Source organism: Cornus florida, unplaced genomic scaffold, assembly GCF_030987335.1.
Source record: "Cornus florida cultivar Cherokee Brave unplaced genomic scaffold, ASM3098733v1 CherokeeBrave_3.0.0_Hap2_Chr05, whole genome shotgun sequence".
Taxonomy (NCBI): domain Eukaryota; kingdom Viridiplantae; phylum Streptophyta; class Magnoliopsida; order Cornales; family Cornaceae; genus Cornus; species Cornus florida.
Window position 1 is genome coordinate 42418345 of NW_026775575.1, and position 144179 is coordinate 42562523.

Genomic DNA, 144179 nt, shown 5'->3' on the forward strand with positions numbered 1-144179 from the left:
ACTTCGTTTTTCAGATTTTGTCTATCATATTGTTGGCAGAAGGAGGTTGGTGTGACAACGTTTGAGGTTTTGTCTATTACATAGTGCAGACCTCTCATTTGTTGGTTTTAAATGGAAATAAGGGTTGTACAATCAGACCTTGACTTTATTTAATGATACGTCGGAGAGAAATACTCTCTTTTGTAATGGTCTATACGCGGTTTGGAGGCGGCAACATGATTTTATAGATAGTCAGAATTCCTTTTGTTAGGGGGGAAGAATGTAATACTCCTAGTTTTCAAAAGGATATAAAAGAAATTTAATTATTTATTTTATTGTATTTTATGTGCTTACGTGGCTATATGCTTATGTGGCTAAATGATTATATGTTTATTTGTTTTAATTGCTTATGTGAGTTATTTGATTAATTGGGTGTTAAATGATATGTGGTTTAATTGTAATTATTTTTTATGATTAAATGATTTAATTGCTTTATATTTTATTTTATTTTATATTTTTAAAAGGATATTAGAAATGGACCACTCACTTGGGTCCCATGGATTACTTTGATAGGATGAGTAACGGGTATGGATATTTTACCCATGGATGTTGGTACATATATATATGGGTATATATGTATATTGATGGATATTATACTTATTAGTATATTAAATAATTATATTAATAACTATAGTTTGTTTATGTATATATATATATATATATATATATATATATATATATATATATAAATTTACGTAGACTTCATATATATGTATTATGTTTTATTTTTCTTTTTCTTTTAGTTTCCTTCTCTATTTATTAGTCTTAGGGTTAATATAGGATGAGGGTTAATATTAGCTTATAAATATATTGCATAAGTCTGTAAAAGGGTTTCAAGAACCTTATTCAGATCACAGTAACGGTAGAGAAAAAGAGAGGAAAATAGAAAGGGAGGAAATTAGGGTTTGGCCAAGCATCAAGGATTGAGCCAAGGAGGGAAGTTGAAAGTTTGTTCGTGGGTAAAACCAGGAGCAACAGAGAGGGTTTCATGGCAACCAAGGTTGCCGGAAAACCTAGGAAGAAGACGATCAAAGGTTTCAAACCAAAACCTTAAGAGGCAAGTTTTACTTCTATCTCCTTCCCTTAGATTCATGTTCTATACATGCCTAGGTAGATTCCAGGTTTTAACAGACATTAAATTGATAATGTATGCATGCTAAATCAGATTAAAACATGGAGTATATTAATGAAATTGAATTTTCTTGATGTTCATTGTTCTTGCATAAAATCTAGTTTTAATTTGTGATTTAGATGTGTATGGACTTTATATAATTATCTAGGATTGTTGGGACATAGAACAGAGGCTTAGGACCATTAATAGTGGCGATCGAAATGTCCGACAGTCGCCGGAGATGAAGAAGACGGAGGATAGCAGAAGTAGAGGCGGCTCTACTTGGAGTAGAGGCGGCTATACTCCTGGGGCTTTACTTGGGATGCGAAATATAGCTACTATTTGGGATTTTTGGGATTTCAGTGATGGTTAGTTGATGATGGTGGTTTAAAGTAATATTAATTGACATGTTTAAATCTCAGGAAGCATAATTTACATGCATGTGCTAAACATTGGAAGAATGTGAAACTTTATATAAATTTGCATATAGTTATTTGATGATTTAATTACTTAAATTTCTTCTACCAATTTAATGGATATTATGTGATTTTGATCATGTATTAGTAGTATAATATGCTCAGTTATTTACTTGATTTTTATTATGCTAAGGATTTAATCAGTATAAAATTCTAATTGAATTTGCATGATGATAATATGGAGGATTTAATTGCTTAAAATTAACTTAACAATTAATATGGATATTATGATTTTAATCATTTATTGGATGCATAATATGATCATGTACCTATCTGATTTTTATTATGCTTATTTCTGAATTTTTGATGTATTAAAATTATTGCATCAATTGTGGATTAATTTAATGTATTGCTTTGGATGTTGCATCATTTATGGATCATATGCATTATATGCACCAGTATGGGATGGTGGCATATTAGGGACGGATTAACTAAACACGTTAAATCCTACCTATTCATGTAACGGAATGGATTAACAAACAAATGTTTAATCCTACATATTTTCATATCAGGTCAGCTGAATCAGTTGGATGACATACCGGATGTTTGTTTTATGTTCTGGATTAGAATGGATTTTATATATATATGTGTGTGTGTGTGTGTGTGTGTGTGTGTGTGTGTGTGTGTATATATTTATGGTGCCATGATATGAGCTTGAGTCTCAGGATCATGGTTAAGGTACGAATATTGCTTAGGATGGATAACTGGATATAGTAGACATCTAGGTGCCCTGGTAAGTCTAGGTACTCATGCCTACTTTATGTGCAATTTGCATGTTGCCTTCTATTCAAGTTGAGACAGACCTATAGTCTAGTGAGCGTCCTATAGTGTGTATCTATATATATATACGGACTATTAGCTATTGTTGGATTGACTAGGATGTATACGTGTATCGGATCTCTACTTGGATTGTAGTAGAGTAGAGCTTGTTTGTGAGCCTGACCCATCATTATTTTTTAGGTATTCGTCAGGAGTAGAGGTTGTTCGTGCTGAGCATCAGTCTACTTCACTCTTTTGGATTATCTACATAGGAGTTTCATTTATGTTTCAGTGTTCTGATGCAGACAATTATTACTGTCACTTATTCAGTTTGGAATTTCTAGGGATCCATATAGTATGCATTCCCGAGTTGTATTATTTTGGAGGATTAATTATATCAGAAGAGTTTATCTATTAATAGAATTTTATTCTAAGGAATTATTGGATTTATCATTTTAGTTTCTTTTCAGCATTTTTTTTATTCTATTTATCATATTTGTATTCTGTGTTTGATTATTACCGATTTGTTTTTAATATCTTCGGGTATTCGGGCGTGGGTCTGGCCAACCCGCATCCGAAAATCCGGGGGTATCACATATCTCCTCTACTTGAACTACCGGTTGCAGTACCGGTTGCGAAAGAGTAGCAATTGTAGCCTTCAAGGCACTCTGTAGCAAACGGTTCAGTGCCAACTCAACTGAGCCTTCACTTGCTTCAATGGGTGCTTCAACATTGTCCCTTCATGTGGAGACATCTCTAGGGGGAATCAGGTCCCTAAGAAGTGTATCCTCTTCAACCTGCTCCGCGGGATTTGAGCTAGAACTCTCACCAACATCTCCTCTTGTCGGCCTAAGGCCAACTCCCTCTAGCTCCTTTCGCGGTGGTATCGTGCTATAAAATAAGAAAACAGTTCAATAACGATAACACTAAGGTCCAACCATGAACAATTCAACACAAAAGGATACTATACAAACATTTAGTATGTAAGACTATGCAATGAACACATCAATATAAGCATATAAGCACATAAGCACGTAAGCAAGTAAACAGTTAAGCATGCTTTTTCACATAGCAAAACACTTTAACAAATAATCACATAAATTATGCAAATGACTCATGCAACCCTATGTAGGTCTCTACCCGTCGTCCTAATGGTTTTCGAACCATTACTCTGATACCAACTTTGTAACGACCCAAAAATTCGACATGACCTCTACTAAAAAAGTCTTACTACAACCTGCTGCAAAAATATAAGAAATATACAATGGCCTCACTTGGACCTTAAAATTTATCTACCCTATCCCAAAGCACTTCAATATAACACATTCCAACATTTCATTCATCCATTCATTATATCCCAACATAGCTCATTTCTTGGTATAACAACCACATACCATCTAATCCAAATGCATCATAATTACAGTCCCAAAACATGATTTAGAGTCCTAACATATACTAAGACATTTTACAAGAGTTACTCCATGCTCATCATTATAATTACAAGGTTTCCAAACACAAAATTATACAGAACATAATTTTATCGTTACAACATAAAACTTTGGTTGCAAAAATTAACAAAACGGTTTTCTAATCCAAACTAAGCTTGTGGTGGAACATCGTCCGCCACTTCTTTTCCGTGTCCTGAAAAAAATGTTTAAGTAATGGGGTAAGCATATAGCTCAGTAGAAGTATCCTAAGACATTAGTTTTAGACTCCCTTGAGCCATACAACACATAAGAGAATAAAATAAAAAAAATAAAAAAGAAGCCGAGGTCATGCCATGGGGCTAAAATAACATTTCCATTTAACAAGTAATTTTCCTAGTCATAAGCATCGCGCTCCCTCTAGGTCAAGCTAGCCCCGGACTCGCGAAATTCGGTTCATTTTAAAAATAAAAAATAAAAATAAAAAAAGCTTTCCCTTTTAAATAAGACCTTCCTTTTGTAAAACTTCATTTCCCAAATCCTTTTCAAAATCCTCTTTTTATACTATGTCATGCAATGTAATGTTTTATATGAGCTCACCAATTTGGTAATAAAAACATTAACATAACATTTCTAATCCAACAAGTATGAACAAGATATTCTATATAAAAAATAAAATAAAATAAAAAAATCAATTAAAATCATGGCATGTTTAGAATATTCAATACAATAAGGACATCATTATCTTAAGTAAGGCATATACAAGAAACCTTCTTAAACATGCTCAACATAAAATTATATACACAATAACACGCCCTCAATTAAACATTGACACAATCTTCATACAACAAAATAAATCAATCCCTTTAACACAAAGTTTATATAATCATGCTATCACACTTAAAGACTTTCATAATAACAACAATTTTCATATCAAAATTCACAATTCTCAAGATGAAATAAAAAGAAATAGGAATTGCTCAAATAAAAGGCAAAACTTGATGTATTAGAGAGACCCCTACCTCACGGAGAGCAAAGACACAAGAAGCCCCAATTTAAGCCTAAAACCCTAGAATTTCGAAATCCCTAGAGTGCACTGAATGATGAATTGCTTGTACTCACACATAGATCTAACTGAGCTCTTTGATTTGCCGCAAACGACACCCAAAAATTCCATGTGGTTGAAGAGCTATCAAAGATAGAAGTTGTAAAAGAAAAAGAAAAAAAAAAAATTTCTTCCAGCAAGAGAGAGAGAGCTGGTCATGATTCTGCCGAAGGTAATGGCTTTACATTGTTATAATAGCACGTGGGTGCCACCATTTTATTTTATTTTCTTTTATAATAATCTTTAATAACATAAGCTTATATATATTTTTATATATATATATATATATATATAATAACTAATTCACCACCACACCAATTAACAAATAAACAAATAATTTATGCACAAATATAATAATGTAAGAAATGCAATGGACCCGTAACACAACCCTCTTACACAACAATCCCGGTAACGGGTCCCACTTAGAACCTCCCGGCCCGAAAAAACAGAAAATGCCGAAATGACTGCCATTATTGTATTTTCAGAAGCCCTGAACTCAAGGAAATGCCTCAATCAACTCTCTGACACACCCGATACACAACACGGTGTCCGGCGCGTAAAACGAGAAAAGACTAAATACCCTTGTAAAACAAAAAAAAAAAATCAAAAAAATAGAAAATGGCAAAAATCATAAACATTACATCCTGGATGTCACTTCTTCTACTATCAATGATCTTTGTGGCTAGGTGTAACAAGGGTCATTTTGTCCCACATCGGAATCGGATGGGAAAGAGATTGGGTATACAGCCTTACCTAACAGTTCGAGCTTTTGGGTAAATGGGTAAGCGTCCACCCGTTACAGTTAGTATCAGAGCCAAACTCAGTCCTTGATCCGGTGCCACGCCAAGCGCCCGGCCCGGAAGGCGTCCGGGTGAGTCCACCCGGGTAGGCAGGGTGGCCCAACCGCAACGAGGGCGTTACGAGTTTGGGTGGGGGAGAATGTAACAAGGGTCATTTTGTCCCACATCGGAATCGGATGGGAAAGAGATTGGGTATACAGCCTTACCTAACAGTTCGAGTTTTTGGATAAATGGGCAAGCGCCCACCCGTTACACTAGGCTCCTTAGTGTCTGCAGTTGCTTGCATTGAAAATGGGCTTTTTCATTAGCTTTTTATTTTCAACTTGTTCAGCTTTGTAAGCTTCGTATATATGAGGGCATGCTCTCTGTATTCCTGTACTTCATGTTATTTAATTTGTTCTAATACGACACTATTTATGAAAAATATATATATATATGTGTGTGTATTTGTGATATGACCACATCAACGGTCACTAAGAGCCACTGTATTAATTGTCCTTAGTTAAATTAATAGATACTTGAAAAAAATAAAAAAAACAAATGGCTCATGGAAATTGACACAGGCTTGCTAGCTAGCATTTCTTTAACAAGTACATATATCCACAAAGTGGCAAACAAGTGATAGAAAGGAAGAACTGATGAAAACAGTTCAATTGATGAACCGGCCAGTTCTTCCTTTACAAAGGCTAGCCACTATTACAATATAGAGGGAAATCTGTACATAAATTAATATTTGTTATTGCTGCATGAGTTCACATACCCTTACAACTTGTAATTTACGCCTCCCTCAAATGGATGGAAAGAAAGAAAAAAAATCAAAATCCACTAATAATCCTTTGGAATCGGGTTGGTTGTGAGTCCAAAACCAAAGGGGAAGAGTGGATCGTACTTTTGATCCCCGACATTCATTGGGAGCTGATTGACATTCTTGAACCAAGTCCTAGCAAGCTTTCCAGAGAATCCGAAATCGCCAAAAAGGACATCAGTCACACCGTGGCCTTCAGAGCCCGGCAGCCAAGCAGCAACAAGAGCATCCATGTCTTGTAGGTAAGGCTCTACCACAAGAGGCCGGCCTGCAACAACGAGCACTACACACTTGACATTGCCACACACATTCTTGATTATGCTTGGACCGGGTTCAGGAATTGTCAAGTTCAAATTGTCTCCTTTAGTTTCAGCGAAAGGAGGTTCTCCCACGGCAACAATGGCATAGTCGAATTTGTTGTTTTTGATAAGCTCATTGCTCGGGTTCTCACTGTAGATAATTTCAGTTCTTGGATTAACTGTACCTGAGATGGCGCCTAGGATTGTCGTTCCTGTGCATAAAAAAGAGCAAAAAAACATCAATAAAATGTAATGCTTGCTGCTATTAAGGATTGTTGTTGTTAATCGAAGGGAGTTAAAAAAACGTACCTTTGGTGACGTTATTGCCACTCATTCCCTGCCATTCAATTGTCCAGCCACCACATTGGTTACCCAAATCGTTGGCGTGTCTGCCGGCAACTAGGATCCTGGTTGTGTTCTTGGGGAGAGGGATCAAAGGACTGTTTGGTTGCTTCCCATTCTTCAATAGCACCAGTGATTTCCTCACAGCTTCCCTTGCCAATTCCCTATGTTCCTGTTTGATAAACATTGTATTTCATTTTCTATATAAAAATAAATAAAGCTAACATTTGATAGTGTTGATAGTATTGCATTTTCAACCAATTCCTTCATGAGAACAAGCTAGTGTCTGTGATTCAGGGAAATATATCTATATATATATATACACACACGAAGGTAAATTTCTTAAATCAACTATATATACATATATATAGTTGAAAATTTTGGCGAAAAAAATTGAAAATTTTGAAGTTAAATTCCTTAAATCAACTATATATATATATATATATATATATATATATATATATATATATATATATAATTGAAAATTTTGGTGAAAAAAGTTTATATGTAGATTAATCACCAACCTGGCTTCCAACTTTATCAGCTAGGCCATAATCATACATGGGCTTCTCAAAGAGACCCATAATGAACTTGACTCTCAAAATCCTCCTGACAGCATCATCAATACGACTAATTGGGACGACTTGCTTGTTGACTAAGAAGGTCAAATTTGAGGCGAATTCCTTATAGTTGTAGGGAACCATGATCTGGAAAAGAAGCCAGTAGAGAGATCTTCCAAGTTAGATATATATATATATATATTTTCAACATATTTTATCAAAAAAAAAAAAAAAAATTCGGTTCTGCATTGATGAGAAATTTAAGTATTTTTCACCGCAGAATTAGCCACTAACCATGTCAATGCCAGCATTGATAGAAACCTCAACCGAATATGTGTAGTTTGCACCGGCAGGTGTGGTAATTTTGTCAATACCCTCAAAATCAGAGATGACAAAACCCTGCAGGCAATTCAAAACACGAAACATTTGTGTGTGTATATATATATATTAACATAAATTCATCAAATAAAGTTCTACAAGTACTAGTAAAAGTGTTCACTCTGATCATAACAAAATAAAACGCAGTGATTTATATATATATATATATATATATGTACCTGGAACTTAAGGGTGCCCTTAAGGTAGTTTGTGATAAGGTCGCGATTAGCATGCATCTTCACTCCATTCCAACTTGAATAGGACACCATGATTGTGGACACACCCTTCCTGATGGAGTCCAAGTAGGCAGGCATGTGAATATTCAGCAATCCATTCCAGTCAATAATAGTGTTGTTCTCATTGATTCCATTCACTGTACCACCATCTCCCACATAATGTTTTGCGCAGGCCAGAACTTTGCCTCTATAGTTTAGGTGTCACGGAAAATAAAATCACATTAATTTAGAGGACAATTGAATGTGATCAACTAATTCAAGTAAGGAATATAATTAAGGGGTTGCTAGACTGACTTCTCCATATAAGGATAATCCTTTGGGTAGTTGGCTGGAGGCTGGCCTTGTAAACCATATATGATGTCTGTCATTTGTTGCACAATTGTGTGATCTTCACTGTAGCTTTCGTAACACCTACCCCATCTTGGATCTCTGCATACCTATTGTCCCGACAAGTTGAGTCGAGAAGAAATATATCAATTCTTGGTTAAATGTATGTATTTGTGGTTCTTAATTGAATCAAACCAAAAATCACAATATTTCCAAAAACTGGTTTGATTCAGAGTTTGAATTTATACCGCAATGCAAGGAGCAAAAGCATAAGGAATGCCGGTAGCTACAGTTTCAAGAGCGGTCGCTGCACCAATCCTCTTCACAAGATCTGGATCCCTGAATGATAACATGCCCATCATATATGGCTATATATTAGTATTGTCAAAATCATAATACAACTACATACATATACATATATTGTTTCATTTTAGCCACTAACAAGAAAAAGAAATTAGCAGTGCCAGTGTATATTACAATCTCTCTTTTGAGCATTAATGTTATTTTATTGGTTGGTGGTGAGCCCATAAAAAACTATGGTAAATTATATTCACGGGTTTTTTCTTAATTACGAACGATTTTTCTTTTGCAACGTTGTTACAATTTTTTGGTCAGATAGTTTTTTAACATGTAATTAACGACAGTCGACTCTTTAACTATTCGCATGTTCATGTGTGAACTCCATAATATAATGAGTAATCGAGAAAATAAATTATTGTCAAATATAGCAGTACGTAGCATATATTAACATTGGCTTTTGCTAATGTCACTAACAGTGACTTAAGGGCAAAATAGTAAATTGACAAGTTTAATGAAATCTAGTCTTATCGGTAGTCACTAGATTCACTACATGCACATGCAATTTAAGTCTAAACAAATGAACTAACTAAACTTGCCTGGTTGCTCCAAGGCCAACATTGTGTGGGAAAATGGTGGCCTGGTAGACATTGTTGTGGCCATGAACTGCATCAATGGAGTAAAGCATTGGGATCCCGAGTCTTGTCTGGAGAGAACCCTTCTGGAAATCATTCACCATGTCCACCCAGTCCTTCGGTGTCGCGTGGGCCTTGGGGACGCTTCCACCACCGCTGAGCAAGCTGCCAATCATGTAATCTTTCATGATCTGAGAAGTGATATTGACACGATCAACCTGAGTCATCTGACCGATCTTCTCAGCGAGAGTCATTCGCTTCAGCAGGTCCTCCACTCGAGCCTCGACAGCCTGTTTCGGGTCCTTGTATAAGACGTAGTCATTTGATTGTTTGCCATTATTGATCGGAATTGATCCTTTTCCCTTGCCCTTCCCACTGCCCCTGCCCCTGCCCCTGCCCCTGCCCCTGCCCTTGGGATTTGATGGCTTCACCTTGCCACGGAAATTCCTTTTGTCGCGTTTGGATGGTTTTGCTTCTGTTGTTGTTATTGCTGCTGCTGCTATGATGATGAATAATAGCAGCATCCCCATTAAGGGGAGTCTAATATTCCTCGAAACCATTTTTTTTTTTTAATTCTTATTTTCAGTAATTATCTGCCAAAAAAAAAAATGATAAGAGAGTCAGATTTCATATTCTTAGGAAGATAGACAGAAAGAGATTATAAACCATGTTTATTGAAATTTTAAAGTAAGAGAGATGTATACATGCAACAACATTCATGCAAAGAAATTAAATGTGTACTAGTCTTGTGTGTATGTGCAGAAAAAAGCCCTATCTATGGTCTCCATATATATGTATGTATTTATACATGCCAAAAAATATGGACTCAAGTGAGCATATTAAGCTTTTTCTAACCATTTGGGTAGGACTGAAATGACCATCATCTAGGGTGGTCTGGTCTCCATATGGTTTATGCTATGTAAAAATATATATATGTGTATTAAAAATGTATAGATATGTTTTAACTAAACAAAAAAAATGTATAAATATGTACTGCATAAATATATATATATATATATGCATACACATATTTCGTATTAAGGGTTGTAATCTAGTTGTATCTTTTCAATTTCTATTTCTTTACATATTGAATAAGAGAATTGTTTTGTTTTCCTGCCAAAACAAAAAATTAAAAAAAATAAAAGGAAAAAGAAAAAGTGTGCTCTAAGCTCCTAGATTATGTACACATAAATCATGCATTATTAATATATGCATAGGCAAATACAAGAGAGAAAGATACGACATAATTGCAAATGAAAATGCTTTTCAATCTGTGATATATATATATATATAAAGCAATACAATGGGAAAGCAGAAAAAACATACCTACAACAAAACACAAAGGAAATAGAGATTGGAAGGACCCTTGTGTTTTGCCGTTCCGCAGAATTATTATTATTATTTTATTTTATTTTTTTGAAAGGTGTTCTGCAGAATTATTGCAATGGAGGAGGAGATTTATAGTGCTCTGGGTTTAGTTACTCTACATTCGGTTCCACATGTTCTCTGAATGTTGCTTTCGATCTTGACCGTCCAGCTGGGTGGAACTACTCCATTAGCTCTTTTTTGGACCATTGGATCTGGATAAGTGGATATAAATAGGTGGGTTTGACTATCATCACAAGGTTAAAAAAAGAAACAAATTGATGGATATGGTTTGATATTAAGTTTAGGCAAACTAATACATGACCTAAATTTAGAGGCATGCTAATTTTGATAGTTCTATTTCTATTTTAGAGAGAACTATGAATCGGTCAGATAAGACTCATTTGGGTGGAAGAAAAAATAAAGGGCTGTTCGTTGTGCTAAATCTCAATAACTTTGCTTTTAAATATAGTTCAAATTACTTTGAATTATTGTTTTGTTTTTAATTAGAAATAAAATCATATATTATGTTTCACCAAAATAATTAACACAATAGAATTTGAGAAGTAACCGTGGTAAGCATTTCAGATTTCAGACTAATATATCTCCAACCTTAAAAATCTTAAACATTTTTTTAACAAAAATAAGACATCATCATAACATTAGTCTAATTACTAATGTCATCATAGCGTCAATTTCATTCACATCAGAGTCTAACTGGCGTATTTCATAATTTTTTCTTTTAAAATTTGTTTTATATATATATATATATATATATATATATATATATATATATATATGCATGTAACAAGTAACAATTGAAAAAAAAAAAAAAAAAGAAAAAAAAAGAAAAGAAAAGAAAAAAAAAAAAGAAAGAAAGAAAGGGAAATTTCACAAAACTCCTAATACTATTATTTTTTTTTTTTATCAAATACCCTTAACCTACTTTAAAAAAATCTGAAATTATGAAATTTAATCACATGGCACCATATCTGTGATTAAATGACGAAAATACCCTTCTGATATACTAAATTAATTAAAAAAACCAAAATATGTGTTTGTCAATTACAAAAATACCCTTAGTGCATGACATTTAAGTCACTAAAGCACACAACGCGATTTTGTGTATATATAATATGTATATATATTATTCACCTCCCTTCTTTTCCATCTCACCTTCACCCTTTTATTCCATCTCACCTTCAACCAGAAAACCATAGTTAATTACAAACCAAATTAGTAAGAACGCACGGAATCAGAGCTCCAGCTGACGAAGGTGTGACATGCCAGTCCGACATCATCACCGAGCTCCGCCTCCTTGGCATGGGGCTTTCCGGCCAAATCCCACCACACATAATCAAAAATCTGACCCACCTCCACACACTCAACCTCTGCTTCAACGCCCTCTCCGGCCCACTCCCAAACCACCTCGCTTCCATTTCCGGCCTAACAGCGAAACCTCCTTTCTCACCGAGGATGTTAAGGACCACTTCGAAGGAGCCAAACTAGCAATTAATTCTGACGCCGATCAACGATTAATTGAGAATTGCTTATTTAAAATTGAGAATTTTGTCCAAGTCATGAACTGTTATTGGTCTTTGCGCCTAAAAATCTATTCTACTTCGTGCTCCGGGCACGGAAACAACGATGACGGCTCTGAAATTTTGTGTTACAAGCGTTCAATTGAAGACCAAATGGGAAAGAGCTAGGTTTTAAGAAGCTTGGTTGGGTAGGTTTTAAGACCAAATGATGAAATTTTGTGATTCCATGTTTATAATCAGATCCAATTGATTGCAGGTATGGGGTCAGGAATGGCAACCCTAAAGCTTGTGCTGCCAAGAATAAATCATGAGTTTTTTAAACATTTTTTTATTTGGATTTACACAATTGAATTTTCAAGATTGCATTTTTAATGAAGACAAATGATCATCTGATTTGGTCCTGAATAAATCAATTCTTGCGCTGTATTTGGTTGTCTGTTGCGACGAATCCAAAAAAATTTTAGGAAAGTGAAATGAAAATTAAAGGCCATTTCAAGGGTAACCTAAGAAGTTGAGAAAAAAGGGGCCTGCTGATCTAAAATGATTCACACCATGCCAAAACTCTTGTGTGGTCCGTGACAGGAATTTGTATTTGCAATTACCTCAGAGTTTGAATCTGGACTAATCAAACACTTTTCCAACTAGGGTTTTTGTCTTCTGATGACCAAATTATGAACCTTAAGGTGGTGTGGGTTGGGAATAGTGGTGGCAATTACGAAGATGGTGATGGCGGTGCTGCAGCGGTCGCCGGTGATGGCGCTGTCATCGCCGGATGCAATGGAGATGAAAAAAAGAAAAATATATATAAAATGTGTTAGTTTGAATATATATATATATTTCACTAAGGTTATTTATGTAATTCGTAAAATACTGATTTTTGTCTTTTTAAATAAATTGTTATATCAAAAGGATAATTTCGTCTTTTTATCACAGAATTGGTGTAATGTGAACAAATTTCTTGAGGGTTTTATAAAAGTAGATTGAGAATAATTGATAAAAAAAAAGTAATAGTACAAAGGTTTCGTAAAATTTACCCTAGGAAAAATTACTTTAAAATTTTAGTGTTAAACGTTTGTAATGCAATTATCAAAGGGAATATTCATACTCCACCTTAAAAGTGCACAATTATCAAAGGGGAGGTAATAATATTTTTTAAAAATTACACAATTACCCTTCTGGTTATGGTTAGTCCCACCTCCTCTATTCAATTTTTAATATTTTCCAACCCTTTTTACAAGAACCAACAAACAAAATATCTCGAAGCTCGTAAAAGTCTGTTACAGTTTCAACCCTTGGAGAAGAACGTACTAGTTATAACTCATATGCATTTAATATGCTTTATTACTCGGTTTAATGTTTAATTGATGACGTGAATATTATTATAGTGGTATATTATATATATTTTAATGTGCTGGGACTCAAAAATAAAAAAATACTAAAAACAAAACCAAAAAAAAGTTATTTAGTTTAGAGTATAAAAGATAATTAAGGTATTACTCAATAGTCAATAAGGATAAAGTATTTAAGGGTCTTTTTGTCATTTTTGTTTAGAAGAAAAGAATAAGTGGAGTGTAGGCAAGAAATAGTGGACTGCAAATGGGCTCCCTTACCAAAATCCCTTCTATTTCATTATAACAATGTATTTTCGTTCATGCAAACAATGGATGACAAAATGTCTAATTTACCCCCTCCTAAACTATCCCTCCCTCCCTTTCCTCTGCCGTCAAGATTAAGAAAAGAGACAAATAGCATAAATTCATATAAATGTAATATCTTTTTCTATTTTCATATGTCTGTAAATTAACAAAATTATGACTTCCTATAAGACTAATTTCATGAAATTATATCATTTGTGTTATTTTAATCCATGACATTTTCAAAATTACAGTTGGAATATCATCCCCAGAGCAAAATAATAATAATAATAACAAAAATAAAAAATTTTAAATTAATGATTAGGAAGCTAAAGGTCCAAATTGCGGAAGAAACAAACCAACAACCCACACGCCAAGAGAAGTATCAAAATGACCATAACCATAAGACATCAATGACCCCATTATTGGAAGAGATCAATATAATCACAATTAGCCTTTCAATTTGAAATTGGAATTTGTGAAATTTGAAAAAAATAATTAAAAAAATTGAACCAAAATTTTTTAAAATTTCACAAATTATAATTTCAAGACTCCAATTCCATGTAACCGAACACACCGTAATCACTATCATTACAATTTTGTGATGTATTTTATGAAATAATTAACATAAACATTATGGTTTAAAAAAATATATAAAAGGGATCATTTCCTGCTCAACAGATTACTCAAATATAAACTGTGCAGAGTCTAAAATTTATATTTATATATATTCCTTAGGTAATCACTCTATTAATATAATTTTATGATTTATTTTATGAAAAAATGAACATAACCATTATGGTTGCACGAAAAACGGACATTTCCCTAATCAACAGATTACTCAAATACAAAAGCAGCTAATGGTTTCATCAGCTAGATAGCAAGCAAGCTCTGCAAGTACCTCTCTACACTGTCAAGTCCACATAACTCCTTCACAACCGGCATGGTAGCAGGGACCTCCAACTGGAATGGTGGTGAATCAGATGCGTCTAGCTTGCTCCACGAAAGAAGTTGTTTTCTGGCTTCTTTGATGGCTGCTCTTGCAGCACAGTGAACTGAAACTGCCAATAGTAATGGTGGCTCGCCAGAAGCTGCACAATACAGATTCAATTCAACTCATTAATCGATTAAAATACAATCTTCCCATTCAATGTGGTGAAGTATGTAACCGTGCCTGAGCACATGACAGGCTTGCACACGCATGCAAGAGAGAAAAGAGAGCTAGCTAACCAACGGGCTAGTGGCCTAGCGGTATCTGCCTCTTACCTCCCAAAGGGAGGTCAGGTGTTCAAGTCTCACAAGAGATGTGTGTGTGTGAGTACCGTGCCTGAGCACATGACAGGCTTCCACACGCATGCAAGAGAGAAAAGAGAGCTAGCTAACCAACGGGCTAATGGTCTAGCGGTATCGGCTTCTTATCTCCCAAAAAGAGGTCAGGGGTTCAAGTCTCACAAGAGACGTGTGTGTGAGTACCAATTAGGAAAAAAAAATAAAAATAAAAAATAAATAAATAAATAAATAAAGAGAGAGAGAGCTAGCTAGGGATCGATTTAAACGTTTCGTCATTATAACCGTAATTTTTATTTTTTTTCCACATTATAACCATAAATGACCAACCATAACTATTGAAGTTCAGAAATACAAATGCATGTGGTTGCCATTTGCCTCTGTAATTGGGATACCAATAATTCTCAAACTCAAATTGCATATTTCAAGATCCGGAACCTAGATCTCTCCCGTGAGACCCTTCAACTTGCAATGAATGATGAATCCCATCACTGCAGTGTGAAGGATTTCATGACACGGGTTGAATCCATTTTGCATTCTCTCTATCACGGTATCACCTAGTGGCTGCAACAGATTTCTTAAGAAGACCAAATTTTGTGAGATATAACTTGTAATTGGTATTTTCAGTGTCACAACTAGTCTAATCGATGTCGGAAGCGGAATGGCAATGTTGGACAAAGTGCAAGCATAATTCGGTTTGAAGAGAACGTCTTATAGGACGGGTATGTTGAGTGAGTACACTTTATAGAATAATACTTGGTTGGGTCCAACCCAGATTAGATGAACTTCATCCAACCTGCTAATGTGGCCCAATAAATATGCAACAAGTGTTAAAATTAAATTGGGCATTGCCTAACTTTTGCTTTTGGACATGTGTTTTAAATCCTAACTTTTGTTTTTGGAAACTTGTTTTAGATTTATTGGGCCACATTAGCAGGTTGGATGAAGTTTATCCAACCTGGGTTGGACCCAAGTATTGTTCCACTTTATATTTCAAGTTTGGTGGGTTAAAGACTTAGGAATATTGTTTTTTTAAATGAAAAATTCAAAATCTCATAAAGTCGGACCAGTCCAACTATTTCGCAACAGTCCAACTTTCAGTTAATGCATTCTGTAAAGTCGGACCAGTTGCACTATTTCACACCAATTCAACTTTCTCGGTTAATGTAGTTAATGCAGAGAGAAAACTTCTGTAAAGTCAGAACAGTCGCACTATTTCGGATTGGACGCACTTTACAAAATTTAAAAGGAAAGTTCAATTTTTGTAAAATGCAACATTTCCTTTTTTTATTAGATTTTAGGGAGATGTTTTTGCACGAATTAAACTTGTCTTCCAAGTATATCTAGGTCTCTCTAAAAATCTATATAAACTCTCTTTTACTCCTAACATTTTTAGAGTTTTAAGGAACAAATATTCATACAATACTATCAAATCAGATTTTTCTGTGTTTATTTTTCGGTGAGAGCACACACTATTACACTTGACTGATTTAGGGTGATATTCTCTATCTGATCGGAGTTGGAGCATATTGAAGGTTCAAAGGTTCTGTTCAGAAAAGCAAGGTTTTATTTACCTTCACACAATTAAGAATTTAAAGGAAAGGAGGAATTGATCGAGCTACGAAGCGGACAGAGCATTTGCGGAGTGTTCGTATTCTACCAGCAATCCTTCTACAAGAATTAAGGAGTAAGACTGAAGTCTAGTGCATTTGGACGGGAGAGTCGCAAAGCCAGAGGTGTTCAGTAATTAGTTATTGGTAGAGTGGAGTGGGGGTGAGCCTGAGTGAGAGTCCATTATACTTTGTTTCGGAAATAGTGGATCGTTTCGCTCAACGTTGTGTGAGAGTCTCCGAGTTTTTTCACTCAATTGAATGAATTTCTCCAATTAGGGTTTCCAAGCTAAAAATCATGTTGTCGTCTCTCCAAATTTACTTTACTTGTTTTACTTTTCTATTCATATTTTTGTTGTTTTGGACGTGAAATTGTTGATTGTTGTGGGTAATTTAATTAATCACGAAAACAAGCAAATTGACCTATTCACCCCCCCCCCCCCCCCCCCCCCCCCCCCCCAAGTCATTAAAGTATTGTTCCCAACTAAATAAACTAAACAGCTTCTGCACCGCGCTACTCATACTTGGTATCTGAACAGGTTGCTTGACATATTGAGTAGATTATATTTGTTGATTTAGTTGTGATTTTTGCATCATGTCTCTTTTTGAGTCTTTTGTTAATGTTTTGGCTAAATCTTATATTTTTTAATCTGTCATAGGGATGCATGTTGAGTGGTCTAAGTTGAAAAAGAATTTTGAAAATTTGTACGAAAAATTGAAACTTGCGGAACTTGACAGAGATACTTATAAGATAGAAGATCTAGTCACCAGTAAAGATTTAGAAGATCTTGGTCATTGAAAAATTGAATCTACTTGATAAAGTTAAATCTCTGGAAAAGGAATTTGAACATGTTAAAGGTTTTAATAAATCACCTGAGCATAAGATTGATAAACTGAATAGTGATCTTGTTAAAACTAATCAGTCTTTTCAGAAGTTTAATTTTGACACTTGTAAATTTGATAAGTTAAAAGGTGTGGTTAAAGAAATTAGTAATAACAAAGAGTTGGTCTCAACTTCAAAGGTTTTGTGTTTCAAAAATCAAAAGATGTTTTTGCAGAAGTTGAAACCAAACCTTATATTATTACTAGTCCCCCCCTAAACATTTTGGGAGAAAATGGTCACATTAAATTTAAGTGTTAGAAGAGGAAAATTGAACTTGGAAAACAAAGAAAGATTTTTGAAAGTTCAAAAATCTTGCTTAATAAGTTAAAGAACTCGAAATAAAGTAACAAGAATTGAAAGAAAAATTGCATAAGTCTTGCCTTTAATTTTGTGCTTAAATCTCATAAAGCTAAGAAAAAGAAGAACAAGAAGAATAACGAGAGAAAGCCTTTTGAGCCTTATGACACTTTGCTTTAAATAATTAGGAAATCATCAAATAATGAATCTAAAGTTGTTTGGATAAAGAAAGAAAGTTTTAAATGCTTGGCCTCGCACACTACACTTAGAGCACTTGGTACATGTGGTTAGTACTGTGAGATGTAAAATTGTAATTGGCATATTTCAGTAATCAAAACAAGTCCAGATCGAGTTGTAATTTTTCAATATTATTAAGTCTCGGTTTCGAAGCGAAAAATTCAAGTGAAGCTACTCACGACAACTTCAGTTCAATAATGGACAACAATTAATCAAGGTAAGTGTGTGAGGATCACTTAAAGTAGGTTTGAAAGTTGGATTTATATACTTAGGGTTTTCATAAATCCAACCAGTTGCACTAAACTTTTTAACCGGTTGCATTTCCTACGTGAACTCATGAAAAATCCCACTGGTTGCATTGTGAAGTTGAACCGGTTGCATTTCTCTGAACCAAAAAGGAAAGTTTTTGCTTTAACCAACTTTTGTTACTTTTTAATCTGAATTAGAGAGATGTTTTAGCACGAAATTGGAAATATTTTCTAACCCAAAATGGACTCTCTTAATTCTCTATATAAACTCATATTCACACACAATTAAACATGGCTTTTTGGTTACAAAATTCAAAACCCTACATAGCCTCTTTGTGTGAATTTCAGAGTTTATTATTATTATTTTTTTTTTTTTTTTTTTGAGAGCACACACCTATACACTTGAATGGTTTAGGATGTTGTTCATCATTCGATTGGAGATTGCGTGATTGAAGATTCCATTGCTACCGGTCATAAAGCGGAATTTGTCTTCAACTTCTAAAATTCTGAGTTTGAAGAAAAGGAGGAGAAGATGACACTTTGAAGGGATCAAGACATTTGTAGAGTGTTGGTTGATCTACCTGTGATCCTTCTACAGAAATCAAGAGTAAGCCTAAGGTCCAGAGCTATTGAACGAGAGAGTTGAAAAGCCAGGGATGGTCAGCGATTGGTTTTTGGTAGAGCGACAGGGTATGAGCCTGAGTCAGAGTCGACTGTACTTTGCTTCAAACATAGTGGATATTTTTGCTCAAGATGACACAAGTCCTCGAGGTTTTCCCAGCACGATTAGTCTATTATGCGAATTAGGGTTTCCTCGCTAAAAATCCGGTGTCACTTTTAAACTCACTTTTACATTACTTGCACTTTAAGTTATTATATGTGGGTGTTTAATTTATCTTTATTTCGGAAAATTTAAATTAATCAAAAATCGGATAAAATAGCAAGTTGAACATATTCACCCCTCTCTAGGTTGCTTATCCATATTATATTCCACAACCATTCAGCACAATGCAACTCACAAGTACTTTGATAGTGGTGCTCTAGGCATATGCAAGGGATAGAACATTATTTGCCACTTTTAAGGAATTTTTTGGTCATTTTTGGGTTGTTAATCTTAGGCCTGAAACTAAAAAGACTTCATATAAATTATGTATAATAGAAAGCTCATTGTTAGATACTTTAGAATCGTTGAAAGTAAATGGTATATCCTTAGAGAAATGGAGAATTTGGAAAAAAATTGACTAAAGAATTGATGAAGGATACTTTTTGGGGTATTCACAAAATATTCGGACTTATAGGGTTTTTAATCTTCGCACAAATGTTGTTATGGATTTAATTAATGTTGTGTTTGATGATGCAAGGCCTAAGGTAATCTATACTTAACTTGATGAGGAAGAGATCAATGGTGATAATGTAGGGAAAAATGTTGATGAACCTATAGACAAAGAGGTAGAGAGAATAGTTGAGAATGTAGGTGAAGATGTTGTTGATGAATTAGTAGAGAACACTGATGAACCTATAGATATTCTCACCCCACTTCCCAGGTTAATATCTGGGGAACAAAACTCATTTTTTGTTGAGGAGAAACTAATCCAATTCGGAGTTGTTGATGTTATACCAATAGGTGATAGAAGAAATTTTTTTGATTCATTCTGATTAAGCTTCCTTCCAAATAATCTGTAAGTTCTTCTAAAAAATTGGGATAGAAGATCTATATCAGGGTGTTGTACATTTGTGGGAGGAAATTTGGTAACATGGAAGAGTATGAAGCAAAAAGTTGCGGCAAAATCAAGTGCTGAGGCGGAATATATAGCAATTGCTCATTCAGCATGCTAGATGATGTGGGTAAAATCCCTATTACAAGAGATGAGTTTCTCCAATGATAAATCCATGAAAATGATTTGTGATAATCAAGCTGCTATATATATTACTAGTAAACCTGCATTTCATGAAACCACAAAACTTATTAAAGTAGATTGCCATTTTGTGAGAGACCTGGTGACAATTAAAAAGATAGTCACTATAGTTTCAGTCAAGATGTCAACTGGGAGATCGTTTTACTAAGGCATTGGGAAAGGGCACATTTGTTGAACTATGTAACAATATGCTCCAGCTTGAGGAGGAGTATTGCGAATTAGTACAATAATTGAGGGTCCTATTGTAATTATTATCACATTATATAATATACATAATGAAAGCAGGCCCTACACAGAAAGTCTCTCTCCTATTTTTTGTTCTGCTATTCTTTTTCTCCTCTCCTTTGTTTTTTTCTTTCACAATCACAACAATTTCCATTTAGTGATAATTAGATGATTGCACGTCATTTTATTAATTTTTATCCTAAACATATATTTTATTGTTCCATTCAAAAGTTTTAGCCCCACACATTTGATAAGAGAAATCTAGAAGTACCTCATTCATCAAGAAAGATAATTCAAATTATTTTAGATAAAGAACAGAAGCAACTAGAAGAACATACCTTTAGAGGAGAGAATACGTTTTTTGTGATGTCCGCTGTTCAATATCTCAACGTTGAATTGTTTGGGTATGTTGTCGATTGTTGGGATCTTGTACGTCCACGTGCCATCCACAACCACCAATCCATCTGAATTAATGAGGTATTCTTCAAGCATAAAAAATCCAATTCCTTGAACAAAGGCACCCTCAATCTATAAGAAACGATTTTTAGAAGTTATCGAACCTTGTACTGTCAATTGTTTAGGCCAACAAAATAAAGATAAAACAGAATTGAGAAATAATTATAGTTAAGATCATCCTAACCAAATTGCATGGCCATTGAGTATCCATTCTCAAAGATTTAAAAAATTTGCTTACAAAATGTAATCACATGAAATCCGACCACACACATTGAATACAAAAGCTCAGAAACAAACAACCAATGATAAGTAATACAAAAAAAGGAATTGAGGTTGAAATATTATAGTCAGCCTAACCTGTCCTAAATCCACAGCAGGATTCATGCTCTGTCCGCAGTCGTAGATGATATCTGCTTGCAAAATTCTGGTTTCCCCAGTTAGAAGATTTACCTCAACCTGCAATATCCACAGCTCTAGTCTTAGGATTCACATTGTTTAGGATTCATGCTAAACATTGCAATCAAATAGGGCCAGTCCAAGCACATTCAAAGAAATGCTGATTTTGTTCAACAGAAGTACAGAGGTAAGAAAGAAAAGTATAACAGACAAAACTTACCTCACTCACTGCAGCACCATAGTTTAGGTATTGCATGGATGCTAAGTCGGGAACATAGTAAGTACTTTCTGACATGTTCACCGCTTGCAGATGCGACTGCATTTAGAACAAAGAAAAGGGATGACATAGCATGCATCTAATATGTGTACTAACCAGGAGTATCTCTAGAAAAAATGCAACACAATCTCATTCACAGTAATATACAGAACTATTTTATTATCACAATTTCCTACTTAATGTACTTTCAACAAAGCCTTCTCCTAACACATTAAAAGAACAATAAAATTAAAATAAATAACTTCTCTAAACAATTTAGAATCAGCTATAGAAATCTTGTTTTACATTCCCTTTCTATGGACACTGTTACAGAATTTGGTTAGTTCTGCTTATCCTAGCAAAATCTTTGATATGACCATGTCATTTGATTTCATTGGTGTGGTTATTGACTAATTGTTCCTCATTACGACAAAATCCAATTGTTTTCCAATTGACTATCAATGCAATTGATTTTTCTCTCATCTTATTCTCAATTGGTAGACCTCAAACTTCTCATAACGTGATCTTCCTAATATTTTTCTTACTTGCCTTGCCACACATTTTTTCTTAGTATATTCATGTTTATTATTTGGCAAGATAATTAATAAGCTTATTTGTAATATAAATCAAGTGGATCCAAAAATAACAAGAATCATTTCTCAATTTGGAAAAACATATTTTTATTGACACAGTAAAACCTAGACAAATGTTTGCAAGATGCTGCATAAAATAATAATTATCCATTTGAAAGTTCAACAACAATTTAAGTTATAAAGCAATAACTTTACAAATTTGTGCAGAATTTCTTTGTAGTGGTATATAATAGATATATGTGTTAGCATATATGATAGCCACGATTTATGGAATGACTTACCATATTAGCCATTTGATTATGCTATAGAATATGCCATAGAATATGCTATAGAATATGCTGTGATTTGATTTAGATTTGATTTAGTTTCTTTTCTTATAATATGAGAATGTGCTCTTTATATCTATAAATACTAGAGCCGTTAATGAGTGATTTATCATTCAAACCTTTACACAATTATCTCATTTCTCTTCTTTTTATAGTTCTACTTGGTATCAGAGCCAGGGTAGTCCGACCGCAATGAGGGCATTTCGAATTCGGCACCACCCATTCAGGAATGGTCTAAGGTGACATCAGCCATCCAGGAGGTGTCGGGTAAGCAGGGTGGTCCGACCTCAATGAGGGCGTTGCGAATTTGGCACCACCTATTCAAAAATGGTCTGAGGAGACATAGTTGTTTCTTTTTATGGTCTGAGGAGACATTGTTGATTCTTTCATCTACATTGTTTAAACATATGTATTACGGGGAATGGTCTGAGGAGACATTGTTGATTCTTCCATCTACATGTTTTAAACATTTGTATGAAGGAAAATAGTCCGAGGAGACATTGTTGGTTATTTATGGATTAAGGAGACACTAAGGAGACATTGTTAATTGTTTATAGTCTGAGGAGACATGATTGCTTGTTTATAGTCTGAGGAGACATTATTAATTGTTTATGGTCTGAGGAGACATTTTTTATTTCTTGATCGACACTTCATCTGAAAGAAAATCATCACTAGTCAGATTTGCACTCCATTTGTCGCAAGCTCTCAGCAGCTTGCAGACGTTCTTACAAAGGGAGTTGGCAAGATTGTGTTTGAGAATGCATTGTCCAAGTTGGGCGTTTTATATCTCCACACACCAACTTGAGGGGGAGTGTTAGCATATATGATAGCCACGATTTATGGAATGACTTACCATATTAGTAGAGATTTGATTATGCTGTAGAATATGCTATGATTTGATTTAGATTTGATTTAGTTTCCTTTCTTGTAATATGAGAATGTACTCTTTATATCTATAAATACTAGAACTGTGAATGAGTGATTTATCTCATTCAAGCCTTTACACAATTCTCTCATTTCTCTTCTTTTTATATTTCTACTGTATGGAATGTCTAGTATATGTGAGAACTAAATAAAGAATTCTAAAAAAGGCTCCATTAATGGTTTTTTTTTTTATAAGCTAAGTGCTCCATTATGATCAGGTAGCAGACACAATAAAAGCACCAAAAGTGGCCTCGGATTTTAAGGCTTGAATGGTTCTACAGCCATTATGATAGTTTAATTGCCAAGTCCAATCTAATTAGCTGCATTTCAGTACTTGTTTGATTGAGCTGAACTGACCATCCACCTTGATCTCACAGCTCAACGCAAAGTGTTCAAGGAGGATTTATATCCACTACTCCCTCCGTCTCAAATTAAAAGTCCACTTTGGGAATTGTGACTAGACAAAGGGAGCATTTATTAATTTTCCATTTGATATTGCCATCATCATTGGGTACATTTGATATCTTGACATGTCCAACACAAACACCATCTCCATAATCAATAGTTATATCTCATTTCAATCTTCTGAAGATCACAGTCTCAAAAACCTCTTATGCAAATTGGATTTCTGATGCAAATTGGAATACAGAAATCACATCAGTTTCTGTCCCCATATTGTGTACCCTCTAATGAGTGCCTAGGACGCAATTATTTCATTTATATGGCCAAAACATTTTACTTGACTATTGAAGACAAGTATTCCATGTAATAAAAAAAAATGTAGCCATCCTTGGAGACCTTAGCTAAACTGTATGTATGACCAGTCTTACCAAATTGAAAATGAGAGACCGCTTTTGTGACAGTTTATGATGGTTTCAGAAACTTTAAGTTGGAAAAACATTACTGTCTGAAATTAACTAGTTAGTGTACATAAATATTTGCTGACTTGATATAGGACTCTGAAGGAAGTGTCTTAGATAAGGGAGCACTAAATATTTGAGAAAGACAACATGCATCAGCAGAAATAAAGCAAAAGTAGGATAAATTCTTTTTAAGTCTACTAAACCTCAAGAAGCTGAGGAATAAAGACGTGGAGAACAAAATTCCAAAAGTGAAGAGAGCTACCTGGGAAATTAGGGCATCCCATTTAACAGAACCCATCTGCTCCATCAACATTTTCTTAACAGGGATTAGTCTTTCCACCAAAATATTGCAGCAAAGTCTAACTGCTTCACAGCTTGATTCAGATGTTGTGCTCCCAGCAGTAAATCCCCCTTGTATTAAGCTCAAGGTATCTGATTGTATGACCCTTACTTTTTCCAAGAGGTTTTCGGTTCCATCACATTGAACTGAACTGAGAGCAAATGCAGTCATCTGTTTCACCTTCGTCCATATCCCCTGGCCCAGCTCAATCCCTCCAACTTCTACAACAACAGATCCATCTGAAAGAATGCTTACCTTTCCTGGGGTTGGTCTCAATGTCACTTCATGTGTGATAGGAACTCGAGAAATACCCCTTTTCTTCCATTTACTACACATATTAAACTGATTTGTCATTTCAACCCTCCAGTTGAAATTAGAAGATCTGGCTAACTTGTTCCAGATAGAAGGCAAAGTATATTCCAGAGGTTCACCTGCACTACCCTTGTAGAATACATTAAGGCTTTCAAATGTGTGGAGATTCATTTTCCTGACAGAATCCACCTCTATTGAAAGCACAGATGCAACATGTTCTACCACAGACTCAGCAATGAAAGATGCCTGAACCTCTCCAGGGGCCCGCATTGCTGATTTAGTCGAATGGTTGGTCTTGCATATCTTCATATCAAAGGATAAAGCGCCCCAGTCATACTTTTTAAGTGCACCCATCATGTTTAGTGGCAGGATAGGACTTATATCTTCAGACATCCCCGCATTTATTAATATATCAAGGTGTAAGGCTGTGATCTTCCCATTGGATTTGAACCCTACACTGTATGTTATTTTCATGGGATGCCTTCCTCCTGCCATTATCATGTCAGTCTTGCGATTAAGATACATCCGGACAGGGCGGCGCAATCTGTGTGCTGCAAGTGCACATGCTGTAGCAACCTAAAATATCACTAGGTAAGTCCTTGAATCAAAAATGTTTATGAATGAAGGACAGAAACGGGGAATTATTGAACAGTAACCAAAAGAAACAGGTAATGAAATCATCAAAGAGCGCTAGATTAATTCAGATAGTAACAGAGGATACAGTCTTTCTGAAAATAAAATTTGTCTTGGATATCATGTATGTAATTCAGGATCAAAACTGTAATGGTATCAAATAATGCCTTAGAATGAGAAAGTGTACATTTTCTTCATTTCTTTCCATGTTAACAGTCTGAGGCCAGTTTTATTATTTTTATAGAACCTCCAATATTAGACTAAAAAAACATTCCTCCGACAGATAATTTCTTTTTTCTTTGCAACAGTCTGCATTTTCCTAAAAGCATTAAATAAAATATTAAAAAAATGCACACGCATTTTTTTTTTTTTTTTTTTTTTGATAATAACATTTCAAAAATAGTGCTCAAAGGGGAGTGCAGCCCGAGAAAAAACAAAGGAAAGACCAAGGCGGTCTGCTATACGATCACTGAATCTACAAAAGATACTATATCACTGTACCCAAAATAATGAAGTATTGAGAACTTAAGCACCCAAGCTGGAACCTTGTATCCATCAAAGGGGCGCCACCCTCCAAGGAGATCAACATTTGCCAATTTTTCTAATGATACATCAAAAGGTAAGTTTACAATTTACTGCTTATGGTCAAAAAACACTGAATTGAGTTTTGATTTTTATCAGATTATAAAAATACTTTACGTAACTAAGTCGCAAAAAGCCTAGTTGTTATACTTTTACCATGGTAACAACCAATTAAATAATGTGCACAGGTACAATCACATACAAGTGAGCATAGACAGCATAGTAAAAATCACGTGAAATACAAAAAAATACCATGACAGAGTGCCATTTGATTGTAGAGAAGAGAAAACAGAAGTCTATTGAAAGTTTCATGACAGATATTTCTAACACAAATAAGTTGTAAGACCCAACTTATCTTTAAATTTGAATATCATACAACTAGATATACTTGAAAAAAAAAAAATTCTCTTCCCACTTCCAGTGACCAAAGGAGAGAAGGAAAAGTAAAACCAAAATGGAAAACAAAAATAAATCAATTTTTTCTCCAACTGCAGCTTAACTAAGTACATATTGAAGTAAATGAATTGTCTTCACCTTTTTCACTGAATAAGGAAAATCTCTCATTTAAAAATTTACGAAAAGCTTATCATTTTAGGAAGCTGCTGGAAAAAATGTTAATTTCTATGGTACTTTTTGGAAGAGGGAAAAGGAACAAAATAAACCAAAAATTACTCCAGAAGCATGGCACAGGAAAACCTCTCAGAAAGGATTAAGTACTTTCTCTGAAAGGTAAATTGCTAGTGGTTATTTCTAAAAATTAAAAAATAAAAATAAAAAATTTGGTAGTATACAAACGGGATACTCACAGGCATAGCTCTTATTGCCTTGCCACCAAAGCCGCCTCCAACTCTTCGTGTAATCACACGGACATTATGCTCAGGAATCCCAAGACATTTTGCAATTACAGAATGTGCATACTCAGGGCACTGAATAGAACTGTAGACCACCATGCAGTTGTCTTCATCCGGAACAGCAAGGGATGTTTGTGTCTCCATATAGAAATAGTATTGTGACCCAAGTTTGATCTTGATATCAAAAGTCAATAAGGAATGCAATAATAAGCATACGTCTTAAATTAAATTAACGAATGATTCTTTAAAATTTATTAATCAGCGTAGTTGTGTCAACTTTGTAAGGTATCATAGTGAAAAGTTAGTTGTCACAAAGAAGAAGAAAATTTTCAAAAGCAAAATGATCACAAGTACCTCAGCAGAGAGAATCTTGTGATCAGCTTCAGCCATTCCTTTTGAGATATCACCAACCTGTGCTGGATAAAGGAAAGGAGGGACCTCGAAGAAGCTAGATCTCTCAACAGCTTCTTCAACAGTTAAAATTGGTGGTCCTAGATTTTCAAAGTCATAATCAACAATGGCAACATTTGCTGCCATGTCTGCAAGTTTTTGTGTATCAGCAACCTAAAGAAGTTAGTCAGTATATTAGAGAAAAGGAAAAGGAAAATTCATTTACGTGTCCATCGAAAGTATATATTCAGTAAAGAGGACTTAAATCCAAATGCTCGTAGATGAGCAATGAAATAGGGAATTACCACAAAAGCAAGACGCTGGCCAGCACACATGGTTAGATCCTCAGCAAATAATGGTTCCATTCCAAATATAGTCTTAGATCCTACATTCACTCCACCGTTTGGGATATCTCTAAAAGAAATAACAGAATTAACTCCATTCGGCAGTGCCTTAGACTTAAATTTGACATCCTTTACCCGTGCCAGTGGCTTTGTGCTATAAATGAATGCTCCATACAGGCAGTTTGTTGGAGAGGGAATGTCGTCTACATACACAACTTCACCTAGACAATTGGTTCACGAATCACGATACAGAGTAAGATTAGAAGTTTCATTGTTGAGAGATTGCGGATATAAATCAGACAAGATAAAGTAACAAATGTTCTCAATAAAAACACCAAAAGAGACATGACGAACCAGAAGCCTGGTTGGCAGCACCAGATTTTGTAATCGGCTCACCCACTGGATAGTAATCTCTTCTTGATTCAACCTCCTGCTTTGCTGATAACAGCAATCCCGGTTTTTCAATATGGTCAAACTGTTTATATCCATTCACCCAGTCATTTGAACAAGCATCAACCAAAGGGTGAAGGAACTCAAAAAGAAAAGCAACAGCTAAGCTTGACCTATAAGCAGGGCTCGAACAGCCATCTTCAGGTACCACAATGGCCCTAACTATTTTAATTGCTTCATAAAGAACACCAACAGTTAGCATTTTCCCAGCTAAAAATTCCTCAACCTCCCTTCCCCTTATTGCATGTTTCGTCCCATAAGCACCAAAAGCCAACTGAATGCTTTTTAGAGTAATTTCATTGGAAGTTTTACAGTGAGAAACTTCAGCTAAGAAAGCAGCATTTAAGTATGGCAATGCATTTCCAAGGGGTCGTGGTGCAGCACGATAGGTTTCAAACAGCAACTTAGTGTCAGTGTCAGAACAAATGTCTCTAGCAGTTTCCCAACTTGGGATTTCAACACTTAAAAGTACACTTTTGAAATCCAGTGGAGGCCTTTTCAAGAACTCCTCCAGTGTAAGCTTTTCGTGTTTGGAGCCTGTAATTATATTTATCATCGAACCAGCAGCAAGAAGTACTGTCGCAATATCTGATGGAAAATAGTTTCTCTGTGCCATCACCAAATTTCCCCCTATGCTAGCAGAATTTCGGATGAAGCCTGAAGCAACCTTCTCCATGTGCTCAGCAATTTTACTGAACACTACTTCATCTTTTGCATGAGATACACCATCATATACTTCCTTCAAAGCTTGAATAGCTTTAGAGATCGTCACAGTTGCTCCAATTTCAATTCCCATGTCATCCATTCTAATCATTGAGAGTTCAGGGATGTACCTTAGATCAATGTATTTTTCGTAGAATTCCACTTCCTTGTAATAACCTGAACCCGTATTACCAAAAACTAATTTCGTTTGTGTATAATTTTCAGCCTCAAAAAACTCCATCAAGCTTTGAAGCTCTTTAACACTAAGAGGACTGTACCAAGAAAATCTTTCAGAATTCAAAATCATTGTAGACTTAATTTCAGTTTTCAAGAAATCAGGAAAAATAAAACTCTGATCATGTGGTTTATATAAAGGTAGTCTACTTACTTTCACTTCCTTGCTCTCTCCTTTTTTCCAAAAAGAATTGATCCCCAAATCCTCCATATCTACATCAGATGCAAAACTTTTGCAGGCATCGGCAATGGGACGATAGCCAGTACAGCGACAGAGATTTCCTGCAATAGACTTTTCAGCTTCGGAAACTGTCAGCTTGGAGAATCCTGGAGGGGGCTGACTCCGATGTGTTTTTTCGGCATTAAACAGAGCTGAGAACAACGAAACACACATTCCAGGAGTACAAAATCCACATTGAGAAGCATGGAAACCAGCCAACCTTTCGTGAATCGGGTGAAACCCATCTTTACTATTCCCAAGGCCTTCACTTGTTGTAATTGAACACCCAGTTATAGTGCAAAGAAGTGTAAGGCATGAACTCACTGTAAAGCTTTCAATTTGTTCAAGCACAGGGTCATACTTTGACAGTAGAACAACACAAGCACCACAACCACCTGTGAACCCAAAAAAAAAAAGCAAAAGAAATACTGTCAATTTAATGAAAATTCAAAGCATTTGAGTAAGGCATGAATAGACTATACCCTAAATATTGACAAAATCATCAGCAGAACCAAAAGATTTTTCACCAAGTTTCTATTTAATCAATGAGAAATTTGCAGAAAAGAAATGCATATTCAAAATCTGACGTTTTCAATTTGATCTATTTTTCCAAAAATAAAAGAGAGAGAGAGAGAAATTAATCACAAAGTCAGTCAAAATTTAGGCACAACGAAGTAGAGGTTTTTAAGTAGAGGGTTTGTGTTGTCTAAGATCAGCATTCAAAATTTTAATTTCACTTCGTTTCGTACATTTTCTCAGTAACCAAACATTAATGAAATTGAGCATACAGATGCAATAGTCGATAAAAATAAATAAATAAATAAACAAAACATTATTCTAAACAGGAAAATCTATCAGAGTCTAATCAACCCCCGACTACAATACCTTCTTCTAGTAATTTAAAAAATCACCCACAGAAAAAAAAACATTTGTGTCAAAAACCCATTATTCCAAAAAGTGAAAGCAGAAGAAAGAAATGACAATCAACAAATAAAAATTCAAACAATGCAGATAACACATTTTAAGATAGTCAAGTTTCAGAAGAAAAAAACCAGTCAAACCCATCAAGGGAAAATAAACATAGATTGAAATTTCCCACTAATACATCCATATACATATGCATATATGCACTCACATACACACTGATATAGAGAGAGATACCTTCACCGCAACTGAGTTTGACACTCTTGAAACGGGTATGAGAACGCAGGAATTCAAGCACAGTGGTTGAAGGGTTGACGTTGAATAGCTCAAACCTCTCTCCATTGACAGCAAAGAGCAGAGTGTTTCTTGATGGTGGTGGTGGTGGTGTTTCTCTCTCCTCCATATCCAGGACCCAGTCGGTTCAGTAACTGAACTCATTAGCACTGAGCAGAGTAAAAAGCCCAAACGTTGAAAAAACAATACATTTGGGTGGTCAATGTCAGGATGACCCTCTATGAAGTGGGAATAGTTGTCATTTCGACAAGCCAACGCTTATCAATACATTTGGGTGTCAATGCCAGGATGACCCTTTTTTCTCTCTTTTTTTTTTCTATTTTCCTTGGTATGAAAATTGGTGTTTTATGAAGTGGGAGTAGTTGTCATTTCGACAAGCCAACGCTTATCACTACAATTTAGTTTTTTCTTCTTTGGGAGAATCTTGTGACAGACAAATAGTAAGAAAAAGTAAGACTCCATAATAAATAAATAATATATATAAATATATAGTAGTACTTGAATACTCCCAGTCCCACATAAAATTTTTCCTTTTTTGAAATCTGACTTTTTAAAATGTAATTTTTAATATCTTTTTATTATAATTGTAGAAAAATAAATTTTTATATGTATTCTTTTACCGTAGGTTCACATACATTTATAATCCAAGTCACATAATTTTTTTTAGAAGAGCTACATAGCCTACACACTCCCACTATTACTCTCTGCGTACGCTTTTACTCCTGATTCCACTATGTATTATCTAAATTTTTTTGTTTTCATGCTCCCGCTCTCGCACTTGTTGTGTGTGACTTAGTTTATAATTTCTAGATAAGAGGGTAAATTAAGAATATAAAAAAATAGTACATTAAATTTTGAATTGAGATAATTATTTCGGAACAAGCAAAAAATAAAAAAGTGAACATTTATTGTGGAACGAAGAAGGATTAGTTTTAAACTTGAATTTCTAAACAACTCACCTATAAATTTCTTTTGTATATTCATTATAGTTATTAATGTATTTTCTTCTTCTTCTTCTTCTTCTTCTTCTCTCTCTCTCTCTCTCTCTTTGTCAATATTTTTTATAAGTATTTTTTTTTTTTTTTTTTCAATGATGATGATATCAAGCTTATTGAATTACCCCTGTCTGACGAACCCAGAAAATTTTGTGAGTGGGGGCAGCTTTTAATTTGTGGGGGCAAACTTATATAGTATGTCCATTTTTAAAATTTTAATGGGATTTTTTTCATAAATTTTTAAAATTTTAAAGTACAAAATGTAAAAAAATAAAATTCGATGGGGTGAATTGTAATTTAGTGGGGCATTTTCATAAATTCTCAAAAGTTTGAAGTATAAAGTGCAAAAAAATAATAATTCAGTGGGAGCAAAATATAATTTTAGTGGGGGCATTTTCATAAATTCTAAAAAAATTGAGGTATAAAATAAAACTATAAAAAATCCAACGGGGGCATCCGCACCCATTGGTTAGGGATGGCAATTTGACCCGCCCCCGCAGTTACCCACCCGACCCTGCATCGTTTTTGGCAGTTTTGGGGGAGCGTTTTGCTTATTTGGGCCGAGATGGTTTGATATAATAAAAACTTGCGCGGATTTGGTGCGGGGGCGGGGGAAGGTCGCCCCGCACCGTCCCACCCCATTTAGAAAGACAAATTACTTAAGTACCCTTATTTCATTAATATATATATTTCCTACTATGTATTAAGTACCATATATAACAATATTAAAGTAAAAAATAAATTTGATTAAAATGAAATTTGCAATGGTTAAGAATTGAAGATGAGGAGGGAAAAAAAATGAGCAAATCTATTTCTACAATAAATAAATTATGGTCTTAAACGGGGCGGGGCGGGGCGGGTCCCGCGGGGGTAAAAATGTTAAACGGTTATGGGGATGGGGTGGAAAGTACCCCTGTTTTGTGGTTTTGAGCGGAGATGGGGGCCGGATTTTTAAACGGTTGTGGGGGAAGGAAAACCCACCCAAATCTACCCCCGCTGCCATCCCTACCACTGGTCCTATGTTGGGTCCGTGCCGACTCACACATATTCACTCCATCTATCCAACTTTCTAGATGTAACCTGAGGGTCTTGTCATTATGTTATCCTTTATATTATTTCAATGTTCAAAATGCAATTCCAAGTTTTTGGCAATCTTGAGAGGAAGAGCCTGCAACTCACAACAATCTGTCACTGTTGTTATGAGGCTGCTGACACCATTGATCACCTGTTTGTGCTTTGTTCTTAAGCTGGTTCTATTTGGCTGTGAGTGTTTGATGTTTTGCAGTTTGGTCAGCCAAATGTGCAATCCTTGGATCATCTGATGGGCTGGTTCTTACTTCACTCAAGAGGCAGATCTCAGAGATCCAAGTTTTTTCAATGCCTATTTCCTACTGTTTCATGGTCATACATGGAGACCAAGAAATTCTGCACTATATAAGGTGTTGAGGTTGTATTGGACACTCGGATACGGTTAAAAGTGTTTAAAAATTTGAATATTGTATTTTTAAATCGGACTGGCTAGGACACTGTGAGGATGTGTTTTGCTTTCAGGATACCGCGAGATAGTTTTGTAATTATTAGTGTTCTAAAAGAATGGGATTCAATGTAATATGAAGTATGTGTTGGGTTAATTAGAAAGAAAATAAAATTTAAGAAAACAAATATCTAACCCTAAATCTCAAAATTAGAGATTTTATTCATGATTGTACGGATCAAATGAGCAAAAATTAAAAATTATATATATATATATATTAATTATTGTTTTGATTCATTTTGCATTTGTGTTTTATTATTATTTTTTTTTAATTTGTTATATTGCTTACTCTCGTCCATATCCTTGCTTCTTAGGTAATTACCTATTTGTATATTAATTATTATCATTTTAGATTAAATATATTAAATAGAGATTATAATTATTTGGGTGAAATACTCTCACCTTCATGAGATTTATTCAGATATGTCTCAGCTGAAATTATTGTCAAAATAGTCGTAACTTGCCCTGAGATTTTTCAAAATAACCCCTTACACCTCTCGAGGTTTGTCCAAATTTCTCTTACCACCCCTAACATTAATCAAGGAGTATCGGTGACTATTTTGATAATAATCTCAATTGGGAGATATTTGGACAAACCTCAGGGGAGGTAGGATATTTCACCATAATTTTTATACTCAATAATTTGCGAATATTTCATATAAACAATGAGTTGATTTGATTTTAAAAAATCTTGATAAGGCGATTGTGTATGTATTATTGTACAAGAATTTTAGCAAGGATTGAACAATTTATTATGCATGTACCCTTTTTATTATTTTTTCTTTTCTTTTTTTTTCTTTCTTTTTTTCCATTATTGTGTTCGTTGACAATTATGGTGTCAAATCTTAAAATATTTCGTTAATTCATCATTGAGCACGCGTAGTCTTCCTATTCCTTGTGCACCAAACAATTATTGAGTGAATTCCGTGTGACCCTAAAAGAATTTTAACACTCCACCTCCAAGATGCAAGGTAAGAGTCTTGTCTTAATACTCTATCTTAAAATTTTATGCAAAACTTAAATATTCGAAAAAATACCATATTGTAAAAAAATAAAAATAAATAAAATAAATAAATAAAAAACTTTTGATAATGTTAAGATGAATACCACATCGATGTAATGCGTCATGGACTTAAAAAAAACCATGGTGATAAGATAAATTTTGTACCCCTTTTTATTCATGAAATGTTAAAAAACTTGTGATAATGTTAATATTAGTATAACATGGATATACGCCTTTAATTCCAACATTAGGCTTGATATATTTGCTTTCTCTTCCATTCATGAGTGGAATTTTTAATGGATTAACCTGGGCTATAGCCGAGGTCCAATTTTTTTAAAAAAAATTAGTATTACTATTCTTATTATCAGTCCAATTTATATATAATCAATTTTTAGTACTACTCTTTCTCTTCCTATAAGCCCAATTTAGCCCAGTCTATAGTACTACTCTTCCTCTTCCCATTAGCACAATCCATATATGATATGTAATCAATTTTTAGTGTTCTCAGCCACTTCCTCTCAACACGTAGTAGTATTTTCCCTCATAAGATTTCGCCCGTTTGGGGGTCTAGTAAGGAAATTGTAGAGAGTTTGAGAAGAAAAATTTCTCTGAGATTGATTTTTAATTTTTAATCCTGAAAAACTTAATTTGATATACAAGACCATCATTGTTTTTTGGTCTATTTTTTAATATATATATATAACATATTTTTATCGTAAGAATTATTTCGTTCATCTTCAAATTTTCTTATTATATTTAGTCTCTCTTACTTTGCAATCCTGCCTTCGCCCTGCTTCCATTTCTTAAAATATATATTCATTTATTTTTTAGGCCTTGAAGAACGACAGAGGTGAACAAAGAGGGCAAAAAAATAACATGGATAAATTTAAAAATAATATTTAAAGGTTAAATATAGTAAGTGAAATAATATCTTAATAGAAAAGTTCGAAAATATAATTCATGTGACCCACATCATTCATATAAAATTAAGGTGATGACGAAGAATGATAGAGAAGAACGGGTTCAAAATGACAAGCACCCGAATAGCATCAAATGAAAGGACGAAAATAAATATGGGGACTGGAAAAAATGAAGGAGACCGAAAATGGGGACAAAGAAGAAAGCAGAATGAGAGTTCAAGAGGACGAATATGAATGACAAACGCCTAAGGTGGAAAGATAATTATTGTTAATATGAAATCACACCTATGAAAATGACAGAAACTATCAATCATGTCCTCACTAGTGTATAATACGGAGTATTAAAATGAATACCACATGAATATAATGGGTAGACTCAAAAGGAATTGGTGCAAAGATAATTATTGGTACTCCTTTTCCTTTTCGTGAACGTTTGAAATTCACACCCCCTATGAAAATGACAAAAATTATGTCCCCACTAAGTATATAATATTAAGATGAATAAGACATGGATATAATGCGTAAACTTAAAATGATCATGGTGCAAAGATAATTATTGTACTCCTTTATTTGCATGACCATCTTGTCCTCGCTATACTAATTTCAGCATTCGCTAAATTTATATGTTTTTATTCATTTATAATATCATTAAAATTATTTGAATAAAATGTAAATAAAAAATTATGCAGAACTATATTTATATTTTTAATTTTTTTTTTTTTTGCAAATAACCTCTAATTTAATTGCCTCCTGAACTTATTCAAAATTATGCAATACAATGTATAGTCATCTGCATTGCACATTATTTTGCATTTTATGACAATTATGCACCTTTTGTTGACCATCATACCCTTTCAGGCCTTGATCATTACAAAGTCTGCCCCAAATCCCCAACATAACCATTTTAGCCAAAAGTTGAAAAAACTACATTTGTCTTATCACTGTTATTGTTGTTGGTGTGTGCGTGTGTTTTGCTCCATTTACTTCCAAAATCACATCCTATAGCATGTTTAGGCACTTCACTTATTTATTGGTCCCGGACCAATCCAGTGACACACAGACAAATGTATCAACTATATTAAAAATTATTACCTGATCCCGGATAGACATGGATTTACCTTATGCCAATATTTTTTTTTTTTTTACCAATTATTTTCTTCTTTTTGCATTCAATACCTATAAAATTTTAAAATTACCTCCACTAAAATTATAAAAAAATTCTACTATTGCAACCGTAACATAGGCCACCCCTTAAATAATTTCCTGGTCCGCCCTTGGTCCCGAGACCAATGGTCCCAGAACCTTTGTTCCGACCAATCACATGCTGATACAAAGAAAACGTGAGATAAAGCTGACACATTTGCTTATGTGTCAGCACGTGATTAGCTCGATCAAGACCAATAATCCTGAGACTATGCAATAATTTCTTCAAAGTTATTCAGTTTTTTTACTTACGTGTGTTGGCTAAAAAGTGGTTGGGACCAATAGTCTCGGACCATGTAATAATTTTTCAAAAGTTAAGACAATTACTTTGGAAACATCTTGCAATGACTAATGAAACTCATCACTCCACACAAGAACTCTTGATCCAGCCGAGATCCACCAGATACTAAACTATGATTCACCAATAATCATGATTTGTGATAAGTACACAAAACCTATTACTTCATGTACCAAAATAAGCTTTTAATTAGACTTTTATATTATTTAAATATTCTTATATGCTTGTTTTGTGTTTTGTAGGTGTTAATGCATGAATGGGAAGAATGCAAGCAAAAATGGAGAACAAATAACAATTTGTTGTTGCAGCACAGAAGGTTATATATTTTACTAAGCAAAAGAAAACATAAGGAGCATTGTAGCTGAGATGGAATTGTGTTCAAATGTCTTTCATGAGTTCCCAAGTTTGAATCCTTCCAGAGACGAGAAGCATTTTTGTCATCCATCTAGTCAGCATGCCACATCATTATCAACAAAATATATATATATATATATATATATTGAAGGAAGAACTAGAAAAGGAGGAGAGAGAAAGAAGAAATGAGAATAAGAAAAAGTCACGAATTGGTTAAGGAAGGGAAGTCAACAATGAGAGTAGCAGAGAGGTGGCGTGAGAAAACGAAGAAGAAATTTGGGCAAAGTCATCATCACAGCCTACAAGTGGGTTACTTCCTGTGGCTATTAATTGCATACTTCGGAGGCAGAGAATGATATAGAATTAGATAGTTACAAATAGGAGTAATTTTTGAGAGTTTATTTCCTTGTGTAATTTTCTTTAAAGTTTTGTTTAATTTAATACAAGTTATTTTAACAAATTTCATTCTCATTTAATTTCAAGCAAGTTAGTTTCATTTACATGCTTTCATTTCTTATTGATTCTCATTTAAGTGTTTAATGTTTAATAGTTATAATTTCATTTCCATAGTTGGTGACAAATCTCAAAATCAATGTTTTTAAATCTCTTGTTTAGAAATAAAAACTCACCTTGAATACGTGATTCAACCTTATTATTAGACATATTTAGTTAAACGGTTGCAGGTATTTTATCTTGATATGGAGTGTATTTGACTATGACAAATCCATAAATACAGGCTTATCAATTTGAGCATAGCCATAAAGGCTTGACTAATATGAGAGAGAAGAAATGGTAGAAAAGGAAACATATACTCATATATTATTAGCCAATCTTACATTTACATCCATCAGACAACTTTCAAATTTAAACTACCTAGAGATTGAGTAATCATGCATGTCTTCAAGTTATTTTGGTTTAGGAGGATATCAAAAGATGAACAATTCTGATAAACAGAGACAATGACATAAACAAGAGCTACCATAGATTAGTTATCTTTTTTCATTTGGGAACTCCAGGCTCACAGCTACCCACTTGCCGTCATCAACGGGTACCAATACAGTGCCCTTGGGGAATGCCACATCTGGAATGCATGTGTACACTCTAACCTTGTTGGAGACCAAGTAACTCCTCACCCCGTTGGTTTTTGTTGTGTTCGAATCTGCAATTGAGTGGGCGGCGGTGTCACGAGGTGTCACTGCAGCTGTAGATGATTGACCTTTGGGTGAGGAAGGCAGTGACTTCAGTGAAGATGAATTAGTGTTTCCTGTCACTTTAACCACATTTCGTATTGCAGGAGATGGAATGGAGTTCTGAGAGCGGACTTTAGCATTGGCCACCATACGTTGAGCTTCAACTTCATCTGTAAGTGACATAAATGTCATCAATAATGAACGATTGTTGTAGTTTTACGCTAACGCCATATCAAAAGGTCTAGGATTAAGTAACGTGTGTTAAGAAAAATGAACGATACATGCAAAAGAACTAGGAAATCGGAGGAAGACACTACCTCTACTTTCTTTAGCCTGTTCTTCATGTTTGACAGTTGAAGATGAAACCAATGTACCTCCATCTTTGAGGTTCTGTTGTGAATCAACAAGAGTGAGGGAGCCCATGCTAGGATTGAGCTCAAGAACTTCATGTGCTGGGGAACCAGAGGACGTGAGATTGCCACTTCGACTTGATCTACCTGAGCAGAGAATGAAACTCGTCAAAAGATTTACTTTCTCTACAGGCAATGCTAAGGGCATCCCATGCACTGCCAACCAAATCAGCAGATGGATTTTTGGCAGTAGATTAATTGTACTTAATAAAAAGTAAATCGAATGAACACATCAGCAAGTTAAATAAAACTGTGTTGCAGAACTACAAAAGTGCACGTGCGCGCGCGTGCACATAGATACAGCAGTAACTAGCAGAAGAAAACAACAAAATCCAGTTTAACAGTTTGTTTTTTTGTTCCACCATCTCCTGATGAATTCGTGAAGCGGTGTCTATACATTCAACAGCTATTTTATTTTTAATAAGAGAGTCTACAGCAATTAACATTCCCCAAGAGATTGTTTATGTATTAAGCTAATAAATACATGACAGTGTTCCTTAGGTATAATTTATTGAAAGCATTGCTCTTTAAAATCCTTAATTCGTCCTTTACATTTGTTTTAATTTTTAACACAACTGTAACATTCTGCCAGATAGAAAGTCATATATACTAGAGGGTAGAGAGTCACTAGTTTTTTTAAACCGGGCAAGCAACGTATTATAAAATCAACAAACAATACATTCAGCATCTACAACCTCTCTCCACCTACCATAATGTATATTCCCAACAGTACATGATTTCTAGTGGAGAAGAGCCATCTTTCCCCACTCATGAGCTGCACTATTGGTGACTCTAGGGGAAAAAGACACTTGAAAGTTGCTATACAATGATATTAACCTCTGTATGTCTCTATAACAGTAGTTTCAACTGGAGATATACATCCAAACCCATTCAATGCAGGGGCTCTTTTTCATAAATTTAAACTATTCATTAGATAACCTTTTTTTTTTAATAAAAAAAATTAGTACTTAAAGGTAACGTATAACACCTTAACTCAATCTCATTAAAACTCATTTCTCACTCAGCTTTACTGAGCTCCTTTGGGAGAAAATAAAGTGATAACAACGTTGTTTCAGTTATTTTTCTAGTCAGAATAATTACACATCATTAACCTCACAAATCATGAGAGTTTGTATGCTTGCAGATCATGACATGAAGAAAGCATAAAATATACTTCAATGCATGCTCATAGAATGTGAAATTTAGCCAAAGGAAGCCCTCATGTGAATTCATACGCTTGCAGATCATGACATGAAGAAAGCACAAAATATACTTCAATGCATGCTCATAGAATGTGAAATTTAGCCAAAGGAAGCCCTCATGTGCTATGTTTTAAAGCATATGACATAGATACCAGCAAGAAGTGATAGACTTACGCTTCATTAAGACAGAGTAAGCAACCTCTGCAGCATTTATCTCTGCCTGTTTCTTGGAGGACCCTGCTTTCCCATTAAATTTCTCTCCTTCCACTTCCACAGTGGAAAAGAATGTTGGCTCATGGGCTGTACCAACTCTAACGGTTTTATATATTGGCAAGGTGAAACCTTCATTCTGAGCCAACTCTTGCAAGTAATTCTTAAAAAAGCGAATGTCATTCTGAAAAGAAACAAATGCAACCGTATCATATAAGAGAATCTTACAAAATACAGTCGTCCTGGAAAGGATCAAATCAATGAATAAATGTAGTCATTTAAAACTGAATCACATTTACAAGAAAGCAATGCAAATGAGTACTGATCTTCTTTAACACCCCTTGCTCCCACCACACCAAAAAGAAGGGGAAAATAAGGGTAAAAAGGGAAGAAAAAGATGGTAAATGAAATAAATGACTAGAACAAGTTAGAGCAAACTTGCCACTTGCAAAGCATCCAGTGACAGTGACATCAAAGCAACCTTTGCAGCAGCATGCTCTGACTCCTTCAAAGTCTTAAAATAGTCTGGACTCTCAAAAGAATGACCATCAACAGTAACTGTAGCCTTAAAGCATAGGGCATGAGGTGGGCCCGCCCTTATAATACTATATAAGGGTGGATCAAGATTTTGTCTTTGAGTATAGCTCTGCAGCTTCTTCTTGTACTGATATGTTAGACCTAAGTGCAAGGCAAATGTAAGACATTCATATACTTGTTGGCAGAAGCAAGAAAATAATTCAGAGAGAGAGAGAGAATAAAAAATGAAAAGGTGATCATAGCATGAGGTCAATCAAACATAATATGAGAAATATTTCAGTAACAGAATTGGGAAAGAGAGGGGGGGGGGGGGGAGGGGAGGGGGGTGTGTTTGGTTAGGATTAGTAAAAGTATCTCCACAAAAATTGCCAACAGTCGATTAAATTTAATCTAGAAGTCCACTTTATGATGACCAATATCGTATCAGCCTTAGAAGTATAAAATGGCAGTCACTGTTCAGTGGTTTGGTACTAAACTTAATGAGGATGGCAAACAAACAAAAGGTTAAGTCATATTCAAAAGCTCCAAAGATAACTGCAGTGGAACATTTTACTTCAACAAATAGGCTTCCAGTGTAATTAGCCATCCTGTACATAAAAAGGTGATAAACAAATTGAAAAATCATATTAGATGAATTGTCATTCCAATTATGGCCTGAATATTGATGTAAGAAAAAATTGTTATTTAACGAAGTTTTGCTTTTTCGCTTCATTAATTTTTCAAGTGCACACTTTTTTCTTAATTACAATTAAAAACTAACAAGGATTTTTGACTTAGTGATGTTAAGATTAATGCTAGACATCATAAGCAATTTTTTTTTGTGGGCCCACCTCACCTTATTACACTATATATTTTTTGTGGATTGAAAAGACATTCCATAGATCAGGTCCCACCAAGTTTCATCTAGTTTCATAAATTCCTTTGACTTCAATGTTATCATTGAAATGTACATAGATTAAGAGGTCAAAAACTTTAAAATCATATGAAAATTTTTGTCACCTTAATCCAATAAGCTCTCTCTCAGTCCACATGATTTGTGTGATAAAATGAGTTTAAATGGTCTACTCGAAAGAAGAAAAAAAAAACTCTAATAATAATAAATTATGATGTGTATAATGAAATTTTTTGCATGATGCATATCAAAAAAAAAAAAAAATTCTTAGTTAATGCATATCATTTTCCTGATGTATATATTAATTTTATTGTGTTTTAATATGAGAGGAGCATTATTTCCTGGGAAAAAAACTGTTACATACTTTTATGCAATACCAAATGAATACATAGAAAAAACTATAATATTTTGTCAATTTATGTTAAGAATAATTGATTTTGCGCAATGTATCATGTTGTGAACCAATGATTGGATTACACAAGTCATAAAAGAAAATTATAACTACACTACCAATAAGTGAATATAGTAAATATTTCAAAAAATAGAAATTATTAACAGTTCCAAATTTCTCACCATCCTTGAGGTTCAAAACATTTGCATTGATCTTAGCACTTTTACATCCATTTCCAGTCTCTGATATTCCAGCATTGGGCTCTGTTTTTGGAATTGAAGAACCTGTGCAATGATTAAGAAAGATTTGTAATAGCATGTAAACATTAGCTAACATGCACATGGTGAGCTTGAAATCCATTTTATACATATCACTTATTCCTTCTACTATCCCACTACAAGATCAATTTTTTCCCCATTGTGCTCTACTTACAGATGTAAATCACTTTAAGGACTCATCAAATAATTATATGATATAAAAACTGCAGATGGTTACATCAACTCAAAATAGAGAACTTTCTGGCCAATTATTTGGAGCATAGCAAATTGTGAAAGAGGAAACCCAAAAAGATGTTTGCAACCCTTTCCAGTTCTACAAATAAGCGCATAGGCTATAAAGCCAACTTGAAATTAAATATAAAAAATAAAAAACATATAATAGTAGTACTTAACAAGCTTCAACAGTGAATTTATTTTCACACCAAACTCCACATCAGTCAGGCTGTTCTTCAATTAAAGCCATGCATCTGAATATCTGATGCCTATAATATATATATATATATGGGTTTAATGATCTACATAGTTGTAAGAATTTTCTACACTAGGACACAGTTATTATGTTGCTTATTGTCAGTATCAGTTCTACAAAGGGATCAAAACATAATCTAGAAAGGGATCAGCACTTACACGGACTGCATGCTTTACATTATTAGAGTTATCATATAAGTTATAAGGCATGTGTAGCCAATCTATCTCCAGAACTAACATCCTATAAATATTTCTTGTACAGAATTAAGGAGTATAAGAAGTCTCATGGAAAACAAATCAATTTTAAGAAGGCCATTGTGTTCTTGACAGAATTTAGGTGTACATTTTTTCCCATAACATAAGCAAAGAAATTTCAGGATCTTACAGACTTTCTATTTTATTATTTTTGGAAGGTTACAGACTTTTGATTTTGTTTCGGTGGTTACTACTTTTTCTCCATAACTCCCCCCATCATTGTGTGTCTTGAAATGTCATGTAGAACACAATAAACCACAATAATTTTTCAAGGTATGTCCAAAAATTTCTTACTAATTTACTCAGTCCTATACTGATTCCTTACATCCTATTTTACCAAACACACCCATGATGAAGACTAGAATAAGTATCAACTTCAGATCAACTAGAACAATATTAACGTTTGCATGATGATGCATCATGAAGAAAAAAAGTCATAAATATGATTGAAAAAGCAACCGAAATAACGAGGACAAGAAAGTGAATTTAGCCAAGTAGCATCACTGATCAAATTCCTTACCCACTTTAACACCTGAAGCATTTGGATATATCTCAGGTTTCGCAAATGTGTACTCAATGTCTGGTCCTCCGGCAATCACTTCAGTGCCTACAATTGAATAATGTGAATAACATTGACACATGTGCCATAATAGAGTAAAAATTTCTTAATAGCGTATCATCTTAATTCCTACACATCATATTTATCTCCTGTCCATTCTTTTTTCTTTTTTCTCTTTTGTGCTGACAAATAACACAGAACACCCACTATTTCCCCTACGGAGACTGGAACAATCAACCTTCCCCATTGGGAGTTAAAGGAGATACCATTGGGCAGAATACTTGGTTGTTTATCTCCTATCTCTAGTACTCCAAAACTACATTATCAAGATTTACCAAACTTACATGGGATGCGTAGATCATAAAATAATAATGACAGAATTAATCCCCCAATGTTTAATTTGTTAACATAACAATCATTTTTGGGGAAACAAGGATGAAACACAATAACCATACACATATACATGCTTCTATGCAGATAAGATAAAATCTGCGGCAACAACTTCAGTGTTTCAAAACAATTTTTTAGAAAAAGTGTCAGCTACATTAATCCAACAGGCATAAATGTAAAATATAAGTTCTGTCACAAGTCACATCCTCCTAGTCACATGGAAACAACATCAGATTGTTAAACAACTTAAAAGCAATATTGATGTCCCAATAGATGAAATAATTCGATTCCGTAAATGAACCAATTCCATGTTATCACTAGAATCATTTTTTGGGAGATGAAACCTCCAGTCAGTCAGCACCGTCTGAAGAGAATTAGATACCCACGTAGTCCATGCCGGGAAACATTTACATTAATTGTTGACAAATTTTGGAGACCAGTCCAACCCTAACCCAATCAACCTATTATTCCTCCTAGTGACTCCATTATGGAGATTAATTAAGTTTGTGCTTCTAAATGGTGTATAAGTCAAATTTGAACAATTTCGATCCAATGAAACACACAAACACCCCCTAAAGCAAATCAAAATTGTTTTTGTCAATTGAACTTGACATCTCAAAATTCGTTTATTTGACAGCAAATAATTGCTGAAAATATTATTCAAAAGAAAATCATATTTCGAGGCTCCATTCCCCTGAAGAAACACTCGGAACACTGCACCATGTTTTCTTCATTAGGTCATAGGGAAATTAATTTTCTTTTGGTAGGTAAATTTCCATATGGGAAGTAATTTTATATACCTGATATTGATTTTCAAAACCTTCCAAAAAAAAAAAAAAAAAAACACATTCACCCTGATTTTTCCCAGAACAGACCAAAATCACATGAAAAGAACAGAGCACAATAGAGGAAATAAAGATGTGATTTATCCACAATCTAAAACCAACCATGAAAATTGCAAGCAGCCCATCAAAAATGAAGGCACAATTCATGAATAATTGTGCATAAAGAAACATTCACCCTGAATTTTCCAGGAAAACTTTTTCTGACAGCATAGACCCTCATAAAATTAACCCCTAAAAAAAATGATTTACCCACATAACCATGAAAAATGCCAGGAACACAAAAAATTTCAGGCACAATTCATCGAAATGAGGTTGTATATACTGTGTGTGTGTGAATATATATGTATATGTAAATAGATATACCAGAAGTGAAATGGAGGAAGGCCAGCTTAGCTGCTTCGTTGTGGGCCTCTTTGGAGGATTTACAGATGGTGGGTGTGTCAAATGCCCTTCCATTGAGGGACACTGAAGCCAAGAATTCTGGGTCATGGTCTGGTCCTTCTTTGATGCAAGAATACCTGGGTAATCCCCATTTGTTATGGTGACACAGCTCTTGCAGCTTTGACTTGTACATGTTTCTTCTTCGCACTCTCTCACCAATCTACAGAGTCTAGAGAAAGAAAGCTGCAGAGGAAGATGAAGAAAAATAGGAGTGGAATGCAAATGAGCAAATGCTTTCTTTCACCGCAAAGTCATTAATGGTGGTTCTAGAGAGAGAGGGTCTGGGAATCAAATGCTTTCCGCGTGCAGTACTTTCACTGCAAACCATTTGTTCCATTTCTCTGCTTTCCTCTGGAACATTTGAGAAATTAAGCTGTTAGCGGAAATATATAATGCTCAAAGAGGAAATATTTAATGCTCGTTATTTATTTATTTAAGTCTCAACAATCAATATAATAAAGAGGGAAAATAAAAAATAAAAAAATTCAATATAATAAAAGAACCATTAAATAATGTTAACTAACAAAATTATTATTTAAAGTTAAATTACAAAATTGACCTTATTATTTTATAATTACAAAAACAATTTAAAAAAATATTATCAGCATTTTAATCAAAAATTAAAAATTAAATAGTAAAATCAAATTTGTTATATTTCATAATCAAGTTAACAAGGATATGCAATAACTTGATAAAATTTGTAATATTAACCCATTTTTTAAAGACTAAAAAATCAGTCAGATAATGGCAATTAATGAGTTTGCTTAGATCACCAAACACTTCAACTAGAGCCTTGTCTGAGGTATAAGTTTGCTGGATTTTCGCACTCTTTCGTAACATAAGTATCGTTAAGAGCCTTCCGGTGTGAAAACAAAAAAGATATAGCTTTCTTTTATTACTCACGAGGAACGCTAAGAGCTTGCAGCCCAACTAGGGGATTTGACCTATTTTTGCTATTCTCCTCAATTATATGCGTTTTGAATGAGTGCTATGAGTTTAGAGGGGAGAGTAAAAAACATGCCTTCTTAAGCCTGTATTGATTAATTAAAAATATATCACCAATAATTATTATATTTTAAAACTTTCTAACAATTATTTCTTTTAGGGTAAATTTCACTAACCTTTATTTCTTGATGTTTGGATAAACTATATACACGAGAAAATCGTGAAATATTTATTATTTTGACCTCTTTAAACCTATTCAAATATCGTCAAAAAATGACTTTAAGTATGAAAGGTAAGTAATGTCATTATATTATATTGCATTTTATACAATAGAATGACAAAATTGCCATTTTATAAAATTTGGGAAAAGAAAAGGTTAGGGGTGTATTTAAGCACACGCATCAAATTTTGGGGGAGGTCAAAATAATAAACGCTTAACGGTTATCTGTGTATAATTTGTCAAAACCTCAAAGAATGAAAGTGTAATTTACCCTTTTTTTTCATGTTATCTTAAATTTTCTATTTTTTTTTCCTTTCTTATGATCTTTTATATTTTCTACTTACAAGTTTAACTATTTAGAATTGATTTGTTTTCTAAACTTGTGCACAATGAGACAACGCCAACAGTCTTAATCCCAAACCACATTTTATTAATCTTTTGGACTTGTAAACGTATAGATATTAAAAACATTATGAACAATTTTACAAGAAATTATTTATTTAAGGTATTAATATATGATAAATCATGATTTAAATAAAAATAAGATAAAAAAAAAAGGTTGATCACAATTATAAATATTTATAACAAATTTAAAATTATAAAAATATATATCTATATTTAGATTAGGTTAGACTCTATGTTGTACCCTAAGTCACACAATTCTTCTCAATGGGTGTCATTCTTACGCTCAAAGCGCGCTCTCACTTTCACACTTCGCACACACTCTTGCTCCCACTCTCATTGTTTTTGACTTAATTTTGCCATTTTCGCACTCCCGCTCTCGAATTCACTCTCGCTTTATGTGACTTAGGTTATACCACAATCCAAGTCCATCCCAGTCCAAATTAAATTCCGATTAGAATTTTTCCACCCAAACACAACCTTAATTGTAATAAAAGTTATTCACGCCCAAAAAAAATCAGGTTAGGCTTGTCCATTTTTAACCACCAACAAATTACAATGTAACACATGCTTTAAATTGGCTTTCATTTCTCAGGTCCCTCTCCCTCTCACATTCTCACAAGAGGCTAGGTACACTGATGAATACAAAAAACACAGAAAATAACCATACTTATACAAGAGAAGAAAAATGACGAGAGCTTATAAGAGAGGCCTTAATACCCCATAACAAACAAAATATGCTCACCACCACCTCAACAAAAAGACCATGGATTATTTGAGATACAAAAGGAAATTCCCATGTTCTTCCTCATCTTCCTCACATGCAAAGCATATTTTTTTATGGTTTTTCTTACAGAACTCACTTGGCCAACTGGGTGCGGAGTAGCTTAGCAGCGGCAACCATGTTGCTAAGCGCTGGCTTGACTTCAGGATACTTCCGTGTCTTCAGGCCACAGTCAGGGTTGACCCAAAGGATGTTTCTCTCAAGGACCGCAAGCATCTTGTTGATCCGGTCAGCAATTTCTTCTGCTGATGGGATCCTCGGTGAGTGGATGTCGTACACACCAGGGCCAATTCCAGCACCATACTTCACTCCCTCACGGAACACAGAAAGAAGCTTCTCATCTGACCTTGAGTTCTCGATGGTGATCACATCTGCATCCATGTCTATAATGGAGTGGATAATGTCGTTGAAGTGTGAGTAGCACATGTGGGTGTGGATCTGTCCAAAGAAATGGATACAAAGGTGTTGAGAATCATAACCAAAAGGATTTTATCATTTGACCAACATATTTCACAGCTTTTGTTTGCTTTTTACTGGGATCTGTTAATTCTAGATTGTTCTTAACCAATTATGACTTATTTGCAAACCTTTGAATATTTCCAGAATAACAATGTGTTACTGTTTCCTATCATGCTTCCACTTAAAATATACTCTGAATTTTTTTCTTGCAAATGTTAAGTTATAGTACTTAAATGGCCAGTGATTCGGGTCTTAGTACAGCCTCATCAGGTGCATGAGCATAAATAACAATTTCCATGTAAAGGAAGTGGACTGAGGAGTAAAGGTGAACCTGGGTAGTGTCTGTTACACCGCAATTCGTGATCCTGAAGGAGTGAACGGCCCACTCCAAGTAGAAAGCTTGTTCAGACTTCCTAAGAGGCAAACCTTCTCTCAAAGCGGCCTCATCAATCTGAATGACATTAATACCAGCTTTCTCGAGATCTTCAACCTCATCCTTGATGGCCAAAGCAATCTGATAGCAAGTCTTGAATCTAATAGAATAGACAGATGTTGCATTAATATCATTGAAATGTTCAGCAAAATATCAACTGAGTTGGATAGGCGAATTGGTTGATTTATGTACCTAGGCTGATCATTTCTAACAAAAGACCAGTTCAGAATGGTAACGGGACCAGTGAGCATTCCCTTCATTGGGCGCTGAGTCATACTCTGAGCGATTGACGACCAGAAGACAGTCATTGCTTTGGGGCGGCTTACATCACCATAGATTATTGGTGGCTTGACACAACGGGACCCATAAGATTGAACCCACCCATTGACAGTAAAGGCAAATCCAGATAACTGCTCCCCAAAATACTCAACCATGTCGTTTCTCTGCATTTTTTAAAGATGTTTCCAATAAGTATTACAATTCAGGGACCATTTTTTTTTAATAGCCAAAAATACGATCTACTTGAAGTAACACTGAATTCACAAAGGAAGCTTACCTCTGGCTCTCCATGTACCAGAACATCAATGTCAAGCTCTTCCTGGAGCTTGACAACTTTGTTGATTTCCTCCTTTATAGCCTTAACATACTCTTCCTCGGAGACCCTAATTAGATAACAGCAACACTCTTGCATATGTCAAAAAGTCGAAAATGAAGATAAATTTTAAAGAGAACAATAATTTTTGTTTTTTAGTTAACCCGGGGTATCCGAGGATTCGCCCCAACTAATCCCCGAGGGCCTAGGAAGGGCGCCTCCCCACCCCAAGCCTGGCCTGGTAAGTCACTGAGTATGCAGCGGAGGTGTAGCCCCAAGTAATCGTAAGCTCCTAGTGGGAATCGAACCGCATGCTAGGAAGGCACCAAAGCGCAAGTGATTTTACCACTAGGCAGAGAACAAGAATAATTATAGTGGAAGGAAACTCACTTTTTAGCCTTGTATTCACGCCGGACTTTCCTAAGCTCCATGGTTTGAGGGAATGATCCAATAGTGGTGGTTGGAAGAATCGGAAGGTTCAGCTTCTTCTGCTGAGCATCCAACCGAGCACTCACATTAGTAGCACGGCGGTGGTCAGAGCCCTTCAAAGCAGCAGCCTAGGCAGGAAAAGCATAAGGTAAGAACAAGAAAATCCACTGCAGGCCACTATAAAAATGGAGGACATAAACCACTAAAAAACTTACGGCCTTTTGAACAGCCTCGTTTGTCACCCTTGGTGATGATTTTCTCGAACTCTGAGCCACAGCATTAGCGGAGAAGAATTCCTGACAAGAAAAAACCAGCAGTGAGAAGCTAATATATCCTCAGTATTTATACTACTACTACAAAAGACCTCAGAGAAGGCATAATACAAATTGATAGATTTTTATAAATTTCCATATATAGAATGATACACCATATTAATTGGCAAAGGCAGATAGAAAGGATTCAACCCAAGTCCATTTTTAAGCTATAAACCATTTCCATCGGCAAATATTCCTAAAGGCAGCTAAAAGGGCTCATCCATGGTTCTCTGAACAGGCCGGTTTGCAGCAAATTAGAAGGCCACCGATACCAATCTGACCAATGCAGTTCAACCGATTCTCCACAGAAAAAATCTGGTTTGGGCCGTTTCTCTCCAAAACAGGCTGATTTGGGCTGGCCTGAACCAGCAACACTCAAAGCAATAATGATGAGGCCAAGGGGAATTGAACCATTGCCTCTTACCTTTTGCAAGGTACTCACCATCCACTAGACCACATTTTGCTTTTGTATATAATAGTCCAACAAATAAATATATATTCTCTATAGGAATAGTATAAATCTTTCTTTTAGAATGTAATCTACTTTGTTTATTAGTATACTTAACATATTTATTTATCCTTTCTTTAAGAATGATACTTTTGACTTTATTATATATTTTTTATTCTCTCATCACATGTTATATGTGGTTTGAATTTTAATATATTTTATGCTTAAATAGATTATTATTCATTAACTTAGTAAAAAATATTATTACCATGCCTTTTTAATAAGAGCAACAGCTTAGAATTTATAAATAGGTCATAACTCGTGTTAAATGGTCTTACAAAATTCAATAAAATTTACAAAAATTCAATAAAATTTACAAAAATTCACTAAAATATCATTTCTATTGAATTGTGTTGTATAGAGTAGCATATCAGTAATTTTTTGTCTTAATAGCGAGATTGAAAAAAATTCATGATCATGATAATTGAGTCCATTACATTATGCGGATACGGACCCGACTCTGTCACATCGCATCTGCAATTGCGAACCATGGGCTCACATCCATGCCCATTTTCAAGCTGTAACTGTTTCTATGAGCAAATATTCCTACGTTACTGCCAAACAGAGAATGTGAGCTGTCTCAAGATAAAAATTTGAAGTGTCAGTATCTTGAGAACTGATCATCTTGCAATTGTTTCTTTTTCTTTTTTATAAGTGATATTTCAATAAAATACGCTCAAACGAAGATCGCGCCCAAATACAAAAACACCAAAACCAAATTACAAATTCACAAGAGCAGAACGGCCTCCTATAACCTCATTGTATCCACAAAATCCATAAACTCTTCTAAGGATTTACAAGTCCACCCATTTACCCAAAAGACTACAGAACTTAGTATTGAATTTTTTTTTTGTTGATAAATACAGAACTTAGTATTGAAAAATTGAACATCAGGTCTGGAAACGAAGGGAATAACATGGAAATTCAAGCTAACTTAAGGAAATGTAAGAAAGAAATTTGTACAGGTAGACGACTTGGAACAGGTTAAAGGGAAAAAAATTAATAAAAGAAAAAAAATACAGAAACAAAAAAAATAATAATAATAAAAATATATGAGCTGTGAAGAATTTTCACATTTTGCAAGTATATGACTTAAACTTCAAGAGAACTAAGAATTTAAGTACTTGTGAGTTGTGTCCACATTTAGAAAATTGTATATTGCAAAAAGAGAAGCACGGAAGTGCAAAAAGGAATCAACAATTTGAATAAGTTCCGGGTGTTTGTGCCATGGACTCACACACAACATAAAATTTTCAAGGTAACTTAAAGCAAAGCTTCTCTTTTTCTTCCTGAAAGTTCATAGTTTTAACAAATAATTTGAAAAATGAAATTGATGCCTGATCACGTGCTAAATTTGATTCATTATCAAAACTATTAACGTGTCCAGATATCTAACTTGTGTAAAGTGTGGTTTCTTTTTCAGCTATAACGCAAGCAGGTGTATACTAGCAAAAACAATTATAGAAAGAAAGTAAAAGTGAAGTACCTCATCCTTGTGACCAGACAATGCCTTTGCCAAGGCATTGACTTCAACTACTTTTTGTGCAGCAAATGCAAGCCATGACTTAATCTCTTTGTCCAACTTAGTTTCATTCACTAAATCAACCGCAGTGTGAAGAAGTGAGCAGGAGGTAGAGACCACAATCTTATCTGCAGAATAACAATAACAGTTGGGGATTATGAATTTCAAACAAGCAATACTCTCCTTGAAGGAAAAAATAAAAATAAAATCTAAAACAAAATAAAGTTTTTTATTTTTTGCAAATCCCAGTAACACAGGTTGGAACATCCATACAACTTTTTCTTTGTTTTTTCAGTAGGCACTGTTCCTGCATAATGGTCTGCGCAATGCGGGTACACCATTTTCTGGAAAAAAGGCCACATATGTTTTACCCAATGCCACATGAAATCTATTTCCATCCAGAGTTTTGACAGCCCTGAATGTGAGAAAGAGAGTTTTTTTTTTTCTTTACTCTCTCTCTCTCTCTCTCTCTGTGTGCAAGTGTTGGGGTGGGGCTGAAAGAAGAGGTGGGAGGTAGAAGATTGAACAGGAAATGTTTCTTCTTCCAATTTTTAAAGAACAGAGAGAGATCGTGATTACCCTCCCTTAAAATGCTATGATTCAAGCTAGGTAATTATTAATAGTGTTGATACTTCCTGTTTCCTAAAATACAAAAGAGCATAAGAATGCATTCAAGAAAATATACCTTTCCCCACAATGCCCTCGAGAGCCTGCAAGGTACTGAGGGAAGAAACAAGGTCATTGGCCCAAATGTTTCTTCCATCCACCACTCCAGCAAAAAGATATTTTCCTGAAGGGAATCCACCTTTGATTAAGTCAAGGGTTTTTGATCCACGAACCAAATCAAACCCAAAACCAGTGACTCCCTTCAATGCTGTGAGTGTTTTGTATGCCTCGGCAGGAATATCAGCAAAGTACGTCTCAATGAGAATATTTAGACCAGATAGGGATGACTCCAACTTGGAGTAAGCATGAGTAAATGCTTGCAATTTGTCAGAACCGAGATCCATCACGAGAGTGGGCTCATCAAACTGAATCCAGGTAGCCCCAGCTGCCTTCAGTTCAGCCACAACTTCCCTGCATGGTAAGTATCCATAATAAAGTTCAATGGAACAAGCATAAAGAAATACAACATATGTACACTCAAAATTTTGCATGTCATGTCACGACAATGACTCTAGGCCTTACTGGTAGACTGGAAGAATCTTGTCTATCAGTGAGAGAAGAGAAAATGACTTTTCAACACCCTTTGCTGGTTTTGATAATAACAAGTAGGACACAGGGCCTACAAGGATTGGGACTGTATCAACTCCAAGCTGCAGTGAAGAAACAAAGGAACTATTAGACCAAACACTTACAATAGGCTTGACTAATTACCATAAATGAGTTTGAAATGTTGTCTTAGCACTTTTTAAAGAATTTCCCCTCTCCTCTACAAGAGATTTAAAACAAAATTTGCAAAAAATAAAACAAAAAATAAAAAGTAATAGCAAGATAATCAAGTAAAACTTCAACTTTAACAGGTTATTAAATGAACCAATAAGATCTATGTTTACATAATTTTAATGCTCCATTAACATTTTCAAACGAGGTCAGAGGAAGGAACCCCAAGATGAGTAAAAAGTTCATTCCATCATTTGGGAAGGGAGGGAATAATTTAATGCAAGGATGTGCCAAGTGAGAGATGGAGATTGTCGAGAATTCGCAGAACCATTAGATATAACTTCACAACTCTCAAAATCTTTGCAATAATAAGCCTAAGCCCTCTGAACAAGGAATCATGTAACTGGATTCACAATTGACTTCCTTGAGCTTTAAGTTCATACTATTTAAAGGAAATGAATGAGTGTGGGAAAATCAGATCGAAATAAAGTGGAAGATCATATGGAGTTACCCTAACGGGTCATTCCCTTAGATATGCACCATGCCTTGTGTATATTTAAACTTCACTATGACTTTATCAGATGCCAACAATGTCCACTTCTAATACATTTCTGTAACAGTAAGCTAAGGCCTTCAATAGAAATATATCATCCAATTGTGTCCTGCGTAGCACCTAAAGAAAAATTTGTGTTTCCACATAATAGAAAAAGAGCCAAGCTAATTGCATCTATGTGAGAAGTTTATTGTGAGACGTGTCTTTCAAGTTTTTACTAGCAATTCAGGAGGGCTTTTATATTTTAGAAGTTCTAGTTAGAGAATCAAATTGTGGCTTCGAAGGCACCATCATCGTCTTCAGAGCTTCTTCCATAGCTCATCTTTCCATGAAGCATGGCTGCTGCAATATGTTTGTTCTTGTCTACCCACCCCCCCAAAAAAAAAAAAAAAAAAAAAAATCTTATGAAGAATCCTAATGCTATTTAAATTTGAAAATAAAAATATAAATCAACAGAAGGAACAATGGGAATTGGCTAACTTACAGCTTTGGCCTCCTTGAATTCAGTCACCGCCTTATGAGAAGCATAAGAGAATTTAACATCTGGTCCTAGTTCAGGGACAATGTAGTGGCTACATAGATAATCATATATATATTTATATATATAAAAAATCATTCAGTGGTTCATTATCATAAAAACAAACAATAGCTAAAATCATCAAAATGCTTGAACTGTGAGAACAGAGAAGCCATCACTTACTAGTTGGTGTCAAACCACTTAGTCATTTCCATAGCAGGAACAGAAGCATTTCCCCTAGCCATGGAAAAGTAGACATCAAACCCAATCTCACCCCCATTCCAACCATATCTAGTGGGAACAGCCCCGAGCATTGCAGTGGTATCTAGTACTTGATCGTAGTATGAGAAGGTGTTGCTAGGAATATATTTGATCCCAGCATCAGCCATCTGCTTCCAGATGGATGACCTTAGATCAGCGGCCACTTTTTGCAACTCATCAGCAGTACTCTTCCCATCCCAAAAGGATTCCAATGCAAACTTGAGCTCTCTCTTTGGTCCCATACGAGGATATCCAACAATGTGGGATGCCATTGTTCTGTTTCAACATATATCGCACAGAAGTTAGATAAGTTTATATATATGCCTATATAAATAGATGTAGAATATATAAGTGTAACAACTTCTCTTGTATAATTTTAAAAATATTCAGCGCAAATCACATTAATATAGGGGAGGATGTATATGCATGACATGAACACACACATGAAAAAAAAGAAAAGAAAAGAACATTTACAAATAATTCAGATTCTCTTGTACGATTTAAACATTTAAATGTATTGAAACCACAATTTTCAGTTAGAAAATCAAGGAATTCTTCTAAACAATAGTAGAGACAGAGGTTATGTGAAAAGGGTTGTATGAAGGGGAAAAAAAGTGCACTTCAGTTCTTTGTTAGATGGCATTGAAACCCAATATTTATTGGCACTGACGAGCAAGCAATGGACAAGAATTCGAAAAAATGAATATCAAAGATGCTCTCTAGTACAAAATGTGTAATAATCTCTCTATATGGCATCAAATGTTTAACTCAATTGCATTCAGTATACGATTAACCCAACAAGAGTTAACTATAACGGGTCCAATCAGTAAACAAAGAGAATGGACGCGTTTTATTCCAAATCTATGTTTCATGTATTGGGTATCAGAAAATCATGACAACATAGCAAAATAGTACAAAATTCAATTCACCAGATCTTGCTTGCTCACTGGGATCCAAACTCAAGTTTCTACTAAAACTATCTTCAACTTAACACCAAAACACATATATGAGTTATCCATTATAGAACTACAGTTAAATTTTGAAATTCAAACTATTAGAAGCTGCTTCAGACAAAATCTGCAACAAGCTTCAATCCAAATTCAGATTCGGTAGCTTCTAGAAACAGACAGCACAAGGAGAAATTTCAAATCAAAACTACACCATACGCACATAAGAGACTAGAATATAAACCAGATTGGTGTTCATAAGAAATAGAACAATATATGACAAACCAATATTAACTACACAAACATATATACATATATATATATATATGATTCGAATACAGATAGAGATGCAGAGCAAGAACCTGAAGCGGAAGCGGAAGAGAGAGAGACGGTTGATGGTAGTGGTGGGTAGAGAGAGAGAGCGAAATGAGATGAAAGTAGAAGAAAACGGCGCAATGGAAGGCAGCACTGCGATTTGTCTCATTTATACTACCAGTCTTCACCCACTTTTCATCATACTTTCTCTCTCTAGATCTTATACTAGTTTGATAGATGATGGCTAAATTACCACTTTACCTACCTACTTCAGGAATTATTTTACCATTCTATCCTGATGTATTTATATATATATATATATATATTTATATAAAGAGGGGGTTAATTAAGGGAATTAACAAGTGCTTGGTGCAGTCGAAGTATAATATGTTTATGCGAACAATCTCACTATTTTATTTTCGAATGCAACAGAGGAGATTTTTGTAATTGTATATAATTTAAAGCAGAGGTTAGCATATAGTGTTCTATCTTTAATGATTTTTTATTTATTTTATTTAAAAGAAATTGTAATTTATATTGTATTTTATTATAAATGAAAGTAAGAATGATGTTGATGTGAATTTTATAGTATTATTTTGAGAAATAGCATGATTATGTTTTCTTGCAAACACATAGGACCAAGGGACACGCGACCCGGATATTTTTCCTTCCCCTCTGAAAAATCTTTTTGGTTCCATCCCTCATGTGTGTTTTTATGTGGTGCCAAATCTTCAATTTAATAAACTCATGTCACAATCTTATATGCAGAATAACGATATATTTATTTTTATTTTTTGTCATGGGTCATTTATATTTATTTTTATTTTATATATTTATTTATTTTTTTTATTTTAAAATATGTTATATCCCTTTTGAGCTATCACTCCATGATATTGAAGAAAATGCATATTCTTAAATTAAAGGCATTTATCTCTTGATTCAACCATACTTTTTTCACTTAAAGTAAAAGATGTTAAAACAGTTTTTAAAAAGTGTGCATAATTAAACCGCCTTGTGAACAAAGGCGTTTGAATGAATTGACTATACTATATATCAAGTTAAAAGAAATTAAACTTAATTTCAATGCTCATTTTAAGTAAATTTTTTATTTGATTTGAGGTTGGTAGGTTAGGTTAAGACTACATGGACCATCCCACAACCAAAGCAATACAAGTTGGTTTATATTAATGGTTATATAAACCATATCCAATCAATTGTGATTTACGTGTTTGATAATGTCATTTCAGAAAGGTTGGTGGGCAAGTGATGGTAGGCCACTCTCCCACCAAAAACAAAGTTATGTGTACTAGACCCCATCCTCGGTCAAAAATTATAGAGTGAGTAGGTGAGATGAGAGAGAACAGAACCTTCAGCTTTACAGTTTTTTTTTTTTTTTTTGGTAATCACATTAGTTTTGCATTGCATGTGGTATTAATTTTGCTAATTTTTTTAATAATTTGAATAATATTGCATTTTCTTTTTAAAAAGAAGTTTAAATCAGAAACATTATACGCTTGACAATCACAATTACTTTATGTTTTTGCTTTGATTTGAAATAGAAGCAATGTTTCCACTTTAGAGTGTGTTCAACACTATTTCATATTTTATTTGGTAACATAAGTTTGTTATAAGATTTTTGAAAGCAAAAACATGAGAGCATGTTTTGTAAAAAGTGTTGCAAGTTTGAAAATTTGAATGGCTAGTTAAAAATGTTAATTTAAAAAAAAAAAATTGAACAGTACTTTTGCTACAGTACGAAAGCAAACAAATGCATTTTGATGCTTTTGATTTTGACCTCAATTTTAAAAGCGTTTCGGTACTATTCAAATAACAACAAACGTTATCAAACATATTTCGTGCTTTTGTTTTGCTACAGTACACTAGTAAAAGCAAAAAATACAAAGCAAAAGTATTGGCCAAACAGTAACATTCTTGCGAAAACACTCTAGTGGTGAAGAGTTTCAACATATAAAAATAAATTTAAATGACCTTTTTTTAACTATTTTTTTTTTTTTTTTAATCTTGTAATATTTTTTTTTTATCAAACATGTTTTTATATTTTTTTGTTCTAAAAATCTTGCAACACAAATATTTTTTTTTATTTTATTTATATATATTTTTTTACAAGGCAAGAAGGGTTAGAAGTTAAATTAGTAAGTGCAAAGAGTCGAAACTTGGCACTCCCAAAATTCACCGGAAGCACTAACCACTGGGCTATTGAGGCATCTGCTACGTTTACAAATATGATTCCAATTATTATGAACAATTGTTTTTGTTTTTGTTTTTGTTTTTTTCTATTTTCGAAATAAAAACAACATTTCTCTTTGGCAACTGTTTTTTTTTTTTTTTCTATTTTCGAAATAAAAACAACATTTTTATTGTGAGTTCACAATAAAAATGTTGTTTTTATTTCGAAAAAAAAAAACAAGCAAACAAACAGTTGCCAAAGAGACTCAAAATATTGTAATTCCGGAATATAATATTGCAACTTCCATTTTAACATATTAAATTAAGGTACTACACTATTTTTTTCGAGTCTCAAAATATTAGTGTTACACCTCAATTTGACGTGTTGTGCTCAGTACAACACTTTTAAAAAGTCACTCCACAATTTTCATATATGATGCTTGAACCTTTGTTGGCTAAAATTCATAATCATGGCACCCCATTTAATGATGTAAGTGGAATTTTAAAGTGAAAATGTGAACCTAATTAGGTAAAATTTAGCTTAGAGATGTCAATTCTAAGACAAGAAAGCAGGGGCAGAACCAGGATTCAATGTAAGGGGGGCTGTAGTATTAACAGTTTTACTAATATAATATAATAATATTTTAAGTCAAAAGTACTTCATGATTGATTAGATGCATACAAAAATATATCTAACCAAAATTTGACCAATTTGTTTACAAAACAATAATTGGCCTATATCTAGTCAAATATGACATAGATAAATATAAAAAGAAACCTGAAAGACCAAACAACTTCTACAAAAGTTGAGCTCGACAATCTTTTAGAGAAGAAAAATCATCTCTAATTGAATCTGTACTAAAAGTCTGAGCAATTTCTTTTTCAGTACTGACACCCAAGTAATCTGCAAGAAACTCATCCTCCATCATGTTGCGCAATTGTGTTTTCACAAGTTTCATAGTTGAAAATGTCCTTTCTGTAGTTGTCGTGGAAACGGAAAGGGAAAGAGTCAAGACAAAATGAATCAACCTATCAATCAAAAAGTAGATTTTTGACTTGTTTGTTTCTACTAATCCTCTGCATAGTTCAGAAATCGTTGACATATTTTTCAAATATGAATGAACAGGCATTTCAACCTCATAATGTTGCAATTGGAATGTCAACATAATCCTCTCTTGGTCCATGAAATCTTGAGGATAAAATTCATTTACAAGCGTGCAAATGTCTTCAACGTTAAAGAACTTGTAACCATTTCTAGGATCCAAAATTGAGCTGAGAGTAACAAGTTTCATTGCCTTTTCACTAAATTTGTTATTCAACTCCTGCAATTGTGAATCAATTGTGCCATAAAATATATCAATTCGATAGTGGTGCTCAAGTGTAATATTATCTTGTAGGTGACGTGACTGACCCTTAATTTTTTTGGTATAAGGAACACTCAAATCAGGCACATCAATGTTGTGGCACTCACAAAATGATTTAACAATATCAAGAAACTTGTTCCAATCATTTTCTCTCAATTTCAGAATAATTTATTTTGTACTCGAAACCAGTTGCATAACATTTACGATATCTTGATCTTTTTGTTGCAAAGCTTGACAAATGATATTAGTTATTCCCATGATATCTTTTATCAAATGCAAAATAAACACAAATTGAAATGATTTAAGAGTATTAAAAGCAGTATCAGCATCTCCCCGGATCTTGTAATTACATCCATCTTCAATAAGGTTGTTAAGAACTGAACATGTTGGACCAAATAACTTTATCAAACTACAAACAGAATCAAAATGGGAGCTCCAACGAGTATCTCCAGGTCGTTGCAAGTTACCAATCTGATTAGCTCCTCGGCTGGTTTCAAGTTCATTAAGATCTATCAAATGGGCAATTTCTATAACTTGAGCAGAATGTAATTCATCAGTTTGTTTGCAAGAAGCTCCAATGTTATTGATAATGAAGTTCAAGTTGGAAAAGAATTGATGGACAACGATTACTTTCTAGATGCGGCAACTAATGCTAGTTGTAGTCGGTGAGCTAAGCAATGCACATAATATTCATAAGGGCAATCATTAAGAAATAATGCTTGTAAACCATTCCATTCACGACGCATATTGCTAGCATCATCATAACCTTGACCTCGAAGATTGTGAACATCAAGATTATAGTGAGAAAGAACAGCACAAAGATCCTTTTTTAAATTCAATGAAGTTGTATCTTTGACATGCATAGGATCAAAGAAACGTTCTTGTAAAAAAACATCCTTATCAACGTATTTTAAAATGATAGCCATTTGCTCTCTTTTAGATTCATCACGAGCTTCATCAATAAGAATACAAAACTTGGCATCGTCGATATCTTCATGAATCTTACTTCTCACTTTTCTAGAAAGAATATGCAAACTTTCCTTTTGAATTTGTGGCGAGGTATACTTGGCATTTTTTGGAGCATTTTCAAGAACAATTCTAGCGACAGCATCATTATATGACGCAACAGCCTTTACCATTTCAATGAAATTGCCTCGATTACTTGATTGAAGGGATTCATCATGCCCTCTAAAAGCACAAGCTTGATAAGTAAGCCATCGGATCGCATCAATTGTGACCTTCAATCTCAATCGATTATTTGAAACTTGTTCGGAAGTTTGTCTAACCATCACTGTATCAATATGACAAAGTTGATTCACTTGGTCCTTACATGCTCTCTCAACAATGCTATGAGCAGAACATGGACTTCCTCCCACGTGATTTAAGAAAGCACACCTATTGCCATCATTAACTTTCTTTCAACTTCGAAATCCTTCACTAGTAAATGCATTGGTTTTAGGACGCCCCGTTGGTTTTGCTCCAAAAAGAAAGCAAGGTAAGCAATATGCAACATCCTTTGAAGGAGAGTACTCTAACTAGGTAGGAAATAATTTAAACCAAGATGATTGAAATCGACGACGATGCTTTTTCGATCCAGCAAGCGGATATACTGAAAGCGCAATTTGATATGGTTTTGCTTTGATATAAGCTCGTCAAACTTCATCACGTTCGTCAACAGGATAATCCCGTATTTGACGATGTAGTCCTGGATCACGTTCTAAAAAGGTAGGATCAACTTTTGTATATTCAACTCTTAGAGATTTTGGAGGATGTGGTTATCATGAACCGAAACATTAACATTAGAGGCGGAAACTGCGGAAGGCACATCATTTTTTTGAAAAAAACAGTCAATAGTTCTTTTTGGCTTCACCATCGTTTAACACTGTACCTAAAGAGGGTAATTCAAATATAAACTTTTAATACCTAAGGTTTTACATTGTAATTTAAACCACCGATCCAAAATTCCTAATAAGCTTAATTGAGTAAAAATAATATTGCACCCTCATTGCATATAAAATAACTAATTTAAAATATAAAAAAATTATCACCCACAATTTTGCGCCTGTGCAGTGTCTAAAAAATAAATTGTGCACCTGTGAAGTGTCTAAACAATAAATTGTGCGTCTGTGAAGTTTCTAAACAATAAATTGTGCGCATGTGAAGTGAGCTTAGAATTTGTATATATAGCAACACTTACATGACTAATTTCAAGTGAATTTTAGAAAAAATAGGAAAAGATAAGTTTTAGAAGAAAAAAGTGTGTACCAATTAAGATTTTCAGAGCCTCTGTATCAGTCCGTGATAGTTTCCCTTGAAATATTATGCATTTCTGCTCCTGAGATGTAAAAACTTATAAACATGAGTACTTTTTGCTAACACAAAACTGAGATATAGAAGTTATAAACATGAGTACTTTAAAACTGAGATGTAAAAATTGAGATGTAAAAAGTTATAAACATGAGTACTTTAAAACACCAGTACCATTGAGATATAGGAGTTAACAAATTAGCCACAAATCAAGCAGTCAAACACTTTTTGTTAATACAAAACTTTAACTTTTATGGACTAATCTCAAAAATGGACCAATCGGTAGACAGTAGACTAATTCAAAATCAACAGGTACAATTAGATACACAAAATCAGTTAAAATTCCAACACAGAGTCAATTACATAGTCAAATTCAAAGAAATAAGGACCATAATGTCACGCCCCGCCTATGGAGGTTGTACCACGCAGGCGACACGCAGACGCTAAGGAGGACGCTGCATGGCAAGTGGAGTTTCTAGAGTCTTCCGGAGTAGTCTAGAGTTGTGTGGAAGATTCTAGATATGTGTAGTATATTCTAGAAGTGTGTGGAAGGTTCTAGAATTCTCCAGAATTGTGTGGAGTAGTATGGAGGGTTCTAGAATGTTGTAGATATGTATGAAGATGTGTAGAAGGTGGAAGAAGATTCTAGAGAATCAATCTCCACCGTTGGTTAGAATGCATCATAGCCATCCATTAGGGATGGGGATGCTTATAAATAGGAGTAGGACTTCATTTTGCAAACAACAAGTCCTAGAGTGAGTCTTGAGAGCCTTGTAGAGAGCTTGAGTGTTAGTCTTGTACAAAACATTCTTTGAAGTAATAAAAGTGTTCTTTCCTTGCCAACTTAAGTGCCTTAGTGTGTGTGAGTGTGCAAGCCAAGTGAGGAGAGGGCGAGGGCAACTACAACACTAGTAAGCGCACGAGGGGAGTGTGTTGGCTAAGGTGTGCACGGGAGTTAGGCTGACCAAGTACTTGCGAGAGTGGAAGCAACGTCTTGGTGCCGCACGGGAGCAGCTAGAGTGGTGCTGAAACTCTAAGCCCGTGACAGTTGGTATCAGAGCCAGGTTCGTCAAGGGAGCTTTGTTGGAGTAGACATGGCTAGCGGAGGAGACCACCAAGTCCACATCTTAGAGCAGAGCTTGGAGGAGAAGCTTACCACACACTTGGTCTACACGGAGACTAAGTTTAATAGGCTCGAGAGAAGGATGGCGGAGCTCTACGAGCTGATTGATGGCATCGCCAACAAGGCGCAAGAGAAGGAAAGGGACTTGCATGATCTGGTAGACGACTTGTGCGTGGAGATTGTCGAGTGCAAGAAGGAGTTCTCTCAGGCGCGCGAGGTCGTGGTGAAGCCAAGGAAGAAGAAGGCGCCGGAGCCCAAGGAGTACGATTGGGCAAGGAATGCGCGCCAGATTGACAACTTCTTCTGGTACATGGAGCGGTACTTCGAGTGCATGGAGATCGAGGATGATGAGGAGAAGGTGTAGACAGGCATTATGTACCTCACAGACACCGCCGCTCTATGGTGGAGGCAGCGCTTCACCGGTAGGGGCGCAAGAGCAGTTGATAAATGAGAGGAGTTCAAGAGGCAGTTCTACCCTGAGTGCGTTGAGGACCTCGCCATGATCAACCTAAGGCGCCTGAAGCAGAAGGGCAGCATAAGGGAGTATGTGAAGGAGTACTCCAACTTGATGCTGGAGATCCCAGAGATACCGGAGCGACAACGCGTGTGCTTATTCATTGATGGGTTGCAGTCTTGGGTAGCCACAGAGCTGAGAAGGAGGGAGCCTAGAGACTTGGCATCCGCAATGGCTATAGCGGAGTGCCTTGAAGACTTTAGGCGCGATGACAAGAGGGCCACGTCTCCCAGGAGGGACCACGGCAAAGGTGGGGGAGACCGTCGCTTCAAGAAAAGGGGCTCGCCCAAGTCAAGTGATGATGAGCACAGCGATGAGGAGAGACGCCCACGCCATGATAAGGGCAAGGACCATGGAGAGAGGTCTAAGGCTAGTGGCAAAGGGGAGCGCCGCGATAAGGGCAAGTGGGAGCTGAAGTGCTACTTGTGCGAAGGGCCGCACATATTGCGACACTGCCCCAACAAGAAGACCATGAGCGCCCTTGTGAAGGATAAGGGCAAAGGCAAGGCGGACGATGCGGGCAGCGATGAAGACAGGTACATGGGGGCTATGCAGATGTTGAGTAGCATGGCGCATGACACCAAGAAGAAGGGCAAGGTGAAGAAGGTAGCCGGGGTGCGCTATGTGGATGCGCAGGTTAGTGGCAAAGCTGTGCAAGCGTTGGTGGACACGGGTGCCACACACAACTTCATTACCCCGGAGGAGGCGCAACGACTTGGCTTGGAGATGCGCAAGACGGAGGGCTGGATCAAGGCCGTCAACTCCGAGGAGGCACGTGTGAGTAGAGTGTGCAAGGAGGTGGAGCTATGCATGTAAGGATGGAAGGGCAAGGACGACTTCCAGGTTGCGGAGATGGACGACCATGACATGGTGCTGGGGCTGGAGTTTATGGATAGGAACAACGCCGCGCCACTACCATGCCTTGGTGCGTTGATGATACTTGGAGGCGAGGAAGGCAAGGCCGCATGCATGGTGCCGCTCGTGGGCAGGAAGGAGAGTCTAGAGGTGGCAATCAACACGATGGAGCTCGTGAGGACCTCACATCTCCCGAAGGGCGCGCGAACATTTGGGCCAAGGACATATACACAAGTACTGATGACCTGCGAGAGGCTGGGTCAGCTGAAGAAACCGTGACGAGGGCGTCACGGAAATGGATGGGGGAGAATGTCACGCCCCGCCTATGGAGGTTGTACCACGCAGGCGACACGCAGACGCTAAGGAGGACGCTGCATGGCAAGTGGAGTTTCTAGAGTCTTCCGGAGTAGTCTAGAGTTGTGTGGAAGATTGTAGATATGTGTAGTATATTCTAGAAGTGTGTGGAAGGTTCTAGAATTCTCCAGAATTGTGTGGAGTAGTATGGAGGGTTCTAGAATGTTGTAGATATGTATGGAGATGTGTAGAAGGTGGAAGAAGATTATAGAGAATCAATCTCCACCGTTGGTTAGAATGCATCCTAGCCATCCATTAGGGATGGGGATGCCTATAAATAGGAGTAGGACTTCATTTTGCAAACAACAAGTCCTAGAGTGAATCTTGAGAGCCTTGTAGAGAGCTTGAGTGTTAGCCTTGTACAAAGCATTCTTTGAAGTAATAGAAGTGTTCTTTCCTTGCCAACTTAAGTGCCTTAGTGTGTGTGAGTGTGCAAGCCAAGTGAGGAGAGGGCGAGGGCAACTACAACATTAGTAAGCACACGAGGGGAGTGTGTTGGCTAAGGTGTGCACGGGAGTTAGGTTGACCAAGTACTTGCGAGAGTGGAAGCAACGTCTTGGTGCCGCATGGGAGCAGCTAGAGTGGTGCTGAAACTCTAAGCCCGTGACAATAAGGTGACTTGTAGAGACAGATTCAATCATTCAAAGAAATAAGGTGTGCTCAGTACCTAGTCAACTGACAATTACAGAGTCAGAGAGAGAAGATGAGTACGAAAAAGATAAAATAAGGATTCTGAGGAGTGAGGACTGCAACTATTAGCCGACTGCCGACGATGATGCAAACGTTTGTGTGACTTTGTGTGAAGGTGGAGGAGAAGATGATGAACAGAGGGTTAGGGCAAGAGGCAACTACGGGCTGAATGTTTTGGGGGCAAGAAAGTTTAAGCACAAAGCAATGTGACAAACTCCACCAAAAAAAAAAAAAAAAACATAACAAGTTCAAGGTCCAAAAACAGAGGTTATTTCGATGATGTAATGCATTTTCACTTTATTATTATTATTATTATTAAAAAGATGATATTCGTACTTTACTTTTAAACACTTTTAGAGTTCATTTTTTGGTATTTAAAAAATAGAGTACAATTTATGAAATAATTCTAGTATGATTGTTTGAGGGCGCTTTTGAAGAACAAGTATATTGTCTCCTTTAAACATCTTCATCATCACTGATGATGTGGTATAATAATGGAATGACATACATATATTTTTAATTTAAAATATTTATATATATATATATATAAATTTAAATTATTTTTGTCATTGTGACACATTGGTGGTAAAAAAATTAACATTGTACGTGAATGTCTCATGTCTTGAAAAAAAACTGTATGAAAGAGATATGAAGCAATTAACCTTATTTTACAAATTCCACATCAGGAAAATAACAGGGAGACTCAAGGATTTGGGTTCTCTGGCCATTTAATAGTTAAAAGTGCCCATCAATTGGCTCTTAAGCTGCGAAACAGAAACTCCCAAAACAGGGCTGGATGCCGTACTGAGCAAGATTTCTTAAGATAATGGACTTGACATCAATCTCAATCTCGATCTAGATCTTTATCAAATATTAAAAAAATAAAAATAAAAAAATCTTTTCCAAGTAAAATATTTTACAACAGACAGAGATGTAGCTTTTAACTATACGGCTAAAAGAAGGCTATGGCGGTCTGATCTTGAGGAATCATTTAGGCTATTCTCGCGATGCTCCTTGTAGCATCCTTTTTTCATCCCCCAACCATACGTGATTTGGGTTATTTCAGGAGTGAGAGAGCCATCCTCCTCCGGCCTCTCGCGTGTTATTGAAGGCCACATTTTACAGTAATAAAATATATTTAGGATACACCTAATTTTTTTTTTAACATTTTTTCGACAAAATGACTTATCATATGTTAATTCCTGTGTTCACGTTTAACGATGTTAGTGTTTTATAATTAAACCAAATTCTCGGAAAAAAAAAAATAAATAAAAAAAATAAAATTAAAGCAAACTCAGATGCTTAGGTGTGCAATTTATGCTCAATCCATAGTTGTGTGTGTGTTTTATAATATCATATGCATAGTTGTCGGTATTCGGAGCGTGACATAAGTTATAAGCAAAAATTTCACTAAGCTTTCGATAAAACTCATAAAAAATTTCATATTCTTCCATACCTAGTTGCAAGTTGAGTATTTGTCTGTATCAAAAGTCCAGTCATCATTTAAAGGCTTGTTATATGTATCATCTTTTTCATTAGATGTAGTTGAATGATTCCAACCATTTTTAACTGTAGCTCAAACTCTTTTAATCTTAGAAATTACCAATTCTCCTATATTAGATGTTCAAGACAAATGAGTTCGTTGAACTGATTCACCCTCTGTGAATGAATTTTCCATGGCAAATTTTTTAAAAACCGAAACAGTTTTTTATTTTAAAAATATTCCACAAGGAACAACTCACAATTTAGAGAAACATGTTCCGATAGCAAGTATGAGTTGCCTTATGCGGAATGGTTGTGGAATAAGATTACGAAAAATACCAAGAGGGGATGAATAAAGTGCAAGTAAATAAAGAGTTTGAGATTAACACTAGGTTTTAGCATGGAAACCCTTGCTAGAAGAAATCCAACCAACTAAGACGAAAATCATGGAGACTTTTGCAATTTTGAGCGAAACAATCCACTATCTCTAATCAAAGTACAACAGACGCTCACACCCACTCCGCTCTATCGATAACTAATTGTTGAACACATCTGGCTTTGTAACTACCCCGTTCAAATGTTATAAACCTCATGCTTACTTCTCAATTCTTGTAGAATGGTAGCTGAAAAACACAGACACTCTGCAAATACTCTGTCCCCTTCGTAACTCGATCAAATCATTCTTCCTTCAAATATGAATTCATGAAGGAAAAATGAAACCTGCTTATCTGAACAGAATATGTATGAATCTTCTGATTGCTTGAACTACGGTCAGATTGAGAAAACCATCCTAAATCACTCTTGTAGCTTTCCCAAAGTCCAAGAGTTTCAAGTAGATAAGCGCAACTACATAGACAAAGAAGTAGACATTTCTGGAACACCATCCTAAATCACTCTTGTAGTTTTCCCAAACTCCAAGAGTTTCGAGTAGATAAGCACAACTACATGGACAAAGATGACGACAGCAATGGTTGGAACCTTGAAGGGGCTATCATTTCTATGCCCAATCCCATAATCTAGAATTATTAAATCGAAGTAAACATTTCTGGAACACCTCTAACACAGGACAAATAGTCAATTTTGAAAGAATTTTTTGCATCAATATATGTGCTTTCAAATAAAAACAAACATACAGAAAAAATCAAAGATGATTTTCTGCACAAAAATACTCAAAAAAAATCTTTAATTGCTGATTTTTTTAAAAAAAAAGCTTTATATGATTATAATTATGAGAGAAAAAGTGGTTATATCGACACGAGATCATACATGGACTTCCCTAACAAATCTAGATATAAAAGGAAAAAAGAATTTGACAAAAATTAAAGTTTCCTTTTCGATCCCGTAAACTTACAACCGAGAGGTCGGACTTTATCAATTGCACACTTGAAATATTCGAACATCTTTTATTCAAGAACTGTCAAAGTGCGACCGATTGAACTTTGCCATATTTCACTTTTATAAACAATTTTTAAAAAAACTCAAAGTACAACCTAATCCGACTTAAACATAACTGTGCAAGTGTATCCTCTCACATACCTGTACTAATTGATATTCTCATCCAATCATAATTGATATTATCATCTAATCATAGTATGTTTGCACGAGTAGTTCTGCTTTTGACATCAAGACTCAAAAATAAAAATAAAAATTATACCTCGTCTTGACACCATATCTCACAAATTCGATATTGAATTTCAATATGATCCATTTCTTGATGCAACTTGGGTTATGATTTCTCCAAGAGTAATGCCAGGCATCATAAAATTTTCATTTTTTGTGATACATATCACAAAGATTAATTGTGACCCAAAAGAAATATATATTTGTTGCAACTTCAATACATGTATTTTAATTCATGCAATTTCAATACAAGTTTATTTCAATTCCATTACTTTCATGTTAGCAGTGTAGCCTTGTTAAAGTTCTTTCATCGAAGGCATAAAGAATATTTCACAATCATCTGATCGTTTCAAAAGTATTTCCTTTTATTCGACATGCCTGAGCACTTCCATTGCCCCAATTGTGTGGAACAGTAGCCTAAATATATACTAAAGATCATCACAGAATTTTACATAGAAAACCTTCAACCGAGAAAGGACACCGATATCTTCTGGTATAGAATCCAATGTCAATTTCTCCAATTTGCATAATTTCCAAATATCTACAGGAATCTCCACACGCTCACAGCTCACAACCCCCTAATCAGAAATTGTAAGATGATGCAGCTTCCCAGTTTCCAGTTGTGGAGGCAAGAGAGCTCCCAAAAGCTCATTGCAGGATTCGAATTTTGGTATCATAAAAGCTCAAGAATCTCAAAGATTATGGATTCCCCCTTATTACTAGGAAGAGGACTGCTAACACAATTGCAAATTGTGGATCCGCAGTCGCAGCTCCAATTGGATAGTTCTAAATGGATTTGATTTCATCCCTTTTTACAAATGTTTCAAGTCACGTGTTTACAGCCAATGTGTTGATTTTCTACCTTTTTAGTGACTCTTCATTAACCGTTATATTTCCCACTATCTTTCTCTCATTACCTTACAGACTAGAATACATTTAGACTATTAATAAAAGATAAGATGGATAAAAAGTTAAATAAAAATAGTAAAAATACTAATAATACATGATCAAAAACCCTTTAAAAGAATAAAAACAAAAACAGAGGAAGTCAAATTCATTTAAATCTATCCAATCACGGTCAGTCGCACTTGGTGTTCGGCAGTCCTCTTACTAGGAATGTCTTCAGCTAACTTCAATGTTTCAAAACCTATCACTTCCAACCTCCCTAACTTCCGTAACTCCTCAATTTCAACAGGTAACCTCCTTATACCAGCAACATATGAAATGTCCAGCACTTCTAAATTCTTCAGATCACATACGGAATCAATATCAACCAAATTTCTACAACCTTGAAGAATCAATATCTTTAGAGTTGCATATGATGAAAAGTCTGGAGTTCTCCTTAAAGCACAATTAGCCAGTTCTAGAACTTTCAACTTATTTGCCATCTGTTTAAAAATTAAATAAATAACAGAAAAAGATTAATTTTAATCCAGTAGATGATGAGATAGAAGAAACAAAAGTAGGGACTATACAAGACCTTGATTTGACTCCAACCCTCCCAGTCTTCAGTGATTCTGCTATCAGATAGATCAAGAATGGCTAAATTCTCCAAATGAGAATTGGTCGGTTTAAAAAACGGTGGGCAGCCACGCCAACGAAGCCATCTTAAATTGGGAAATAGGCTTTTAAAATCCCTAATAAGCTCTATGCCATCAGCTCGGAGATACCTTATATTTGTTAGTTTTGAGAATTCCTTACTTTCAAAGCGAGGCTCCTTTCCAGACCCCAATGCAAAGCAAAGAGTTAGGGCTTCAACCTTTTTGGTTCCCTGCCAATGGAAAAAAGAAGTAAACAACCTATTAGGACAACATTTCACAACCTACTACATTTAACTAAAGAAAATGTATAAAATTCAGTACACTCGAATCTTACCTTCCGTCCCTCCAATATATTCAAGGCATCCTCATGTTTCCACAACCTACTACAATTTCTCAAAAGTTCTTCTTCACAGACAATTTTCCTACCGAGAGTTCTAAACTGATCATGCATCCCAAGCTTATTAGCATCTCCTTCCACTTTTACCGACAAAGGGCATCAAATTCAATTCCGGGATGAAAGCCACAAGCGTCCCACATGTAAAATGCAGTTGTTGTATCTATCCCAGTAAAAAATTGCTCGTAATTTAATTCTTCATAAATTATCCTCCACTTTCTCTCAACTTCATCATGAGATATTTTCTTCAGCTTCTCCAGTGTATCCTCCCATACCACTTTTACTTTTTGATATAGAAATGAACCCATGACCTCAAGAGTTAGAGGAAGCCCAGCAGCATTAGATGCAACCTTGTTAGAGATACTCACATAGCCTTCCGGAGGAAACTTCCTTCCAAACGCATGAATACTGAAAAGTTGAAGAGATCGTGCAGGGTTCATAAGTGGAGGTTCAAAAGTCGCATCCACTTTAATATCATTTAAAACACTCTTATCTTTACTTGTAACTATGATCTTACTTCCTGAACCAAACCAATCACTACTTCCCACAAGCCAATAAAATTGAAAGATTTCAATCACATCGTCAAGAACAACAAGAACTTTCTTTTTGCGAAATATTTTTCTAATCACATCCAATCCACCTTCAACATCAGAAATGGCAGGACACCGTTTTTGGGTGTCAGTGAGAAGCTTTTGCTGCAAATGAACAAGACCATGAAATTGCTGCGCTGTCTCTCGAATATCTGCAAGGAAGCTATGACAATCAAAGCCCCCTTTGAAAGCATCGTAGATTAACTTGACAATAGTTGTCTTGCCAATACCACCCATGCCATGGATACCAACAATCCGTATCACTGGAGCCGATGCCTAATAATCTAATCACTTCATCAGCATGATCATCAATTCTTTGAACAATGGCCTCTATTAGTTTTCCACAATACCTGATTAGCGCCGAGATAAAAATTAGAGTAAAAAATATGAAAAAATTATGACATCCTTCTACCTTTAGTAATTCTGATTTTTAATTTATACTTAATTATTTAAATAATTTGAACAATATTCATTTGAAGTTATTTTAGGGACCAAGTGAACAAATAATACTATGATTCTTATCCTTTTGTCCTTGTCCTTGATATTGAATTTGTGATCTATCTAGTTCCAACCTATCATGAAGTTAATTTTTATGGAAGTACAACCAATAATAATAATAAATAAATAAATAAAATAAAAATTACCCAATATCATGATCAACATTAAAACCTGGAATGTCAGCAACCTCTATCAGTGATTCTTCGTGAGCGCGCGAAAGGCCTCCTCGAAACTCCCTGATTGGCGCCGCACAGAGGACGGAGAGAAGTCGTAGAAGATAGGTAGAACCACTTGTCCCTTAGTTCTCCTGCACTCCACTATTGTGGCGAGCTCGGTGAGGCACCATTTACAGGAAGCGTAGTTTTTAGACAAGATTGGGATTGCGATCTTCGACTCTTCAATTGCTTTGAGGGTCCGGCCGAACTCATCTCCTCTGCGAAACTCGTTATCTTCTTGAGTTTTAGAGGCACAGACAGTCGCTACAGCTTCACGGAACATCTCTACGACGATCTCAAAACTGCTGGAGTTCGAACATCGCTACAGCGACTGTCTGTGACTCTGAAACTCAAGAAGACTTTGTATTTGCCTCCTACAGACGCGATTAAAGATTTTATAAATTTCCTCTTTCTTTCAGGCTCCATTGACGATATTGTGGATGATCTGATCCCAGATCTCTCTTGGTTGTTGGGAAAGAAGCTCAGATTGAATCTCACACTGTGTGAGTCTGAGCAATGGATTTGGGGATTTGGGGATTTGGGTGTTGATAAAGCTCGAGACAACCCTAATAGCCAAGTTTTACTTTCACTTTTACCAGTCAAGTCGAGAACTTTCGAAGCGGATTAGTATTTTATATTGTTTATATTATTAAATAAGTTTCTAATATCGTATATTTCCTTACCAAATTAGTTTTCCTTTTCTTTATTGAATTTCAGTATTTCTTATTATATTATTTAGATAATTTAAAAAATAGTATTACTTATCAAAAAAAAGATAATTTGAAAAATAGTAAGTATTGCCGACATTATTTAAAATACCATAAATACAAAAAATAATTATTTCATAAAGCAATTTAACAAATAGTAATTATAAATACGATAATTTATACACAATATTTTCATATTTGATAAGTATTTATATAATTAATACAAAATAGATTATTTAAAGGAGTAATGATATGCGCGAAAGAGAAAATAGGAAACTCCCCCAATCTCACATGGCTAGGCCACGTCACACTTAAAAAGGTAAGAGTGCTCTCTTATATGGTAAATTGAAAGAAAAAAAAAAATGGGAAAGAAAAAAAAAAAAAAAGAGGAAATTAAAAACTCTCCAAAATTGGAGGGAGAGAGCAAAAGAAAATACTCACAAATGGGAAATTTCTTCCAGTTCTATATTTCTAAATTCACAAGGTAAAAATTCGTAAAATTATACTGTTTGAATATATTAAATTATTTTAATAAGTCAAAACTTCATTAACTATTAATTTTAACAAGGACAATACTTATGTCCAACCCAGGTTAAATGAAGTTCATCCAACCTGGATACGTGACCCAATCAGTGCATGACAAGTGTCCAACAACATTATTGGATTTAAGTTAGGTATTACTCAACTATTCGGGTTTGACCCGTTCAGAACTCATGCTTTCATAACATTGTTTCTGTTTCAAATCGTCCTGTTCTTACACTTTACCGTCACCATCATCTCAATTGCACTCAGAGTTACAGTCTACCATTGCGCTGGAGATCGAGTCCATTGTCAAATCTTTCACTCCCTAATTATCCACACAAATCACCACACATAAGCAAACATCCAAAAATAAAGCACGCCTCCCAAACAAAGCTTTCAAAGTGAGAACACACCCAAAAGCCATAAGACCCGTTTGTCAAAAGCAGAGTGAGTGTGAGTGAGTGACAGATACTGTGAGAAAAAAGAAAAAAATAAAGATAAAGAGTAGACAGACGTCAAATCATCACCATCTTCACCTTTGGCTGACAATGATATCACCACTTCCTAAACATCATCGTCACTGTAACTGGTAAACTCATCGGCGTCTTCCAAGTTCATCATCACCACCCACGCGTTCGACATGCTCCTGCGAGTAGATCTAACTCGCGCCGAACAAGCCCACGCGCCCCAATTTTGAAATCCTCCAAACCCTAGCATCAATGGTGTCAAATGAAATCTCTTGACAATTGGAACAAAACTCCCTTCTTGGTCATCATCAAAATCTTACCCTAACTCTCTCAAATGGAAGCTTGAAAACATAAAATAATAAAATGTATAGGTATAGAGAGAGAAAGAGAAGAGATAGAGAGAGAAAAGATGATGGCCGAAGTGGGAAAAGAAAGGGGGGTGGCCCTCATTGTGCCACTTGTCACCATCCTATGGTTTACTAACTTATGCTCAAGTTACTCTTTTGCTCTTCTCCTTTCATTGCAATGCCATATTTATCCCCAAAATATCTACCTCAATGTATAGATATGTGTGTATGTATATATGTGTGAAATGATAACAATGTTCCTCAATGAAAATAGAAAAATCGGGAGAAGTTCCCGAGCCCGAAAATCGTCCCGACTTCTGAAAAATTCTAAAATTAATTTTGTCACTTCTAAATGACTTAAAATAAATAAAAATGCATTTCTAAAACCCTCGGGTCGAGAAATGACATAAACAACCCTCGGGGCTCGCGTGGCACGCAAAAAATACACGAAAAATAAATGAAATAAATTTTTAAAAAAAATCCAGAAAAATATGGGACATTACCATCTACCTTCCTTAAAAGAGATTTCGTCCTTGAAATCTACCCTCCTTAAAAAGGAGGCTCACAACCGTCACTTTCCCGAAGGATGCCTCACAGAACCCGCAAGATTACGAGCTCACAAACCTTATTGCTTTTGACACCGGATGTCAATAGGTGATCACGCATCACTGATACTAGAAACACAATGCTCACCACCCTATGTGGGTACCCATCACACAACATCTTAACACGCAAAACATTGGATTCCATAACTGGCTCAAAATTGACACCAGGCACACTATACACATCCACCCAAAGCTCCAAGGCTCACTAGAAAAACGGTCACTAGACCACCAACATAATGACATCCAACCTCAACTCATCCCTTAAAAGATACATAACCCAAGACAAAGGATCCCGACTACTATATAACAAGCCTCAACTCTAAGTCAACAAGTCCCCGACGAACCATACATATGCTTTATAATACGTAGCTACTCCATCATATAACTATATAATTGATTACCAATCGTAACATCTAGTATCATTATACTTAATATGTCTCAAAATGGCTAAATAACGAATATTCCAACGACTGCCTAAACATGAGTCACTCAAACAATAAGGTGTACTATCAAGTACTCAAGACACAAATCCCCAAAAAATAACTCAAGAATTAAATTATCTGACCATTAACTTCGTCGGACATGTAGTCCTGTAAAAAACACCTTATCATCCAAAACAAACTACTTGAATCTATTAAACACAATCGTCTCTAACTAAAAATCTTTTTCAGACAAAAACCATACCGTCACATTGACGTAACGTGCAACACGACGCTCTCACTATCGCTAATCACTCAAAACAGTCATTGACCTTTGACCCAACATCGCACTCAAGAGTGATTGACTCAGGAGAAATGGTTGGCTATGCCATTCTCATCATCAATCCAATCTCAACACCAATGGAGTTCTCGTCCTTAGGTCTAAACCTCAAACATAGTATCTCACACAGTTCATAAGACAACCATAAGAGTCATTCATTATACATTCACTGTTCTATGCAACCTTGACTGTTATACAGTCATACATACTGCTCTAACAATCTCGATTATACCTTTATCATGTGACTCATAAAGAGTTGAAAATAATGCAGTACTGAATGCCACTAATCGTAAAAGCTCTCCGGTCCATTCCTAATAACCTAAACCAGGGAAAATGTTGTGTCCCGGATTTTTTTGGATTTTTCATTAGTTATTTATTTATTTATTTTATTTATTTTTCGGGCATTATTTTATTTTAAGTGGTGTCGGTACATTTTATTGCATTATTTATTTAATGTGTGCCATTGTGATGTTATATATGTGTGTGTGTGTGTAATATTATATATATATGTGTGTGTGTGTATGTGTGGTTGTGAGGGAGTTAGGGGGAGAAGATATTGTTGGGACATGTTTGATGTTGCTGTTATAAAGGGAGGTTAGCTTAGTACTTTGGTTAGTCAAGGCTCGAAGACCAAATGCAAGCCAGACATTTTTGAGTGGCTAGGAATGGGTCCTTTAACTAAACACACCAACTATATCACCTACCCATCATTTTCTCTCCCTCATTTTCGGTACTCTTTCTCTTTTCCTCTATTTCCTTTTCTTTTTCCTCTCCTCATTCTCTCTGAAAAATCTCCAAGTTAGAGGGAGATTCTTGAGAAGCCATAGTTGAGAAAGTTGTAGATCTTGGCAAGGGGATCATTTTGGCACCAGTCTTACAAGTATTTGGGTGGATTCCGGGTTTGGATCTTGAGGTAGTGAAGTCTAAACTACAAGGTCTTGGGTTTTTATGATTTTTCTCTATATGATTTTGTGGATAACATGCTTACGTGGAAGATTTGTTCATGTTTGATGAGGTTCTTAAGATTTGGTTTGCTTCATATGAGTTCATGTTATATGTATATATGAAGATGCGTTTAATTTGGCCAAAAGCATGCTATTGTGACGATAATGATGTGTATATGTTGATTCTTAAGTTCTTAAGAATTTATATATTGATGATGATGATACATATATTTAAATTCTTTAAAAAATGATGATAAGAGATGCATAACTTGCATATCATGGCCATTGGTTGGGTTGGGTTGGAAATGATGTTTTATGGTTTTCAACCATTTTAAAAGATTGATTTTGGAAAGTTTTAAAAGGATTTGGAAATGGTATTGTGAAAACGGATGCCATGGAGTTGTCATGTGTTCCAAGGTTAGCCAACTTAAAAGGGGGTACAAGACGGATTGGACATGTATAATTGAACTACCTAGGCCTCAAATGATGCTAGGGAGACGTCTTAGGTGAGGGATAACTAGTCAATTTCCTTTGAGTCCCAAATAACGCTTAGGGTCGGGTTGTGTTAACATTTTCGGTGTGGGTTATGTTATGACGGAAATGGTTTTGGGGAAATAGTGAGAGTGCATTCATAGTGTTCATCTCATTATTGAAAAGCATGAAAGTTTAATGTTGACGCTTAATTATTACTTTTCCCCAATTTGTATACGATCCTTCTTTCTTGTACCCTATGCTTTGTGTGTGATTCACGGGATTACAAGAGATGTATTTTAGGCCATTTTTACCGAGCCGTTGTGCTCACCTTATATTTAACATTTTTCAGGAAATTGATGTGCCCTTACAAGCTTAGTTTTAGCTTGATGTTATCTTTTGTAATCATTTTGCAAAGGCATTCTTTTGGATATTGTGGCATGTACTGTGATACCCCTCGGATCCGAGACACGGGTTGATCAGGCCCAGGCCCGAGCCCGAGGGAATATCAAACAATTAAAGTATTTATAATGAACACGGAATACAAAATGAATTAAGAAATGAAATTAAAGCTGAAAAGAACTAAAAACAGAATCCGTAAAATATTATAATTATTAAAATCCATCAAACCCAAACTCCATAACTCCATCAGTTTACAACTCGGGAATCCATCCATTGGACCCCTTATTTAAATTCTCCAAACGATACTGAAATAATAAAAACAAAATCCAAAGCTAACATAGAGAAAATTCCTACATAATCAGAGGAGTGAATAGCTGTATCTGCTCTGCACGTCCAAACTCTAACCCTGGAACTGACGAGCACCTGAAAAATAAAGAAGTGGGTCAGGCCCACATGCAAGTCCTGATCTACTACAATCCAAACAGTAATCCGATACGCAGATACATCCTAGGAAGACTTAACAATATCTAGAGTAGTCAATATATGTATATAGTACACACTATAGGACGCTCGCTAGTCCAGTAGGTTTGTCTCAGCCTGAATAGAAGTCAACATGCGAATACGCACCCGAAGGTGGGCATGAGTACCTAGACCTACCAGGGAACAACACCTATGTCCAGTTATCCATCATAGGCAATATACGCACCCTAACCATGGTCATGAGACTCAAACTCATACCACGGCACCATATAATATATATATAAAGTTCGTACTCCTCCTAATACAAAATACCATCCATCTATGTAGTGGTCTGATATATGTATAACAAATTCATCCTGAAACCATAGTAGGTCATTCAATTCTCAATTGATATGACACAAGTAGGTGATGGACTTAACCTATATGATTAATCCATACCTTAATCCAAGTTAGGTAGAACTCAGTGTTTGAACAAGTCCATACCTAGTATGTCACCGTCCCATACCGGTACATACAATCCTCCAGCTAACGAAGTTGACAAAAACAGGAATAAGTATGTAATACCCCGTATTTTATTAAAGAGTTTAGTTTATTTAAATTCAATTATGTGTGGATTCCTTTACCTATTATTGTGAATGCTACATTGTTATATTAAGTTCATTTAATGGTGCATGTAAATTAATTGTGTATGTTAAAATAGTAAATTTATTCATTTAATTGTGTATGTATTATTATAATTAATTTTATTTGTTGATTATGTTTAATTAAGCAATATTAGTTAATTAAAGTATTATATTTGTGTTATAAAGTATTATGATGATATAATGTATTCTTATGTAATAATAATAATTATTATTATAATAGTTATAATAATAATAATAATAATAATAATAATAATAATAATAATATAATAATAATAATAATAATTATAAAAGTTTATTAATAATAATATTAGTAATAATAATAATAATAGTTATAATAATAATAATAGTATTAAATCACAATGTCATGATGAAATTAGAGATTAGGATAGGATTTCATTAATGTGTATGGGTAGACTTAAAGCCATATGGTTGGGAATGTGGTTAATTAAATACAAAAATAGATATTTTGTAATATTTATATTATATAATTTGTATATAAATTAGCTAGCCTACCTTAGAAGGAAAGAAAGGGAGTTAGAAACAAATTATAAATTCTAGTGAGCCATTGTAAAAGTGTGGAAAGGAAGAGAGAGAAAGAAAGGAGCTTGGACCGGGTAGGAGAAATTTACCCGACTACGCGCAACCGGCGGATTTATTTTAAATCCAAAAAGGCAAGTTCTTATCTATTTTTCCCCTTTGAATCCATAAATTAATTGTTTAAATTATTTAACTTACTATGGAGCCTTGAGAGCATGTTAGGAGTTAATAAATTATTATTTTTAGTTTATTTAATTAATAAAATTTTAATTATTTAGGATGGTAGATATTTAATTATTATCCTATACCATTAAATCTAGCTAAAAATAATTATTTAAGGCTTCAGGATTTTTCTAGAATTTTCCGGTAATTTTATGCATTTTCCGGCGAGGCTCCGGCGAGATTTCCGGTCGCCGGCAGCGGGGAAGAAAACCGGAGCAATCCGGTGTGTTGCGGCACAAGGTACCCTGTGTGCGCATGGATCCATGACCGGTTGATGGGAAATTGATTAAAAGATGGATTCGGTGTAGCGCGGGACACCATATGATGGTGCGCGCTAATCATCAGCCGTAGGATGAAAGGAGCATAGGTGGATTGATCCGGTGTGGCGCGCATGTAGGAAAGGTGATGCAGCCAACCAACCGGAGGACGCCACGTCAGCAGGAAGCCATCAACGCGCGCGTGGGAGCGCGTGCGCGCGCGTGGCTGATGCTAGACGTGCGTGGAGGCGCGTGGGAGAGTGGGGAAGGTTGGGCTGCACGTGGGGAGGCTCTGGGAGGCGCGTGAGGGCGCGTGTGGGGTCTCTACAGCTGCTGGAAATTACCAGAATACCCCTAGGGCCTGTTTTGTAAATTCCAGAACCTTAAACGTGGATTTTTAGGTACTGTGTTGGTATTTACGGGTTTAACGGGCCACGAAATTATTATTTTAATACCCGTTAATTATTCTTATGGTCAATTAATCTTTTCTAAGCATCTATTGGCTCGTTTACGGTACGGATATTAATGTGATTTATTTAATGACATTGTTAAATATAAATAGTGTTAATATCTTACTAAATGGTATCAAACATTACTGTTAAATTAAATAATGCTATGTTTTAGTCATATAAATTATCCAATATATATTATGGGATATTTATACTGTTAATCATACATCAACCATGATTATTATGCTGTGTGCATTTCAGGAAATAAATGGACTGTTTAAATTATGTCGCATTTATATTATATGGATGTGTTGCCATATAGAACCATGTGAGCTGGCTAATAAGTTTAGACTCATTTATACCTTATGCATTCGTTGCGATAGACATATGTGTGGCTGTCGGGGTATGTGGTTTAATATTATTGGCATGTGTTGCCTAATTGACATACTCGGTATATTTATTAATATTGTTGGCATGTGTTGCCTAATTTATATGCTCAGTATATTCATCAGTACTTTGCGAGGTGTTATCACTGTGTAGTTCGTTATAGTCTGTGTTGTCAGTACCGTGTACCATGTATAATAGCTGATTTCCCGGGTAGGGAAAGGCGACACTTAACCACCTAGTGTGAGTCTAAGTGATCACCGTCTATTCTGGTTGAGGTCATGTTATACATTGGATAGTTCCCTTAGGATGTATACAGATATAGTACTCAACCGATTCATAATGATTAATTTATTTGATTCTCTGATTTGGGTCATAGTAGAGAGGACTTGCTCGTGGGGTTGACCCACCATTGTTGTTATTTCAGGATACGGTCAGTACCCGTTCCAAGGTTGAGGTTAGCAGTGTGGGACCACCATCCGAACTCATCTACTCTTACAATCCAGTTCAGGGTAGAAGTTTTATGTATTACTTCAGTTTCAGTTTTTATTTACTTTTGACGTTGAACTCTCAGGGTTATATTTAGGGATCCTTGACATAGGATTTCCAAGTTGTAATGAAGTACGGTATTAAATAAAGGATGGATGGATATTGTATTATTTAGTGTTCTTTTCCAGTCTAAATTCTTTTATTATCATCATTTTGTATTCCATGCTTGTATATTGCCAATTGTTTTTGATATCCCTCGTTTTTCGTGTATAAGCCTGATCAACTTATGCGTGGGAAATGTTGGGGGTGTTACAAAGTATTTATCAACCACACTCCAGAATTAGCATAAATATAGTTTAACATGTATATAACCAACTTATTCATTCAATATAAGATTTAGAATCCCGATTACAGTCCGTTAAATTGATAAAGTGGAGTTACACAGTCTACCTCTCCAAACAGTACCATAACTGATGCAATGTAAAACAGATTTTAACACCAGTTGATCCCAACTAAGCATACATATAACAATACCACAGTATGCTTATAACACAGCTGCAAAACATGATTTATAAATCCAAGTCATGCAGAGAAATAAAGTTCCAAAAATAGAAGACAACAGAAATTAATTTTCAAATCATCCACCTACGGGTTCACTGTTTAATCTTAGATTAATCCCGTCCTCAATTCCTACTTGTAATCATGCTTCCCAACATTTTTACAAGTCTTAAACATTAAATTACAACATCCAGTAGCCTTTAAATAATTTTAGAAAAACCAATTTCAGCCAAAAGTCCCTAAAACTTCAATTCTGTGCGTTTTAAGATTGAGCAGGCTCTAAAATTTGGAGCCTGCTCTATTTTCTTTTGGAGCCGGCTCTAAACCACTTAGAGCCGGCTCAAAGACACTTGGAGCCGCCTCCAAATAAGTTTGGAGCCGGCTCTAAAATATTTGAGAGCCTGCTCACTTTTCCCCTAGCCGCCGTTGCCCGTTCCAGCTTCGTCTTCTCCAATTCCGGTGATTACCAGAGCCTCTGTAACATGTTTTAATTCTCATTCTAGGTTCAATCTCAGTCCTAGGTACATATTAAACCACTGATATTCAATGATAGCATGCATAAAACATAGGTTTAGAAGTAACGATTACAAAACCTTAGTCTGAAACTTTAAGCAACCCACAACAGATTTATTTGGTGATCTTCATTACTGTTTTAAGAACTTATTCTAGGGTTCATTTAAATATCTCAAACTAATACTAAAACATAGATATCCAATCACAACAAGAATTTAACACAAGTGCTAAAACAATCGGCAATAAGATTTTTGTTAAAACTTTTAAGCAACATCAAACAGATTAACTCAATAGAAACAAAATATTGATTCAACATGCATACAAGATGAATTATAACATTCGTTGAATCTGTTTTAATGTTTGATTAATTCCTGGAGTCTAACTAGGCATGCACAGAACACGAATTAATGGGAGAGAGAAGAACAGAGACTTGCCTGCAGTTTCAGATTTGAAACTATAATTCACCGTCTCTATAAATTCTGGCAATGTCAACTTGTTGTTATCAACCTCTGCCACTCCTAGTTAGGTCCAGAACTCCTCCTTGAATCCCTCCCTTAATCTCCTAAAGTTTCTCTCAGTAAACCATACAAGCTCTCTCTCTGTTTCTCTGCCCTCACAACTCTCTGAATGACTCTATTACGTGACTCTGTTAGTGAAGGTGGTGAGTAGGGTTTATCGAAAACCCTAGGCAGACGTATACCCATATATTTATAGAGTTATACCAAAACCTTAAATTAATTAAAGCCCTAACTAAATCCTAACCGGCCCATAGAAGTTAAATAAAACCTGTGTCGGCTAATACGTGAATATACATAAAACACAATCCTACTTTAAACTAATTTAATTAAATAAACCCCATTATCAATTAAGTCAAATAAAACATCATAAAACAATTTAATTTAAAACAATGTAATAAAAGAAAACCAAACAATTTAATCAATTAATTAAAAAAAAAAAAAAAACAAATTTAAATAACCATGGATGAAACACACAATTAAAATAATTTAAATAAAAGATTAAACAATTAAATAAATGCCTGGACTATCCTTTTAAAATTAGGGGTATTACATGTAATGACCTTATTCTTTTGTTGGTTTCATGAGAAACCCATTATATTTGTGGCCACAAATGCCTTGGCATGTAATTATATTCTTTGGGTACATTTTTATCATTTCAAAAATGTATGAATGTTTAAACGATGATTTAATTATCAATGATAAATGTATGAGGTTATTTTGACGATTTAATGCGACGTTTGCATGTTGTATGACGTCTACAGGGTTTAATTTCGTGTTTAGTGGCCTTGGGAATGCATTGGAAAGGCTTGTAGGAGTGATTTACTCGATCACATTAGGTTGGGATCTCATCTAACCGGTTAGATGGGCCATCTGATCGGTTAGATTAGATTTAGGAGGCCATCTAATTGGCTACATGGGCTATGTAGTCAGTTAGATTAGGTTTTGGGGACTATCTAATCGACTACATAGGGCATGTAGGCAGTTAGATGGCTGGGCAGAGAGTTGGGTTCTTCTGGGTGGGTCATCTGATCGACTACATGAGTGATGTAGTCGGTTAGATGAGCATCCAAACGCTTAGATCCCTCATCTAGTCGGTTAGATGAGTTGTTTGGTTTGCACCTCTTCTAGAAACGGCATCCGATCGACTACATGGAGGCATCTAGTCGGTTAGATGGTCCAGGATTTACGTTTTGACACCTGAACTTGTTAGTAATCATCGAATGACCATAATAAATGACAGATTTGCCCTTTTTGAGCCTTAAACCATACCCGACCATGCAAATGACTATTTTGCCCCGTGGGACTCCAGAACTATCATTTTAAATGGGAAATGACCATAGCACCCTTATTGGACCTCGAGTTTGGGTAAAGACCCAGGTAGTGATCTGGACACCAGGGTTTGGGTCGTTACAGATTTGATATTAGAGCGATGGTTCGAATACCATTGAGACAACAGGAAAGGCCTATCTACACAGGTTATATGTTTTGATTACATTGTTCATTTAATATGTACAAGATGTTTAAAATTATGCGAGCATGCTTACTTGATATACGTGTTTACATGTTTAAATGTTGAAATACGTGTTACGTGGCTATGTGTATGAGATGTTTATGTGTCCTAAGAATGTACTTGAGGTGTTTTATATTGTCATGACTGTCAAGTGAGTTGCTTACGGATGTCGTTTATGGGCGGATTGTTAGTGCTGCTTTTGTTGACTCGTTTTCTCGTTTCATAGCACTATGCCACCGTATCTTCGGCCAAGGGGAGAGGTTAGGGAGAGGCTTAACTCCAATCCCGCGGAGCAGGTTAATGAGGAGACACTTCTTCGGGATTTGATTACACTTAGGGGTGTTCCTGTTAGAAGGGAGAATGTTAAGGCTGGTGAGGGTTCAGTCGAGCAAACCCTAACCATATTGTTGTAAGATGTGTTGCGAGTCGCGGTTGCTACAGTTCCGTAACCGCCACCCCAGCTGTTACTATAGGTAGTTATTCCACTGGAAGAGGAAGAAATGGAGAAATGTCTTAAACTTATGTCCGATCGTTGAAATGGATGGTGATATTAACCTAACACTTAAAATTAGGTTTTAGCCTTTCTTTGGCATCATCGGAGATCTTGGGATGAGCTTGGAAGCATCTTCCAACCACATGGAAAGATCTCTGACGATGCCAAAGAAATCATCCACCATGCCTATGTCGCAGAGTATGTCAGCTTCGTCACTGTTCACCGAAGATCGTCATGCCGATGGACTTGATCTGATCGACCGGCGAGGAGTTGATAACTGTATCGAGCAGACCATCACCTCAGGCGTAAAGTTTGGAGATAATAGGGCTTTGCTTTTTAATGCTGATTATCCAAAACTCACCGTACAAGTGGGGCTGCAACTTGGGCTCGGCCTTGAATTTGATTTCTAGGTACATGAACCGGTCCTAATCCTAAATGACAGAGACTTTCACTTCACATCCTGAAAGTTGAAATTTTTTTGGAGTCACTTTCAGAAGAAAAAATAAATAAATAATTAATAATTGTCCAATGCATGTAAGATAGGGATACTACAAGTGGTCCAGTGATAAATTATAAAGTGTTCTAAAAGGCCTACCACCATCATCGACAAATATATATATATATATATATATATATATATATATATATATATATTAGGATTGAGTTGTCAAAACTAGTGAACACAAGCACAAGAATCGATCGAGTGGGGTCAAAAAGCAGATTTCAATAGAAAGGGTTGTTCACAAACCATAAATGTTTACACATTCAAAAAATATAACTTTTTTGCACAAATAGAACAATAAACTAGAACTACCTAAAAATGGGGTGGATCAATATATGTTCGATTGTATAAGTTTATCAATAAGTTACTAAACGTAAATTTATGAACATAGGTTGTGTGCCTTATATAAATTCATGAATGTGTCAAAAATGATCTTAAACTAGTCAAATTGTCAAAATGATCTTAAACATGAGCTTCAATCGTAAAATGAAATTTGTTATTAAACTAATCGAGTCTAAACTTTTTAAAATAATGACAAGCCGAGTCTGAGCTCGAATAGATTCAAGCTCAACTCGGTATATTTACAACCTTAAATTTAAAATTTAATGTTTTTTTTTTTTTAATTTTGCTAGAACTAAATGCAAGAATTGTCCTGGTGGTTTTTACTCTAAACAGTCTCAAAGCAATTGGTTGTTCGGCTAATGTTTCTGCTTCGTGCTTTCTGCTTTTGCTAGTGTACTGTAGCAAAAGCATTGTTCAATATATATATATATATATATATATTAACTAGCCATTCAATTTTTCAAACTTACAACATTTTTTATTAAACATGTTTTCATGTTTTTGCTTCCAAAAATTTTGCAGCAAATTTTCATTACTAAACAAGCTTCGAAATAGTGTTGAATATACTCTATAACAAAATACATTATTTCTGCTTTGGGTCAAAGTAAAAACACAAAGCAAAACTGATTGCCAAACGGTACTTTGGGTCAAAGCAAAGCCGATTGCCAAACAGGGCCATACAAAACCCCCCACACACTCTCTCTCTCTCTCCATGATTTATGTTTATCTATACATTCTCTCTCGTCATTTTTACTTATTAGCTCCCCCCTCTTTAGTTGCTTGTCCAAAGTTAACTCACAACTACTCTCTCTAATTTTCCTCTTGGGCAAACTACAATGACCTCCCCTGAGGTTTGACATAATTGCAACTAAACCTGAGGTTTGCCATTTTGTTGCAGCTTTTCCCCCCGAGATTTGTCCAATTTTGCAAAGACCTCCTCTCTGTACAAAAAGTAGTACTTTTTGTCATAAATTTGGTTTGAAGTGACCAAAATGCCCATAATGTTATTGCATAATTAAAAAAAAATACAATAGTGGATCAAAATGCCCTTAGATATATATATATATATATATATATATATATAAAAGACTCAAATGCAACCCAAATGAAACCCAAATGAAATGCAAATTCGCAATTGTTATCTTCAAATGCAACCCAAATGAAACTAAAAGTGAAATGCAAATTCGCAATTGATATATATTTAAATATAACTGTTACTTTAGCTTTTTAATTTATGATTGTTAAAGAGATATATTAGAGAAAGAGAGATCTCTCTTCCAACAGTGGAGAAAAAATGCCATTGAAGATTCTTTTGAAGGTAAAAAATCTTGAATAATTTAGTTATTAATACAATTCATCTCTTCCAGCAGTAGAGAAAAAATGCCATTGAATGTTCATTTTAAGGTAAAAAATCTTGAATTATTTAGTTATTAATACAATTCAAATCTTTATTACTTTGATATTAATGCAGGTCAAGTCTATTGGATGTAAAGTTTATGGTTCAATTTCTCACCTCATCTACAAAGCAGAAAATTGGCGTAATATAACAGCTGCTTAAAAGTTAAAACCATTTTTTAATTGGTCATTAAAGGCAAAAATGACTAGCTTTTGCAAAGTGACTACATTTTTCAGCTGCAAAACACATAATGGGCACAAATTTAATGATACAAAGATAACAGTTACACAAAATCTTTCAAAAATTGCAATTAAAAAAAGCACTTGCAAATAACCTGGGCATAGTCATTAATTTGTCATGAAAAATAACCATAACATTGTCATTACATAACCCAAATACAACAGTCACATTATTGCTGAATCTGTCTTAAATAAATAACCATAAACTGAGCTTAAAACTATCATAATTCCAGAACCTACCTTGATTACATAACATTAGCGGTAAAATAGTTTGAAACTGTCAATTACATAACCTTAGCCCACCTCAACAAAAACATATAATAGGCTAAACATATCATCATTAGACCTAACTACATTTCCAATATAGCCCACAGTAACAAAATTAGAAAATGGGCTTAACATATCACCATTAGCCTTAATTACATCACCAATATTGCCCATGTCAACAAAAACTTACAATGGGGCTAAACAATTCTTCAGCAGCTACTATATACTTTGGTAGGTCAAATTTGGTTATGTCAATGTCCCAAAAAACAAAAATAATGGCCTGCAATGTGTCAAAGAAAGTAGTTTAAGTAAGTAGTTTAATTCATTCAAGCAAGCATCGAAACAAAGAAAAGAGGGGAAGCATGCAGTTCAATCACCTGTTTAAATAAGAAATTTAATTCCTACTCTCAGCAGTAGGAATCACCACATCATTTGGTACCTGCATGCTTTTCAATGTACTTAAGTCACCATGAAAAAAAAAACTAATTATATACTAAAATGACATACACTGGACCGAGTATTGTTGCCACCTCTCCCAACTCTAGGTCTTTTGCCACTGTTGCCACCATGACCATCTACATTTGACACCTACATATTTTTCAAAGTGAACTTAAGCATTGAAACAACAAAAACAAAAAACAAAAATATTTAACTAATCATATACTGAAATGACATACACTGAACTTACCAACTCTCCCTCTGCTTGTTGTAGCTTTTGATGGACATGCAGCTCTTGAAGGACCTGTAGCTGCTTCTCTTGCTGCTCTAGCTGTTGGTGCCCTTTGGCATCCTCTTTTGTTGTGCCCCACAGTATTGCAAATGCTACAAGTTACTGTAGATGAAGTAACATATTTGAGTTTGTTCACCCTTACACAAGTATGGTCAGGGCCAAGTGTTTTTATTTTATATGTTACCTTGTCAACTAAAGGGGTGCCACGAATTCGCCAATTGCAGCCTTCACTGCCACAATGGGCAATTACCCTAGCCTTCTCATTCTTATTTCTAACAAGCCTAAAACAATTTTGGACAGCATATTCCCTTAACACCTTCCTAAAATGGTTGACATCGTCAAACAAAAACAAAAGAGCTTTTTCCAACTCTATTTTACCATTATCACCATACCTAAACCTTTTACCCTTTATATACTTGTGGACATTAACCGTTTTCCCTTCTATTTCAAGACTACTATCAGAAAAATCCCCCCCACCTTCACTGGAATTGTAATCAGAAAGCCTAGAATCACTATCATCATCAAGGCTCTCAACCTCTAGGTGAACTGGATCAACCACAATATAAATTTCATCCTCATTATCCCCACTGAAAACGTAGTCTTCATCACTCTCATCAGAATTCATATCCTCTGCAGTTGCATTCTCTACACCCTCTTCCTGTCCACCTCCATTTTGTGGGCTCACATTGTGAATAGCCTCATTCTCATCTACATTATCATCTCTGATTACAGTCAAACGTTCATCAATTTCATGAACTTCTAGAAAGATATCTATGTTTACAGACTTGCATACATTTGAAACATCTCAAGGACGTCTAAATCTCCTTCTATTATTATTATTTTTTTTCATTTGGGGAACCTTTATCAAGGCAGTACAACTTCATTGATAGCCCAGACTGTGTAGGAACATTACTAAGTGCAGCCTCACATGCATCAGAAATAAGCTCTAGGAAATTATACCTGTTAGGGTCTATATTACTCAATAGATGAATGTGACCATGATAGTCAACCAACAAAGTATGTAGAAAGTCCATTGCAGAACCTAGAAGATTAAGAATAAAAACAAAAATCCAGTAATCCAGAAAGTTAAGTAATCCAGAAAGTTAATTAACACTAAAGAATTCACAGAAATATTATCAACTAAGGAAAGAGAAAAAAAACAACTAAGAAAACCGTAATTTTAAATTAATATAACCATAATATCACATTATCGAAAATAAACTCCCAAAATGAAGACGAAGATAGAAGAAAAATATAAAAATAATCGTAATTAATATCATCAAAAATAAATTTATTAACCCAGAGAACCTTAATTGCATCAAATCAGAAAGAAATTTTGAAATAAAGGTAACCCTAAAATAAACCCTAAAATCGAAAGAAACCCCTAAGATGAAGATGAAAAAAATTACAAGTACTTGTAACGCTACAAAAACCCCCTAAAAATTATTAACCTCAGAACCCCAATTTCATCAAATCGTAAATAAAATTTTGAAATAAACCCTAAAACAAATACCAACACAAACCCTAAAATCGAAGACAATGTATTTGTGAACCAAGATGGAGATGAAGATGAAAGTCGAACATGAACATCCAATGTAAAGATGAATATTACGATACCTGGCCAGTGTTGATCTCACCCGCACCTCAGGAACACAGTACTGTTGAAGATGATGACGAGCAACACAATCGTAATGAGAACGTGAGAACGTAGTGGATTTGTGGCGACTGAGTTCGAGACGAAGTGATATGTGCAACTTTGTGTGGTTATAAGTTAAAAGGGTAACACAGTCATTTAACATACTCAAATTTTTTGTTTATTTTTTAAAATATAATAATGAGGGCATATAAATAAATTCATAGCAAAATCTGACATGGGGTGTCTTTGCAAAAAAATGGCAAACTTTAAATTTAGTTGCAATTATGTCGAACCTCAGAGGAAATATAATTGTAGTTTGCCTTTTCCTCTTTATTCATTTTCTCTCCCTAGGTTTTTTTTTTTTTTTTTTTTTTTTTTTTTTTTTTTGGCTTCAGTCATTCTTGAAGCATACAATATATATATATGTGTGTGTGTGTGTGTGTGTAATTTATATGTGTGGATAAGGAAATTAGAGAGATCTAAAATCAAGTGTCGCTTGGGACGTACATGCATATATATATATATATAAGTACTCGTGCGTCTATATGAGATGTTGAAGTTAATTTCATTGCCCGAGAGAAACCCCCGAGAGAAACCCGACAAAGCAATATCTATTTCTTCTACCAAAAATCATTTTTCATTTCAAACTCCTTGAGACCTCACAAGATTTTTTCATATTAATACAGCACTAACGCTCAAATTCTAAGTTTTTTAAGACTAATTATAGAGCCCCTTCACATTCTAAATAAATTTCGCTTTATGAATACGAAACAACCACAACCAAGCATTTTCTTCAATTACTTAAGAGTTACTATTTATTTTAACCCAAACTCGAATGTGACTAGTATATTATTAAATTTGTCTCGCATTACAAAAAATGCTTTGTAAAATACATAAATAACAATGTACTGCTTGTCATATTCCAAAGCTTGATGTCTGTTGGATCAACGTTAGTCCGTGGAATTCAAATATAGATTGTGCTCTTGCATATAATCAATTACTCCATCTGCTGTCAAATATTTGACTGACAAACCTCTCGAAATGCAATTCCTGAATACACAACAAACAACAAAACTAAGCATTTCGTAATTCCAATTTTGTCAGATTAATAACATCACCCTCCAAAAAAACAACACACACACACACACACACACACAAAAACCAGTTACCTTATTCTTGTCGAACTGATTTGGTTTGGTATAAGTTCATCCACAACTTTGATATTGTTCTGCAGGAATTTACACGGGAACGGAGTAAAAATGCAAGCCAGGGACTATAGATTAGGTATGCAGCAAATAGAAAAGTTTCTTTACCATTCAGGCAAAATTCTAAATTTCAATAAATTCAAACCATTTCAAATTGTAAACCATAATTAACCCAAATATTCCACATGATCAAACGAAGATTTGATTTGAAATTTTGAGAAGGTTCAAAAAGTTGGTCGAATCTGAAATTAAAACCTTGGTGTCATCAGCTGCACAAAATTTGCACACTTACAAGGGCACCAACCCTATTTTACTCTTAAATGACCAAAAGAAAGTCTGGCTAATGTTCTAATCAAATTCACCATAAAAACAAAGTAGCAACAAAAGTAACTTGGATCACCTTGTACTCATTCAAAATGTCATCGTCTGAGATAATCTTCTCAATGTTTTGACCTTCTCTGAGTATACAAACCACACCATAGTCTCTACATATAGTCCTGACCTGAAAATTTGGAAGTTAAACATTTTAAAACCAAAATTTTCTGCCAATAAAATTTGAAAAATCCCGAATCCTACCCAATTGTCACTCCACAAATGTCTTAATTATAGCGTTTAAGCAGTTGGTCATGATCGTTTAAAGAATCAATACAGAGAATGTCCACAATATTTGGTCATGGTGGTTTAAAGAATCAATACAGAGAATGTCCACAATATTTCAATATCTGATGCCTCACGTTGTTGTGGCAAATATATATAAGATGTAGCACGGGGATGCAGGCACCGCGTCTGAAATAGAGGGTCGCACAATAATAAGTCTTGCATCATCCAATTTTAACAATTGTTTAGGGGTGGCTCAATGATAAGTCTAGCACTATCCAATTTTAACAATTGTTAAATGGAGGATTGCACAATAACAAGTCTAGCATCATCCAATTTTAACAATTGCTTAGGGGTCGCTCAATAACAAGTAGTATTATCCAATTTTAACAATTGTTTTTTGTCTACGACTATCTGTCATGTACAAAACAAGCCATGCTACAAGAACTTACCTGCTCACGTATCCAAGCTCCAGGAATTCCAAAAGATTCTAGCAGATCAGAGCCACAGATGAGCATGACCTTAAGGGAGTCTACAGGCAGGAGAAGAGCAAGTCATGACATCACCACCGAATTAGACAATGGAAACATGCAATGAAGCCATTACCTAGTGTGGTCCATGTTAATTGATTGTATTGGGAAAGGGGTATGCTAGATACAGAACAAACCTTTTTGGCAATATTAGTTTTTCTTGGCCCATTTGTAGCCAAGCAGTGATAAGGGGAACTTGTGGTTAATTAGTGGTGGTTGGGTATGTGCACGAGTGCGTGTGTTGGAGGGGGGGAGTCAAGGAAAACCATTTAGTCCATGATAATTATTTGTCCAAGACAAGCATGTCCTATTAAATACAATTTGTGCAAATAATATCACAAAGCTCAGGCCCTTGCGCAGACTGTCCCTCTCAGCACCCTCAATTAATAGGGGACCATATAGGGTAATGGCTAAAGAGTGATGCTAAACACTTTTTGTTCAAATCAAACTTCAATTAGCAAAAAGGATAAAATATTCCCAATAGAACATGAAAAAAAAGTGACTCCATAAGTCGATTGCTCAAATGCAAAATGGAGAAAGAAAAATGTAATGCTTCTACAAGCCTTTACCTTCAGATATGAGTCCGCCCTCACATAAGACACTCCTGATTCTAGATAAAACAGTCAATGTGTGTTGGAAGGTACTTTGATTTGCCTGCACCAAGGGCTCGATACTTCCATATTTAGTTTCAATAGCTAAATGCCTAAATACCAAGCAATAGCATAACAAATGGAACACAAAATAAAAATGATAATGATGCAAAATTTGTGAAATTTTCAACACTATTATAAAGAATCTGTAAAATGACAGAGATACCTCCCAGGGATCCACCATTATAAATCCAGAACTTCTGCAAGCTAGATGACACATTTCGATACGATGTTTAGCAGATATAAGGCCCTGTAAAGATAATCACTTTAAGCTGGAAATTTGTTAGACCATGTTAAAATGCAGTCATGTAGAAAGAACACATATATGATTTTGAAAATATAACTTAGTTATAATTAGATAAATATTTATAGGGAGCAATACCAACTATTACCACGTAAGCACAAATTCAATCAACCACTGAGCCATAATGCGTGGCAAAATGTGGTCATAAATATGATTGAATATCAACTTCATTACATGAGAGATTAATATCACCATAAAGAGAATGAAAGATGAAGTGTGAAACATGAAACAATTCTGTATGAAAGATGAAGTGTGCAACATGTCAATTCTGAATGAAAGATGACGTGTGAAACATGAACCAATTCTGCATTAAAAAAGGCCGTCCCCATAGTACCATCTCTATAAAAAAAAGGCTCCGCCACTTAATCTCCACAATGGATATTTCAATGTCAAAAACATATATCAAGACTGTAAAATCATTGGCAGCCTATCGCCACAATTTAGCAGTCTCTTACTGCTCTATATTAAGGTAAAAATCTTCATTTGCCAATTTGGATGCACCAGAAAGCTTAAAATACTTTTTTTCTAAAATAATCATAAACCATCCTAGAACTATAAATCTCTGCCAGGACAATTTTTTTGCTAGGAGGGAATGAAGATACTAAAAGAGGATGGAAAAAAAAAAAAGGAAAAAGAATATGACTCCAAGAAGTAACTCAGAAATACAAACACACATTAGTTATTGGAGCTCTAGAAAGGGATGAGATCACTCTGAGAAAGAATTACAGAACTGTACACACACATAAGTAATTGAATCTCTAAAAAGGGGTGAATAAAAATAATCCACGTGCTAATTTTTCGAAGGGTGACCTGATGAGGAGTTGACAACTTTTTCCAGTTAGTCAGGAAACAAAAACAACGAGCCTTTTTACCTTTTCTCTTTTCTTCATAAATTTACCATCACTATCGAATTTTCCCTTTTATTCTCTTTTTTAACCTTTTCTTCTTCCGAACTCCACTTCCTATCCAACGAAAAACGGTAAAAAAAAAGAAAAGGGTTGGGGTTTTTTCAATGCGTCTATTGCACGCATTTCTGTCTTAGGGCCAATGAAATAAAAATGTGTACCATTGCACCTTTCCGGTGTCAAAAAGAATTTTCTACAAGAATGCCTGACGATATGCTACAACATGATACATACCCTTTTCTTGTATGCATCATTCACAGGTGACATATAAGCTCCAATAACACAAAAGCCTTCTGAATTTAATGCATCTCTTGCCAGCTCTAACAATAAAAACGAATTTAATCAATGCAAATTAAACAAAACAAATTAATTTTAACCAAAATGAAATAATGTGATCCACCATGTTTGTAAAAATAACAATTAAAAAGCTAACATTTTAAAAGACTGCCAAAATCATTAGTTCAAGGATTCATACTCATATTTACCACCAAATATAAGTTTGAGTAATATCTTGAGTCACCCCCAGAGAAGGAACTGTGAAGTGCAAGTCCCACCAGGAACAAGGGTATTCAAGAATAGCATTCAGACTTATATTCATGAATGAATGAACCAAAAAAAGACACCGAGTGAAATGTCATGGTTTACAAGTACTCAACAGGATTGAGGATGATATTTCCATTTGGATCCGATTTTTACCAACAACACATCTATCAGCCAACAAATATATACTTTCTTGAACAACAATATGTATAACTGCGTGATTACATTTTTTTTGAAGTGCATGAAAAAGTAAACAGTACAAAAAACAATAATTCTTTGCTTATGCCTTTACATCAAATTAGGAAAAAAGGGACAACTGGGCGAAACTGAAAAAACCGAACAAAGGACATATACCATTGTACACTTCAGAGGATCTATTATCATTGGTGGTGAAAATCATGAAATAGTTGGGTATGAGTTTTAAGGAAAATTTATTTGTAGTCTTGGTAAAGCCAAACTTCTAAGATGATGCACTCACTAATACTCAAAGTTGCTAATTTACCAACTTTACAAAAGGATCCCAGTTACAGAAGTGATGAGGGACTGCTTGAATGGATAACATCACGTGGATAGATTTTTTTTGTTATCCTGTCATGCAATCATCTAAAGTTCCTTATCTTTTCATGTGGTAGGCATTATTCAGTATAAAAAATAGTGTGAAATTGGCATGAAGTGTGCATAGTAGGCATATGATTCTCTTCTTTTTCTTCATTACTTTATTTGATCCATTATCCTGTTTTGAAGAAAAAGAAAAAAAGGAAAAAGATATAGAGGGTAAAGAATATTGCAAGGCTTAATACTCCCTTCACTGATGAATTCCAGCGCCATATTTACATTTCAAAACAGATGTAAGAGTTAAAAAGAAAATTTAGAAAACGTAAAACCTCCTATTTTGACAGTTTAAGAATCTCACAAGTCACAAGCCAGTTTTGATGTCAACTTAAAATGTTGCTATTAGAACGAGCAGAGTATCAAGGTTATGCAAACTTACCAAAAAGACGCAAATGCATGTAAGTAGGAGGATTGAAACTTCCAGTTGACACAAGAACGACATACATTTTGCCCCTATGAGAGAGAGAGAGAGAGAGAGAGTTAGCATTTGTATTATTATTTTTTTATTCTTGTTGATGGAGAGGTAAACTATTTCAAAGTTACAGAAATCTATTACATGATAAATTAACATCTATCAGAAGAAAATTGTTGTGCACTGGACTAAAAACGGTTACGCTAGCCTAAATTGAACTAACTAAATTCAGTCAATACATGTAATTAACAGTGATCTTGTACGGCCTAATTAGAGATTATCACACTCAAGCTATCTCTGCTAGATGAAGTTCAACATGCATAAAACCCTGCCTACCAGCTTCCTCTTTGGGATTCTGTTCTCGGCTTGCTATATTTCATATCGAATATTTGCAAAAAGGTCATGTGTTCCTTCTACTAAAACACGTGATGCAAGAAAGAAAGAAATAAAGAAAGAAAAAAGGAGGTTAACACCCTTAGTGTTTCAGTGACGTGTAAAACATACCATTGTCAACCAAGCATGCATCTTGATGCGATGAAGGAAAAAAGGAACACTTTCAAGCAACCAAGCAGTAAAAAAATTGGTAATGCAACTGGAAAAGCTAAACTTACTCGATTTTAGTTTCTGAGGCTCCTAGAGATAATTTATCCAATGGCAACGCAATATCCATATTACCTAAAGAAGGAACAAATTTATATTAGCAATTATACAACCAACAAATGAGAATAAAATGTTCAAACTTCTTTCAATTATCTATGTTGAATTAGGAATATTAAAAGAGTTCCAAAGGAAATGACAAAGCAGTGTACAACTAGATCGAACCTAAGCATTATGAGCATCAAGAAAAAAAGTTTTATTTGAATCCTTGCTAAATAAGCAGTTTCATGCAAAAAGAGTGATCCCGTAGTGTCAAAGCAACACAAGGGTTTAAAACTGAACAGAGCTATCACTAGTTAAGATACAATAGCAAAAAAAAAAATCAGAAATGAACGTGTAACTGAACACAATCATTAAAGTCCACAACTCTTGTGGTTACAAAAAACCTACTGGATAATGATCAAGTATGTAAAAGGACAGCACTAAGACTTTCCCAAGTATATTGTGCAAATTTTTTAATGTTGTGTTTGGGAGCCCAAATCAGTGCTTTGGATTTGGGATTGGAGAAAATTCAAGTTTAACTAAATTTTTCCAATTTCAAATGCAAACCGCCGATTCGGTGCTCCCAAACATATCATATAGGATTTTACCCTACATAAACCATAAGAATATGTAGGCAACTATAACCATGAAAATAGTATAATATCAGTTCTTATAGCGCAATTAACAATAACAATAACTAAAGTGCATAAAGCATTGTTTCCTTAACAAACACCATAACAGTATTATAGCAACCTTGTGGGCGGGTGTGCTGTGGGAGGGTGCAAAAGGCACTGGCAGCATGCTACCAAACTGGGCGACCTACAGGTGCACAGTCCCACATCGCCTGGGTAAGGGAAAGGTGAAGTACTTTTATGTGGCGGTCCTATCTCCAATTGGTACGAGACCTTTTAAGGTAAAATCCAATAGCAAAACCGTGCAAACTCGGGCTCAAAGCGGATAATATCATACCATATGGTGGAGTGGATTGTTACAAAAGCCAACCAGAAGTGTGGCCAATGGGGGTGTTGGGCCAAGGGGGTGATTGTGGCCACCTTGTGGGCCCAAAGGTGGAGTGGGTTGTTACATTTGAGTTTCTTAGAAACATTAACAAGCAAGAAAGAACAATTATTAGAGGCTAAAACCAATTACAATTTATATCAATTTCTTTTGTTCTTAAGGTGGATTTGATTGACAACATGTAAAGTAATAAATAGAAGTACATCTGGTACTATCTTTGTAGGTACAAAAAAATTGCTTTATACACCCCCCTTTTCTTTCTCTCTCCCCTTTCTATTTATAGTTCATTTCCTTCTACCCTAATTCCCTTTCTTGGTCTCCATGGTTTGGGCCCATGGGCTCTCCTAATTTGGGCCTAATTTGTTGGGCATCTGACTTGGGTGGCTTGCTTTCGGGCTTGTAATTGACCTTGGATGAATTTGCCCCTTCACCTTGCCCCTACAAGTGTGTCTCATAAATGGGGGACAGCTGTATACAATCGTGTCTCTTGGGCCACGTATATATTGATGGCAAATTCATGTCCACAAGGTATTTGGTGCGGCGTGTATCCCTCAGGTTTCGTATCGCCATCATTGTATGGTTGTTTGGCTTCTCGATCGCTACTTCTCTCTCGTCTTTATATTCTTCTCTCTCTCTTCAATCTTTTCTTTTGCTGCTGTTGTAATTGTATTTGACCGAAGATTTACATCGATGTATCCATCATTACTCCTCCGTCTCTGGTGATCTCTTCCTCTCGGCAAGTTTCCCGGTGCGAATCCATCTCTTTCCCGGTGAGGTTAGTAGTCTTCTTCTTCCTAGTTCGCTCCCTTTTGTTTATTTTCTTTCTCCAGGCGTCTTGGTTTTTTTTAATTTTTTTTTATTTTTTTTATCATGTCTGTCCACTTAGATGTTTTGAGTGTTGCCAAATTCATATTGGAATTGATCTTAGACTTTACCCTGACAACGCCGATTATGAGGTCGGTGAGGGCCTATTTCTTTAGGATCATCTCTGTTTTGTTAGCTTTGAACTCGAGTTGCGACCTAGATCTTTCTATCATTGACCTATTTTTCTGCTACAAAACTGCAAAGACTCATTATACTGGTCGTTCGGGGAGGAATGAACTTTCGGTACCATTTTTATCCAATCCCTGATCGTTCCATATGTACGGGTAACCCTAAATCCCAAAAGGGCCGGAGGGATGAGATGGCTGTGGTTGGTGGAAATTGAAAGGTTGCTAATTCTGCCATTATCCCTACCAAATTTGGGAAATGTGTTATTTCTTTGTATCCACATTATAAAAAACATAAGTACATGTATATGTGACACATATCTTCCTCGCTTCTGCAGGTTTATCTGTCAATTTCTGGGTGTACCTTTTGATCTTCTTGACTACTCAATTTGTTTGGGTAGGCTCAGAGTTTTTGAAACAGAATGTGTCGCATAGCATTCCATCCAGTCTCTCCTTGCTGACTCAGCATAGCTTTTGAAGCCCTGAATATGGCCCGTCTTCAGCTCCCCTCACTTGGCAGGCGTCCTACAGCTACCCAATCAACACAAGCTGCTCAGGACCAGCAAGCTGCTGGGGTGCAGCAGCCTTCTGAGGCGCAACCCTCGGGGCAGAACACATCTCTTGGGAAGAGATCAGGCTGCAGATCAAGGAGATGGTGCCCCTTTACTTAGGGGAACAAACTCCGAACGGCTGGGTCTGGTTCATCCGCTCAGGGGACTCAAACAATTGGCCCCAAAGGGCCCGATTTGCCTCCCGTTGCCTGGAATCCAAATTTTTTTAGGTGGATGACCAGGGGAATGACGTCATGGTGACTGCCACAGACACCATGTCCAGAAATAGGCCCATTGCCCTCTCCTATTATAAGAACATGTGGATTCCTAAGAATCTGCAGATTCAGGATAAGCTGGACAGGCAAGAACTGTTTACTCATTTCCCCATCAGCGCCATAGAGGTGACTTCACTTTTACTATGCTTTCTTTTTCTTTTAATTATTGTATTTTTGGCCCTTGAGGCTGTTATATCTCAGTAATTCAGAGCGGTTTGTTGGTCATGCATACAACGTTCGGGATGATGACCATGCAGAGGGCCACTAAGGCTGGGAATAGGGCCACTGAGGCTGGGAATAGGGCCACTGAGGCTGGGAATCGCAACATTCTTTCCCTTAACAACACAAACAGAGAGCTGTTTACTGAATTGGGCAAAGTCAAGGCCAATGTGACAATGACGTGAGGGAGAGGGCCGATCTAGAAGGGGCCCTTGAGGTTGAAAAGGCAGCAAGGCTTGCTGCTGAAAAAACAATTGGAGGCCGTCAGCATTGAACGGGTTCGCCTTGCTGGTCTTCTTGGTCGGATTCCAAGGCTGTTGAGGCTTTAGGCGCTTGCTTCTCCCATACGGCTGCCCTTAGGTACACAAAGGGTTACCAGGAGGGGCTCTTTTATTATTGCCTACCTAAGGGACCAGAGAGGGTGTTCGATAATCATGACACTTGTGACGCCAAGCTCTTTATTGACCCCCCTATATGTTGATCCTACCGGGGATGCGGCTAAGGGGATCTTCAATGATTGTGTGGCAGCCTTAGCTAACCTCATGTCTCTTCCTGAGCCTTCTGTTGTTCCTACTGCTGAAACTTCCAATCCTTCCCCCCAGGATTGCCAAAGGATTCCTTCTGTTGACGGGATTACTGATATAACCACCGCTTCAAATACTGCAACTACATAGAAGAATCCCATCACCCTTGACTCCCCCACCTCTCATGTTGAGAGTTAGGAATAGACTTTTTGTTTTTTTCTCCAGTTCTCCTCTCTTGTAATGCTTCATGTAACTTTCTTTTATTCAAGGAACTTTTTTGGCCAGACTTGTAATAACTCTTCTATTTATAAAATTTTAATGTTAGCTTATTGTGCTCATTCTGACTTTTGTTTCTGAATGAATGAAAGATTTTTCCAAGTGTTTGGCGATCGGCTCTTGGTGCCACTTGCCACTCTTTACTTGAAATTTTTTTCTAAGTGTTTGGCGATTAGCTCTTAGTGCCACTTGCCTTAGCTGAGCTCATGCCCCCCTATATGTTGATCCTGTCGAGGATGCAGCTAAGGGGATCTTCAATGATTGTGTGGCAACCTTAGCTGAGCTCATATCTCTTCCTGAGCCTTCTGTTGTTCCTCCTGAAACCTCCAATCCTTCCCCTCAGGATGGCCAAAGGATTCCTTCTGCTGACGGGATTACTGATCTAACCACCGCTTTAGATACTGCAACCACAGAGGAGAATCCCATCACCCTTGACTCCCACACCCCTCATGTTGAAGGTTAGGTTTAGGCTTTTTTTTTTTTTTTTTTTCCCTCTATTGTAATGCTTCCTGTAACTTTCTTTTATTTAAGGAATTTTTTTGGTCAGACTAGTAATAACTATTCTATTTATAAAATTTTTATGTTAGCATCTTGTGCTCATTCTGACTTTTGTTTCCGAATGAATGAAAGATTTTTCCAATTGTTTGGCGATCGGCTCTTGCTGCCACTTGCCACTCTTTACTTGAAATTTTTTTCCAAGTGTTTGGTGATCGGCTCTTGGTGCCACTTGCCACTTTTTGCTTGAAATTTTTTTCTTAGTGTTTGGCGATCAGTTCTTGGTGCCACTTGCCACTATTTACTTGATTTTTTTTTCAAGTGTTTGGCGATAGGATCGGCTCTTGGTTCCACTTGCCACTCTTTTCTTGAATTTTTTTTGTAAGTGTTTGGCAATCGGCTCTTGGTGCTACTTGCACCTTTTTACTTGAAAAATCTTTCGAAGTGTTTGGCGATCGAATAGTGGTCGTGGGTTTGATTCCCAAAGACGGCGCCAATTAAGGTGCAGGTACAAAAAGTTGCTTCAGACACCCCCATTTTCTTTCTCTCCGCTTTGTATTTATAGTTCATTTCCTTCTACCCTAATTCCCTTTCTTGGTCTCCACGTTTTGGGCCCATGGGCTCTCCTAATTTGGGCCTAATTTTCTGGGCATCTGACATGGACCTGGGTGGCTTGCTTTTGGGACCGATCTCTTCCATGGTCCTGACTGTTTAAGGTTGGGTTTGCAATGGGGCTTGGGATGAATGTGCCCCTTCAATCTCTTTATACTGATTCTGATAAACTTAAAAACAATTCAAGAAAGAACAATCCACTCAATTTCCTAGTCTATCTATTACTACTCTAAATGTGGGAAGGCCTCCGATTATTTCTAACATGCTGTTTTGAAAGAAGTTAAAAAACAAACCTTATTTGCAACCTCATCAAACCAGCAAATGAAAATGCCCAACACACTAAAAGATATTAAAACAAAATACAATGCCCAACCCACTAAAACATATTAAAAGAAAATGTCCAGCCCCACTAAAATCCAACCTTACCATCAATGGCATGATTACAATAAAACACCCTATGATCCAACCTAATCACACCAGAATGCCTAACCCACTAAAACAAAATGCCCAACCCCACTACAACAAAACCACAAAAAGACAAACAACCATTAACATCACCTCTTCCATTAATTAATGCCATGCCTACATTATTGTGAGTATAAAAATCACAAGAAGACCCAGGAAAACATCTTTATGCTTTCGTTAATGCGTACAATTTTCCCTCAGCACTCTTAATCCTGCTGCAACTTCTTTGTTCCTTCTAATGTAAATTATGGCTCCACGTAAGGAAATATTACAACAGCCAGGTAAGTAATTTAATATGCTCATGGATGTATTTCCTAAATTTAGAAGTAATTAACTAACTGTGTCTGTTAAGTACTGTATATATACACAGGGAAAAAATGTGAATAATCTAAAAGATATTAAAACAAAATACAAAATGGCTAACCCAGTTACCCACTAAAAGAAACCTACACGAAGACAAAGGCAAACATGAAATGACAATGCCCAACCCACTAAAACATATTAAAACAAAATGTCCAGCCCCACTACAATCCAACCTTACCATTAATGCCATGATTACAATAAAACACCTTATAATCCAACCTTATCACAAGGAAAAAATGTAAATAATCTGGCCTCCCAATAATTATTTTGGCTAATGCTAAAGCGAAATCATTGATATTGAGAAAGGTATGTGTATAAAAAATTATAAATTGATTTTTGTTTGTTCAATTGATTTTGTGATTTTGTAATGAGAATTAGTTATACAAGCATATTGATTTTCTAATTTTGAAATGAGAATTACTTATACAACCACACAATTAATATATTATTTTATAAGAAAAGCATTTTATTTCAAAGATTGGAGAAGTTAGTAATCCGGCATTCCAAACATAATTTCCGCGCAAGGCCACTGAAGTTGGACAAAGGTATGTGTATATACAAATATAGGACATTTTGTTTTATTGAATTGAAATACTTAGAAGCCCATGAAAGAGAAAAATTACGCCTTCTTGCTCTTTTTTTTTTTTTTTTTTTTTTTTTTTTTTTTTTTTTCTGGGGTCTAAACATACAAATGAAATTTAATAAACATAACAAAAGCTAAACAAATAATATACGGAGTATATATATATATATATATATATATATATATATATATATATATATATTTTTTTTTTTTGATAAGTAAAAAAATATATCAAAAGTATCCTAAGTGTTGCATCTAAGATGATTATCAGGAGAATTTTTCAATCTGAATCCTTTAATTCTATAAGCACTAGAGGTCAATAAGACATGCAAATTACAAACAAAAAATTAGATCAATTGAGGAATTCAAATTGCACATACCCAAATAGAGCTCGTCGAAATATCTACTCCCGATCTTCCGCCCAAGCTTAAAATTTGAATCAAATCACGATTCCAAATCAATGGCTGAACACTTATATTCTCCAAATAAATCTCAGATCCGTCACCGACCCACCATGCACAATCATCCGAAAATCTCCTTAACCGTTCAACGATAAATCAACCACCACGTCAAACTCTGAATCTCCAATATCAAAACCGAAAAATGATCACAGGGTAATAGAGGTAGACATGATATATAGCAATAAATGGGCTTGGTGGGCTTGGGTTCTATTGTAAAAGGGATGAGTGTTTGGTGTGAATTGGGTTGGGCTCATGTAAAATAAAAGGATCTAAACAATTAATGGATTTTTAATATGTGGGCTAAGCCTTCATCACAAATAATTATCAAGTTATTTTTATAATTTCAATAGCCAAAGGAGCCTATTAATAGTGAATATGTTCACAAACATACAAGCCGAGCATCCGTTGTTTAAGATTGATTCGTTATTAAACGAGCTTGAATGAACAACTAAATAAATCCCACATATAAATGACAAGTAAATCAAATCAAATGACCCCAAAATTCTTAACACTTGAATGCATGTCACAATGCATGACATGGTTCCCCACATACAAATGAATAGTAAATCAAACCAAATGACCCGAAAATTCAAAACACTTGAATGCATGTCAATGCATGATGTACATTTTTTAATAATTAATTTTTAAAATAATTAGAACGATAACTAATATCCACTGTCCATCAAATGTTTAGAAGGTCCAACTCATTCTTCTTGTTTTGCCATGTTTCATAACAACAATTAAAACCAAGTAAGAAAACACCCAAAAAAAATTTTTTTTAAAAAAAAACAAAACAAAACAAAGCAAAAATATTGTAAGAAAAATTAAAGAGTTTAGTTAAAATTCATATAGAGTTAATGTGACTTTGTAATTTAAACATTAAATAAATCATTTACAAAGACACGCTAAAAAACATAAACATAATCCAACATGGATTTTTTCACTCCATGGTAGCTTATTTTGCCTACAAATAACAAATTGTTGATTGCAGTTGTTAATATTTATGTTTCGATATAAAATTGTTATTCCTATATGGTAGATGATGATGTCTTGTAAAATCTCAATTTAGATAACGTATTTGAATTACAAATTTAAGACGCTCAAATGTTAAACGTATCATACAAATAATATTATAGTTGGTCAATTAAAAAATTAAATGTTAGACATAGCAAACAAATAATATTATTGTTGGTGGAATACAAAATTTAATTTATACTTTCAATTAAACAGAAAATGATACAAATATTTTACTGTTGAAGGAAGATTGTTCAACTAATATCAATGGCATCTAACAATAGGCGCGAACAATTGAATGAATACCAAAAAAATAGATATGCAAATTTGACGCAAGAGCAAAGAAACAAGAGAATTAAACAAGTGCATAATACAACGAAAATAAGAAGAGAAGGGAATGTAGCGCAATCAAGTCGGCCAACACTTCACAAGTTGAAGAATGTACCAAGTTGTTAGTACTGTTGTGTGAAATTTTTTGAATATGAACCTCAAACTTTTTGTTGTTCAAATGGTGATATGACATTCACATCTATGCCTGTTCCCGATCAATTATATGAGTTATTTACCTCTTAAAATTTTTTGGCAATATGTTTTCGTCGATACATACTTGCATATAACAGTATCTTCTCTTTTACATCGTTTGGAGTTCGCGTTGGCAAAGAACTTACGAATATGAATAGTGGGATTTATACTTTTCGTTCACAAGGACAAATATATCATGATCTTCCCTCGCTCTTAATGGAAGGCAGTAATCCATGTTACTTCCATATTTCTATGACACAGACAATGAGTTACAAAATAGAATGCACATTTTGAAATATCAAAATATAAAAGAGCCCATTGTTTTGAATTTGATCGAGATATGTCATCAAATCCATATGCTCAATTTTTCCGTAGGCTTAAAGACCTTCCTTTTTAAGGAATTGCGAAATAATCATAAGAGGTGATGTTCGACTTGATCAAAGGGTGTGCAATTCACCTTCAGCCGACCAAGTCGCAGCTGTGTGGATAGAAGGAACAAATTCTAGCATACGCTGAGAACGTGACATAATTGTTAATGTACATTCTGGTTGAAGATACAAAGTTAAACATTACTATAGTTGTTACGATCCACTACAGTATCCTTTATTCTTTCCGTTAGGAGAAATTGGTTGGTATACAAATATTAAAAAACGTCATCAAGGATGTGTAGTGAACAATATTACATGTGAGGAAGACATATTCCAAAATGACATATCAGTATCATCTAAACAAGGTAATCTTATTGAATTTATAAGCTTTCAAAACAACTTGATTCAATTCGAATATCTTTAAATACTTATTTTGCTCCCTAAAGTTTCTCTTCAAAACTATTTGTATAGGAGTTGGAGAAAGGGCAAGTAAAAAAGTTTCATGTAGAGAATATTATTGTCACAGACTTCAAATTTGTGAACATGGTTGATCAGTTTGCTTTATGCTGGGAGGCTACTGCAACAATATGTTGTTGATATGTACCTAAGGCTTGAAACAACGCGTTTTGACTATTTTAGAACATAACAATCACATATCCGTTCAGAGTTATATCAGGGAATTGTTGATAGTGTTGTTTATGGAGAAACGAGGAGACAAAGTTGGAAAACGAGTTGTTCATCCTTCTTCTTTCATTAGAGGGCCTAGGGATATGAGGCGAATATATTTTGACGCAATGAGTTTAGTTCAAAGATTTGGGAAGCCAGACCTTTTCATCACCGTAACTTGTAATCCTAACTGGAAAGAGGTTAGAAATGAGCTAAAAATAGGACAAGTTGCTCAAGACAGACCAGATTTGACAGTGTAATACTCCTAAATTTTAAAGAATTTATTTTATTTAAATTAATTGGTTTATTTAATTTATTTGGGATTTATTTATTTAATTGTTTAGGTTAATTGGATTGTTTAATGAACTTATATACTTATAGTTGTTTATTTGTTTAATTATCCGATTTATGTGTTGATGGGTATTTAATTGTTTAATTAGTTATTTATATGATTTATTTGTTATATGAATTAGTTGTTTATTTATTTTAGTTATTCATTTTGCAATAGATTGGGCTTGGAGTTTTGGGCATGGAAGAGGGCCTTGATGGATTAAATAGATGGGCCATGGGAATGTAAATATATATGTACATATATACACATATATATATTTTTAATTAATGTATATTACTTGTAACGACTCAAACCCGGGGGTCTGAATCGCTAACTAGGTCCTAACCCGACCCAAAGTCATCCGAGGGTAACACAGTCATTTCACGTTAAATTAATACTTTAAGGCCCGCAATAAGGGCAAAATAGTCCTTTAACACACACACACACTTTATATATATATATATATATATATATATATATATATATATATATATATATATATATATAATGGTTTCAAAACCCAAAAAAGGTAAAACGGTCTTTTACTAAGGTCATCTAATGATTAGGATGAAGTCCGGGGGTAATACGGTCATACCCTTGGCTAAAATATAGTTATTGTGTTTTATTAGATCACATGGTGTGTAACAATGTTCTTAAGTGAGTGGAAGAGGGCAAAAGTGGAAAATAAATTACAAGGGTAAAATAACAAAAAACCGGTCGACGTCTAGCACTTACACGTCGACTGGTTGATAAACGCCGAATATTGCATATTCAGGTGCTCTTATTTGCATTAGTTAAGTCCATTAGTTGGTTTTATTGTATAGATTATCTCCAGTTCCTCGTTTTTGTGTATTTTCAGGTTTGTCTCCCAAAAAGAAATAAAGTGGAGGTTTTAAAGGCTTTTTGAATATCAAGTCATTCCGAGCCTTTGCGTCCTATGATTTCCAAGAAGAAATTGCCAAATTGTGTTCATAAAGACTCTCTACAAAACAAAAGGGCAGAAGATGGACTCAATGACCCAAAACCAAGATCAAAGTGAAAGAGAATCAATAGCGTGAAGAATTGATAGAAGTGAAAGAAGTTCAAAGCAGAAGAAAAGAAAAATAAATTCTAAGGCACGTATGAGCGCTCGTCCAGCGCCTTACGAGCACTTGTCCGGTATTCATGAGCAACCGGCGTGCGCACCATGTCATACGATCACTCGTCCTTCTTACGAGAGCTCCAATTCGAGGCAGAGAGAAACAGGGTATTTACGAGCGCTCGTCTCTGCAGCTCCGGACCATGAGAAGAATTCTAAGGCATGGACGAGCGCTCGTGCTGCGCCCTACGAGCGCTCATCCAAGCACTGCAGACCCACTTGGCTTTTTGATCATTTCAATTGGATTCCCTCCTTAATTGGGTTGTTGGTAAAATACTTTTGGGGGACATGGACCTCGGTTTTGGGGAGGTTTGGTAGACATCTTGTCTATATGAGAAGGGTTGAATCATTGTAGGAAGATATCTAACATTGTAAGGATTTCTAGAGAGAGAAATATTGTTCTTGAGAGCTTGTGTGTTATTCTTAGCTGCTAGGTGCAAAAATGGAGGGGAAGACCTCATCTACCTCTTCCTCCCTTGCTTCCATGGGTAACTAACTCCCTTTCTAGGAAGGTGATGAAGCCCTTTTTTGTAAGCATGCTTTAGTTTTGTTTTTAATTTGGAGAATGAATCATGTATATGGTAGTTTCATGATCTAGAGCACTACACATGTTGTAATGGATCTTAATTTTTATAAATGATTATGTTGAATCTATTATCTTGTCTTAGATTATATTTTCTCATGATTGTATGGCTTGCATTTTCATAGTGAGAATGGAAATGAGATTGTGAAATGGTTTTTATTGGCATATTGTATGAGAAGCTTGTTAGTCCATAGCTTAGGGCCTCCCTTTGATGGATTATTCTTGGTTCTTGACTTCATGTACTATTACCATAGTTATTGAGGAGTTTGATAGTACCTAGCTTAGTGAGCATGTCATAGCTACACTCTAATTTAGGTAGTTCAAGCATGTGGAACTTTGAGGAATTATACTGATGAACTTCTTGAAGATAATGTAGTAATCTTGTATTGCTACATATCATTGCCATATACCTAAGTTGTTTCTCAAGTTAATTACAAGTTAGCATGTTTATATGGTTGGAGGTGAATTCACTTCCCTAGCCCTTTTTACATAAATTTCTCTCACCTTATATTCCTTCCATTTACGGTTTTATGCAATTTTCTTCTCCTAGTTCTAAGTGACAAACAAACCAAAAACTCTGCACCTCTTTCATCAAACAAAGTGATTTTAAAGACCTTGGTTGCCTTAAACTTGCAATCCTTGTGGTTCGACTTACCCTTATGATAGCCCTATTTTACAATGATTTGTGATATTGTAAGGGTTGATTTTTATTGGTAGATATAGCGACCCACTAATTTTTAGCGCCGTTGCCGGGGACTGCAAACGGTTTTGTAACCGAGGTTTAAAGATTAACTTTGATTTGATTGTGAATATTGTTTTTATGGATATTTCTTGTTTGGTTTTGGTGATTTCTTTGTTTAAGTATTTTCGTGAAATTCTAGGGATTCAAGGCTTGCCAAGGGAAAACTGAAAAAAAAAAAAAATCGTAAGTTTAGAGGACTCCCGATAAGTTTTTCAAAGTTCTAGTCTCAAAATTGTGAATATCTTTCATGTGTTTAAATTAGTGATTTTTTTATTGTGAAGCCCTTGTTAAGGCTATTCCTGTTTTACTATATTGCAAAGCATCGGTCCTTGTCATGGCCATTTATTTTGTCTTGTTAAAATTGAGAAGAAAGGGAACATTGTATGTGGATGTTATGGTGAAGAAGTGTTATGCTTGTTGTGAATTGTGTTGTTGATGTTGGGCTGTAGGTCATTATCCTTGAAGCATCTATTGACATAAATTCACTTGAAAGGACTCTTAGAAGAAACCTTAGGGAATCTGAAAATATAAGAGGAATTGAACTTGAATTTAATACAATAGGAGGAAATGAAGAAAATGTGGGGAATGAAGAAATCAATAATGAAAGGGCTGAAATTCCAAATGTGGTACCTATGACTCTTAGGGACCATTTCATCCCTACAACTTATGCCTCTCCTTCTTGCATAGTGATGCCAAACATTGATATGGCCCAATATGAGATCAAATCTAACGCCATTCAAATGCTTCCATCCTTTCATGGCTTTGAAAATGAAGACCCCTATAAGCATCTTGATGAGTTCCTTGAAATTTGTTCTACCATCAAGCTAAGGGGCTTCCCTAAAAATGCACTCCATTTGCATCTCTTCCCATTTGCCTTAAAAGATAGGGCAAAATACTGGTTGAACTTTCTTGTTACAAATTCCATCACTACATGGGCTCAATTGTAACAAGAATTCCTAAAAAAATACTATCCGGTGAGTAAGACCAATCAAATGAGGCATTCCATTCTTAGTTTTTCCCAAATCGATGGAGAACAACTCCATGAGACTTAAGAAAGACTTCAAAACCTCCTTAGGAAATGTCTCCACCACCTAATTTCAAAATGGCAATTGGTGCAAGCTTTCTATGATGGTTTAACAGAACCACATAGACTCATGGTTGACTCATCATGTAGAGGGATGTTTATGCCTAAAAATGCGGATGAGGCTTGGACCTTACTCTAGAATTTGAGTGAAAACTTATTGCAACATAATTCTCGTAGGGTTCCAACCTTAACCAACGCAAAGAACACCAATCTATGTCAACCAAAGACAATGAGGGAAGAATCTTCTTAAGTGGATGCCATAACTCACAAATTCTATCAATTAATGATACCACATCTCTCTCTTTCGTTATCTCAAAATTCAGCAAGTGCGGTGTGTGCATCATACACTAGCCCATTCCATCTCTCGAAAGATTGCCCCACACCGGAGCAATTCCCTAGTAACAATCAAGAGCAAACAAATGCTATGTTTTCCAGGCCCGAAAATAATCCTTACTCAAATACTTACAATCTGGGATGGAGAGATCATCCGAATTTTTCATGGAGACAACCCGCCCCACAAAATTTGACATTTCAAAATCAAGGGCATAAAAATCATCCCTTTTCTCAATTTCCAAATAAGCAATTTTAGGCCTTCAAGTTACCGTCCACCCTGTAATCCAAATGTTTCTACTCCACCTCCTGTGTTTCCAACTAATGAGATTCTTGATGCAAATAAGCAAATGATGGAATCCCTTAACAAGCAAATGTTAGAATCTAATAAGCAACTCTTGACATCATTACAGCCCATTCTCCAAATGGTTTATTCACATACTCAGTCAATAGCTAAACTTGAGAATCAAGTGGGACAAATAGCTAATTCAATGAACCAACTTCTTCAAAGAGATAAGGGAAAACTTCTCGCTCAACCATTTGAGAATCCTAGAGGGATCCATGTGATTGACGAAATCCCTCATCCGAGTGGGCCTACTCATGAACATGTCCAAGCATTCACCACCCTTAGGAGTGGTCGAATTTTGGACAACAAGGTTGATAGAGGAAAAGATGAAAAAGTTCTTCCTCCCAAAAATCCAAATCCTAGCCCATCTAATCCAAATTTCACTCCTGAAAATCCAAAGTCTAGCACTGAAAATTCCAAGCTTGTGACCCCAAATGTGGAGACTTCTTATGAGCCTAAGGCTCCGTTTCCTCAATGTCTCCAAGAGTCGACACATTTTGGGAACAAAAGTTGTAAAATTTAGGATATGTGGGAGGTCTTTAAGCAAGTAAAGATCAACCTACCTTTCTTAGATGTTATCAAGCAAATTCCTCCCTATGTCAAATTTCACAAGGATTTGTGCACTCAAAAGCGCACTTCCAAAAGTCATTTACCGAAGAAGGTAAGATTAACTGAACAGGTGAGTGCGATAATTCAGTACAGCACTCCTCCAAAGTATAAGGATCCGGGTGCCCCGATAATCTCGTATGTCATTGGTGACAACAGGATAAAAAGAGCCTTCCTTGATTTAGGAGCGAGTGTGAACTTGATTCCATATTCAGTTTACTTACAACTTGGGTTGGGAGATCTTAAGCCAACCACTGTGGTCTTCTAGCTTGCCGATAGATCGGTCAAGCACCCACGGGGCATTGTTGAAGATGTCATCATCAAAGTGGACAACTTCTACTTCCCGGTAGACTTTGTGGTTCTTGACACGGAACCGGTCCATGATCCAAAAAAACATATTCCCGTGATCCTCAGTAGGCCTTTCTTAGCTACGGCTAATGCTTCGATAAATTGCTAAATTGGGGTGATGGATATTTCCTTTGGAAATATGCAAGTCAAACTCCACATTTTCTATGCAACTCAATATCTTTTCGAAGAGGATGATTGTTTTCTCATTGATGTGGTAGATGTAGTGGTCGAAGAATCTCTCCACTTCATTCGAAGCAAGGATCCTCTTGAAACTTGCATGTCTCACTTTGACTTTGCAAACTTTGATATCGACCAATCCATCTAAGAAGTAAATTGACATTTGTGCTTTCATGGACTTTCCTCCTTGGAAAGTGCCAAGAGAACCACTTCATCAACTTTCCACTACTCCTTCGGTCCCTTCATTGAAATCTCCACCATAACTTGAGATGAATCCGCTCCCGGCCCACCTCAAGTATATGTTTCTTGGTGCGAATAAAACTCTTCCAGTCATCATTGTATCAGACCTTTTAAAGGTCCAAGAAAATAGCCTTTTAGTAATGTTACAAGAGCACAAAGAAGCTATTGGCTAGGCAGTGGCTGATTTGAAAAGAATCGACCCCTCTATTTGTATACATTGTATTTATATGGAGGACGACGCCAAACTTTCTAGAGAGGTTCAGCGCTGGTTGAATCCAAACATGAAGGAAGTGGTCATGAAAGAAGTGATCAAGCTATTAGATGTGGAAATCATCTAACTCATCTCGGATAGCAAGTGGGTAAGCCCCACTCAAGTTGTTCCTAAGAAATCCGGCCTCACCGTTGTTGAAAATTCAGCGAGAGAGCTCGTGCCATAACGCACCACCACAGGGTGGCGTGTGTGCATTGACTACCGGAAACTCAACTCTACCACTAGGAAGGATCATTTCCCACTCCCATTCATTGATCAAATCCTAGAAAGGCTTGCCGGCCAAAGCTACTACTGTTTCCTTGATGGTTATTCCGGCTATAACCAAGTGGTAATTGATCCTTAAGATCAAGAGAAGACCACATTCACATGTCCCTTTGGAACCTTTGCCTATAGACGCATGCCCTTTGGGTTATGCATTGCACCAGTAACTTTCCAACAGTGTATGATGTCCATATTTTTTGATATGGTTGAAAAGTTTTTGGAAGTATTCATGGATGATTTTTTCGTCTTTGGATCTTCCTTTGACTCATGTCTCCACAATTTATCCCTTGTGCTTCAAAGATGCAAGGAGACAAATCTGATTCTAAGTTGGAAAAAGAGTCATTTCATGGTCCAAGAAAGCATTGTCTTGGGGCACGTTATTTCTAAAAGGGGAATTGAGGTTGACAAGGAAAAAGTTGAATTGATCTCTAACCTTCCTCCTCCAAATTCTGTCCGATAAATCCGTTCCTTTCTTGGTCATGCCGGCTTTTATCGCCGCTTCATCAAAGATTTTAGCAAACTATCCCGGCCCTTGTGTAATCTTCTTGCCAAGGATATCCCCTTCAATTTTGATGAAGCATGTTTGGAAGCTTTCAAGAAGCTTCGTACTCTTCTCTTTTCAGCCCCAATCATAAACCCACCTAACTGGTCTCTTCCATTTGAGATAATATGTGATGTATCCGATTATGCATTGGGTGCGGTTTTGGGTCAGCGTGTGGACAAGCTTCCGTATGCTATCTATTATGCTAGCAAAACTCTTTCTGATGCTCAATTGAATTACACCACCACTGAAAAAGAGTTGCTAGCCTTGGATAAATTCCGTTCTTACCTTCTTGGATCCAAGGTCATTGTCTTCTCGGACCATGCCACTCTTAGGCATTTGCTGGCCAAGAAAGAGACCAAACCCCGGCTAATTCGATGGATACTCTTACTCCAAGAGTTTAATATTGGAATTCGGGACAAAAAAGGGGCAGACAATGTTATCGCCGACCATCTCTCTCATTTATTCATTGAGAAATCTTCTGAATTTGCTACAGTTCGTGATTCCTTCCCGGATGAGCAATTGTTTCAGATTTCTCATACAAATCTTCCTTGGTTTGCGGATATTGTCAACTACCTTGCAGTAGGAAAAATTCCATCCAAATGGTCTAAACAAGAGAAGGACCGGTTCTTCTCCCAAGTCAAAAATTTCTTTTCGGAAGATCCGGAATTATTCAAGTATTGCCCGGACCAAATCATCCGGCGATGCATTCCCGAAACTGAATTTTCAAGTGTCCTAAATTTCTACCACACTCTTGCATGTGGAGGCCACTTTAGTGCCAAGAAAACCACTGACAAAGTCCTTCGAAACGGATTTTATTTGCCCTCTTTGTTTCGGGATGCTTATAATTTCTGTAAGTTATGTGAGCGTTGCCAAAAGCTCGGATCCATGTCCAGAAGAGACATGATGCCCCTTACCCCCATCTTAATCATAGAAATTTTTGATGTGTGGAGAATTGACTTCATGGGACCGTTTCCATCTTTTTATGGCTATTAGTATATTCTCGTAGCGGTGGATTACGTGTCTAAATGGGTTGAGGCTAAAGCTACCAAAACCAACGATCATAAAGTTATGGTCAAGTTCGCTCAATCAAACATCTTCAGTCGATTTGGTATACCAAGAGCCCTCATCAGTGACGGAGGATCTCATTTTCGAAATCGCTATCTCAAATCCGTTCTTCTTAAATACTCCGTCATTCACAAGGTTGCCACACCTTACCACCCTTAAACGAGTGGTCAAGTGGAAGTATTTAATCGTGAGATTAAGCATATTTTAGAAAAAAACTGTTCGACTGGACTGCAAAGATTGGCAAAGCTTGTCATCTCCCAGTGGAGTTAGAGCATCGCGCTTTTTAGGCCATAAAACGATTCAACTTTGATTTTAAGTAAGTCGGCTCTACTCACAAAATTGTAGCTCAATGAGCTTAAGAAAATTTGAAATGATGCGTATGAAAGCGCCAAAATCTATAAGGTAAAGACTAAAGCATTTTATGACAAGCACATTGTCAACATGTCTTTTGCCCCCGGACAGAAAGTTTGGCTTTTCAATTCTTGGTTGCGACTCTTTCCCGGTAAACTCCGTTCACGGTGGGATGGTCCATATGTTATCTCATCCGTCTTTCCTCATGGTGCCATTGAACTTTATGATCCTACTGATGGATCTCTCTTTAAGGTTAATGGCCAAAGGCTTAAACCTTACATTGATGGCATACTCCCGATTCAAAAAGTGGAGAAAGTCCTATTAACGGACCCAATTTACGAGGACTGATGCGGAATCATGGTTCGTCTAGCTATCGATATTAAATTTAGCACTCTTGGGAAGCAATTCTTTCAACTCCAAAGCTTCCTTTTTCTAAGTTGCCTTAGCCAATTTTTTTTCGGAAATTAGCTTAGTATAGGCCAAATTTGAACTTTTCTGGAACTATCTCGAATTGCATTCCAAAAGTCACTTTAGGCTTACTTGGTTATTTTAAGGTCTCGGTATCATTTTCAGAATTTTTCATGGTCGCTTCGGCCATTTTCTCGAAATCTCCAAAAATCACGGGAATTTTAGACCCTAAAATTTGTGCCTTTGCAAACGTACTCTGATTCCCATTCTGAGGGTTATTCAAGGTGTCTAGGGTCCATAGGAGCTTAAATTTCTAATTGGCAAATTTTTGGACCCTAGTACCGCCCCCATTCGGCTAAAAATGAAAATCCAACATTCATGGGATTTAATTTTTTCCAAGGCAAGGACGAGCGCTCGTAAATCCAAAAAGCTGCACTGCCTCATTTTCGAGCGCTCGTCCAGGCCGACGAGTGCTCGCCCGTCAAAGCCACTGCCTCCTCGCCACCAACCCAATACTGCGCGAGCGCTTGTCCCTTCTTTTACGAGCGCTCATAATTCCATAAATCCTTACTGACCTATTTTCGAGCGCTCGTCCTGTTCGGCCCCCTTCTTAATCGACCCTCCCTCTCCCACTCTTCACTTTCCCATGTTTTCTCCCCTTACCCCCACGACCCCCCATGCATGCACCATCTCATTACTTCTCCACCCCTTCCTCTTCCTTATTCATACACTTCCTTCCTTTAAATACCCACCCCATTCAACCCTCCATTCTCATCCCCTACATGATTGTTTGAGAGTCTTCTTGGTCTTTGCTTCTCAGGTATGCTCTCCTCCATTTTCTCTCTTTCTTTTCCTTTATCTTCATATTGAGGAGTGTGGGAATTGAATTTTTGGAGGCTGTTGTGTTGTTGTTGAGGTTGGTGTTTGTCTAGGGTCCTTTCTAGGACAATTTTTTTTTTTTTTTTGTGTTTTCTCCTTCATTGGTAACCTTCTTTCCTTTCCTATTTCTCTGTGCACACCAGGTGTTTGCTGAAATTACCCATCCAATTCTCCATCTGCAAATGGCTCGTGGGGAATCATCTCGCCATCCTAGAACATTTGAGGATGCCCCTGCTTTAGTCCGAGAGCAACCAAGGGCTGTTTGGCTCACCAAAAAGCTCAACTATGAGCTCCTTTTCCAACTTGCGGATGTCTTTGCCGACCACCCAACGTCCTCTTTGGCTGTCACTGAATTGACCAACTGGCGTCTCCAGGGCATATGCAAACCGGTTGCCAAGGTTGCCTACCCACGAGTGGTACGGCTGTTTTATCAAAACCTCCATTCCCCAAAAGAGCCAGCGAACACTCTCGCCACCTCAATTGATGGTACTCTCTATTCCTTCAATATCGATGACATTGTGGCTATTTCGGGCTATCCTTTTCAATGCCTCGATGATCTTTTGGATGCTAAGGGTTGTCCATTGTATGAGCAAGTTGATGATTTGACCATAGAGCAAATTGTTGCCGTAAATTGCAATGTCGCTGACCCTCATCGGCCGCGTAGTTACACTCTCAAATCCACTCTCCCCGAGCGGGTTTGGTTCCTTGATTCGGTTCTTAAGCATAGTATGTGCCCTTTAGTACACAACACCAAGCGCCGTGGTTTGATGTTGGATGCTTTGTATGCCCTGGACCAAGGCTTTTGGATTTCTATTCCGGAGTTGATTTGGAACCAATTCATGAAGTTTTGGGACGAATGCATTCATTTGAGGCATCAAAGAGCCCAAACCTGGGCTTTGCCATTGCCATTCTTCATTACCAAGCTCCTTAAGCACAAGGGTTTCATCATTCCTCCCCATGAAGAAAAGGGCAAAAAGATTCAAGCATTTTCCATGCAGCGATGTAACAATGTTCTTGGCCATCTTCCGCCCAATCAACCCGTTGCTGCTCTGCCGCCACGAGAACCATCTCCTCCCATCCATGAGGATGGTCCTATGGCAGAAGATTTCGATTGGGAGGAGATGCTTGTTGCACCTTAGCATGACCATGCCTTTCTTCTAGTTAGCATTGCTAGTGTCCATGCTCGGATGGACACTTTTGAGAATGCCTTAGTTGACTACAATAGGGCTGTGCGGGAGGACTACCTTGCTGCATCAGAAGACCATCGTGTTGCTGCGGAAGATCGTCGGGTTGCTCAAGAAGAAAGGCTTGAAACTAGATCCCTCCTCAATGCACTCCTAGCTCGTTTCCCTTTTAGTCCCTAGCCAGCACCGCTTGCCCTGTTCTTATCTATGTTTTGTGTTTCCCATCTTATGTGGTTATTTCTGTTTCTGGGTTCTTTTTATATTATGTGTTGTCCTTTTGTTGAACTTTGGGAATCTGTTTTTGATCTAGTTTGTTAGGTTGGGCATTTTGGCGCTACACTATCACCTATAAAAATGTCAACCTCATTATCAATAAAAATTCCCTCTTTTGTTTCTACTGGTTGTTGAATGCTTGTGTTTCATTTTTCATTTTTTTTTTTCCTATCAAGTGTTCTCTTTACAGGTTGTTCATTTCAAGTTTAGGGGCGTGCTTTTGGAATTCGTATGGTGGCATGTTGTCATAGCGCCACTGATTTTCCTCCTACTTGGTATTATTGTTCTTTTTCTTTTCCCCTCTCTATTTTCATTTTCATTCTTTGTCTTCTCACATTGAGGACAATGTGACATTCAAGTTTGGGGGTTTATATTTTGGTATGCATTTTTGGAAGCATGTGCTAAATTGTTCATGTAAATTGATAAAATAATTTTTTGGGAAGCGATGATCTTGTAATCTTAGAACTTGTTGGAGATTGAATGATGTGTTTAATACTTTGTCTATAGAGGCAAATGATAGTTTTTAAATAAGGAAAATCTGAAATGATCATGTGGATTTAAACTAGTTTGTATAAATACTTCAATTAGATTTTCGTCTGATTTCATTCTCTTCTATGCTTCACACTTCACAGATGCACACCAGAAACTTAATTGTGAGGCATGCAACCCGATTTACCTTGACCATGACTCAGTTGATTTGAATTGATGACCCTAATGAATATATATCTTTGACATGAAAAAAAAAAAATTAAACAAAAAAGAAAAAAGAAAAAGAGAAAGTTGAATAATGAAAATGACTAGTTTAAGTTCGTAGCCTTGCTAACTCGAGTTATTAAGCCTTTGGAGTGTCTTTACACTTAGCACCCTAAAGCCATCCGGTTTGGGAATTGTTGGCCTAACACTTGCTACATGGGTTCGTTAGAAAGCTTAAGGGACTTAGGCATTGCACGGTCATTCACAAAAATAAAAATAAATAAATATGGTTAGTTTGAGTTCGTAGCCTCGCTAATTCGAGTTATTAAGCTTTTGGAGTGTCTTTACACTTAACACCCTAAAGCCATCTGGTTTGGGAGTTGTTGGTCTAACACTTGCTACATGGGTTAGTTAAAAAGTTTAAGGGACTTCGACATTGTACGACCATAAAATAAAAAAAAATAAAAAAAAGAAGTTTTTTGAATAAAATCATGCCTTAGAGACCTCATTTAAAAGGAAAATTCAATGATTTGAAGACTTGTGTTCTTGAAATGGAAAAAAGAAGGTAGAAGCTGCATATTGAGAATTCGGTTCACTTTTAAAAAGCCAGAGATGATTTTTTTTATAGATATGACAATTGAAGTATTTATATGGACTATGATGTTGATGCATGAGAATTGAAAGATGTTTAGTCATTTTGTTATATCAAGGCTTCATATATACAACGTAGTCTTCATAATGATTCCATCCCCAATGTTCTCTATGTTCTAAGTTGCATTTGAGCTTTGTGCATCTTCTTGCACTATGTTTGATATTTTTCGATAGCATTCCAATTATTGTCATTTCATTACATACTTCATTTTGGTTTTGTTATGGGACTAGCAAAATGTAAGTTTGGGGGTGTGATAAGCGTCGAATATTGCATATTCAAGCGCCCTTGTTTGCATTAGTTAAGTCCATTAGTTGGTTTTATTGTATAGATTATCTCCAGTTCCTCGCTTTTATGTATTTTCAGGTTTGTCTCCCAAAAAGAAATAAAGTGGAGGTTTTAAAGTCTTTTTGAAGATCAAGTCATTCCGGGCCTTTGCGTCCTATGATTTCCAAGAAGAAATTGCCGAATTGTGTTCATAAAGACTCTCTACAAAACAAAAAGGCAGAAGATGGACTCAATGACCCAAAACCAAGATCAAAGTGAAAGAGAATCAATAGCGTGAAGAATTGATAGAAGTGAAAGAAGTTCAAAGCAAGAGAAAAGAAAAATAAATTCTAAGGCACGGACGAGTGCTCGTCCAGCGCCTTACGAGTGCTCGTCCGGCATTCATGAGCAACCGGCACCCGCACCATGTCACACGATCACTTGTCCTTCTTACGAGCGCTCCAATTCGAGGCAGAGAGAAACAGGGTATTTACGAGTGCTCGTAACTTCACTTACGAGCGCTCGTCTCTGCAGCTTCGGACCATGAGAAGAACTCCAAGGCATGGACGAGCGCTCGTCCAAGCACTGCAGACCTTCTTGGCTTTTTGATCCTTTCAATTGGATTCCCTCCTTAATTGGGTTGTTGGTAAAATACTTTTGGGGGACATGGACCTCGGTTTTGGGGAGGTTTGGTAGACATCTTGTCTATATGAGAATGGTTGAATCATTGTAGGAAGATATCTAACATTGTAAGGATTTCTAGAGAGAGAAATATTATTCTTGAGAGCTTGTGTGTTATTTTTGGTTACTAGCTGCGAAAATGGAGGGGAAGACCTCATCCACCTCTACCTCCCTTGCTTCCATGGGTAACTAACTCCCTTTTTAGGGAGGTGATGAAGCCCTTCTTTGTAAGCATGCTCTAGTTTTGTTTTTAATTTGGGGAATGAATCATGTATATGGTAGTTTCATGATCTAGAACACTACACATGTTGTAATGGATCTTAATTTCTATAAATGATTATGTTGAATCTATTATCTTGTCTTAGATTATATTTTCTCATGATTGTATGGCTCGCATTTTCATAGTGCAAATGGAAATGAGATTGTGAAATGGTTTTTATTGGCATGTTGTATGAGAAGCTTGTTAGTCCATAGATTAGGGCCTCCCTTTAATGGATTATTCTTGGTTCTTGACTTCATGTGCTATTACCATAGTTATTGAGGAGTTTGATAGCCCTTAGCTTAGTGAGCATGTCGTAGCTACACTCTAATTTAGGTAGTTCAAGCATATGGAACTTTGAGGGATTATACTTAATTCTTGATTCTATGAACTTCTTGAAGATAATGTAATAATCTTGTATTGTTACATATCATTATCATTGCCATATACCTAAGTTGTTTCTCAAGTTAATCATAAGTTAGCATGTTTATATGGTTGGAGGTGAATTCATTTCCCTAGCCCTCTTTACATAAATTTCTCTCACCTTAAATTCCTTCCATTTACGGTTTTATGCAATTTTCTTCTTCTAGTTCTAAGTGACAAACAAACCAAAAACTCTGCACCTCTTTCATCAAACAAAGTGATTTTAAAGAACTTGGTTGCCATAAACTTGCAGTCCTTGTGGTTCGACTTACCCTTACGATAGCCCTATTTTACAATGATTTGTGCTATTGCAAGGGTAAATATAGCGACCCACCACTGGTTTAAGTGAATCAGTCGACGTGACCGGTTTGAGTGAATCGATCGACCTAAACCTTTTCATGTCGACCGGTTAATTGTGCCGTGTACAATGGAAAAGGCCTACTGTCCAAAATATGGAGATGCCGGCTGATATGAGGGTACTTACACGTCGACCGAAACTTCCCAAGTTTTGAATTTTTTTTTCTTTTTTTATCCTTAATTTGATCAACCAATTTTTGTAAACAACTATCCCACAATACAACAACTAAACACCACTGAAATAATAATATAACACCATTATACGTATATATATATTAATATAATTTTAATTCTTTAATTCGTACATATTCAAACATTAATAAAATTTTAGGATAATCCACAAACACGTTCTATTAATTACATTCCCAAAATATAACCAAAACAATAGTCACTCCTCATCATGGTAATAATTTCAAAATAATACAAGTTTACTCTAGTTATTACAAAAATATTACATGGATTACTAGTGATACAAAATAAAGGATTCTTCAACATTGACTATACATATGGAGGAACATCATCGAATACCTCGTTGCCGTGTCCTGAAAAATAATAAAGGAAGAGGTGAGCACGGAGGCTTAGTAGAAGTTGCCTAAGGCGTCAACTTTGGACTCCCTTGAGCCACGAAACACATAATGGGAGTAAAACGGAATTGGGGTCATACATTGGGGCTTTAGTCACATTTCTATCACAAATAACATTTCACCAATAGAAATTATGCATTCAAATAAGGATATGCATGAAGTGGAATGCAATGCACCATGCCCCCATCTTTGGTCTCTACCGACCCCAACCCATACCAAAAATGCTAACGACTTTACAAAGGCGAGATTGATTAGCTATCCTTGCCTCTAAATCGATGACCATTTGGGGCCTAGTAATCAACTTTACGCGTCCTAAACCGGCACGCGTTCCCTCTAGGTCAAGTTAGCACCGAAGTCGCAAAATCCGGTTCTTTTCATAAAACTTTATTTCAAACTCCTTTTAATCCCCTTGTTCTCGCCATGCCATGCAATGTACCATCATTTATGCTCTTAACATCAATATAGATACCATGATGTACATGTATAACATTTCCAATGAGATGGACATAGGCATGGCATTAACAAGGTAATAAGTACTATCATGACATTCTCTATAATACAGCAACAAGTATAGCATTCTTTCACATACAAATGCAAGTAGGACATTTCCATAACACTTAGCTACAAGTATGCTTCCCAAGTAAGCCATGAAAATACAATCATGCTAGCACTCAAACTTAACATGGAATGGAGTATTTCTCCCACATACGCATGCTTGAACATTTAAATACTTCCTATGGATTCATTTAACAAATATTTCATATAAAGGCATCTAACTAGAGAAAAATGAAGAACAATATCATAATTCTCAATAAAAAGCAAAGTTTAAGGTCTTAAAAAACCCTACCTTAAAGTGATAGCCAAACAAGTCCTAATCCTTAACCAATTTTTTGAATTTCCCCAAACCCTAGCAATATGGGTGTCAAAATGTAGCCCTCTCCAAGCTCTTCCACTTTTCCTTTTATGGCTTCCTTAAATTTTCACTCTAACCTTCTCAAATCAAAGGTTTAAGTATGGAGGTGTATATAGTTATGTAGATATAGGAAGAGTAGAAAAGGGAAAATGTAGAGGGAGAAGGGGTTTCTGCCGAAAATGAAGAAGGAAGCGATGGTGATTGGGTCTTGCTTTTTGCTCCAAGGTCACAAGTGTACCACTTGGCATAAAATTGTTGATTTCTAATTTTGTTCAAAGTTACTATCTTACCTTCCTTTAAACCATACATTGCTTCCTTTGTCCCATAAATATCTTCCTATATATATACACATATATCTAGATACACAAATATATATACATATGCATATGAACTGTCTACAATGCCCCTTAGTGGAAATAACCAAATCTAGTAAAGTCCCCGAGCTCGGAAATCGTCCCGACTTCCAAAAATTCTAAAAATGGCACCGTCCTTTTCTATTTGGCTTAAAGCAAATAAAAACACGTTTCTAAATTTCAGCTCAAGAAAAATACGTAAACGACCCTCAGGGTTCATGTAGCACGCAAAACGAGGCACGAAAAAAAATAATTGGGATAAAATTAAAAAAAATCTGGGACATTACAATCTACCCTCCCTAAAGGGATTTCGTCCCCGAAATTAGGTCATGCCTAGAGATAGAAATAAGTCCGGATACTTGGAACGAACCTCCTGTTCTAGTTCATAAGTAGCCTCTTCCACGCCGTAATGATGCCACAAAACTTTTACTAATGGGATCATCTTGTCCCTTAACACTTTGTCCCGTCTATCAAGAATCTGGACCAGGCTTTCTTCGTAGATCATATTCTCGTCGACCTCGATATTAACCCAACTCAAAATATGCGACGAATCCAGCTCATACCTCTGAAACATGGATATGTGAAATACATTATGGACTCTGTCCATATCTGGTAGCAATGCCAACTGGTAAGCAACCTTCCCAATGCACTCTTAAATCTCAAACGGGCTAACAAATCGTGGCGATAGCTTGCCACTCTTCTCGAACCTTAACAAACCCTTTTGTGATGACCGTGTTATATTTTCCTTTTTCGGGATATATTTTTAATATTATTATTATTTTATTTCCTTTTTTTGTTACCTTAGGGTTTTGGAGGACCCGAGGTAGGGTTTGGTGTTTGGAATGGATTTCCGACACTTTATGCATTTAATTTAATTTATTCTATTGTTAATGCATAATTTAATTATGTAGCAAAATATGCTTATTTTATTATGTTCCCATAGGGGTATATGTGCTTTGTTTCTTCGGGGACATTTTCATTTTTGGGGGTCTTTGTGCAATTATCTTTTGGAGATATTTTGTTTAGAGACCTCTGTGCAATTATATTTGGGAGATATTTAGAAGAGTGACCTTTGTGTAATTTGGGGATAGTTGAGACAAGTGTCTCTTTTTCGTTGGACCATGTGTTGGCACTTGATTGGTGACATGTAGAGGGCTTGGATGATGCCAAGTGTATGATTGATTTTTATATTTTGTGTGGAAGCTTGGGATTGTGACAAGTGGAGGGCTTGGATGGTTGTGTCTGTGTAAGAGGTAGTGCTAGTCATGTTAAAACGATATGTAACACATTGTGAGTGGGTTTTGTTGTAACTTCATCTTCTTCCTCTTACCTTCTCTCTTTAAACCACCAATGTCACTCACTTAGAGCTTAGATTAACCTTCCTTCCACTCATCTTTTGGCTTCACCATTGAAGGCAAAAAGCTTCATTGCACTTTGAACTACAAGGCCATTCCTTTGGACATCTCATTTACACATCATTTCCTTAGTTTCTAGAGAGGCTTTATCTAGTGAGGTAGAGGGTGTAGTATATTTATAACCTTAGATTTTTCTTGTGTTTTGAGGTTTACCATATGTTGTATGCATATTGTGTGAGTTGTAGAAATATATATGTGAGATTGTATTTCTTGACTTAAGCTTTCATAGTGTTTAAAACATGTATATAATTGTTATCTTGTAGAGCTTGTTATTTGATTGGTGGAAGATTGTATTACTATTAATTTTATTGAAATATAGTTGTTGTATCATTATATTCTTCTTGCCATTTAAATTTGTGACAACCCGATTTTTTTTTAGGATTTTAATTTATATTAATTCCATTATATTTATTCGGTTGTGATGTTTTAGTTTATAAGGATTGATTTTGTGTTATTGGTATTTTGTTCTTTAGTGTTTGTTTTTAGTAAATTAGTTTTACTTATTTATTTATTAAGTTGGTGGGTTTTGATAAAGTTTCATTATTGGAATGTTAGATATGAAAGTATAAACATATATATATATATATATATATTGGTGATGATGGAAGGAAGCCAAAGATAAGTTGATCCGTGGAAAGTGGGGAATATTTAAAATGAAACAAGGAAAGTGGCGGGGTCCACTAAAAGTAATTGTTTTGACAAAAGATTAGGCTTTGTTTGGTGCTTTGTGATGTCTGAATTATTGTGTCTGATTTATCTTTTTACTTTGACCACATGGGTAGTATGTGATGAGTGATGGCTGATATATTATTTATACATTGTATATGTGTGTGTGTGTGTGTGTGTGTAGTAATGTTAAAGGAGATTTTTTCTTTTGTGGTGCCCGCCATACATTTTAGTTGATATAATGGCCATAAGGCCATTACCTGACTCCATTCTCTTTTCTCTTTCACGTCAATCCCTCATTCTCTCTAAATACATTTTTTTTTTTTTTTTTTCATTTCTTCACCATTGAATGTTGTGATCTATATCAAAACCTTGGGATTTAGACCTTGCCACTGAAGGCAAAGTTGAAGAGCGCGTTCTAGGCCTACGTTTTAATCGGAGCAAATCTCAATTTGGCCACCCTTTGGATTTTGAAATTTTGGGGCTGAATTGGGGCTTTCCTTGTTTCTTAAGGTAGAGGTGTTCTAGTCCATGACTTCTTTTGATTTTGGTGAATTTCTCCCTTTTTATTCGAGTATAAGCATGCTTAACTTAATTGTTTTGCCTATGTCTTTGAGGGTCTTGTGTTTAATTATGTTCTATATGACTAAATAACTGAAATTACTTGTTTCTTGGAATGATATGAAGGAGCATGCTAAATTGGAAATTTATTGTTGCATTTTATGTGTATAAATTGCTGAAATTTTATGTTTCTCAAAGCATAAAATGTTTCTACTATGTTCAATGAATTAGATTTATATATGAGGGCATGTTATGATTAATTTCAAATGATGGAAATTATATATATTGGCATGATTGTATTAAGCATGATGCATTCATGTATTCCATTGGGAAAGAAAATGGGAAAATGTTTTGAAAAGCAAATGGAAATTACTTTGGGGAAAATGTCTTGAAAAGGGTTTGCGAAAACCTGGACGCCTAGAAGGTGCCTAGTGGTCTGCGGCGTTAGTATGGTCTAGAGGGACTAAGTAGAGGCCCTAGCATGGTTGAGCTACCTAGGCTGTATACGACGCCTTGAAGTTGCCTTGTGGTCGTGGATAGTTAGCCAATCCTCCTCTCGTGACGCCTTAGAGTCGTCTTGGGTTGGATTGCACTAACGGTCTGGAAAGGTAAAACGGTATTGTTTCGGAAATGAGGAGCGATATTTCATGGCATAGTATATCATTGGCATATATTGCACACTTGGTAGTCGGATAACTTGTGTATGTATTTGTTGATATTATTATTATTTTATTTGCTTCCCGATGCATGATCTCGTTCACTTGTATTCTATTCTTATGTGGGTTTACGGGGTCGTAAGAGGTGTGTCTTAGACACTTCCTTACTGAGTGGCTGGCTCACCCCATCATATTATTACACTTTTCAAGTTACGGGAAGGAAGTGGTGGATAATGCTCCTCCACAAGTTTAAATGGGTTAGTGAGTTACTTTAACATCTTTTGAATTTGTGATCTCATTTTTTTTTTTTTATAAGCTTTAGTATGGCATGCATTTTATGTATCGAACTTGGAATTGACTATAGTGCCTTTAGACGACCTCGGGTTTGGGTAAGGACCCGATTATTGATTCGGACCCTCGGGTTCGGGTCGTTACAAAATTACTAAAAGCTTGCATAGTAATTGTGTGGTTAAAGATTTAAAGTTTATAATGCTAACAAGATTTGATCTTTTATGTTGGTATCCTAATGCTAGTATAAGCATCTACACATTATGGACTTATTAATATCATGCCATATTTAGTCTTAAGGACTTAGGATATGGAATGTGTGATCTTTCCATCTTATGTGTGCATAGAAGGTGAATATCGTACATTGTATACATATGTATATAGTGTGGACACTATTACTGATTTTGGGAAATACTTAGGGCATTGCTATTTTGATGGCTAGAGTTAGGATTTAGTGAGGGAGCTCCCCAATATAGTGGCCATTTGGGTTGTTACCTGCGGGTTAGCAGCCCGAAAATAGCTAATTTGTCTTGGTTGTGATGTTCATAACCGGATGTTCGTGTCTAAGATATTCCTATTATGTGATTTCGTATTTCATTTCCAAGTTAACAATCTTATGTACTTGTGGCTTGGGGTTTTTGGTTTGGACGTTCCAACCTTGACAATCATTGTGTGATTTCGTATTTCATTTCCAAGTTGACACTTTAATGTAAATGTAGCTTGGAGTATTTGGTATTGGATGTTCTAACTTGGTTGAATGCATTCTTATGATATGGATATTATTTACATTGCTTCTAATGTTAGTTCTGGGATGATCCCTTAGTTTTATCCTTGAATTAGACGCATAAGGCATGTTCCACATATGTATAATTTATGTTATTCTTGCGAGGCCAATGAAACCTTAAGTTATTCTCATAATGCACTTTCCTACGGAGTAATCTAAATTACTCACACCTGTTGATAACCATTTTTTTGGACAAGGCGTGCTTGGCATGGATGTAACTTCATTCGGCTTGGATGTATCATTTTGGTTCTTGTTTGATTTATCTTGCATATATGAATGCTTCTATGTATAAATCATCTTGTGAATATTGATGTATTTCTCTTTCAAGAATATTGTATTTTGGAAAACATTTGATTAATGTAATAAGGCTAAGGGCCATTTTATTTCAATGTTTACTTTTGCTACTTCAATGTATCCATGTATATATTTATATCATTTCATGATTCATTTCATTTGGGATTGACCTTGGAGGCCTTAGGAATCAGTTTTGGGCAAGGGGAAACAATGTACCAAAAATTGAGTTTTCTTTTTTGCAATTTTGGTCACGATTACTATTTATTGATTTTTTTTCCAACAACCGTACCGACCATTCCGGGACATCCAGGGGTCATTTGGGTGTGTTTAAACACCGCATATTCAATTTAGACCTTAGGAAACTTTTTCGGCAGCCTACTTTCAGTCCTTGGGCAAAATACGAAGTTACTATTCATGCATTGGACAGATTTTTCACCTGATTTTGCAACAGTCATATCTCTCTCATTACAAATCCAAATTAGCTCATTCTTGAGTCTAAGTTCAAGAATTTTGAGTTAGCTTTCCAATGATATCAATCCCATTTTCAAATTCCATTCTTACTAAGAGATATACTCATTTTAGTGGGGCAATGTTGAAAAATCACTTAACCGGGAGAGGGTATTTTTGGGAAATCATGACTAAAGGTCTTAAAACCTCTTGGGATGTTATGAATTGATTTTATTGGATTGAGTACACTTTATTTGACTTGTTTTGAGTCAAATTTCTCCACCATTGGGTAAAATGACCATTTTACCCCTAGTTCCATATTTTGTCCGTGTTGACCCTTTTACCCTTTTGACCTTAGCTTCTGCATTCGTCTTCTACTCGAGTCTCGTGACTTCTCAGAATGTCACTTTGTTGTCTTAGAAGTAGTGTCTATCTCCAGAGACCTCCTTTCTTTTCTTGCTTTTGCGTTTCGAACTCGTTATCGGGTCAATTTTCAGGTTACTCGCTGACGTTATGGGTTATAAAAGTTCAGGTTGCCACACCCTTCCGTAGCGAGACCTTAAAAAACATGTGGTCTCCTACCTCAAAGGACAACGGTCGCCTTCGTTTGTCTGCATAGATATTCTGTCGGCTTTAGGCCATAAGTAATCTGTGTCTAATGAGCTTGACTTTCTCTGTGGTCTCGTGTACGATTTCTAGATCTAAGATGGCCGCCTCGCCCACCTCAGTCCAACAAATCGGGGATCTATAAGGTCTACCATACAACGCCTCAAAAGGAGCCATCTCTATACTCGCTTGATAGCTGTTGTTGTAGGCAAATTCAACCAGTGGCAAATGGTGCTCCCAACTGTCCCCAAAATCTAGTATACATACCCGAAACATATCCTCCAAAGTCTGAATGCTACGCTCTGACTAGCTGTCCATCTGAGGGTGAAATGCCGTACTGAAATGTAATTGTGTAGCAAGTGCCACCTGAAATCCCTCCCAAGACTTGAAGGTAAATCGAGGATCTCTATCCAAAACAATAGTCACAAGGGCGTTGTGCAACCTCATAATTTCCCCAACATATATCCGGCTAAGCGTCTCAACATCATCCGACACACTCATAGGTAGAAAATGAGCCGACTTGGTTAATCTGTCAACTATGACCTAAACCGCGTCGTTGCCCCTCACTGACTTTGGAAGCCACGTCATAAGGTCCATTGTGATATGCTCCCACTTCCACTGTGCCACCTCTAAAGGCTGACACAAACCCGCTGGCCTTTGGTGCTCGGCCTTCACTTGTTGACAAGTAAGGTATTTACCAACAAACTATACCACATATCTCTTCATTCCTTTCCACCAATACTGTTGCTTCAAATTATGGTACATCTTGGTGCCACCGGGTGCACCGTAAAATGAGAAGTGTGAACTCCTCTAAAACATCCTCATGACAAGGCATGGGAACAATTGTCAAGCCCTTAAACCATAAAGCTTCATCCGGACGTAAGGTCCAACCTTCGACTGTCTTTCCACCCAAAATCCGTGAACGGATCACTTCAAGTTCATCATCTTGTTTTTGTGCCTCAATAACCCGACTAACAAGCGTTAGTTGAGCTACAAAACTAAATAATGTAGTGAGCTCGCCACTATCACTAAAATGTAATCCCATTGTGGCAATATCCTCTATCATCTTCCATTCCTGAATAATAAGACATGCTAAATCACCACGGGACTTCCTGCTCAAGGCATCCGTCACAATGTTCGCCTTTCAAGGATGATAATGTAAATCAAAATTATAGTCTTCCATAAACTCAACCCATCTCCTTTACCTTAAATTTAGGTCCTTTTGAACGAAAAGGTACTTGAGACTCTTATAGCCCGAGAAGACTTCAAACCTCTCACCATACAAGTAATGCCTCCAACTCTTCAAGGCAAAAACAATTGCCGGCAACTCCAAGTCATGTGTGGGGTAGTTGTGCTTACGAGTCTTCAACTGTCTAGACCCGTAAGCAACAAAATGCAACCCAAACCAAATCACGGGAAGCGTACCCTCCCATCTTGCATCAAGACACAACCCAAACCATCACGAGAAGTGCCAAAATAAATGACATAACCCAAGCCACGCTCGAGGATGATCAAAATCTGTGTTGCGGTTAACCTCGTCTTCAATTCTTGAAAAGCGGATTCCCACACATTATTCCACACAAACATCACACCCTTATAAGTAAGTCTCGTCATAGGATCGGCTAAGCGAAAGAAATCCTACACAAACCTCCGATAATATCTCGCTAAGCCCAGAAAGTTCCGAATCTCAAACACGTTCTTCGGACTCTTCCAATTCAAAATGGCCTCAATCTTGGAAGGATCAACTGAAACTCCCTCTTCAGAAACAACATGTCCTAGAAACTTCACTTCCGACAACCAAAACTTGCATTTCTCATACTTGTCATATAAACGATGCTCCTTCAAAATCTGTAATACCATCCTCAAATGCACCTCATTCTCCTCATTTGACGGGGAATACACATGTCGTCCACAAACATGACAACAAATCTTTTCAGATAGGCATGAAAAACACGATTCATTAGATCTATAAAAGCCGCCAGTGCGTTTGTCAAAGTGAATGGCATGACTAGGAACTCATAATGGCTATACAGAGTACGAAACATAGTCTTAGAAATGTCATCTTCCTTTACCTTTAACTGGTAATAGCCGGACCTCAAATCTATATTCGAAAAGTAACAAACACCTTTTAATTAATCGAACATATTGTCAATCCTAGGACATGGATATTTGTTCTTACTAGTGGCATGATTCGACTTCCGATAATCGATGTACAACCTCAAAGAACCATCATTCTTCTTTACAAACAAGACCGGTGCTCCCCACGGTGAAGCACTAGGTCGTATAAACCCTTTCATCTTCAAGTCATCCAACTGTTTCTTTAACTCCTCCAACTCAGCTGGTGCCATGTGATACAATGCCATGGAAATGGGCATCGTACCGAGCATAAGATCTATGGCGAACTTCACCTCTCGATGTAGGGGAAACTCTATCAAATTCTCTGGAAATACATCTAGAAAGTCGTACACAACTGCTGGATACTCGACCCCATAAAACTCAACATCATCGGCTAAAGGACTAGCCAAAAAGAAATCCCGTCGCTCTCAACCTCTATTGCCATAAAATGGAGAAATAAGGGAATCACTCTGATCTCCCACAATACAGAAACAATCCCTTTCCGGGGTGCAAACCGATATTTTACCCCTAAAACAATCAATAACTACCCTGAAAGACGATAACCAATCCATCCCAAGGATTACATCAAAACCCATCATCTCGAGAAGAATGAGATCGAACTCAAGCACTCATCCTGCAATCGTGATGGTACAACCGCGACAAACTCTATCAAGAGTAACTGAACCCCCAACAAGCTTGTCTACACTAAGTGGTCTATCCAGCTGACTAACCTCTAATCCCAATGCCTGTGATACCCCTCGGATCCAAGACACGGGTTGATCAGGTCCAGGCCCAAACCCGACGGAAATATCAAACAATTAATACTTTAATGAATACAGAATACAAATTGAATTAAGAAATAAAATTTAAGCTGAAAGAAACTAAATATAAATCCTTTAAAAATTGAATACTGAAAATCTGACAATCCAAAACTCCACAAGTTTAACAACTCGGGAATCCAACTCCAGTGGACCCCTAATAAAAATCCAAACTGAAATAAAACAACTGAAAGAACATCCGGATATAAGCTATGGAGAAAAATCCTACATCGTTGGTAGAGTGAGTAGAAACCTCTGCTCAGCACACGAACCCGTCTAAGTTTGGAACTGTCGTGTACCTGAAAAATAGAAGTGGGTCAGGCCCACGCGCAAGTTCTATACTATTACAATCCAAACAGAGACCCGATCCGCATGTACATCCTAAACAATTCCACAATAGCTAATAGTCCGTGAATATATATATAGTCACACTAAAGGACTCTCACTGGACTACAGGCCAGTCTCAACCTGAATAGAGGTAACATGCTAAAACGCATACGAAGTGGGCATGTGTACCTAAACCTAAACAGGGTACACCTCCAACCATCGTATCCAGCTATGCATCCCAATGCATGTACGCTCCCTAACCGTCGATCCTGAGACTCAAGCCCATATCGAGGTATCATAACAATATATATAAAATCCGTCCAGAATCCCTAGTAGTGCCGCTCAACTAGTCGTTGCCATGACACTACAATTTAATAGGACTTAACTTTTAGTTAATCCATTTCCAAATTCAGAGTAGGTAGGTTTTGATATTTTGAATCCAAACCGTCCCTAGTATGCCACCGTCTCATACCGGTGCATACTCCAACCATCCAGCAGTTGATAAAACATACACTTAAGGTAAATATCAACTAAATCCATGCTTCCTACAATTGATACTAATAGTGATAATGAAAGCATCAAAACAGAATTACAGTATTTTCATAAACACACTTAATGTATAATGTTTCATAAAATCCAGTATAGTGCTAAGTTTAAATCTTAATAGCACACAACATCCAACAGTTGATATTACAGTTAGTTAAGATAACCATCAACTAGATCCATTCTTCCAGCTATTGATACTAGCAGTGATAAGATAAGTATCAACATCAGAAACACAGTATATATATAAACATGCTTAGTTTAGGTTGATTTACAAAATCCCATTAGTGCTAAGTTTAAGAATTAATAACCTTCAACACTAACATATCGAGACAAGTATAATTTAGATACATACTCATGATATAGAGTTAAACATGTTCCAATTATATCATCCGTCTCATAAGATTACCATTGCAGAGAGAATTAAACACTACTAGCTTCACAGATTTAAACATAGTGTAACTACCTGATTAAGTCCCTACTGTCCAAGCTATTCTATACAAGTAGAGTTAATTAACCCTACATCTGAAGCTTTAATCTAACCATAGACACCATTTAGACCTTCCATATTCAATTCTGCACTCAACTGAAAACTCCAGAATCAACTACTGCATGCAAAACTGATTGAAGAATGAAGAAAAAATTAAAAACACAGCAAGGAGACGTCTCCAAAAAGTGGAGCCGCCTCCTTTAGGCCTTAGAGCCGGCTTCCACACTTGGGAGCCACCTCCACATCAAAGGGAGCCGGCTCTCTCCTAGGGAGAGCCGGCTCTCCCCCTCTCTGCCTCGTCTCTTCGCCTTTGTTTCCTTTTTACGCCTCTGCTACTTCACCGCCATGACTTCCAGAGGCTGTAACCCAATCCCAGTACGTTCCCAGTCTATGCTTAAGTCCAGTTTACATTACATACATGGCTTTTAATAAAGATTCATGTAAGCAACTATCATGTTTTTAACCGTTTTACAAAGCATAAAAACATATTAATAAATTACAGTTTAAGCACGAACAAAGAATGTTTTAAATTGATTCCATTAATCCTAAAACTGTTTAAGAATGCAAAGAACACGAAGCCTAAGGGAGAAAGTAAGGATAGAATTTGCCTTACACCGACGTCCGTCTATAATCTCCGGCGAATCCTCTGTTTCTTCACTTGGTTGTTTCCCCAGACGTCTTCAAACTTTCTGTGTCTTGCTATGGCGTTATATACTTCTAAACCCTAGGCAGACACTGTAGATAAGTATTTATAGGCCACACTAATCCTAGGCTCCCTTAAACCCTAATTGGATTTACTCGACCTATAGAGAAAACTAGGTTAAATTCAATGTCGGCTGTGAACTATAACCCTAATGTATAACTATCTGTGTGCAACCTTCCCTACAGTCACGTTAAGACAAAAACTAATTTACATTAGAAACTAATTAAATTTTATAAAACTAAATTCACTTAAACAAGTTTGTACCTAATATAATTAAACGAATAATTAAAACAATCAATTAATTAGAACAAAACAATTAAGTAATTAATACAATTAAAAGTACAATGAAAGCAATAATTAAAACAATTAACTAAAACAACCCCAATTAAATCAAAGAAACAAACACATATACACTTAAACAATTAAACAATTAAAAATTGAAATTTAAACAATAAAATAAATACCAGGACTATCCCTTTGAAATTAGGGGTATTCAAAGGGATAGGCAGAATGAACCATCTTTGAAATACTACTTATAACCGGTTAGGAAAATCCTTGTAATCGAGTAGCTGCACTGAGACAGAAAGGAGTCACTTCAAAATGCACTTGTTGTAACCGGTTAGGAACATCCTTGTAACCGGTTAAATGAGATTTAGATCTCATTTACTCGAGTACTTAAGCATTGTAACTGGTCAGATGTATGGGCAGAAGCTTCCCAATGGCTATTTTAACCATTTGACCTCTGGGAACTTATCATAATGCCCCCAAACGGTTATATTCTTCCAAGGGCCTATAAATACACAATGTATGAACATTATGGTAATAGGAGAGAGAGTGCATTCAAGAGAAATCATAGAGCATCAAAGAGCCAACACTTGAGAGATCTTATGAGGCATTAAAGAGCTTTTGTTTTTCATCTTCTCTCATCTCTCTCATTCATTCATATACATACTTGAGAGATTCAACTAAGGATTCAAAGAGTTTTTGCTTTATTCTATACTTAAGAGATCTTATTGAGTTCTTAAGAGCTTTTATTCGTCACTTATATCATCCTCTCTCATTCATATCATTCATAGAGTTTGAGCTTCATTGAGATTCATATATACTCTAGTTGAGAGCTAAATTTGTACATCAATCTTTGAGAGATATTTCTTGTACTTCATTGTTCTTGTTACTATCTATTGTAAGAGTTGGTTTGACCTACCGAGTTAGTGTGACCCAAAGAAAGACTAAGGGAAGGTTGTTCTCTTAACAAGGTAAAGTAAGGAGTTGCTTCATGTAAATGTTTGCTCTCCACCCGTAAGGAGAAGCCATAGTGGATTGGGAAGTCTCAAGAGAAGTCTTGAGCCGAGGAGTAGGAGTTTTCGAACCTCGCTAAAATCGCCGAGTCATTGTTTGCAATTTCTCTTCCCTTATCTCTTTTACAATTGTGCCATTAATTGTTTACTTTCATATATTGATTATTGCATAATTGCTTAAGTTATTGATTAAAAATTATAAATCTATAAATTGAAAAAATTGGCCATTGACTCTATTCACCCCTCCTCTAAAGTCAATTCTTGAGTAACAGGTTGATTTTGTTGTTGCATATATATATAATATCTGTTGGAGATAGGGATTGCCAGTCGAATTGGGAAGGAAATGAAGAGAAAATTTAAATGGTTTTAGGTGCGGGTCCCACTTGAATGATGATTAGTGGGTTGAATTGGTTTTTGATTATATATATATATATATATATATATATTGATGGAGATGAGATGAAGCTACTGCCAGCCGTGGGAGAAGAAAATGAGATTGAAATATGAATGGAAATGGCGGGTCCCACTAGTGATTTAATGGGTTTCAATTTTAATTTTGTATGCAATTATATATATATATTATATAATTGGCATTTGATGGAATAAAGGGAAGCAGGTGCCGAAAATGGAGGAACAAAGAATGAAATTTGTAATGATGGGCATTGCCCACTAAGGAGACTTTTTGACCAAATTTCCTTTGGCCTTAACTTTTTCACATGAGTGTGTTGGAGATTAGAAGGAAAAAAGAAAAGAGAGGTGAATGTGATGATGGAAAGGTGATGATAAGATTAGGTGGCGGGGTCCACTAGTAGGTGTGATCATTATTTGCATGGAGAGCAGTTGTGTGAATTGTGTCGGTGGAAAGGCCTATAAATTGTATAGGTATGCTTTAAGTTTGTGTGAGAATCGGAGAAGGAAAATTAGAGAATTAAAGAGTGAGAGCAGAGATGGACAGTGGAGGTTCAAGAATACAGAGAGAAAAAAATTAGATAATAGATAGAAAGTTCGAGGGCAGAGAGAGACGAGAGTTGTAAAGAGGAGCTGAGATTTCAGAAAGGAGGCCGAGAGCTTGAGGCTTTGATGATCCAATGAGAAAAATTCCTTTTCAGGGCAGGGGTTTCTAATTCCTAATTTCTTGTACCTTTGTGAATTTTTCTTTAATATTTATCGTTAAGTATGCTTAATTTGAGTTGATTACCTTTAAAATAATTTAATTGTGGTGAATGGAATCCATGATTATGTGTAGTAATTGATTTATATGAAAAGTATGCTTAATTGATAATATTCTATGCCTATTATGTTTAGAATTTGCCAAAATTTCATGATGAGAAAGTATGATATTTCCTTTGGATTTCTTGTAAAATTATGCTATGTGAATTCAGTTTATATTAGATATATGGTAATGGACATTGACATGACATGACATGGAAGAGCATGATACATTCATGCATAGCATTGGGCAAAAAAAAAAAAAAAAAAAAAGGGAAAGAATTGTTTTAAAATGAAAAAAGGGGTTTTAGGAAAAAAGTTTTGATAAGTGGTTTTGAGAAAACCCGGACGCCGAGGGGGTACTGAGGGTTCATGGCATTAATGTAACCTAGAGGAGACTAGGGAAATTACCCTAGCGTGGTTGAGCTATCTGGACCCCAAATGATGCCGCGGGGTTATCAAGGGTCAGGGACAATAGCCAATCATTCTCTCGTGTCGCCAAGGAATCACCGAGGGATGGGTTATGTAAATGGTTTGAAAAGTGGAAAATGGAAGTGATTTTGAAAACAGGGAGCGACATATCACGGCATAGCATTCCATAGCATCACATTGTCCATTTTGGTCTGTATTTTCTCCCGATTTAACATGATCCCTTTTTCTATATTTCTATTCATTGTTTGGATTCACGGGGTCACAAGAGATGTGTTTTAGACACCACCTACTGAGCAATTTGCTCACCCCTTATATTTAACATTTTCAGGTCACGGAAAAGAAGTAGCGGATGGCGTTCCACCACAGGCCTAGTATAGATTAGAAGATCATTTTGTTGTTTTTGTATCTAAGTCTCACTATTTTTGTAAAACTTAGTATATTATATTTTGTACTGAAACTTATGGACTCTTGTTATTGTAATTATATTCATGGGCTGTAACTTTAATATAAGTTGTCTAAACGTTATAAGACATGGACTTTTGATCTTAACCATATTTTTTGGACTGTAATTATGATATTTAGATTAAATGGTATGTGGTTGTTCCTCCATGAGATGAACTATGTTGAGGCATAATGAATGTATGAAAGGAATGTTGAAATGTATTATTTGCATTGTGTGTTGGGACAGGTTAGATAAGTTTTGAAGGTCCAAGAGAAGCCATTGCATTTTTATGCATTTAAACAGGTTGTTGTAGGATCCTTTTTGGCAGAGGTCATGCCGAATTTTTTTTTATTGTAACTGGTATCATTTAGGGATGTTACAGCTACTGCCGGGCTAATGGCGAAATCAAGACTGCCCACAAACTTCAAAGTCTTCTCTTCTTCATTATTTGCTATCTCAGGAGCAAATCTCGAAAGGGATGTGAACTTATTCTCATACTTTGTAACTGTCATGTTCTCTTGCTTGAGACTAGCAAACTCTATCTTTAACTCCCTCTTCTTAGGTGCTGGGAATTATTTCTAATAATAAAGCTTCTTGAATGCATCATAGCTCATTGTATTCACATTGTGTGTGTGAGAAATGGTCTTCCACCAAATTTCTGCATCTCTCGCGAAATTGTAAATAACCAACACAATCTTCAACCTATCCGATAATAGTTCCATACCATTAAGATACTTCTCCACCCTATCTATGTAGTTGTCTGCCACAAGCGGATCCAGACCACCCTCAAACAAAGTTAGCATCAACTTCACGAACCTATAAATGTAGTCAAGAGTCTTCTCTAAGTTACTCTTTTCCAGAGGTGGTGCCAATTATGGCAAAACTTGTGAAGAAGACGCCATTGTAGCCCGAAGAACTTCCTGTAAGACCGTAGTTAGGGTTTTCCTAACTTGGTCCTCGCCCACTTGGATAGGCGGTTCAACATTCCTTCTAACTTGTCCCCCTTTAGGCGAACCAAATCACGCAATAGTGTATCTTCCTTAACTTGTTCCTCAACCCTATCCATGGGATTGGAGCTAGAACTTTCCCTGGGATCTCTTCTTGGTGGCATGACGTTATAGAAATGAGAAAACAATTTAAAAACAGCAACAAAATATGATCCGCCCGAAACGACGTCCTCATGCAACACACTCGACAATAATAGTAACACTCAAACACTTAGCATGCTTAATATGGTCCCCAACATTGAATCAGTTAGCATTCACGTTCAATTCATATAAATACCCCACATACATGGCCATGTAATTAGCATACCTCAACATTTAAACATGTAATTACATAACATTTAAGCAAGCAAGCATGTATCAAGTAAGTATGCATTTAAAACATTTAACATTTTAACACGGATTACATATTTAATGCAAATCAACTTTCTACCCCGTCTAGGTAAGCCACTACCCGTCGTCCGAATGGTATTCGAACCTTTACTCTGATACCAAATCTGTAACGACCCAAACTCGGGGGTCCGGATCGTTAACCAGGTCCTAACTCGACTCGAACTCATCCTAAGGTAACACGGTCATTTCACGTTAAATTAATACTTTAAGGCCCAACAAGGGCAATATAGTCCTTTATCTCTCTCTTTCTCTCTCTCTCTCTCTCTCTCTCACACACACACACACATATATTGGTTTCAAAACCCAAAAAGGGTAAAACGGTCCTTTACTGAGGTCATCCAATGATTATGATGAAGTCCAGGGGTAATACGGTCATCCTCTTGGCTAAAATATAGTTATTGTGTTTTATTTGATCACATTGTGTGTAATAATGTCCTTAAGTGAGTGGAAGAGGGCAAAAGTGAAAAATAAATTACAAAGGTAAAAATAATAGGAACCGGTCGACGTCTAACACTTATACGTCAACTAGTTTGAGTGATTTGGTCTCGGATTGTTTAAGTGAATCGGTTGACGTAAACCTTTTCACGTTGACCGGTTTGTGCCGTGTACAGTGGAAAAGCCTACCGTCCAAAATATAGAGATATCGATCGACATGTGGGTACTTACGCGTCGACCGAAACTTCCCAGGTATTGAATATTTTTTTTTCTTTTTTTATCCTTAATTTGATTAACCAATTTTTGTACACAACTATCCCACAATACAACCACTGAAATAATAATATAACACCATTGTACGTGTGTGTATATATTCCTAATAATTCTTTAATTCATACATATTCAAACATTAATATAATTTTAAGATAATCCACAAACACGCTTTATTAATTACATTCCCAAAATATAACCAAATGGATAGTCACTCTTCATTATGGTGATAATTTCAAAATAATACAAGTTTGTTCTAGTTATTACAAAAACAATACATGATTACTAGTGATACAAAATAATGGATTCTTCAACACCGACTACACATGTGGAGGAACATCGTCGAGTACCTCCTTGCCGTGATCTAAAAATTAATAAAGGATTGGGTGAGCATGGAGGCTCAGTAGAAGTTGCCTAAGGCGTCAACTTTGGACTATTGAAACAGTGACACTATTTACTGTCCAAGAACGACTCAACATGAATGAATGCCTTTAAACATATAGCATGCATAAGAGACATAATCCTAAGCAAGTAAGCACGTAATCACATAAGCAAGTAGGCATGCTCACAAATCCTTAAACAATTAAACACATAGGCATGTGAAACAATACAAGTCCTTAAAAAACAGCTAACCATGGATAACCCTTACCCGTCGTCCTAAGGTTTAAAGAACCATACTTTGATACCACCTTTGTCACAACCCAAAACTGGAGTCCGAGTTGTGGACCTACAACTGCACACTGCAGAGAATGTATGGTCTCCTTGTAACCCTAGCTTGGTCTCTACTGAACCTCCTTAGGTTCTAGGACCACTTTGAACACCTATAATATGTCCCGACACACCATCCAAAGGCTATATTCATGTGGAATCGTAAAACATGAAATCAAATAAAAGAAGGAAGCGTTATCCATGCGAAAAGTCCTTATAGTCCACTACTGCATGCCTTAACAACACATGACTGCGAATACCGTTCATAATATACATGCTTGTCCATTAATTATACAATTACATTTATACAAAAGAAATGCCACAAAAGATGCTCCAAATCCGTCTAAGTCTGTGGAGGGACGTCCTCAACGACCTCCTTTCCATGATCTGAAAAAAATATAGTAGGAAGTGAGCACAACGACCCAATAGGAGTTGCCTAAAACACACTCCTTGATACCTCCGTGAATCCAAACAAATAATAGACATAAGTAAAGGGAGTCATGCTCGTTCGGGAAGGAGAAATAATCATGTGATGCAATGGCGTGCAATGAAATGATAATGTCACTCCTCGTTTTATAAAATCCCATCCAATGCCTCCATCATCAAACCGTTAATGTAACCCGGCCCGAGGTAACTCCCCACCGCCACGAGGAGAGGATTGACATCTATCTCTGACCTATGGTAACTCCCTAGCGTCATTTGGGGCCTAGTAACTCAACCACATGCAAGACAAACTCCCTACGTCCCCTCTAGAGGTCCCATTAATGACATAGACACAAGGTAACTCCTTGCCGCCCGGTCTTCACAACCAATATTTTCCAAAACAATTTCCCAAAAAGATACAGATTTGTTTCCTCCTTCGAAAAAATTTCAGTTCTTCCTATGCATTTCACCCAATGCACATGCATGAAAATACATGCTTTCCAATGTCATGCCATGTTACTACTTCTCAATTCAATACCATTTACATACATCATGTTTTGGGTAGTAAATTAACATGGCAGATTTCAGAAAATTAACATGGCAGTTTTAGAACCACACAACACAAAGCTTAGAACAAAGCATTATCAAAATTTGAGGCACATTAACATGAAAGGTTCAGTTTGTAGCAACAATAACACAACTACTAAAATTACAAAAAATTTCAGTTTAATGCACATGGCACAACCAACATTTAGAAGAGCTCAAATTCAAGGCTCAAAGCTCACAATACATCATTATCATGATAGTTAAAATTTTCAGATTTCATTATATAACTTGCTTGTAAGGAGGATTCAAATCTAGTCACTTAATGGTTCAATTTAGAGAGATTTAATTCACAAGAAACAAAGGTTGTGAGGGTTTATTCAACTCCTACCTCAAGCCAAGCTAAAACCCACAAAACAGCCTCCAATTTCTGAAATCAAAAGTCACCAAATGGCAGCCAAGAACACCCAAAGGAAAGAAGAAGATGAGAGGAACAAAAACCTCTCTTGAAGCCCCAAAAAAATCCCACTTCCAAGGTTAAATTCGAAAATCAGCAAGGAAGAAATGGGTCTGATTTTTACATCAATTGGAAGCTCTGATCCTTAGGGTCATTTCTCCTTCCTATGGCAGCCCCAAAATCCCTCTATAAAGCCCTCAATTCTAAGCTCCAAAAAGAGCTTCAATGGAGGAAAAAAATTGCTTGAGGAAGGAAGAAGATAGTAGTAGAAGGCAGCACAACTGAAGTCCTATGCGTGGGAGGGTGAATTAGTGCATGTAATATATCTGCCAAGTGGGTGAATATGTGTCTTAAGTGCAAAGGTGGTCAAAGGTGTGACCATGCCAAATGACCAAAATGCCCCTCCAACCTTCCTAAATCACTACCATGCCAATCCAATGCCAAAAGACTATCCTATCCCCGCATAATTAGTAAATAACATATAAAATAAATTATTACAGCAAGGAAAATAATTCGGGATCCAAAACCCCGGTGTGGGACCCACACGGGTCTCCCGAGCCAAAATTTCAAAAATTGCCAAAATGGCCCAAAATGTAATTCTATGCGTCCCGAACTCACATCAATGCACTAACTCAATACGAAAACCCTCATGACACGCAAATCAATGCATGGCATGCAACACGAGACAACGAAATAAATAAAATGCAGAAATGTGAAAAATGCTCAAAAAATCGTACAAGTGAGAAGAATCACATTAACGAACTCGGATTACTCTAAAATTTTAGATTTAGTATTTTTTATTTATTAGGTTTCTTATTCTATTTATTTGGATTTTTTTAGAGAGAATTTATTTTTATGTATTGCAAGAGCAAAATTCAACATTTTATCAATAATATTTCAGAATTCGTTATAAATTTATCTCTTTTTTGTGGATTTAAAACACCCTACTTTATGGATTCAAAGTAACTCGTTCCTTGTGAACTAATTTATCGCTTCCGTTTACGTCACAACTATATTTCCCAAAATGTGTTAAAGATGGATGGACCATTCACACCTGGCATATCAACCATACATGTCTTTCACATATTCTGTTGATGACTGATCAAACAATTTGTATTCACAAATTCTAACAAAAAGTGCCTTTTAATTGGTTCTTATGCAGCAAAACAGAAAATCCCAAAGCAGGCTTAGATACAGTAGGATTTCTTAAGCCAGTGGAAAAATATATGTAAAATCCCAAAACCACAGGAAATTGCCTTTCTTTTTTTGGCAATGTTGCCATGAAAGAGTTCCTGCTGCCATGATGGATTTTCTTTTCAAAGCTCTGGAATCCAGAGGATTACCCTAGTGATCATCATAGCTTGGAGGCTTTTATGGAAACATCCAAACCGTTGGATGTTCAATGGTGAGCAATCACATCCTCATGACATTCTTCAAGAATGACCCTGTTTTGGCCACACAAGTAAAACTAACAAAAAAGAGAAAAAGGAACAGCACATGCCTAGAGACTTTGGTCTCAAATTAGATGGGAAAGGGGTATTTTTGCATGTTTGTGATGCTTTACATTTGTTCCTTCTGCTCTTTTCTTCCCTTCTTCTTGGTAAACATCCAATGTATGCATGTACTATGCAATAATTAACCTAATTGATTTAAACTTTACTTTAATTCAATGGGCTTATCTAATACATTGTGGTCTTATCTTGTATTATCTACTGTTGAACATTGTTTGCTCTTAGAAGTCTTTTTTTTAAGAAAATAAAAAGAAAAAGCCTAAAACACTAATTAAAATTTTGATATGAGATAAAAAGGACTCACGTGACTAAATAATGAATTTGGACTGGGATGACAACAACTTGGGAATTAGCTTATTAACATGTCTTCTTTACAGGTTGCAAGCACATAGGGTCTAACTAAATATTCCTACAAAGGCTTATTTGTATTGTAATTGACCACTAATATAACTAATTGTGATTGTCATTTTCCAGAATAAAGCTTCATTTGATTATATTAGATGGTCTTGTCTAACAAAAAAACAGTAATAAGCCAAACACAATGATACAAATCATTCATATATAAAACTTAAAAGAAGCAAACTAAGAACATAATGCAATTAAGCACCTTAGAAACCATAGCCGGCAAGTTTGACTTTTGGGATTAATTGTAGACCCCAAAATCACCAAGAACAAACAAAGGACCAAAGAAAAAACAAAGAAAATTTCTAAATATTATCGTCCTTCTTAACTATATATCATATTGTCTCTGTTATGAACACTAGCATACATGCATGCTAAGAAGCAAGAATATGAAAAAACTTACAGGCCTCACTTTGGTGCTCTTCACTATCTGCTTTTTGGCATTCGTTAGTTCAAGTCATGCCAGTCAGGCTGCAAACCTTCACAGGTTGATCAATTCCAGAAGATCACCAAACCCCCTTGTTTCAGATTCATGGGCAGAATTACATGCCACAGAAGAGTACTCTGATGTGTACATTGGTCCCCAAGATGGGTTGATGCAAGCTGACAAGATCGACGCTTTGCCTGGGCAACCAGATGGCGTAGATTTCGATCAGTATGCAGGGTATGTCACAGTTGATCCAAAGGCTGGTAGAGCACTCTTCTATTACTTTGCTGAGTCTCCGCAAAATTCTTCTACCAATCCTTTGGTTCTATGGCTAAATGGAGGTACTAAACCAAAATGACTATCCACAAGCATTCTCATATTCACTTTTTTTGGACATATCTTCATTTCAAATGCCTTACGAAGTTCAAAATTGCTCCCATATAAACATAGTTGTGAGACTAATTCATTTATTGTGCATTAAACAACTTAAGTGCATATGCTTGTGTGAGTGATCGTACCTTTAAATTTGGCAACCATCACAATAATCATCATGATCCCATTTGCTTAATTTGGAAAACAGGACCAGGATGTTCCTCTTTTGGGTATGGAGCCATGGAGGAATTGGGGCCTTTCAGAGTAAATCCTGATAACAAAACTCTCTTCCGGAATACCTATGCATGGAACAATGGTGACTCCATTCTACTATCATCTCATCATATTTCTTTTTCCTTTTCTTATCTATCTAATGGAACCATACCTAATGATTTCCATTGAAAATTGGCAGTGGCAAATGTGCTTTTCTTGGAGTCTCCGGCTGGGGTAGGCTTTTCGTATTCAAATACATCTTCTGATTATAATCACACTGGCGACAAGAGTACTGCCAAAGATGCCTACACCTTTCTCATCAACTGGCTTGAGAGGTTCCCACAGTACAAAATCCGCAACTTTTACATATCCGGAGAAAGCTATGCCGGCCATTATGTGCCTCAGCTCGCATACACCATTCTGCAAAATAACTGGAATGCAAAAACCATCATTAACCTCAAAGGCATTGCTGTAGGTTTAATACTTAAACGCCTTTTATTTTACTTTCTTTAAGCTAAAGATTTCTACTCACTCTAATGCCTGTGTTTATTATCCTTCAGATAGGAAATGCTGTGATGAACAATCCTACAGGTTTAAAGGGGATCTTTGATCATTTATGGACTCATGCCTTAATCTCGGATGAAACACATGAAGGCATCAACACATTTTGTCATTTTGAGGATAATGGACCTACACCTGCAGAGTGTGGCATGTTCATGAAAAAAGCAGTATATGAGGCTGGTGATATAGATTTTTACAACATCTACGCACCACTCTGCGACGAACCCATGCTAAGAAATGGCTCCACTGGCTCTGTAAGTAACTCATTCACAATTCTTTCGTCAAGTCAGATAAAACATTTGCATGCAGAGTTTTACCTTCACTTATTGTATGCAATTAGAGAAGTTCTCATAAAATCAGGAATAGAACAATACTGATGAGACAGACAAATAACCAGGTCAACGATTATGATCCGTGCTCGGACTTCCATGTCGACTCATATTTGAACACTGCAGAGGTGCAAAAGTCTCTCCATGCAAATACAATGACTTGGATAGGTTGCAGGAGGTTGAGTTTTAGCTAATAACTGGTATCGAAAATCAATTACATTTTAGTAACAAATATTGTACTCTAATTTTGACATTTTGCAGCTTTGATTATTGGACTGACAGCCCAACAACCATTCTACCCATCATCAAGGATCTCATTGCAAATGGAAAAAGAGTCTGGGTATACAGGCAAGCAAGCTTAACTACATCATGATATAACAATTTTTTTTTTTTTTTTTTTTTTTTTTTTTAAGTATACATCATGACATAACATATATAATCTGAGAAGTTTCAAAATTCAAATTCCTATGTTTTGGCCTCCTTGAAACACAAATTGGGGTGCACACAGATATAACCGTCAATCCGATCCAAATCATACGGTTTGAATTAGTCTTGGGAGGCAGTTCTATCATGGTTCCACAAATAGTGAGATTGTTAGGGTCGGTTTAGTTTCTTTTTCTAAGAACCAAAAAAACAGAACCGATCCAAACTGAACCATGATTTTGCTAGTTTCTTTTATGTGAGTGGTTAGCATCTACCCATTCATATTCATATGGGATTAAGGCAAGTATGATGACGATGCTATAAAATTGCACCACAACAAATCAATGTGACACTATATACACACACACATTCTCTTTACACTAAAATAAAACAATCATTGTTCAATTAAACTATATGTTCTTGTTTAAAGTACTTGCCTTTTAAAATTAAACCATTCTTATACGTTCGAAT

At 36.0% G+C, this 144179-nt stretch overlaps 8 protein-coding genes across 18 annotated transcripts in view; 1 reads left to right on the top strand and 7 right to left on the bottom strand.

Annotated features, from left to right (window-relative positions):
• Positions 1 to 6259: 6259 nt before the first annotated feature.
• LOC132306366 (uncharacterized) lies at positions 6260 to 9977 on the bottom strand. The gene is made up of 8 exons (XM_059803734.1): positions 9558 to 9977; positions 8910 to 9000; positions 8629 to 8771; positions 8278 to 8521; positions 8015 to 8119; positions 7685 to 7867; positions 7128 to 7332; positions 6260 to 7030 (listed from the first exon to the last, which is right to left on the bottom strand). Exons 1-8 carry the CDS (start codon positions 9845 to 9847, stop codon positions 6540 to 6542), a joined length of 1752 nt encoding a protein of 583 aa, XP_059659717.1. The 5' UTR covers positions 9848 to 9977; the 3' UTR covers positions 6260 to 6539.
• Positions 9978 to 14697: 4720 nt separating this feature from the next.
• On the bottom strand, positions 14698 to 31249 carry LOC132306365 (indole-3-acetaldehyde oxidase-like). 2 transcript variants are annotated; one of them, XM_059803731.1, is made up of 10 exons: positions 30870 to 31249; positions 28457 to 30103; positions 28064 to 28323; positions 27723 to 27932; positions 27324 to 27542; positions 24913 to 25878; positions 21909 to 22004; positions 21650 to 21748; positions 21175 to 21364; positions 14698 to 15224 (listed from the first exon to the last, which is right to left on the bottom strand). In XM_059803731.1, exons 1-10 carry the CDS (start codon positions 31033 to 31035, stop codon positions 15007 to 15009), a joined length of 4071 nt encoding a protein of 1356 aa, XP_059659714.1. In that variant the 5' UTR covers positions 31036 to 31249; the 3' UTR covers positions 14698 to 15006. The 2 variants fall into 2 exon arrangements, with proteins under 2 accessions (XP_059659714.1, XP_059659715.1); XM_059803732.1 differs by lacking the exon at positions 30870 to 31249 and having other exon boundaries at positions 28457 to 29526; positions 29643 to 29722.
• A 6774-nt stretch (positions 31250 to 38023) lies between these two features.
• LOC132306367 (double-stranded RNA-binding protein 1-like) lies at positions 38024 to 45680 on the bottom strand. Its single transcript, XM_059803735.1, has 7 exons — positions 45224 to 45680; positions 43587 to 43673; positions 42248 to 42349; positions 40688 to 40923; positions 40210 to 40429; positions 38741 to 38920; positions 38024 to 38593 (listed from the first exon to the last, which is right to left on the bottom strand). Exons 1-7 carry the CDS (start codon positions 45432 to 45434, stop codon positions 38223 to 38225), a joined length of 1407 nt encoding a protein of 468 aa, XP_059659718.1. The 5' UTR covers positions 45435 to 45680; the 3' UTR covers positions 38024 to 38222.
• Positions 45681 to 47421: 1741 nt separating this feature from the next.
• Positions 47422 to 56083, bottom strand: LOC132306368 (5-methyltetrahydropteroyltriglutamate--homocysteine methyltransferase 1-like). The gene is made up of 12 exons (XM_059803736.1): positions 55933 to 56083; positions 54546 to 54899; positions 54330 to 54417; positions 53098 to 53225; positions 52595 to 52986; positions 51874 to 52037; positions 49781 to 49861; positions 49527 to 49693; positions 49101 to 49206; positions 48737 to 48987; positions 48443 to 48644; positions 47422 to 48090 (listed from the first exon to the last, which is right to left on the bottom strand). The coding sequence occupies exons 1-12, from the start codon at positions 56052 to 56054 to the stop codon at positions 47728 to 47730; spliced, it is 2418 nt and encodes an 805-aa protein (XP_059659719.1). The 5' UTR covers positions 56055 to 56083; the 3' UTR covers positions 47422 to 47727.
• Positions 56084 to 58869: 2786 nt separating this feature from the next.
• LOC132309200 (uncharacterized) lies at positions 58870 to 60725 on the bottom strand. Its single transcript, XM_059807532.1, has 3 exons — positions 60067 to 60725; positions 59641 to 59923; positions 58870 to 59394 (listed from the first exon to the last, which is right to left on the bottom strand). Exons 1-3 carry the CDS (start codon positions 60723 to 60725, stop codon positions 58870 to 58872), a joined length of 1467 nt encoding a protein of 488 aa, XP_059663515.1.
• A 7965-nt stretch (positions 60726 to 68690) lies between these two features.
• On the bottom strand, positions 68691 to 72224 carry LOC132306369 (disease resistance protein L6-like). 3 transcript variants are annotated; one of them, XR_009481946.1, is made up of 4 exons: positions 71576 to 72222; positions 70257 to 71256; positions 69862 to 70152; positions 68692 to 69769 (listed from the first exon to the last, which is right to left on the bottom strand). XR_009481946.1 is itself a non-coding variant. In XM_059803737.1 (4 exons), exons 2-4 carry the CDS (start codon positions 70371 to 70373, stop codon positions 69446 to 69448), a joined length of 732 nt encoding a protein of 243 aa, XP_059659720.1. In that variant the 5' UTR covers positions 70374 to 71256; positions 71551 to 72213; the 3' UTR covers positions 68696 to 69445. The 3 variants fall into 3 exon arrangements, 1 of the variants encoding a protein (XP_059659720.1); XM_059803737.1 differs by having other exon boundaries at positions 68696 to 69769; positions 71551 to 72213; XR_009481945.1 differs by having other exon boundaries at positions 68691 to 70152; positions 71551 to 72224.
• Positions 72225 to 86546: 14322 nt separating this feature from the next.
• On the bottom strand, positions 86547 to 102372 carry LOC132306370 (nicotinamide/nicotinic acid mononucleotide adenylyltransferase). Of its 8 annotated transcripts, XM_059803743.1 has the most exons (13): positions 102153 to 102372; positions 95376 to 95439; positions 94732 to 94805; positions 93435 to 93520; positions 92158 to 92241; positions 91911 to 91995; positions 91264 to 91343; positions 90615 to 90716; positions 90179 to 90237; positions 88991 to 90059; positions 88334 to 88415; positions 87332 to 87475; positions 87116 to 87231 (listed from the first exon to the last, which is right to left on the bottom strand). In XM_059803743.1, exons 2-10 carry the CDS (start codon positions 95432 to 95434, stop codon positions 89960 to 89962), a joined length of 729 nt encoding a protein of 242 aa, XP_059659726.1. In that variant the 5' UTR covers positions 95435 to 95439; positions 102153 to 102372; the 3' UTR covers positions 87116 to 87231; positions 87332 to 87475; positions 88334 to 88415; positions 88991 to 89959. The 8 variants fall into 8 exon arrangements, with proteins under 8 accessions (XP_059659729.1, XP_059659728.1, XP_059659726.1 ...); XM_059803744.1 differs by lacking the exon at positions 88334 to 88415; XM_059803739.1 differs by having other exon boundaries at positions 87332 to 88415.
• A 39400-nt stretch (positions 102373 to 141772) lies between these two features.
• LOC132309201 (serine carboxypeptidase 1-like) overlaps positions 141773 to 144179 on the top strand; it is a 4275-nt gene continuing 1868 nt past the window's right edge. Inside the window, exons 1-6 of the mRNA XM_059807533.1 lie at positions 141773 to 142151; positions 142391 to 142498; positions 142595 to 142870; positions 142960 to 143210; positions 143354 to 143463; positions 143547 to 143633. Coding sequence (XP_059663516.1) covers positions 141773 to 142151; positions 142391 to 142498; positions 142595 to 142870; positions 142960 to 143210; positions 143354 to 143463; positions 143547 to 143633 — 1211 coding nt within the window. The remainder of the gene's footprint in view (positions 142152 to 142390; positions 142499 to 142594; positions 142871 to 142959; positions 143211 to 143353; positions 143464 to 143546; positions 143634 to 144179) is intronic.

What these genes read in the sequence shown, in the direction of transcription:
- LOC132306366 (XM_059803734.1), bottom strand. Translation starts at nt 9,847, where the DNA reads ATGACTCTCGCTGAGAAGATCGGTCAGATGACTCAGGTTGATCGTGTC. An exon ending in TCAATGCTGGCATTGACATG is followed by an intron (nt 7,868 to 8,014) that starts GTTAGTGGCTAA and finishes CTTCTTTTCCAG; the next exon opens with ATCATGGTTCCCTACAACTA. An exon ending in CTGATAAAGTTGGAAGCCAG is followed by an intron (nt 7,333 to 7,684) that starts GTTGGTGATTAA and finishes TTTATCAAACAG; the next exon opens with GAACATAGGGAATTGGCAAG.
- LOC132306365 (XM_059803731.1), bottom strand. Translation starts at nt 31,035, where the DNA reads ATGGAGGAGAGAGAAACACCACCACCACCACCATCAAGAAACACTCTG. An exon ending in TGCTGCCAACCAGGCTTCTG is followed by an intron (nt 28,324 to 28,456) that starts GTTCGTCATGTC and finishes CCAATTGTCTAG; the next exon opens with GTGAAGTTGTGTATGTAGAC. An exon ending in GCCAGCGTCTTGCTTTTGTG is followed by an intron (nt 27,933 to 28,063) that starts GTAATTCCCTAT and finishes TAACTTCTTTAG; the next exon opens with GTTGCTGATACACAAAAACT.
- LOC132306367 (XM_059803735.1), bottom strand. Translation starts at nt 45,434, where the DNA reads ATGTACAAGTCAAAGCTGCAAGAGCTGTGTCACCATAACAAATGGGGA. An exon ending in CTTCCTCCATTTCACTTCTG is followed by an intron (nt 43,674 to 45,223) that starts GTATATCTATTT and finishes ATTCAATTGTAG; the next exon opens with GCACTGAAGTGATTGCCGGA. An exon ending in CACTGGATGCTTTGCAAGTG is followed by an intron (nt 40,430 to 40,687) that starts GCAAGTTTGCTC and finishes GTTTCTTTTCAG; the next exon opens with AATGACATTCGCTTTTTTAA.
- LOC132306368 (XM_059803736.1), bottom strand. Translation starts at nt 56,054, where the DNA reads ATGAGACAAATCGCAGTGCTGCCTTCCATTGCGCCGTTTTCTTCTACT. An exon ending in AATTCAAGGAGGCCAAAGCT is followed by an intron (nt 53,226 to 54,329) that starts GTAAGTTAGCCA and finishes TCTTCACTGCAG; the next exon opens with CTTGGAGTTGATACAGTCCC. An exon ending in GTTAGAAATGATCAGCCTAG is followed by an intron (nt 48,645 to 48,736) that starts GTACATAAATCA and finishes CTATTCTATTAG; the next exon opens with ATTCAAGACTTGCTATCAGA.
- LOC132309200 (XM_059807532.1), bottom strand. Translation starts at nt 60,725, where the DNA reads ATGGTTAGACAAACTTCCGAACAAGTTTCAAATAATCGATTGAGATTG. An exon ending in TTAGTTGCCGCATCTAGAAA is followed by an intron (nt 59,924 to 60,066) that starts GTAATCGTTGTC and finishes ACTTGAAACCAG; the next exon opens with CCGAGGAGCTAATCAGATTG. An exon ending in AACAAAAAGATCAAGATATC is followed by an intron (nt 59,395 to 59,640) that starts GTAAATGTTATG and finishes TCACAATTGCAG; the next exon opens with GAGTTGAATAACAAATTTAG.
- LOC132306369 (XM_059803737.1), bottom strand. Translation starts at nt 70,373, where the DNA reads ATGCATGATCAGTTTAGAACTCTCGGTAGGAAAATTGTCTGTGAAGAA. An exon ending in ATATATTGGAGGGACGGAAG is followed by an intron (nt 70,153 to 70,256) that starts GTAAGATTCGAG and finishes TTCCATTGGCAG; the next exon opens with GGAACCAAAAAGGTTGAAGC. An exon ending in AGGGTTGGAGTCAAATCAAG is followed by an intron (nt 69,770 to 69,861) that starts GTCTTGTATAGT and finishes ATTTTTAAACAG; the next exon opens with ATGGCAAATAAGTTGAAAGT.
- LOC132306370 (XM_059803744.1), bottom strand. Translation starts at nt 95,434, where the DNA reads ATGGATATTGCGTTGCCATTGGATAAATTATCTCTAGGAGCCTCAGAA. An exon ending in GGGCGGACTCATATCTGAAG is followed by an intron (nt 91,344 to 91,910) that starts GTAAAGGCTTGT and finishes TCCTGCCTGTAG; the next exon opens with ACTCCCTTAAGGTCATGCTC. An exon ending in GAGCTTGGATACGTGAGCAG is followed by an intron (nt 90,717 to 91,263) that starts GTAAGTTCTTGT and finishes CCAAATTTTCAG; the next exon opens with GTCAGGACTATATGTAGAGA.